Genomic DNA, 144,179 nt, shown 5'->3' with positions numbered 1-144,179 from the left:
AAGTTTCAAGCGAAATATTTCAACGAAAGCTCACAGAAGCTCTTGGAGATATAGAAGGAGTATTCACAATAGCAGACGATATCATTGTTGCAGGTTGTGGTCGTACGAACGAGGAAGCATTAATAGACAATGATCGAAAGCTCAAAAAGTTGTTTCAACGTTGTAATGACTACAACATTCTTCTCAATGAGGAAAAGAAAGAAGTTGGATTAACCGAGATTACGTTTCATGGTCACCGTATTACAAGAGAAGGAGTAAAAGTTGACGATGTTAAAGTAAAGGCGATACATGAAATGCCCTGTCCGACCGACGTGTCAGGAGTGAAAAGATTGTGTGGAATGGTACAGTACATGGCAAAATTTCTGCCAGATCTTGCAAATGATCTAGCACCGATCCGTGAACTCACTAGAAAAGATGTACCGTGGATATGGTCCGATGAATGCAATATGGCATTTAAAAGAGTAAAGAAAAGACTTACCGAAGCACCCATATTGGCTTATTTTGATGTCAACAAAGAAGTTGTACTGCAAGTCGACAGTAGTAAGAGTGATCTGGGAGCCGTACTGCTGCAAGAAGGGAAACCTGTTGAATTTGCGTCAAGAGCACTTAAACCGTCAGAGTGTAATTGGGCTCAGATTGAAAAAAAAAGAAGCATTATCAATGTTATATGGTCTCGAGCGTTTTGACCAATACACATATGGACGTAAAGTTATAGTTCAGAATGACCATAAGCCACTTGCTGCGATATTAAGTAAACCGCTAAGTCGTGCACCAAAAAGATTACAAGATATTATGATGAAGTTATTCAGATATGACATTGAATTCCGTTTTGTAAAAGGAGTCAACCTTGTATTAGCGGACACTCTAAGCAGAGCATATTTGGAAAATGACAATGCTACAGAGACAGCAAGACCACGAACTATGCAAATAAATACTTTTGAAGATATACCGGATGCCCGACTGCAAGAAATAAGAACAGCGACAGAAGAAGATACCGAATTACAAAAGCTTGTAAAAATCTTAAATGAAGGATGGCCACAGCACAGAGATACTGTGCCGTACTGTGCATTACCGTATTTTGAATGGCGAGACGAACTAAGTATTCAAGAAAATATAATTGTAAAAGGAGAAGCCATCCTGATACCAAAAGCATTAAGAAAAGAAATGAAAAACCGTTTACACAGCGCTCATTTAGGATATGATTCAATGATGAGGCGAGCCAGAGGAACAATATTTTGGCCAGGAATGGCAAAAGAGATAAAACAAATGACAGAGTTATGTGAAATTTGCCAAGAGTCAAAACCGAAAAATCAACGAGAACCGTTAATACAACATAGTGATGGTCAATCGCCATGGGCGAAAATAGGAATGGACTTGTTCGAAATAAAAGGCAGACCATACCTAGTGGTCATTGATTACTTTTCGAATTTTACCGAAGTAGACTACTTATCGAAAACAACCTCTAGTCAAGTGATCACAATACTTAAGAAACAATTTGCGAGATTTGGAATCCCAAAAACAATTGTATCCGATAATGGACCTCAGTTTAGTTCCGATGAATTTCGACAATTTGCAACAAAATGGGGAATAAATCATACGGTGTCGTCTCCAAATCATCCTCAAGGAAACGGAAAAGCCGAATCCGCCGTTAAAGTGATTAAGAATATCAATATGGTCAAGAAAACTCTTCAAGATGGTCGTGATCAATACGAGGCTCTTCTTGAATTGCGAAACACACCTACTCAGAAAACTGGTCTCAGTCCGACCGAAATAATGTTCGGAAGAAAAACCCGTTCGATGATCCCATCAATTAACACAGAGCAAAAAGTACCGAATGCGAAAACCACAGAATCACGATCAACAAGGAAACAATCTGTCAAGAAATGTTATGACAAACGTGCTAAGAACTTACCACCGTTAGGATCTGGTGACTCAGTGTATTTCGAACACAAACAAGGACAGCACTGGAAATTGGGAAAAGTAAAAGAAAGATTAAGCGAAAGAGCATACATAGTTAAAAGTCAGGAAGGAGTTCCGTACAGACGTAATCGATCTCACATGCGACCGACAAGTGTAAATGTACAAATCCGTGATGTATCACCACAACGGGAACTATTGAACTTTGATAACATTTCAGAAACAAAAACTTCTGTACCGACAGAAGCACCAATTACTGCAGAACTGCAAATAAACTCAGACAATTTAGTTAGCGAGTGCGAACCAATTGAAAAGGAACAAAAGCGTGTCAATCCGATAACTAGACCAAAACGTACTACCAGAGAACCAGCCTATTTGAAAGACTATGTGCTTTAAAGATATGACAATTTAATTTGTTTCAAGTAGTTAATTTTCTAGTCAATAATTTAGTTTCTAGTCGTTTTCATAATTAGTTTTAGTTATAAAAAAATGAACTGCTATCACAAACTCTAGATACTGATTTTGTTCAAAACATGTAGAAAAGACTTTATAATTGAGATTATTATTTTTGGTTAAATTGTTTTGATAATAGTTGCGAATTTTAAAAGTAAATATCTTTCTTAAGAAAAGAGGATGTTGATAAATTGTGATTCGTTTCTTCAATTCAAATTTGAGTCTATATTTTATAATAACCAACACATGGCTAATTATCTATAGATGTATTTATAAACCGGATGTTGTGTCTGTAATTAGATATTCCTTTGTCTACAATACACATCATGATAGCAAGTTGATGTTGTTATTCTGCCTGAAGCAATTCTTATATTAATGAGCCTTCTTGTCCGATTATACCCACAAATAACAAATACCACCTTTAATTTTTAGTTATAGCAAAAGTTGCTGTAACATTATTTAATTATATTATGTTTAACATTTAATGTATTAGACATTTTAGAAAAAAATAAAAATACATTAAGATTTGGAAAAGGTGGGCGAAATTGATTTGTGACAGACTCTGCTTTCCTATGTTAATCTAATTGATTATGCAATTTCTCATCTTTTTAATGATGCAAATGTTACGTCTATAATATTTTGTTCAAACATTTTATTTACCGATTGATTTATAGATATATTATGCTTACGTCTGTGAAATGTCACATGGTTCTTTCAAAGAGGACATGCAATATAAATGTATACGTTAAAGGTTCCTTGATACAGGAATTGATACATGGAAAATAAATAACCAATAACTGATAGAATTACATAAAAATTATAAAGTCGAGTCTTCTGTCACAAGCGCTTTTGTCCATTTGTAGGGAACTGTCAAGATTATGTAAATATTGTCAATGAAGAGAGAAGGGTAGATTTTGACTTATATCATTGTTTGATAGGAAATTCAGAAACTCTTGAACTAAGCGTTTATTTTTTAGCTGATGTTAAAATATCTTTATTAAATAATGTTCCATTTCATATAGGTATATTTAGAACTACCTGTTGAAAAATAGTTATATTTTAAATGTTCCATGGACGCACGTTTCATTGTCTATTCTCGATAGAACTTGCCTGTATTTCGGATGCTATTTGTTATTGTGAATTCGGACCGTCTCAATTTATTTTTCAGTTTAGCCTAGGTAAAGTTCCTTGCAGCTAACACAATCATTTTTATTGATTTATTCTCGAATATACATTCACAGAGAAATTCTGCCGAATGTGCAAATATTTATATTGCAGGTCTCAAAGATAATTATCATTATGTGAAGCACGCACAAGTTTTACTGCAAATCACTTTTGGTTCGAATCATTTTTAATTAGATACATTGTTTTCAATTTATAAGCTGCGGAACCATATATATATATATATATAACTCGTCTAAACATCAACCAACAATGTTAGATCTGTAAATTTGCTTTCGCAAATGTTTGTTTCTTCCCTCGCCGGGATTCGAACCCATGCTACTGTGATATCGTGACACCAAATCGCCTGCACTGCAGCCGTCCCGCTAGACCACACGACCACCTGGGCTCTACAATAATAGAGCTTTCGCTGGCCGTATGTTATCTTTCCTCGTCAGTCTTAATCTAGCGGCGTACTACAGTGCATGATATATAAGGCATGAAGATGTTATTGTTACAGATCAGCTCAATTATCTATAGTAAAGGATCCTACAAATTAAGTAATATACAGTCACAGAAAATAATTATATTTATAAGTACGTCTGAGTCAGTGACAACTCTACAACAGATGTATCCATCGGATCACCATCATTGTGATACATGGCTGTGTACATAATGTATATACAACTCGTCTTAACATCAACCCAACAATGTTAGATCTGTAAATTTGCTTTCGCAAATGTTTTGTATTTCCCTCGCCGGGATTCGAACCCGTGCTACTGAGATATCGTGACACCAAATCGCCTGCACTGCAGTCGTCCCGCTAGACCACACGACCACCTGGGCTTCACAAAAGTAAAGCTTTCGGTGGCCGTGTGTTACCTTTCCTCGCCAGTTTTAATATAGCGGCGTACTACAGTACTTGATATATAAGGCATGAAAATAAAATCCCATAGGGTTCTACAGTTAACCCTGTCAACTTTAGGCCCCTCAAAATACCCCTCAATTGTCCCGAATGCACAAACGAAAAATTGATGGCTCCTCTAGTTAGTCGTACATTTTATGAAATCCTACAAGCGGTCCGAGTTGTCATCTTAGACGGTCAGACTTGTCTCTGGGACGAGTTGTTCCGCATTTCTTAAAACATCGATCTGATTGTTCAACGTTTTGTTCATGCATAAAATAACAACAAAGTCAGAGATAAACAGAATAATTTGATAATAGAAAGGAATTTAAATGTGCATATATTTAATTGAAATCAATCAATCAAATGAAATATACGTAAATTTCACAGTTTGTATAAAAAAAATACAGATACCAAAGCTGACAATATTTACAATTTATTTTGACAATGATATGGCGGTATCACAAATCAGAAAACAAATTTCATCTTAGTATTAAGAGAATCAGTGTTTCTTTTTTTTCTTTTGGTGTACTGCACAATCGCGAAAAATACTTTCGTCTGTCATAGTGGTTTGTTTATAATCGAATATAGGACTTCATCCTCCCAAACTGACCATATTTAAATTTGTTTATTCAAATTATATGACGATATTATAAATCAGTAATTAATCCAACCCAAGACGAATAGTAAAACGACAGTAATGTTTGTATCATCTTTTGTCTCTCAGTTGAATTTTACAAGTGCATTGGATACCTTTGTTGTGATTATCAAAAGCCCTTGTCAAAAAAACATGAACTAAACATTATTTGATAAAGTACTGCAATCTCCGAGACAGCGGTTGCGTCTTATTAACTACGCTAGATTGACTTTATAAATGTTTGGCGAAGCAGCGTCACCACTGTTTTGATGTTCGAAAATACTGTTGTATTACCCCAATTATTGAATTTAACAATTTGAAATCACAAGAACTTTGTATTTAAGAAAATATTTCAAAACTTACCACGAGGTGTAAAAGAAGACCTGTTGATAGAAAGATAACTTTTAAAATGAATTGCCTATTGATATATCAAGATGAATTAAAGAAATTGATGAACAATTCTGCATGTGCAACAACAATTAGTGGCATATGTTGTTTTTCGTTCTTACTTAGCTGACTACGCAAATATTTTATGAATGTGTAACATCCTTTCTCTGTTGTTTATACTTTTTCACTTAATGATCGATTTTGTAATTTGTAATCAGCAAATTAAGAATGTCTCTTTCAAATAAAAAGGCAAAATATATCTACACGAAAAAATAAATAAACAAAAGAACACATATATGTAAATGTAAGTAGTCCTATAAGTTTCAATGAATATTTCTGATAACATATTCACTGTTATTTCTTTTTTAAAGAATGTTTAAAATATCGTTTTAACATTTCAAAATGTAAAAAATAACATTTTGCAAGAATTTTCGTTATTTATCTGTAAAAGAGGGACGAAAGATACCAGAGCGACAGACAAAATCACATATCGAAAATAAACTGACAACACCTGGATGAAAATGAACGAAGACAAACAGACAAACAATAGAACACATGACAAATATATAAAGGTAACCTCATTACGACACTCATACACATGACTCATTCAGTGGCGCACGAATCAGAATACGAATGAAAAAAGATCAGTATCATTTATAACCAAATTGTTCTGTCGAATCCTCGATTTATTTAGTAAATGTTCCCGCGCCAATATGGAAAATCACTATACAAATGTACGACTTGAGATATTGTCTATTTATTGACTAACATAGTAAAACGTGCCAGGTTATATAATCGTTAAAGGTGGCACGGTAGTATTGCCTGGCCCATAGGGATAATGATAGCCTTTTTAGAATTTTCAACACTTTCTAACACTGCAAAAAATTCTACATTCACAGATAACTGAAGTACTTTCATTTTACTATTCAGAAATGAATTTGAATATGTATCATGACCGTTTACTTTTTTTGCTATTTTTAAAAACCTAAAGCCACTAGTACTTTTAGGTCTTTTATGGTGCAGTGAATAAAAAATTCTCAAAAATTCTCAAAAATTCATTTTCATCTGTATGTAAAATTATTTCATATTTTTCTACACCTGATTCATCCCTCAGTTTGGGAAAGTATGTTCAGATGATACTGTATTTTTTGTCCAATCACACTGTTTAGATACATTAACCTAAGTAAGGTACACAAAAGAGCAACCTAAATTCTGGAATGCGAATACTACCGTGCCACCTTAAACAGGAAGAGAGAAAGTTAATGTTAAATATCAAACACACATCGGAAAACAGTTTCCGGAAATTTGTTATCGGTTCGTATCAATGAATGTTGCATTGTTGTTTGATTTTGGTGCATTTCAGTGTTCTGTTGTTTTAGTTGTATTCCTCTTATAGTTGAAGTGTTTCCCTCTGTTCTAGTTTTAACCCGGATTCGTTTTATCTCAATCGATGTAGACTCTTGAACAGCGATATATACTACTGCCTTTTTTGAAAAGCGGTATACTACTCAATATATGATGGAAAAAATAATGCCTCATATCTGAAACTTATTGGAGATAACTTCTTGTTCATTACCTTCATATTGTTCCTTGTACTGTATAATCAAAAGTAAAATCACAAAAATACTGAACTCAGAGGAAATTCAATTTGGGAAGTTCATAATCACATGGCAAAATCAAATAACAAAACACATCAAAAATGAATGGACAAGAACTGTCATATTCCTGACTTGGTACAGGCATTTTCAAATGTAAAAGATGGTGGATTAAACCTGGTTTTATAACGCTAACCCTCTCACTTTGATGACAGTCTTATATTTACAATGATGCGTTAACTAAACAGACACAATAAATAAAATAGTCAAAATATGGGTAAAGCAGTCATCATCGTGTAACAATTATAAAAGGAACAATTTAACAGAACACAAAAACATCTATCTACAAACAATTGCTGCTGTTAAGAACCAATTCCTTTTAACTTAATAGGTGGGTGTTGTATAACACTTTTTGTTCTTTTTTTTTTGTAGGTGCAAGCAAGTAATTAAAGAAAAACAGATTAAGCCTACAATCATGACTTTATAATAGTGTTTATTTTCACTTATACTTGTACCATATGTGTCAGCAATCTTAAATATAATAAAAATCAGTTTAAATGCAATTGATTTTTATGATTTCACCTTCCCCAAAGGGGCAGTTTCAGCGCTGCCATTATTTGACATCATTTGTCTATTAAAAATGGGGAAAGATATCAAAGTGACATTGAGTTGAAAATAATCTGACCATGCCATGGCACCAAAATAAAAATAGGATCATAAAGGGGCACTAGCTGTCAAATTCATGTTCACCAATTCAAATTTAAATTTCATAATTTAGACATATAACATACATAAACATATATCCAAATAAAAAATGTCTAAAAGAAACAATATAAAAAGATACACATGTGAGCATGTGCACAAGTGCGAGATTTAATTTTGCACTTGAATTTTTTCCAAAATTCTACCACTATCATAGGTACCTTTATATAACTGTTCATTTCATTTATTTTCAAGAAATAAAGTAATTAACTAAACTGGGCATACTGAATAGACAACCTTGACAGTGTACACAGAGTTTTGTGTCCATCTATGGTCCATGTTTTACCATTGACCAGTGAACATCCGTTATAAGAAGAAAGTTTTTTTGCAAAAAGGAAAGTACAGGTCTGACAGCATGACATTTGGCATATTTTAGTTCACTAAAGTATTTTTTGACATGTCGTATGTGCATGGTCAATTCAACAGTTTCTGTCAGAACATCAAAATTAAATTAAAAGTCTTCAGAAGTATGGTTCTAATGTCAATTATTCAGGCAATATAATGAAAGCCAAGATTTTAACAAAGATTGCACTTGTCTGCGACTAAAGATTACAGGATAGAATATTGAATCAGAAGAAAATTTCTAGCTGACTCAAACATTTTTTTGAAGTCCAGCTATCATTTTTGATTTGCTGGGCTACCAGTTCTATTGACAGGACTAGTAAATCCTGCTACCAATTAGACCTGGAATAGTGAGCTGTATCAAAAATAAAATAACCACTGCTACTAGTATTTCAATTTCATTAATGATTTTAAAAACAAAGTTAATTCATATTTCTTTTTTGTATTTCCAAGCTTGTTACGCATTAAGCCAAAAAAAAACAGTAAACAAAACACAGCATAGAAAACTTAAAGACTGCATAACACAAACAACGCCACAATTCAGGGTTGATTTGAAGTGCTATGTAATAGTAAGCAGGTTCTGTTCGACATTTGACACCCATCGTGTTATAATATTGTTTATATAAGACCAAATCCAGTCATAAGACTTCTGTTGGTCACGTTATATTGAAAAAAAGATGGAATTGTGGTTATTGCAATTGGAACATATCAATTGTCCTATCTGGAACAGATATTTCAAAGAGGTTAACCAACTCATAGTGATGTCTGTCGTAGAGGGACGAAAGATACCACAGGGGCAGTCGAACTCATAGATTGAAAATAAACTAACAACGTCATGGCTAAATATTAACAATAAATTAAAGCTGTTTTGATATCAATATTATAATTTCAAATTCCACACGATGAATTCTTGGTTTAAAAGTCGTCTTGTGTTTTCTCTCAATCTATTTGTGACTTTCCAACGGCGGTATACTACTGTTGTCTTCATTTATGACCAGCAACTCTCAACAAGGATATCATGATAGGAGATGCAAAACCTGAAATATTGTATCAACTGAATGATATAGCATCCACATACAGGTGCTGCTAAAATGTTTCTACAAAAAAGAAATTTAACAATTAGAAACCTGAATTTGTCTCTGTTGTCACAAAGTTAAGTTCTGAACCGATCTATTTTTTAGATATAAAACAAGACATCAACATGATCAAACAGCTTGATTATCTGTTGTATTCTATATTTCAAGTTAATTATGAGACAGAAATAGGATAGATGCGTTCTTGATAAACACCAAACTTTGAAATATTCAGCCGAAAATTAGGTTAAAGAATAATGCTAGTTGTTTAGCTCACCATTCTAAAGGAACTGAGCTTTTGCTATCACTTGGCGTCCGTCCAGTGTAAAATATTTGAACATATTCTCTGAAAATATTTAACCAATTCCAACCAAATTTAAGCTGACTGATACTTAGGGAATCTTGAATATTTTGTTGTTTTATTTTCAGTTTCGTAAAAAAAAAACACATAGCCACCACAGCTAGAAATTGAATATAGGGGTAAAATGAAGTAGTTGGCTTATATCTCAAAAACCAATGCATTGAGATGAAGTTTTAGCAGCCCTTAAATTTTCAGACGAATCTAATAACCCATTGTTTGGTTGCTACCACTAATTTAAAAGTGATAGTTTTAAAGATATTTTGCAGTTTTTGGTTAATATCTTGAATATTATTAATGATAAAGATAAACTGTAAACAGCAAAAATGTTCAGAAAAGTAAGATCTACAAAATAAGTTTTATATGACCAAACTGTCAATTGACCCCATAAGGAGTTATTGAATTATCAATATAAAAATTATTATGATTTTGTTCCAATTGTTTTAGCTACTTTTCCTCGATTGCAGGAGCAGACAAAATTAAAGTGCAAACCAAATCTTTGTATCTATGGAAGAATTTAGTAAAAGTCTTTGGTAATTTGTGTATTGACATAACAATTTGCCAGCCATACCTAGATTACTCTTATTGAAATCCGAAACGTCACTGCAGACATGGGCATAGCGAACGAAGCATAGTGATATATAAACACTGTAACAAGGTGTCAAAGTAACATATCACCATCCAAAAAAAAGGAAAATTAACAATAGGGAAAGAAAAATCGTCCCTAATGTAGAGTTTCTCGTGTAAAACTGAAATATCTAAATCTAGAAAAGGACAGTTATTGCTGTTTATATTTGATTTATTTTTTAAAATTAAGTTCCTTTACGAGTCTTTGTTGAGTTTGGCTATAAACTATGAATCATAGGCATGATAGGGGCACAATTAGTGAGAGATAGGAATTCCTACAACCTGTCGATAAACTTTATTGCCGAAACGTACATAAAAGAGGAGAACATTTACATTTACAGCTTTAATTATGTCATTACAACTCCAGTAAGTATATCTAGCATATCTACCTTTCGTAATAGAGAAAAATGGTTTACGTGAGTTGCATCGGACTTAGCAAACGACCATTTAATTCAATAAGTTAAGTGTAATTATTTTGCAGATCCAACACCAGCACAAAGAGGTAACTGTGCCGCTGATCTTAAATTATCGGCATACAGATTTACTTATTTGGAACACCTCGTGTTTCTTTCCTTCTCTGGCACACATTTCAATACAGGATAGCTAGAGTGTTGCAAATTACTACCTTTAAACGCAGTAATAGGCAGTAAGAGTTCAGATTTATATAGGCTATTTTGCTGGCACCAGCATTTTATATACTAAATAGTGAATTTGTTATTTTCTAGTTCTTTGTAAAGAGTGAGATTTGATATTTACTTTTGAAAAGTACTATGAGAATGTGCACTGTGAATATAAACGAATAAAATACATGACAACTGATATACCAGACTAGTTAAATAGGAAAGCACCTAATAATATTTGAGACATATATGATCGTTTAAAAACATTTATTAGTAAAAAGTAAATAACTAAGGTAAGAATTTATTACAAGAAATAAACAAAATAAAAATATTGAGCATCCATTTGTTGCAATGAAATTATATCTTAACATGAGCTGAAATTATTTCTAAAATCAAAATCAAAAATTCTAATTTTTTAACTGTATGTTTTATATTACACGGTCTAGTACGAGATGAACCTTACATGTATTTGAACCATATAGGTTTATTTTAAACAAAAATTTATCAAAAACATTTATTGAGTTTTTACAAATTGATATTATTACAATTATGTGAATGAGGTGAATAAGTGAAACATTGAAATTATAATAAATGATTATCAATTTTCTATCTAAATCCTAATTTTGAACTGTTGCCATGATGACACTTGCTGTCACAAGGAACGTCACATTTCTAGCATTAAGGGAAAGAACATTTATATTAAAGGGTGGGAGGAGGGGTCGGGAAATACTTTGCCGGATCCCTAATTTTATGGGAAAAAAAGTATTCTGTTAAAGCAGATGACAAATAAATATATTCTGAATCCAGATTTTTTCCCATACTTTATAATGTTAAATACTAAAAAAAAAAGGTTTGATTGATAGCATTGAAAAACTCAATAAAATTTATCGTGTAAAACTCTGACTCAGACAAAAAACCATAACATAACTCCTTTCCAATAACTTCAATTCAGCGAGCAATATTCAATTTCATGTACATGTATTACTGGCATGCTAAATGCAGGAGATTAACAGATTAAATAAACGCGACTTTTTTTAAATAGCTAAAACTTTTAAAAGATTTTATTTCCAATAAAAATTGAATTTTCATATATTTATTCGACATTTCATTTGTGTTGATCTGTAATATACATTTGCATCTAATAAACTTGATCAACTTCTTTAGATCAGGCAGACATTTTGAAAAAGTACTCATACGGTCCGGACCGTACGCGTACGGTCCAAATACTCATACGGTCTGGAACATATCTATTATTTGTGTTGGAACAGATGAAACAATTTTATTGATATACTTAAAGTGTATGATGGAATGGACATATTATTCTTAAATTAAGCTAGATTGCGTGCTGTGAAATACATAATTTTATTCAACGGAATTATACAGACACAGAAGGAGCCTCTTGTTTGAAACCACAATGATAAATTAGAATTATTTCCCTTTGTTTATACTGCAGAATATTTCGAAATAGGTCATTTAGATGTGAATGTTGTACGGGAAGAATGAATGTCAACATGTAATGTAATATGGTATGTTATTATATAAATAATGAATACACAAACAATATACACTATCCTTACAATTAAATACTTCTTTATAATTTATATCAATATATAGATCATATAGATTTATTTTGTGTATTAATAGATCTGCTATTTATAAGTTATATATTGTAATACAATGATTCAGGTCTGTTGGTCAATGAGATCAACAGATAAGAGACATGGCTAGAGTCACTTGATTGAGTACAACACACATAAAACATCAAAGACAGTCAATTTGGTCATGGTTCTTTTTATCTAAAAATAGAGAACAGTTGGGAATTTTTGGCGAGCTTTATCTATGGGTATTACATCTATGAATGTACTAAGCATGCTAAGGTACATGTAGGAGTGAGCCGCTTGAATAAATTACTTTTTTTACGCTTTATTATTTCATGTAATTGTACATATAATAATGGCGCAATATTTAGATTTATGATGAGATTGCTGATTCAAACATAAATATCTAAAGCTATTGATGAGGCTATTGATCGATCATATTTAAACTAGATGTTAATATTTATTAAAGATTAATTTTGATAAAATTCAAAGTCGTAAATGTATCCGATATTAGCACTAAACATCGTTATCATGGTTATATATAGCAACAAGTTAATATTTCATGAAAAAATAAATAGGATAGGGTACATGCGTTTGAATTGTTTAAATGAACAAATCCGTGGTGGTTCCAGAAATTTTCATAAGTGGGGCCCACTGACTGCCTTATAGCGAGCCCACTCCAGTCATGCTTTCGTAATTTCTTATATAATCAACCGACTTTTCCGAGTAAAAAAGGGGGAGGGGGCTCTGACGACAGGTAAACGTTTTCTTTTTTAACGATAACAAATATTTTTATACAATCATTTCCTGATATCTAAATACCTAACATGCCTAAGTAACCCAGGTCTCACAGGTAAACTATTGAAATAATTTGCAAGGGTTCCACGGAACCCGGTGTCTCGCCTACTTTTGCAGTAAATCGCAGGCTCAACAAAAGTGAGGAAAAAAATCAATAAAAATATTCCCCTTGATACTATCTTTTGATTGTAATAAGCTTCTGTCCAAGTTTGGTAAAAATCCAGGATAGTTTTTGAATCTAATAAATGTTTTAAAAACTCTAACTGCAGACATTATGTAATGTTAACTGGAAGAATCTAAGTCCATTTATAAGTAAAATACGGAAAAAAATGATTTATTTTTTTACAAAACTTACTTCTGGATACTATCTTATGATCATAAACAAGCTTCTGTCTAAGTTTGGTACAAACCCAGGATAGTTTAAGAAAGTTATTAAAATTTTAAAAAACTTTAACCACAGAGTGAATGTAATGTTTCCCTGCAGAAAAACTAAGTCCATTTATAAGTAAAATACGGAAAAAATGGAATTTTATTTTTACAATATTTACTTCTGGATACTATCTTATGATCATAAACAAGCTTCTTTCCAAGCTTGGTAGAAATCCAGTATAGTTTAAGAAAGTTATTAAAATTTCAAAAACTTTAACCACAGAGTGAATATTTGTGGACGTCGCCGCCGACGACGACGACGACGACGGAATGTAGGATCGCTTAGTCTCGCTTTTTCGAAGACTCGACAAAAATGTAATATCCATGCACATCTACAATGATCCCAGATATTAACCTATAATGTAATGAGGGTGGCAATAAGGGGTCCTTTAACATGTTAACAACACCTCAATTTTGGCAAAAACGGTTAACAAAAAAAGCAAAAATGCCAATAACAGTTAGCAAACAGTTAACAGCTTAAATTGATCTCTATGAAAACAGTTAACAACACCTTGAAAAGGACCATAACAGGTTAACACAGAAAGGCCATAACAGGTTAACACAGAGAGGTATTGCCCTCCTCTGTAATGTGTATGTTTGCCACAATTTATATCGATAATTTGTTTCATTAATAATTAATATGTGTTTCAAATAAAGAGATGCTTGGCATTAGTAAAGTTGAATCCTGTCTAGAACTATAGACAAAATTTCACATATCATGTCATTGCATATTAGAAAATAACCATCATTGAAAGTTAACCAATCAAATCATCACCCCTTTTGTTTTTAACTGTGTACAAGCTCATAATATAAGTAACCAAGTAGCCTCTAGTTTCCAAAATATTTATAGAAACACAATAAAAAACATAATGGTACTTTGAAACACCCAAGATATATGTCCATGCCTCATTTTTGTAATGCAGTGTAATGAAATATAGGATTTCCTACAACTGTCTTTTTCTAAAGAAATTGTTTTCTACCCTTTTTCGTTTGCACGGATGTGACATACTATGATTTGGTGGTATTACACCATAATGTACTTTGTGAAAAAGTAGAGAAAAAGGAATAAAATAGTAGAACTTTACACCGTGCAGAAACCGGAAAGTGTAACACATTGTATGATCTGCAACATAACGTATTATAGATTATAATACACTATTTTCAGGGGGAGGGGAGTGAAACTGGGGTCTGTTGATGACGAATAAACGTCGTGGACTCATTCAATCTTGTGGTAGGGGATAACAGTTTAAGCATCAAGTAACCATCCTTTCATATGTTTTGAATATTTAGAAATACATACTTAATCGTACATAGTTATGACATATTTAGACCTATAGCAAAGTGAAAATATATATATCGGATGCATTTACGACTGTGAATTTGATCACATGTTTAATAAGAGTAGCCACAACCATTTCAACTTGTCTCAGAAAAAAAGTTCCTTAAGGTAAATAGAAAAAAACATTCTGAGGCATGTGTAAGAGTAGCATCTGAATCAAGAGATTTTGATACTGTCAGATGACGTAATCAGCAATGCTCTGAATAAGTTTAGTAAACATTAAAGAATCACAAAGTAATGGATGAATAAAACGGTACAAAATTATTTTCAAAGAAATGACATCTCACTCTCAGAAACGATAAAATTATGGAGTTCAACACATTAGTACATCTAACATAATCAATATATATATAACTATAGATAGACAAAACGATTAAATTCAATTAATAAGGAAAACATTCTGAGACAAGTGCCTTTGAGCGGAGTACAGCTTGATTTTAAGATTTGCACATTCGAGAATAAATGCATGGTGAAGGATCAGAAATAGGTTTTCCTATTTTTGCACTCAACTATAGTGCTACGTCTCAGGTAGACTCAAAAAGGCACTTTGTGTCTCTTATCCACCATCCGAATAAACAAAAAGTCATGAGTTTATAGTGGCGGATTCGGATACTGGACTAGAGAGCATACCTTGGTCAGAAAATTTTGGTGTATTTGTCAACACCTAACTTGCAAGTCGATCTTACCGAAAAGCTAACATTGACAGTTTGTATAAATTGTATGTACGTCCCTAAGTCTTTTTCCGTTCTCTTACTTTAGTTTGCTTCAACTTAATGTTATGAAACTTATACAAAATGCTTATTACCACAAAATACATATCAAGTTTGAATTTTGGTAGTGTCACTTCAACCTTTCGAGAGTTCTGCTTTTTTACCAATCGAAAAATAGTAATATTGTATCTGTTCTAAAAGTATTAATGATGTAATTGTTAAAATAAATTTTTAAGATTGGGGTTATCTTCCTTTGTCGATAATTGTAGTTGATTCAATAATTTTAGGTGATTCAATTACAATTATTGACGAAGGAAGAAAACTCCAATTTAAAAAAATTATTAAACTAACTACAATTATTGACGAAGGAAGATAACTCCAATTTTAAAAATTAATTTTAAATAACTACAATTATGGACAAAGGAAGATAACTCCAATTTTTAAAATAAATTTTATTTCATGTTACAGATGTTAAATTTGGTTTGAGCAGGACATAACAGATGTCAAGTAATATGAGAAACTGTTGCAGAAAATGCTGTGGTTTTTTTGGATCAATTATCTGCCCAGGTCAAGTACCAGAAGAACATAAAACTAACATAACTAATACAAACAGAGTCTATATTCTTTGGATTGTACTGATAGCTATATTTTTGACAGCTGGTTTAGTTCAGCTCCTTCATAAAAACAATCAATTTGACGTTATAACAGTCCAGGATCAAATGTACTATGTAGACTGGTTTTCTAACAAATGGTGCAGCGGTGTAAATATAACAAGCGAGGGGTATCCAGTCGAAGTGAATGCCTATCTGTTACCCAAACTAACATCTAGTAAGGACGTATGTCAACGGTCTACAGATACAGTTAGTCGAATTAATAAAACACCTGTTCCGGGAAATGCTATTTACTACCAAAAGGTGTCCCTAAAACAAGGAGACAGGATTTCTGGAAAAATTTGTGCACCTTCAATTGAAAAGATATACATATTTACAAGGTTAATGGACTTTAAGTCATGTATTCTGACTGATTCTTGGACGAGATGTGGAATAAATGGGCCAACTCGTTACGTCATAGATTCATTATGTACAGACTACAATACTTTTGACAACGCGTTTCAATTACCACCTAAAACAATGACAAAATCTGGAGATTTGTATTACGTTTTCTACAACAAGCTTGCGACCACATCTTTTGTGTCTGCCATTTTTACGAAACCTTTATTGAACATGAAACTTGTAAATAGAGCCCAGAGAACTTGTCTGGACCAGACACTTTGTCAGCTCGACTACGGTTCTATTTATGATTCGTATGCTGTATGCTTTGAGGCCGTTCGTAAAAGTCCGTTTTCATGGCACCCAGATGTTGACAACAACGTGAAAGTAGCATGCAGACGTCGTCAATGGTTTTATGTTTTACTATTTTTTGTCGTTCCTTTCATTATAGGGATATTAGGCAGTGTGTTAATCTGTTTATGTTGTAAACATAATTCATCAGTTGTTGATCGACATCGAATGGATTCTTCAGATATAGGTTATCAAAATAGACATATTGAACGTTATGTGGTAACAAACAATAACAACCGATTCTCGAATATACATGATGATTATAGAAATACATTTAACAGACAGGAATTTACAAATGATACCATTGGAAATATAGCAGAACAAGAAACTATAGATCTAGACAGGGATTCAGTTGATCGACAAGTGAATCATTTACCGACAAGTTTACATGACCCACCCCCATCTTACGATAATCATGTACCGCCAAGTTCACATGAACCTCCCCCATCTTACGATGAGGTTATGAAAGGAACACCTGTCTAGCACATGTAGCAATGTAACCCTTTACCGCAAAAAAAAAACAGTAACAGATGAAAATAAATGATTATCGTCCGGAGGAAATTCCTACTGCGCCTTCCTAAAGAATATCAAATGGTTGTCCTCTATGCACCGTCATATTTTCGGAATGATGAATTGTATGCTGTTAAATGTTATGTAGAACAGAAAGCTAATGATAACAACTGTTAAATATTTGCTTTACATACTTGTAAAGTAAAATCTGCAGTAACGGATCCAGAAATGTTCATTAGTAGGGACCCACTGATTGCCTAAGAGGGGTCTGCGCTCCGGTCATGCTTAGTAATAATATATAATTAACCATTTTTTTATAAGAAAAGAGGAAAAAGAGAAAATAGAGCAAAAAAAGGGAACCCTCTCTAAATCTGCATCTGACCTGCATTATCATGTTAGACTGAAACATTAAAGGGACAGTATGTAATAATGTACTTACATTGTAAATAATATATCAAACGAATTATTTAAGAAGATTAAAAAGGGGCAGAACGATTTTGAAAAAGAATAACTTGGCCTGTTACGAACTTAATACACAAGTAATACAAAATACAAACGAAGACTCTGCAATACAAAATCAGGAAATAAATGTGTATAAAAGAAAAAAAAGGGTTTACGCATGGAAATTTTAGAATTATACAATTAAGCATGGTTCAGTTTTTAATGTTGAATACCTTCACGGGTGTCATTCGGTTTAACGAGAGAAATGATCGTGAAAGAATATCTAACGGCAGTCAAGTATTGAGAGACGATCGTCAAAGTAGGACTGGTAACCGATCGTGAAAGACATTTAATCGAGAAGACATGTGAAAGGTCAATAAATATTCTAATTTAACAGACAAATTAACGACAAAATAAAACTGTCTGTCAAAATGGTTCAACATTATGATCAGTATGTGAGAATATTCAGTTTTAAAAGTACATAGTTATTACAAAACAACAAAAGGCAGATTGCTTCTTAACATTTCAATGACATAAAAAATGTAAACCAACATGATTTTTTCACAAATTCTACTAGAAAAACTACTTTTATCCGAATAAGGGCATTCTATTTGAATTTATCAAATGGTTCTCATAGTTATTTTGTATAAACATAATCTGAAACTTGGTAAATAAAGAACTATTTACACAAAAATTGTTTTTTCGGATCGTGAAAGATCACGTACCGTATTTTTAGCTCACCTGGCCGAAAGTGAGCTTTCTCATCACTTGGCGTCCGGCGTCTGTCGTCGTCCATCGTCGTCGTCCGTCGTCGTCGTCGTCCTGCGTTAACTTTTACAAAAATCTTCTCCTCTGAAACTACTGGGCCAAATTTAACCAAACTTGGCCACAATCATCATTAGGGTATCTAGTTTAAAAAATGTGTCCGGTGACCCGGCCAACCAACCAAGATGGCCGCCATGGCTAAAAATAGAACATAGGGGTAAAATGCAGTTTTTGGCTTATAACTCAAAAACCAAAGCATTTAGAGCAAATCTGACATGGGGTAATATTGTTGATCAGGTCAAGATCTATCTGCCCTGAAATTTTCAGATGAATTGGACATTTCGTTGTTGGGTTGCTGACCCTGAAATGGTAATTTTAAGGAAATTTTGCTGTTTTTGGTTATTATCTTGAGATAAACTGTAAAACAGCAATAATGTTCAGCAAAGTAAGATCTACAAATAAGTCAACATGATCAAAATGGTCAGTTGACCACTTTAGGAGTTATTGCCCTTTATAGTCAATTTTTAACCATTTTTCGTAAATCTTAGTAATCTTTTAGAAAAATCTTCTCCTCTGAAACTACTGGGCCAAATTTAACCAAACTTGGCCATAATCATCAGTGGGGTATCTAGTTTAAAAAATGTGTCCGTTGACCCGCCCAACCAACCAAGATGGCAACCATGGCTAAAAATAGAACATAGGGGTAAAATGAAGGTTTTGGTTTATAACTCAAAAACCAAAGCATTTAGAGCAAATCTGACATGAGGTAAATTGTTCATCAGGTCAAGATCTATCTGCCCTGAAATTGCAGATGAATCGGACATTTTGTTGTTGGGTTGCTGCCCCTGAAATGGTAATTTTAAGGAAATTTTGATGTTTTTGGTTATTATCTTGAATATTATTATAGATAGAGATAAACTATAAACAGCAATAATGTTCAGCAAAGTAAGATCTACAAATAAGTCAACATGACCAAAATGGTCAGTTGACCACTTTAGAAGTTATTGCCCTTTATAGTCAATTTTTAACCATTTTTCGTAAATCTTAGTAATCTTTTAGAAAAATCTTCTCCTCTGAAACTACTGGGCCAAATTTAACCAAACTTGGCCATAATCATCAGTGGGGTATCTAGGTTAAAAAATGTGTCCGGTGACCCGCCCAACCAACCAAGATGGCCGCCATGGCTAAAAATAGAACATAGGTGTAAAATGAAGTTTTTGGCTTATAACTCAAAAACCAAAGCATTTAGAGCAAATCTGACACAGGTAAAATTGTTGATGAGATCACGATCTATCTGCCCTGGAATTTTCAGATGAATCGGATAATTGGTTGTTAGGTTGCTGGCCCTGAATTGGTAATTTTGAGGAAATTTTGCTGTTTTTTTGTTATTATCTTGAATATTATTATAGATAGAGATAAACTGTAAACAGCAATAATGTACAGCAAAGTAAGAACTAAAAATAAGTCAGTATGACCAAAATAGTCAATTGACCCCCTAAGGAGTTATTGCCCTTCATAGTCAATTTTTAACAATTTTCTTAAAATTTGAAGATTTTCAAAAACATTTTCCACAGAAAGTACTGTTATAGATAGAGATAATTGTAAGCAGCAAGAATGTTTAGTAAAGTAAGATCTACAAACACATCACCATCACCAAAACACAATGTTGTCATGAATCCATCTGTGTCCATTGTTTAATATTCACATAGACCAAAGTGAGCGACACAGGCTCTTTAGAGCCTCTAGTTGAAGATCGTGAAAGATTTGATGCTACGAAGATGTTCAAATTATTCTTCAATTATATCATAATTAATATTTGTTATTGGTATTGAGAAAAGCTAGATAGGTCAACATCCTCAATAGGTTTAAGCATTTCAAAGTATTTATATATTCAGAAAATGAAATGTAAAATAGTTGGATGATTGTAGGATGAAGCTTTTATTGTCCTGTGAAGTACTCACTTATCACGAGTTATAGGATACCCATATTTCGTATATTGGATCCCATAAACTACATGTCCGTCAGGCAGAATTCACCTGACCCCGAATTTGCATCATTTTATGGATGACTATTCATTTTTGTGGTCAAGTCCGTATAGCGGATTCGCTAAGCTTTAGGATAACTGTCTGTTGTTATATATGATTGTAAGGTGTACATTTTCGACTTCTGCAAGGTTTCAAATATCATCGAACTCATTATCATGCATTAATCGGCGATGTTCCTTTTATATTGTTTAGCCTTTTTGATATATAGATGCATGCTATAGCGCCAAGGTATTTCGTCAGGCGCGTAGCTCCCTATACGCCAACACGCAGTTGCGTGCACATCGTTTCGTCGTGCAAAAAAAAAAAATAATAATAATTATGAATAAAATGTTAAAAGGAAAAACAGATATTCATTATCACTGAACTAGTATATATTTGTTTAGGGGCCAGCTGAAGGACGCCTCCGGGTGCAATAATATTTCTCGTTGCATTGAAGACCTGTTGGTGACCTCCTGATGTTGTCTGCTCTATGGTCGGGTTGTTGTCTCTTTGGCACATTCCCCATTTCCATTCTCAATTTTATGATGTTTTTTTTTACTTGATGAAACGTCATTAAATAACGGCATTTGGTTTCAAACTGAAAGTTTTCTATAAATCATGAAGTACATTCCGGACTTATCATCATTATCCGTTATTGTTTCTGGTATATACGAAAGTTACATTTCCGGCGTTGAACACGGCATGGCGTCGAAACGTAACGAAAAAGGTGGAAAGTCTAAATGGAAAACTATTGACAGTTTTTTTTACCAAACCCGTTTCAACAGAAACGAAAGATTCTTCAGATGAACCCATAACCCAACAATCCTTGCGAGAGTTTGAGAGTGACAATGCAACTGCAAGCTGCAGCTCAGTTTTGGCCGTCACCTCCAAAGGCAAAGCCAACACACCTCCGTACCCAGACATGTCAAGTCTTCACGATTCTAACTTGCAGATGACAGAAGTTAAGATGCAGTTACTAACATCCAACTGGAATGATGTAAATAATTATGACTTCCCGGCGAGGTATGTTGCGTTTTTATTGTTCAAAATCACTTTAATTGTGTAAAACGTTTCCAAAAAATAGAATTATATCATATGCAAGGTGAAACCCTTCAAATTATATGGGGTATGCGAAATGACTTTCAAATTGTGTCCAATAGTATACCGGTCAAATTTTTTAGTGGTTATCTGTATCTGTATCTGTCTAACTTCTGCCAATAAAGGCACACCTCCACTTATTGGGAGTAATAATATGGTTATCCTCCACCAAGAATATATATACACGGATATCTAATTTATATATAAAAAAAAATTAAATAATATGTATCTGTTCTAAAGTCCTCCACCAATAAAAGAAAAATATATATATATATATACAACACACTGTATCCACTAGATCAATGTCTCTTTAGTAGGATATAATTACAACACACTGTATCCACTAACTTAAGATTAATGTCTCTTTAGAAGGATATAATTATTTACACTTTAACTTTAAGCAGGGCTAGAAAATATGAAATTAGTAGGTATATTTTAAGATCTAAAAGTATAAAAAATGGGATTGTGGGCAGTACCAAGATGCGAACATTCTACTTTGCAAGCTTTCTAACAGTTCTAGGTTTAGTTTGAATGTCTAAAAGTTGATATCTTTTAGCATGAAGCTTGTAGCATAAGCATCTACAGAGAGGTTCCAGCAATTGATCAATGTCTGATATAAGATTTCTAGAATTCCATTGTTCTCCACAATAATAATATGGGTTGATGAGAATTGTAAGCAGATCAAATTTAATATTGAGCTTGTATTTTGCAAAAAGCACACTGCACACTTCAATAATTTCACGAATTAGTGCCATTCGTATATTTTCCAACTCAGTACACACAAGAAGAAAATGACTCAGTGTTTCATCACTTTTTCCACATAACATGCAGGTCGGGTCAGGATTAGTGATGTTGAAAACAGCTCTTTTTGTTTGCAGTATATAGCTACCAGTTAGGATCTTTAAACGGATTGGGATTCTTGATATATCTCGAATATTTGCAGAGCAAGTAGATGCGGTTGGATGACATTTTCCTATGCGATACATTCCACCAAGGTATTGTAGAGAGCTGAACATTAAAGAGTCTTGTTGTATTCGTTCAGTCCAGTAAGTGTTGACTTTTTGGTTAATCATGTGTTTCCATTTTAATTTAGTTATAGTTTGGTCAAACAAAGATGTATAAGGGTCTTGAATTCCATATTTTAAAAATATTGTTTTAAGAACAATAAACCAGCTGTTACTTTTAAATGTTTTTAAACCAAGTTGTCTTTCTGCAATTTTCCATTCAGTTGCATTACAGTCTGCTCTGCAAATGCTTCCAAATAGGATTAATGCTTTTTTGTGTATTATTGCCTCTGCCGGGAGTAGGCCAGAAATTATATATATTGCTGGATCTGCAACATTTACTGGTAGTGACAGAATTTGTTTTATAATTTTCTTGTATTGCTTTGTTATTGAGTCCAAATTTTTGCCATTAGGTAACAACACTTCTAAACCATAAAACATTACTGGAAAGACGAAGGTTTGTAGAAGGCTAACAGAGGTAATAGGATCCAGTCCATTTTCTCCATGCAGTCCTTGATGCATTAGGCTGTATAGTGTCCTTCTGGCTTTTTTCAGGTTCTCTTCGATGGTACTTGCAGTTGTATCTCTACTGTCTCTTTGAATCCCAATGTGAGCTGTTTTATTGACTACAGGCATAAGTTTGTCCTTCATAAACCATTTTTCATCCTCATATGAAACTTTCTTACTTGTAATTACTGGTAGTACAACACTTTTTTCTGGCTGTAGTAGGTAACCTTCACGTTGGCTGTAGTCGAAAGCTATGTTGATCAAGATTTGTAGATCAAGAGGGTTGTTTCCTAATAGAGCAATATCGTCTGCACAGGTGGGGCACAGCAGCTAATCTGTCCTATTTTCCCGCCAATATTTGACTCATTTAAGTTATCCAAGAGTTGGTTGACATAGACCTTGTACAAATCGGCACTGAGAGTACCACCTTGTCTCACACCTTGCTCAATATCAAATGCTCCAGAAATTTGTCCTTTCCATTTTATTTTTGTTGTGGCTTCCTTATAGAGATTGTCAATTAATAGTATGCATTGTTCTGAAATTCCCATATGGTATAATTTTCTTATTAAGTTTGTGTGTCGAACCACATCAAAGGCTGATTTTGCATCTAGCATTCCAAATAGTGTAGGCTTTTTTAGATCTTTGTTTTCTCTTTTATATTCTTCCATAATGAGGGATGCTATCAAAGGAGCAGTATTTTCTGTAAAGCCTTGTTGCATAGGATTTTGATTAAAGATGATATCTGGATTAATTCTAAGTTTAATGATGGTTTCTACCAGTTTTGAAATAGTTGGTGTAATAGTAATTCCTCTGTAATTTTTTGAATTCACAATATCACCTTTATTTTTAAATATTGGTGACAGAGTACCAGTCTTCAAAGAGTTTGTTATATAACAGTGTTTGAAAGATGCATTTATGATATTAAGGAGCATGTATTCTAATTTTTCCCCTCAATATATTAAACATTCAGTTGTAATTCCAAAAATATCTGCTGATTTATTTCTATTTAATTTTTTTATTGCTTTTTCAAATTCTTCAGTTGAGACAACTTCATGGTCATAAACTTCTTGGCATATCTCAATAATTTGGGAATATTCAGAGTCAATTAAGCTAAAATATTCCTGATCAAAATTGGTGGGTTCTGATTGTTTGGCTAGATTGGCAAAATGTAACTTCCAACCTTCCAAGATGTTTTCGTCCCCTTTAAAACAGTTATTCACCATTTCCTTTCTCAATTTTATTGCCTACTTGTAGCTCATCTATAAATCTGTTTAACTTTCCTCTTTGCTTTCTTATAAGCTGATAATACAGTTTGCTATCCATAGTTCTTGCCTCAGTAAGTTTCTGTCTATCATTTATTCTTAATTTTGCATTTTCGGCTCTGCATATCTTTCTTAGTTCATAAGTAGTAATTTTTTTGTGAAGAAGTAAAGGATTGGTTGGGTCTTGCGGTCTTCCTTTGATATTCCATTCACAGTAGGCGGATTTCTTAGACTTAATTGCTTTATATATATCATGAGTCATCAATTTTAATTTAGGTTTATGTTTTTTTACTTTCTGAGGAGGAGCAACAGCTGCTAATGCATCAATTACTGCAGTGGTAAGTTTCAAAACTGCATCATCTATCTGCTCAGTATTGTCAGTTTGAATGTTGTAGTCAGTTTTTTGATCAGATATGGCTTGTTTATACTGGTCCTTATCAATTTTGCTCCAGTTCACCTTTTGACTAGCATGCTTATTGTTTAAAGAAATATTTTCTGTATTTTTCATAGAAAAGTAAAATTTCATATTTGCTCCCACAGGATAGTGATCAGAGATGTTACTGGTAATTTCTAGTCTTCTCATGTGTAGAATACTTTCATCAAATACCTCTGGATACACGATGTAATCAATGGCTGTACTGTCTTTGCCACTACTATGTATAAAAGTTTTTCCTACGTCTTTGGTCTTTAAATTACATTCATTCATAAAATCGAAAATATATTTATTTCTTGCATTATTCGAATTTGCAAGCAAATTTTCGTTGTAGTCACCTCCAATGATTACTGTATGAGTGTCTTTAAATGATTGTAATATTTCATACAGGATATCTATACATTCTTTAAGTTCTGATATGCTATTAGCTGAGCTTTTACATGGTATATAAATTGAGACAAGCAATAACTGTTGGGAAATTCCCTTTAATTCAACACATTGTATTCTTTCATTTCCAATATGTATAGGTGTAATGAGATGGTTTATTTCTTTCCGCCATAAAATTGCAACACCTCTTGGCATATGTTTCGGTGGAAGTGGGTCTTTATCCTCCACAGATTTTCCTATACCAATTAAATTTTCATTAAGTTCATTCAAAAGGTTAATCTGACAGTTAAACAGCCAGTGTTCTTGTATCATACATACATCAAAATGTTTCATAGCCTCATCAAAAAATGGTCCACATGTTAAGACATTTTTGCAATTAAAAGTTAAAACTTTGACAACACTACGGACAAGATCAACATCAACATCATTATTTACACTATTTACAGGATCATTGTCAGTTGTGTGTGCACTATTAGGTTCTACTGTTAGCTGCTTTGGTTGTGTTTGCTCACACTGGCTAAAAAATGGTTATTGGACGGTGCTGCATAAAATATTGGTTGTCCAGTTTTAGAAAAGTACTGTGTATTAGTAGGAGTATGGGTTGGGTGATTATATTGATGCTCCTGATGTTGTGGCTGGTGTGTCCTTGGAGTAGTTATCTGTGATGGTTTAGTACTTTGCCTGATATTTTGATTGAGCATTTGCTGTTGAGTGGCATAACATTGAGTTGGGTTGTGGGTCATACCAATTATATCATTTCTATTAGGCTGATTTTGAATTTTACTTGCATTGTCATTGTTCATACTTTGGCTCACAGATGATGGACTGAAACTACGGTTTGAATTATCTGGTACATGTATATAGTCAGAAGACAATAAAGGAGAGCTCTGGGTTTGTTCGGCCTGTCCAAGCAATTTGTCTAGTTCGGAGTCAATCTTTGAGAGTACATAACGTGTTACTTTGTCACGTACACCAGTTATTAGTTCATCTGTCGATCCATTGGAGCTGTTAGAATGTTTTGAGGATGCTTGTTCTGTCATAGGATGTTTCGGCTGTTCTTCTAGCAATGAAATTCTACGGTTGAGTGTCTTAACTGTTAGCTCGAGCTCTAAGTTTCTATTTTCTGCTTTGAAAAGTCGTTCCAGAATTTTCTCTTTTTCTTTTGAATCGTCATTAAGCATTGCTTCTTTAATTTTGAGTTGTTCCTCCTTCTTTTTTAATTTTTGTTCCAGTTGGCGTAGTTCTTTAAGTTTAATAGATGGTTCTTGAGTATGATCATTATCCGTTGAAATAGAACTTTGTTCTGATCCATTGTTACATGGTGTTTTTGTTTGCAGAGCCCTTCTTGTGATGTTATTGTTGTCTTGAGTATAAGACACTACTGGAGTTTGCGAGATTGGAGTTACAGTTGTATTTATATTGGCATGTGTTTTGAAGTTCACTGATTGTTGTTCATTCGGAAGAGCTGTATTATCCAAAGTTTGTATGAAAGTGCCATGGCAGGCATAGAATAAGTTTGAATCTTTGAGGAAGCACTGATCATGAAATTGTTGGCAGCATATTGAGCATGCAGATTTCTCAGATGTTAATATATGTAAACAAGCTGGGCAGTTCTCCAGATTTTCATCCAAAAGTATTTCTTGAGCAAGAGTAGGTTTGGAACTAGTGTCTGTGGCAGTAATTTCTGTTTTATCTACTTTTTTAAAAGTGTTACATAAGGAGAAAGGTTTGATTCCTTTAAGTTGACTATCACAGCACATTGAGCATTCATATGTAGAATTATCTTGCTTTTCTAGTTTTTTAATATCAGTTTCCGAGAGCCTCTCACATTTAAAGTGTACCCAATGTTTGTTCACGCAGTAGACAGCTTTAGTTCTGCAGATTCTATTGCATTTCTGACATTTCTCTTCTTCTTTTGTGTTGTTATGCTCATTTACATGATGTTTATTTGAGTCATTGCTTGATTGTTTGAGAATACTGTCTAGTTTTTGTGCTAGAACTTGTTTCTTGTATATCTATAGTTTCACCATTGATTGTAGTTTGACTGATAATTTCATGTAGTTTTGGCAGGTCTCTGTTGATGAAATTGGTTGAATATTTGCCATTTACTAGTATTGAGCATTTTGTCAAATAAAGATTAATGGTGTAATTATCAGTTTCATCTTCTCTAACTTTATATGTTTTTTGAACAGTGTTACCAGATTTATCATTTGACACATCTTTTCTGACATCATAAAAGCTGTTGGCAGATTGAATATAAAATATTTCACATGCATTGGAGAATAGCTCAAATGTTATAGCATCTAACTCGGCAGTGAATCCCCCACCTGTGCAGTTGTAGGAAATGTGGTTTCTTTTAGCGGCCTTTGATTTTTTCAGCAGAGATTTTTCAATATTTAGACTATACGGTTTAGTAAATGTGATTCCAATTTTTGCTACTGTACGACTGTTGGTAGAGGCATCTGTGGATTCTATACGATTAAAATCCATCAACTGTCTGAAAAACAGCCAATTTCAAAAGGTTCACACGTCGTAAATTAAATTGATAACAGACCCAGAATGAGATAGTCTGTGTAAATTGCAACGTTTGAACCCGCGTTTGAACCCGAATCTATCTTAGTTCTTCGTTCCCCGGGTATAAATTAACTCAACATGAGAAACGCGTCTTATTTCCGGCAAACCGTATATTTATACAGGGATTTAATTTTTTTTTAAAAAGGGGGGGGGGGAGTCTGTTGGCTTACTTTGCGCAGATATATATAATAGACCCTATATAATAAATTTACATAATTTAATAACTTAATAATCGTCATTTTTTACAGGGAAATAGGTAAAAACAGTCGTCGCCTTTCGGCTAAATGGTTGTTGGAAAATAGCTGGATGCGCTATTCAGTCTTTGAGGATGCGTTATACTGTGGCCCTTGTGTGCTTTTTGGTCGAAAAGAAGCAAAAGAGAAACTTTTTATTAATAAAGTTACAGATTGGTCCAATTTGTCTTGCTTCATAAAGCGCCATACCAGGGAAGGTTCTCCACACTTTCAATACCAGGCAATGGCAGATAACTTTTGTACACATACATTCAAAAGATTCTGCTGATGAAGCAATCATATACAAACTTTCTGAATTCAAAAAGACACAAGTTCTTAAAAATCGTCATGTTCTGTTGAAAATTATTGAGACACTTTTGTTATGTGGGAAACAAAATATTGCAATGCGTGGACACACACCAGAGCTTAGTAACTTTTTTGCAATATTAAATTCAAAGGCACAGGGCGACGACATTTTAAGTGACCACTTACAATGTAGCAAACAGTAGTCGCAGGGCAAAATATACGTCCCCTGATATTCAAAACGAAATAATAAACATAATCGGAAATCAAATTCGCACATCGATAGTTGAAAACTGCAACAATAGTAAATTTTTCACATTAATCGCAGACGAAACAACTGACACATCAACCCGTGAACAGGTATCTGTATGTCTACGCTACTTAGAGAGAGACACTATCACAAACAAAATATCTATTAAGGAAGACTTTCTAGATTTTGTGATGGCCACCAGCACTACAGGTGAGCATTTGGCGGAACTTTTAATTGAAACTCTGATCAGTGCAGACATCATTACCATGAATATGAGGGCACAAGGCCATTATGGGGCCGCCAATATGTCTGGTAAATATAAAGGGGTTCAAGCAAGAATATGTGAAATGGTTCCGGGTGCTATGTATGTTCATTGTAAATCTCACTGCTTGAATTTGGCCATAGTCCATAGTTGTAAAGATACATCGTTTAGAAATGTAATGTCGACCGTACAGGAAGTTGCCTTTTCGTTCGATTATTCATCGAAAAAACTTCAAGCATTTTACCACGAGTTGGACTCCGATGCAACTACAAAAGAAAATATGGACAAGCGGACCAAATTGCGAACCCTTTGCGAAACACGATGGACCAGTCGAGCCGACGCGCTTTACACTTTTAAAACATCGTTTCCGGTGGTGGTTCATGCATTGGAACGATTGCGAGAAAATGGAGATGACAAAGCCGGACAGTACCTTGCCTCTATTACCAGATTTGAATTTGTAATTGCTCTAGTAGTTTCGGAGCACATTTTACAGAGCACGGTATATCTATCGAAATATCTGCAAGGTATAGAATGTGATCTGTTAGAGGCTACGAAAGAATGTAGAACAGTTATAGAGATGTTACGGGCCGAACGCAGCGATGAAGCTGTTTGGAATGAAATTTACCAATCAGCGTTAGATTTATCGGAACCATTTGATATTGTGGAAAATATGCCGAGGCGATGCGGCCGACAGACAACCAGAGCCAATCACCCGGCAAACACGCCAAAACAGTATTGGAAAGTGTCATTGTATTTTCCATTCATAGACCACATGATAATGGAACTCGAGTCGCGTCTAATATCGTCCGAAAATCGATTTTTCGCACAGTATCTACTTCCTCGTGTTGTAGAAAACGTAACAAACGATCAAATCACAACACTGTTTGAAACATACGAGGACGACCTGACATGTAATCTAGATGAATCTAAACGGGAGGTCGCTCGATGGCGAACACGATGGTGTATCACACCTCGCAATCAGATGCCAACCTCACTGTGTGAGACACTCGATGCGGTAAGCCCAGTGCTGTATCCTTCTATAGATACTATTTTAAGTATCATGTTGACAATGCCGATAACAAGTGCTACCGCGGAGAAATCGTTTAGTGTACTTCGTCGGTTGAAAACGTATGTAAGATCAACGATGAGTAACGACAGATTATCATCGCTGGCATTAATGCATATCCATCGGGATTTCAATGTTGATATTGACAAGGTAATGGAAAAGTTCGTTTCTGAAAAGACCCGAAGAGCAGATTTTGGACAATTCTGAATATATTCTGTCTAACAAAAAAATGTTGCTTTTTTATTCATGTTACCATAATTTGCCTGTGCATTCTTGAATTGTCTATAAGTCCTTTGTTTATGTAGCAACTCTTTTCACCCTCCTTTGACCGAAAACCAAAAAATAAAATATTTTTAGCATAAAATAGTCCCAAAATTTTTTCGCATCGCTCCGCTCGGCGGTACAAGCGTGCATTTCATTTTACTCAGCTACGCCCCTGTTCGTGTATGGTGTACATGTCTGTCTGCATGTTTAATATATGACTATGATGACGTCAATTGTATTTGATATATTGAATGATAGTAAGATGTCTATGTCTAGCTGTCGGTCAGGGTTCATATACTTTTGACCTTACGTTCCGAATTAATTGGCCAATCATAACTTTTACATGTCAGTTTTTAAGGCACTGTAAGGATTGGAACACATTTATTTGGTGTACGGGATATGTAGAGATCTGTATGGCGTTTGTATTCTGACCTTGAACTCTTTTTATGTACCATTGACAATCTTAAGCGCATTTGACACTTCTAGTAAAACCCTTGATATTATAGACGTTCAACAAATATACTTGAGACATTACAGCATTAGCTCTCTGGTATTCTATAGTCTGTAGTATATGGTTAAATCAATCCACATCTGCGTTGTATATGAAAAACTTAAGAAAGTACTGTTGCACAAGATATTGGTTATCGTTCAATCTCAAATTACTCATGAAAGATGCATGCTGTTTTGCTGTATTTTTTTGTTTGATGGATATAGTTTTGGTTTAAACGTTGAAAATCAATATTATTGGCTAAATAGTGTCGGTCTGCCTGAATTGTACTTGACAGATTCTCAGAGCTGAATCGTTCATACTTATTTAGACACGTATTTTTACGACCGCAAAAATTGAAAAAATTTTGGTCGTATATTGGTATCACGTTGGCGTCGTCGTCGTCCAAATACTTTTAGTTTTGGTCCCAACATTTTAGGAATTAGGGGCCAAAAAGGGCCCAAATAAGCATTTTCTTGGTTTTTGCATTATAACTTTAGTTTAAGTAAATAGAAATCTATGAAATTTTGACACAAGGTTTATGACCACAAAAGGAAGGTTGGGATTGATTTTGGGAGTTTTGGTCCCAACATTTTAGGAATTAGGGGCCAAAAAAAGGCCCAAATAAGCATTATTCTCGGTTTTCGCACAATAACTTTAGTTTAAGTAAATAGAAATCAATGAAATTTAAACACAAGTTTTTTTTCATTTCTAAGTAGTAACATTCCAACAGCACCTGCATACGGGGTATATATCTCCCAACTGATACGATATTCCCGTGCTTGCATTTCCTATCATGATTTTCTTGACAGAGGGTTGCTGCTCACAAGGAAGCTATTAAACCAAGAGTTCCAAATGGTGAAGTTGAAATCATCCCTTCGTAAATTTTACGGACGCCATCACGAGAATAACCGTTTCACAAATGATATCGGATGTGAACTTACGTCGTAACTACAATCCCCTTCCCTTTCATGAATGTGACCTACCGAATTAGACTATTTACCGGATTTGTTATCACATAAGCAACATGACGGGTGCCACATGTGGAGCAGGATCTGCTTACCCTTCCGGAGCACCTGAGATCACCCCTAGTTTTTGGTGGGGTTTGTGTTGTTTATTCTTTAGTTTTCTATGTTGTGTCATGTGTACTATTGTTTGTTTGTCCTTTTCATTTTTAGCCATGGCGTTGTCAGTTTGTTTTAGATTTATGAGTTTGACTGTCCCTTTGGTATCTTTCGTCCCTCTTTTATGATTACAAAAGGAAGGTTGATGTCCGAACAGTTTAGGAATTAGGGGTCAAAAAGGGCCCAAATAAGCATTTTTTTTGGTTTTCGCACCATAACTTTGGTATAAGTATATAGAAATATATGAAATTTAAACACAAGGTTTATGACCATAAAAGGAAGGTTTGGATTGATTTTTGGAGTTTTTGGTCCCAACAGTTTAGGAATAAGGGGCCCAAAGGGTCCAAAATTAAACTTTGTTTGATTTCATCAAAAATTGAATAATTGGGGTTCTTTGATATGCCGAATCTAACTGTGTATGTAGATTCTTAATTTTGGTCCCGTTTTCAAATTGGTCTACATTAAGGTCCAAAGGGTCCAAAATTAAACTTAGTTTGATTTTAACAAAAATTGAATCCTTGGGGTTCTTTGATATGCTGAATCTAAAAATGTACTTAGATTTTTGATTATTGGCCCAGTTTTTAAGTTGTTCCAAATCGGGGTCCCAAATTAAACTTTGTTTGATTTCATAAAAAAATTAATAATTGGGGTTCTTTGATATGTCAAATCTAACTGTGTATGTAGATTCTTAATTTTTGGTCCCGTTTTCAAATTGGTCTACATTAAAGTCCAAAGGGTCCAAAATTAAACTTAGTTTGATTTTAACAAGAATCGAATTCTTGGGCTTCTTTGATGTGCTGAATCTTAACATGTACTTAGATTTTTGATTATAGGCCCAGTTTTCAAGTTGGTCCAAATCAGAATCAACAAGAGGCTGTCACAACGACAGCAAACCGGATTTATTAATATTTATTTGTGTCCTGGCAATATCACAAGAACCTTTACTGATGAATGGTGAAAGTGAAAATCGTCAATATCAAATTTGACCTCCATTTTGTCATCAGTATCAACATATTAAAATCTGAAAAGCTTAGATTGAATGGTTCATGAGTAAATGCAACAACGTGAATGGAAACGCCATTTTACAATCTTTCAAGAACCATAACGCCTGAACAGTAAAAGTCAAAATCGTCATTATTGAACTTGACCTCTATTTTGTCATCAGTAACAATATATAAAAATTTCAAAAGCTTTGGTTGAATGGTTCATGAGAAAATGCACGGACACGACTGGAAACACCATTTTTCAATCTTTCAAGAACCATAACTCCTGAACGATTAAAGCCAAAATCGTCATTATTTAACTTGACCTCTATTTTGTCATCAGTTACAACATATTAAAATTTGGGAAGCTTTGGTAGAACAGTTCATGCGTAAATGCACGGGCACAACTTGAAACTCCATTTTTCAATCTTTCAAGAACCATAACTCCTGAACGGTAAAATTCAAAATCGCCATTAATGAACTTGACCTTCATTTAGTTGTCAGTAACCACATATTAAAATTTTAAAAGCTTTGGCTGAACGGTTCATGAGTTAAGGCATGAACAACATTTGATTGCCGTCCGCCCGACTGCCCGGCCGCCCGCCGTACATCCCCAAATCAATAACCGACATTTTTGTCACAAAAATCCGGTTAAAAATTATTATATTAAGTATTGTGCAATAGCAATACATTTTCAATTGCACAGTACTCAGCAATAGCAAGAAATCTTCAATTGCACAGTATTGTGCAATAGCAAGAAATTTTCAATTGCAAAGTATTGCGCAATAGCAAGAAATCTTCAATAGCACAGTATTGTGCAATAGCAAGTATTTTCAATTGCACAGTATTGCGCAATAGCAAGTATTTTCAATTGCACAGTATGCGCAATAACAAGAAATATCTAATTGCACAATATTGTGCAATAGCAAGAAATTTCAATTGGAGTTATCTTTCTTTGTCCAGAATAGTAGTTGAATCAACTTAAATCATTGTTTTATACAATATACAATGTATATTCACTTTTACTACCAACTGATAAATTAAAACAATCTTTACCATTCAGTGATAACAAGCACTTTTTTTACATTTTAATATTTTATGATGTATTTAAATGAGTAGTTATTGTTGCAAACTCCATTAGAAATTTGAATTGAGATTGGTTTTGGAATAAAGGAAAGGGGGATGTGAAAAAAAAAATTGGGGGGTGGTTCAATTTTTCTCATTTCAGATTTCATAAATAAAAAGAAAATTTCTTCAAACATTTTTTTGAGAGGATTAATATTCAACAGCATAGTGAATTGCTCAAAGGCAAAACAAAACTGTTAAGTTCATTAGACCACATTCATTCTGTGTCAGAAACCTATGCTGTGTCAACTATTTAATCACAATCCAAATTTAGAGCTGAATCCAGCTTGAATGTTGTGTCCATACTTGCCCCAACCGTTCAGGGTTCAACCTCTGCGGTCGTATAAAGCTGCGCCCTGCGGAGCATCTAGTTAGTTATTTTTTTAACTTTCGAGATAAAGTGTTGAATAGAAAAAAGTAATAGTTTTAATGTTCATCCTTATCAAAAGAGTTACAGGTTTCTACCAGTTGCAGGTTTATCAAATGGTAAAATAAATACTGATTTCTGATTACTAGTATTAAGTCTGGTCACGCATTATCTTTCACGATCAAAATCATAGGCGGATCCAGCTGGGCAATCGTGGGAAAAATTTGGTTGATTATATAGGGAATCATTGAAGCATGACTGGAGCGGCCCCCTCCCCCTTAGGTCAGTCAGCCCCCCTCCCCCTTAGGAAAAGTTCTGGATCTGTCACTGAAAATAGTGCGCTGCCTGATCTTTCACGATCAAGTTGGATGAAAATGAAAACATACTTTAATAAAATAAGAATGTGTCCCAAGTACATGGACGCCCAATCCGCACTATCATTTCCTATGTTCAGTGGACCGTGAAAATGGGATGAAATCTCTTATTTGGCATTAAAATAAGAATGATCATATCATAGAAAACATGTTTACTAAGTTTTAAGTTGATTGGGCTTCAATTTCATCAATCAAAGAGCAGATTACACTGAGGGATACGATTGCCATTGTTTTCATTGATACATGTATTAGTATTATTTTCAAAAATAATTCAACTGCACGTGTAAAATACTCATAAAATGTAATTTACGTAATCTGAATAGTTATTCAAACTTTAAAAATAGCCAATCCTCGATACAAGTGTATGAACAATGTACTTATTGTGTTTTATTTTTGTACTATTAATTCCAAGTTTACTTTTCACAGCAGTCACTGAGAGTGAGAGAAGATATTTCACTTCGTACCTTACCACATATTTTCCTACGTGAATTCTAGGTGGAACCCCACTCCTAACTCTTAAAATATTTAATTTCCTTCGGGTCAGTGGGCATGAATCCTTATCGTACACATTGCTGTTTTAATTGTGATTGGTTTTAATATAATATGTCGTCTATTGACAGAACGAGTCATTTTTCTTGACATCAACTTTTACGAAAGTTACTTATGGAAGGAGACAACTCAAAGCGATAATATGGAAGACTCCATTTTGGCTGAAGGGGTGTTCTAGTTACACCTTTACATTGTGGACTACAGTTATTTTAATTTAAATGATGCATATGATTTTAAATTATGCAACAACAATAACCCTCAATAGCAGACAGACATAGAAAGGATCTCGTGAGTTTCAAATTAATCAATGGAGTTGGGAATCCAGAGCAACCATTCAATTTTCTCAATTAATTTTGCCATGTGATTAGGGACTTTCTGATTGAGTTTTCCTCAGAGTTCAGTATTTTTGTGATTTTACTTTTTGGATACACATACATCCTATTAATGTTTACGTCACCGATAAGTCTTGTGTAGACGAAACGCTCGTCTGGCGTACTAAATTTATAATCCCGGTACCTTTGATAACTATTTACCTAAAACTCTGAATAGCACATCCAGCAGGGAAAAAAACCAACAATGATCACTGATGATACCCCATCTGCAACTGGATAATTTTATTTGTGTAAAAAAAATTGAAGTGTTCTGGTAACTGGAAGTTGTTGAGTGATTAATCTAAAAACCCATCACATAGTGTAGCTGACTTATGTAAACCCTGAAATCAAATTTCAGAAATCCCTTTTTAATAATGATGTAGTTCCTGAGAAAGATGACCAAAAAAAATATTCACGGGGAGATGGACGGACAGATAAACAGTATATTCTCACTATTTTAAAGCTTAGGTATAAAAACATGTTCAAGATTTCAATACAAAGACACTAGATTAAAACTTGTTCACACAATAGTAATTCATTTTATTGAAGCATTTATTAAAGTGATAGGTTTAACAATATAACTGAACAAATAAAATATCAAAACAAATAGTGTTCATACTCAAACAAAAGCCATCATATAGCAATTCTATACATATTTTAAACTCTACACATGTAGAGCAGTTTATATACCTTGATAATGGAAAATGACCACAGCAATTTATACAATATGAAAATGTTCATTATGAAATTGATGACATATCATGTAAAGGAATTCAATGTCTCGGAATAGAATCTACTTTTGGATTATGTTTTCAAGAGTGTCGCACATATGTTTTAATTGGTTAAGCTATGTGTAATTCTACTGTAGACTTTTAGGTAATGCAATTGCAAGCAGCTAATCAAAACAACTGTTGGGTATTTCCTATATATGCTCATCAATGTAAACAAGATTTATAATTAGAAAAAGTATCTTTTTATTAGTCTGATTATCTGTATCCAATCAACACATAATTTCAGTTTTATTAAATTTTAAAAAAATCCAATGCAGTGTAAGTGGTACGTGGATGCATAGTCTAAACAAAAATGGGTGAATTCAATAAAAAAAGGAAATACTGAAATGTATTTTGGAATTTATGCTAAAACGTGATAAATTTTCCATAAAAAAGGTTGGCATCCTGTGTGCCCCTACTATACACACCAACAAGTGCTGTATTGATTATTCTTTGTTTGGTAGAATTTATATTCATGGTTCAGCAATATCTCATAATTTAATTCTTGTCAGTTGAATATCAAGACTTGAATCAATTTCTCTTTTCATCTTAAAAAATACAGAGTAAATCATTTCTTTATGGAATTCTTTTCTGTATAGGTTTTGATAATTGTACATTTTTTTTAATCTTTAAGCAAAAATAAACCAAACATGTAAGCTCGCTGCCATTGATAATCTATTCTAAGTCTTTTGAGTTGTACATAAGTGCTTGTCCACTTTTATGTGTTTTTTTTTTAAAACTGATGTTAAAAGTGAAGGTTTAGATAGAAGAAGCATAACAGGGGAAACTTCTAAATAAAAAACAATGCCATAGGATGCCCCAAAAAATCCATTCCTGTTGGAACAGGCATTGTTGTATTGTATTTACATTAATTATAAAATATACACCATCCCTTGTGCTTTGTACACTTATGCCTATTCAGTGACCACTCCCCTTGTGGACAGATTAATAAACATTCAGTGACTACTCACTTTGTGAACAGATTGGTAAAGCAAATCTAACCTAAGCTACAAAAAATAAGTAATAGTAATTCTACAAGTCAGAATTAATAAGATGCTTCAGAAAGCTGCCTTCATCAATAAACTTTTCACATACTGTAACAAACAAAAAATACTGGCCATAACAAAAGGGACAACTTTTTAAGTAAAGCTCCTTAAAAAGTGAACTTCACCATAATATCTTTTTAAGATATTTGAAATAGAAATTTCCAGTAACTCCTGTGAATTGGTTCTGCCCAATATTTTGTTTACTTCAGTTATGGACATTTGTTATGGAGAAAAAGAAAAAAGAAAAAAAAACATATCTTTTGTTAATTACTCATGGCACATATGAAATCATCTAAATTATGCAATACATAGATACACTAATTTTGACAAATGAGCTGTGTCGGAAAGTAATCAACTTTATGCAAGAATAAATATACATGTACTTGCTTAAGATTCTGGTTGATTTTGGAACATTCAAAAACAAAATAAAGCTGTCTGCTAGACTGTTTTGTAGGGTTCTTATGACATTTCAAATTTCAAACACTTACAGACTTTCCATACAGTTTTTTTAAACAGAAATAGTAAACAGAAGTATACTTATTTATTTGCATAAGGTCAATTTCTAACCTACAAATGATATTGAGAAATAATGTTCTTATATTGAACTACATAATCTCAGTCAGGATTTATAAAAAGGATTTATATTTTTCTGAATAACCCTTCACAAAAGTCAACATTACCGCAGAATATTGTGTTGATTTACTTCATTATCTCATTAAAAAAGGTTATTAAAATAAACGTTTCAACTATTCTACGTAATAACTCCAATCACGTGGCATATCATGAAGTTGGTTCAATTATTTTAGCCATTGCCAGATCCAATAGAATTTCATCTAAACACACATCATTTTCACTGGTGGTATCAACAAGTCTAAGGGAGACAACTCCATTATCTTCTTTACCACAAACTAGTCCAACTAAATCTTTTTCCTCGGCCATCTGTTTCATTTTCAGTTTGGCACCTTCTGACCAAACCTGTGTTCCTTTTACGGGTTTTATACCTGTAAAAAAAAGTTTCATACAATTGAATATTGAAATAAAATTATTCTTAACAAAACAAGCACAAAATAAATACATGTCACACAGTCCATAGTCAGCTACCTAGAGTGTATGCTAAAATAATTCTAGTTTCTGAAGATTGATTGTTGGTGTTTAAATAACGCCACTTTTGAGCTTTTTGTGGTAGTCAGTTTTAATTGGTGGTTGTCAATCATTTTTTGCCAAGAAGTCAGGTGCTAGTGATAGGTGTGGTTACTGTCCATTTTTTTTCGGTTCTAAATGATGTGGTCAGTTCTACTGTCCAATATTTTAGGTTCTAAATGATGTGGTCAGTTCTTCTGTCCAATATTTTAGGTTCTAAATGATGTGTTCAGTTCTACTGTCCAATTTTATAGGTTCTAAATGGTGTGGCCAGTTCTATTGTCCAATATTTTAGTTTCTAAATGGTGTGGTCAGTTGTATTGTGTTATATATCAGGTTATTCCTGTCATCCATTCTATTCATTAATGATTATTAAAAAAATTAAAAACCTTACCATGTAATTTACATTTAAAGGCTTGAAATGGTAACTTCCAAAATCTCCATGGTAATGGTTTTATTTCTTCTACAGTCATAGCATTATATTCTCCAAAATCAACAATATACACAGAAACCTGTTTAAAGAAACAATTATAATGATAATAAAGACTCAATATCACAATAGAAACATGTTTAGTCTCTGGTTATTGTTTATTTAAGGAATGACTGTAATATTTTTTCTGTCTATGCAGAAATAACATAAAAAATTTGGTGCACACTGAATAACGCGTGTAGTGGGTTATTTAACAGTGTGCACCACATTTTTTATGTTATTTCGAATAGACAGAAAAAATATTACAGTCATTTCTTATAATTTAATTCTAAATTCCATTTTAAACCGTAGAAAACCATAAAAAAACGTTGATGAAGTCACGGTCACATGACTAAATTATGTCTATGGGCTCATAACAAAATAACGTCAGCCAATCAGAAGACGCGTTACATCCAAAATTAAATTATTGCTGTATATCATATTTGTACATCAGACCTTGAGTTTGTTTTCTTGTTTGAATAGATTTACATCTGTCATATCTGGCTTTAATAGCTTGCGACGCAGTAGTGATTTATGGATACATGTACCAACTTCTATTTCATTTGGTCTCTGTTTGAGAGTTTTATTGGCAATAATCATATCACATTCAGAGGTTTTAAAATAATTTCAACATCATTTTTAATATTTGAATTGTTCATTTGAGCGTCATATAATCATAAGGCAGCTAGGGAACACATGACATTGCTTTTAATAAAGATTATTATGGTATTTGGTTTACACTTTACTATGAGACAGTACATGCAAAAAATCGGATGTAACAAGTCAATTACTTCCTGTCAAAACCGAACCCTGAATTAATTGATCAACTGTCTTCACAAGCACTTATTTCATAGTCCCATAGCTGGTCGTTTTTTAGAGGTTTTACTGTAGTAGACCACAGTATGGTAAACTTACCAATCCAGGACCTACTCTCTTATTTATCAGCACCCTGTACCAGGCCCCTCCTTGATGACCTGCATATAAATGACCTACTTTGATTTCCTCTTGTTTTAATATCTACAAAAACAAAAGGACACATAAAATCTGTGTCTGCCTAGAGAGGTGTGCAAATTTGTAAGCAGTGAAATAATATACCTATCTAATAATGTTTTGACTTATAATATATAGCTTTTGTCTAATATAGCAAGTATAACAGTGAGCTAATGCTTACCTATGATACCCTCGCTTTGAGAAATCGGTAAACAGGAAGTTGTGGATCGATGAATCTGAACTGCATTACGCTATATAGCATGCATGTTCAAATGAAGATTGATAATAAATGTCTGGAAGCTCTAATTTGTAACTTTGAATAGTTCCACATTATTCATTTTGAAAAATTTACCAATATTACATGGATATGTATTACCAGTTGTGTATTTGATGAAATACAGCTGTCATTAGTCAAAATTCACCACTAGGAAAATTTGTGTTTCACCAGCTTTTGTGTTGTCAGTATTAATATGATTTTTTTTTACAGTCAAGTCCTAAATTAAAGACTGAAAATCTTCAAACAAAATACTCCTATTTCTAATCTCTTAAAATTTAAATCATAAACCATCTCACCTTATTTTCACAGTGTAGATTAAAATATTCTATACAATCTTTCAACAACTGGTCCAAATCAGCCATGGATCCATATGGTATACACTAAAATTATATGGAATACACTAAAATTATAAAAACAAATCAGCCATGGATCCATATGGTATACACTAAAATTATATGGAATACACTAAAATTATATGGAATACACTAAAATTATAAAACAGAACTTTGGTTTTCCTGTTTGAATGGTTTTACCAGAGTTATCAAAACCTTTTTATATCTGCTGGTCCCTGAAGAAAAACCGCTGGACCTCACTATAATATTTCCATTACAAAATACAAAAATTATGTCTGTCCTTTGCAATTTTGGTGGTCAAATCCCTCAGACCACCACTCTTTGAGAACTCTGGTTTTACACTAGTCATTTTGGGGCCTTTTATAGCTTGTTATTCGGTGTAGGCAAAGACTCCCTGTTGAAGACTGTACTTTAACCTATAATGATTTTTCATTTATAAACTGTGATTATGATGGAGAGTTGTCTCATTGGCACTCATACCTCATCTCTTATACCTAATTACCGTCTATAAACTGTGATTATGATGGAGTGTTGTCTCATTGGCACTCATACCTCATCTCTTATACCTAATTACAGTCAAAATAGAATTGTTACAATGTATTTAGCCTATTGTACTATTTTACATTTGCAAAAATAAACCAATTATCATTTTTGTTTTCTTAATATATTTGTTTTCAGTTTATACTTTAACATGCTTTCAGTCAGTGCTGGCCAAACTTTAACCAAAATCAAAGAGGAGATGCAATACATTGAATAACTTGAGGAAAACTGAAGTACAAGACGCTGTCTGAGCGACAGCAAACCAGATTTATTTACATTTATATTTGTGTCCTGGAATTTTTCAATATTACAAGGACCATAACTCCTGAACGGTAAAAGTCATGTAATTCAGTGGTTGTCGTTTGTTTATGTGTTACATATTTGTTTTTCGTTCATTCTTTTATATAAATAAGGACGTTAGTTTTCTCGTTGAAATTGTTTTACATTGTCATTTCGAGGCCTTTTATAGCTGACTATGCGGTATGGGCTTTGATCATTGTTGAAGGCCGTACAGTGACCTATAGTTGTTAATTTCTTTGTCATATTGGTCTCTTGTGGTTGGGTGTCTCATTGGTAATCATACCACATCTTCTTTGCTTATATTGACCTCATTTTGTTATCAGTAACAACATATTGAAATTTGAAAAGCTTTGGTTGAACAGTTCATGAGTAAATGCAAGGACACAACTTGAAACCCCCTTTTTTAATCTTTCAAGAACTATAACTCCTGAACAGTAAAAATCAAAATCGTCATTTATGATTGAACTTGACCTCAATTTTGTCATCAGTAACAACATGTTAAAATTTTAAAAGCTTTGGTTCAACAGTTCATGAGTAAATGCACGGACAACATTTGGCTGCCACCCAGCCACCCGTCAGACCACCCACCGTACATCCCCACATCCATAACATTAAAAATTAGGGAAAGGTGAATTCAACAATTTTTCCATTGATAAACAGACATGTTAGAAGAAAAACAAATATGGCAAACAAAAACTATTACCACCCAATATATTATATTACAAGGTTTATTTCCTTTAAAATCTGAATATCATTTCATATTTCATATTTTATTGACCAACTGACATAAAGTAGTAAGGGAAACTACAAGGCATCATACAAAACATTTGTGTGCTTAAAAAATGAGAAAAAAGTTCCGGGTATATATTCTGATTAATATTTGAGGATTTCAGTAGAAAACTAAATCTTATAAAGAATTGATTTGTTATACTTACCACAAAATTTGTAGGATCAAATACTTTAGATACATGACAATCGATATAATCTCCCCTCTCTGGAATATCTAGGGGCTGCGGAAGTGGGCGTTTCCAATATTCCTCATGATCCCACAAAGATGTCTCATCATCAAATTCCACTTCTGGAGCCCCACCCCCTTGACTAGATTTCTTCCAGGTATACAAGTTTTTACCCTCCGAATCAGGTGATTGTGATTGTGATTTTTGTTCCTTATTTAATTCGTCAGTAGAAGTCACATTTTTCTTTGTGGTAATTTTAACCATGTTACTATTTTTATCCTTCATTTTTTTCATTGCTCCTTTGACAGGAATGACCTCTTCCTCTTCTTCAGTTTCCCATGATTCATCAGAATCGCCATTTTCTTCTTCTACTTCCTCTTCTTCATTAATGTTCGAAGTAACTTTTTTATCTTGAGAAATTTTTAAAGAATCTAAAGCTTGTTCTAAATTTTTGGATTTATTTGATAACCCTTTCACTGGTGAAGTTTCCGTTGATATTGATGCTGGCTGAAAGTCACCTTGAGCCATCATTCTGGCTTCTGTTTCTTCCATTACTGCTGTTGCTATGACTTCATTGATATTGACATCCTCGTCATTGCCAGTATCATAAAGTATCACAGATAAACCTTCATCTCTGAAAATACAATAATGGACATGGTATAAGTAAATGATAGTCATTGCCAGTATCATTAAGTATCACAGATAAACCTTCATCTCTGAAAATACAATAATGGACATGGTATAAGTAAATGATAGTCATTGCCAGTATCATAAAGTATCACAGATAAACCTTCATCTCTGAAAATACAATAATGGACATGGTATAAGTAAATGATAGTCATTGCCAGTATCATAAAGTATCACAAATAAACCTTCATCTCTGAAAATACAATAATGGACATGGTATAAGTAAATGATAGTCATTACCAATGTCATAAAGTATCACAGATAAACCTTCATCTCTGAAAATACAGTAATGGACATGGTATAAATAAATGAGTCATTGCCAATGTCATAAAGTATCACAGATAAACCTAAAAGTGAAAGTGAAAATGAATGATCCTTCCCAGGTCTATTTGACATACAAAGATATATAAACAAGAATGTGTCCAAAGTACATGGATGCCCCACTTGCACTATCATTTTCCATGTTCAATGGACCGTGAAATTGGGTAAAAAATCTAATTTGTCATTAAAATTAGAAAGATCATACAAAGGGAACATGTGTACTATAAGTTTCAAGTTGATTGGACTTCAACTTCATCAAAAACTACCTTGACCAAAAACTTTCCTGAAACTAGCACTTTCATTTTCTATGTTCAATGGACCGTGAAATTGGGGCCAAAAGTCTAATTTGGCTTTAAAATTAGAAAGATCATATCATATACTTTAACCTGAAGTGGGACAGATGAACAGACGAACAAGTTAATGGACAGAGGAACGGATGCACAGACCAGAAAATATAATGCCCCTTTACTATCGTAAGTTGGGCATAAAAAAGGTTAAAATAATATTTCAAATTTGAGGAACAACCAGCCTACTTTTGCTGTTAATTGCAGGCTCAACATAAATGGGGAAATTTTTTTTAAACATATTCCTCTCAATCGATACTATCTTTTTATTGTAAGAAGCTTCTGTCCAAGTTTGGTAAAAAAACATTATGAATCTAATAAAAGTTTTAAAAACTTAAACTGCAGACTGTCTGTAATGTTAACTGAAAGAAAAACTAAGTCCATTTTTATTCAGTAAAATACGGAAAAACAGATACAACATTTGAACAAAATTTCCTTCTAGATAGTAGCTTATAATCATGATGATCATAAACAAGCTTCTGTCCAAGTGTGGTACAAATCAAGGACAGTTTAAGAAAGTTATTGAAATTTTAAAAACTTTAACTGCAATCAATTTTTAAGAATTTAAATCTATACAAGATTCAAATAATCCTTGTTTTTTTTCTCTCATAAATAATTGATTAAATTTATTTCCAGTTAGGATGTGCGACACCAGCAACCACAAGTTTTTTTCCCATACAATTATATAGATTATATCTGAAAAGACATATCTTTTACTATATCAGGTCTAAATAAACTATGATTTCACAAACCCATTGACAATAATATGTAACAGCTGTTTCTTACAAAACCTATTTAAATAATTGTATCATTGAATTACGATAGTATTACATTACACTTTTTATTGAAATATATATTTCCTGTATCATTCTTTGATAGCATGATTTAGCATCTATTTAGTATTTAGTGAACAACTGTAACTGCTATTTCATTTATTTTGCAACATTGAATTGCCATGTATTTATTATTTCAAAATATGTAACAGGTATATAATTGCATTAATATTGCAAAAATTAAATCACATTTTAGTCTAAAATGACAAAATTGCATTTATAAATGCATAAAATAATTTCTGAATTTGAAGTATCCAGTTGACATCAATAAGAAGATAATATTTTATATTGCTGTAAAATTCGGAAAATATTGCTATGTTTTTATCAATGTGAAAAATTCCACAAAGTAGCAATATTAAAATTTCAGTAGTAATTTTCCTTTACAAATTTTGCTGGTCACATTAATTCAATCTCACATTTGGACCAAGAATCAGTGATTAGCAATAATACATTCATGTATTTAGTTCTGAATTATCTACTAACAGTATACAAGGGTCACCTCAGCCATAATCTATCCTTGTCTTAACACCTGGATAAGATTATTGCACTTTGACCAGGTATATAAAGGTAAACATAGCTGCCCTTTGATCGTATTTATCTATTACAAATACACGTTCTTACAAATCTTGTTGATTACAGATACAAAAATATGTCCTTCGTTATCGATAGCAGGAAACTTGTTTATTCAAACCAATCAATTTTTTGTTTGTTTCTCCTACAACAATGCAATGTAATAAGATCAATCTATTTATATGTAGTACATCATGTTATTGGTAATACATGCATCATTACAAACAAGAATGTGTCCATAGTATGTGGATGCCCCAAATAAATATTGCATGCTCAAGAAATTAATTGAGTTTGGAACAGTAAAGTTAGACTAATATATTTTCTTTCTCATAGATCTTTACTTTGAATAAATCATATAAACAAAATGTAAACTAATTATAATAAGTCAAAATCTAAATTTTAATATCAAAATCTAAATTTGAATATTATATAGAAGTTTAGAAATAAACTTGGATTATCAAACATAGATATTCTTGCAAGTTTAAAGTTCATTTTTTTATTTTTGATAAATGATCGATTGTTATTTGCTTTATGTCCAGTGGCAAACCTAGCTACCCTTTGATTACATTTATAACTTAAATACACACCCATTCAAATATTGTGTATTATAGATACAGAGTTATGTCAATGAATACAAATAGCAGGAAACTGATATATATAAAGTTTTAAACTATGTTAATAGTTAATACTAATCTTTGAATGTTCATCTGCATGGTGTGTTAAATATAACTGTAATCTACTAGCTTACACGTAAACCAACTTATTTTCACGGATTCTTTATTTCGCTTTTAGCACTTTCAAGTCCATTTCGAGGCGATTTTATTTTACGAATTTCTAATTAACTTGATGTACTTATAAATAAGGAAAGATCCAAGTTATACATATTCAAGATAATTTAAATTGGTGTTATTTTTCTACCTGCGAAAGTTGCGAAAATAAATGGCTTGCAAAATTATTATTTGGTTTACAGTATGTGTGAGACTTTATCAAATCCCAGGCCACAGTGTGACGTAGGGATATAAAGAGCAGAAATTACTTAACATGCTGTTTCTTCTCTTTTGGTTTGTTAAGTGTAATATGGTTTATCTCGCTACATTGAAGACCTGTTGGTGACCTTCTGCTGTTGTTTTTTTCTATGGTCGGGTTGTTGTCTGTTAGGCACATTCCCCATTTCCATTTTGAATTTTATTTATGTTTCAAGGAATTCATATTTTCTTGTTGAGTTTAAGAACTTAATATTTTTCATTAATATACAATGATCTTTGTAAGATAATGCTTGATTGTATACACCTATTTTGAAGAAAATATTCAAATAATCATTAGTTTTAATAAATTATTGTTTTTATATATCAATTATATACTTAATTGATAATTGCAGTGGCGGATCCAGAAATTTACATAAGTGGGGGCCCACTGACTGACCTTAGAAGGGCTCCAGTCACGCTTCAATGATTCCCTATATAAGAAACCAAAAATGGGGGGGCTCGGCCCCCCCCTAAATCCGCCTCTGAATTGTGACATATGTTAGTAGGATGAAAAACAATACAAGTTTTAAAACTATTGCTTAATCCAGTATTTTGATTACTCAATAATTAATGTTAAAAAATCAACTTGGGTTTTAAAAACGGGAAAAAAAACACATAGTAAAAAAAATTCCTATATTCATCAATAACTGCAATTGATGTAAACTTATTGATAAGTATACTTTATGTTACGTCGACCAGAGTCCAGCTGACACACTCAGGTAAGTAACATCAGGTATAGATTACTTATCCTCATATATATCGGGGGCTCAATAAAGGGAAATATATCGGGAAATAATTATATGTCATCAAGAAAAACCTTTAAATATTTCCTTCTGATATCAAAACAGTTTTAAATCATGAATCTATCATTGTCTATACCAATCAAATAATTTTTAAAACATTTATAATAAACTTTTTTAAATTGCTAGATATAACACCCTTCTTGTGGCCCCATTGAACTATCATCAGCAGAAAAATTTTGTCCTCAGTATTGACTATTACATACTGATGTAGTAGGCATGTTATCATATATACTGAGGAAATTAACTTGTGTGCATGCGAGTCCGTGTCTTCATAAATTTTATAATATATTTTGACAACAAATATGGATAGAAAAACTTGAAAAGGCGCTAAATGTGAACTTCAAAAACTTTTGTGGATAATCACATTTAACAAAATTGTGGAATATAAAACTTATGACATTCATTCTATGTGACGATACTACCAAATATTATGCTTGAAAAAAAATGTTAAATTGTGAAACTAAGGCTTACAAGGGATTCTTCTGAAGTATAATATTGGAACCTAACTAGTACCTGCGATGGCTAGGGCTGACAAGAGATATCTTCTGAAGTGTAATATTGGAACATAACCGGTACCTGTGATGGCTAGTGCTGACAAGAGATATCTTCTGAAGTGTAATATCTGCCTGGATACGTTACTATCACCCAGAGCTCTCCCATGTTTACATTCGTTCTGTGAGGAATGTCTTAAGAAGCATATACATACTGTCAAAGTATCTAAGGGTACATTTAAAGTCCAGATACCTTGTCCAACATGCAGAACACAGACATTAATACCCAAGGACGGTGTTAGGGGATTTCCAAAAGATTTCCGTATAAATCAACTGAACGATATTTTATCGGCCACAGAACAGGAACAAAAAACACAAAAATTTACTTGTGAGTTATGTGAAATGATTGCCCTAGCAACCAAATATTGTTCTGAATGTAAAAAGTATTTCTGTAACACCTGTAGCGTGAAACACTGTATGTCTAAAGTTTTAAATTCTCACATTCTTAGTGATGTCTTTAACAGAGATGAAAATATAGGGGTCTGTGAAAAACATAAAAATGAACCAATCAAATTCTTCTGTCAATCATGTGACTTTGGCATCTGTCTCCATTGTGTATTAGGGGATCATGAACAACATCTAATTTCATCGCTTGATGATGTGAATGTGGACCAAAGGGAAGAGCTTACAATTTGTTTGAAACATGTGGAGAACCAAATATATTTTCTTAAAGATCAAATGTTCAATGTTACCAGCTTGGAGGGTAATAACAGAAGTAGCTATGTGGATGAAATCTACTCTCATAGGACAAAACAATTGAGACTGAACAAAACACAGCTATGCCATCCTCAGACAAAACAACATCAAAGTTTACAGAGAGAGAAAGATAGGTGTCGCATGTATTTACAACAGTTTGAAACAATTCAAAACAATCTGCAAAATATAATAAGAAATGGCAATTCTCAATTTCTCAATAATTCTCATTCTCAAATTTTGCACGAAATATTGAACATCAATGTGAAGATAGAAACTATTATGCCTGGTCATGATTTCAAAGCAGTTACACACAACAATGGTAGACATGGACATTTTCAAGACAGTAAACTTGGACTCAGCTACAGTAGCAAACACAACTATTTTCCCACAAAAGTACAAATTCCAGGAGCAAATAACTTTTTACAATCTTCCTTTGTTAGGGGAAATAACTCTTTACAATCTCCCTTTGTAAGGGGACACAACTCATCATATATATGTCGGGTGAAACCAAAATACCAAAGTTCTTTTGCTGACCAGAATCCATTAAATAGATGCATTAACCGTTTATCAGCACTGTCATTACCAAGGCAACCATATGATCCGGCAAAAGACCAAAATGCAAAAACAAAGAAGGTAAAATTCCTGTTCAAGATTGGAGGCTATGGACAAACTCCTGGATGTCTAAATCTACCATTTGGAATTTCTTTTCTTAAGAATGATACTCTTGTGGTAGCAGAAAATGGATCAGGACGCATTCAAAAATTTGATTCATTTGGAAAATCTTTGGAATGCATTCAGATGAAAACTGGATATCCAAGGTGTATAACCACTGGACGCGACAATGAAATTTACATAACCGATGAATCTAATAAATGTGTAAAACTAATTAGCAAAGATAAAGAAACAATTATAACTCGTTCGATAGACAGTTTACACTTTCCTTATGGCATTGTTGCCCTTGACGATGGGACACTTGTCGTTTCTGATATGATATATGAACGACTTAGTATAATCAAACCTTCAGGAGAAATAGTTTTACAGTTTGGTTGCTATGGGAACCTTAATCCATCCCTTAACAACCCTTCATATTTAGAAACAGACGGGGAGAACATATTTGTGTCAGATTCAGGTCACCATCAGATTAAAATGTTCAATAAACATGGAAAATTTTTGCAAAAACTTGGAGACTTTGGATCAAATATTGGCGAACTGAAATATCCAAAAGGTATAGCAATTACAAGAAAGGGAGAAATTATTGTTGCAGACTCTGGGAATAATCGAGTGGTAATGTTCTCAAAGACAGGGGATACTGTAACAACTCTTTTAGACATAAACGACATTACAGATCGGCCAATCGATGTCGCCTGTACACCGTCTGGACTAATGGCTGTGGCTATAACAGACAGACATGAAGTGTACATGTATAAACTGTACTAATAAATATGAAAAGGAATTCTATGATATTCCATGCAAAAGAGGATACAAAAAGATGCATAGAAAGTATAATACAATTAGACATATCATGAACAGTGGAAATATATACCTGCACACATGTTATAATAAAAATCAACAAAAATATAGGATGCTATTTCAATCAATGGTTTTAAGTTTTATGCAATCACTTTTGGTTAGTTACAGTATCCGACATTGTTAAGGGAAGTTATCATTGTTAACTCTTGTAACTTGACGATGAGTTATAGGCACACATTATTTAATAAAACACTTTTTAGTTTTTTGATATACAGGAATCCACAGAACAGAAAAAAAGATTTTTATTTTTTTATTTTTGGGATTTAGGTCATTTAAGGAGGTGCTAAGTTTTGCTTTTGCATATATATTCCATTAGATTTTGTAAAATGGTATATTTATCTATTATACATAGTTGTTCATAATTTTAAAACATTTTGTGATTTTGTACAACTGGAAGCAAATTTGTTTCTAATAAAACTTTTTCTTTTGTTTGTGTCATTGAATTTAATTGGTAAACAACGTGCTAGATTGTTTGTCTCTGCCTTGTAAGAATCTATAACGACTCAAAGTAGTGGGGGACAAATTATGGATAAACAGAACGAAAGTAAATAATATGATGCTTACATTATTATCATAGTTAATTATGAATGTACAATCTATTTAAGAAACAACATGTACGAAGCAAAACACGGTGTTATAAGACCATTAATTTTAGTTGTAGTGCATTTCATATAGATTAAACCTGTATTAAAAGATCACTTTTTTGCTCTCCGTTGAGTTGTCTCCAAACACAGGTTTCACTGTATATCTAACTACCTGTACCAATAACATATTAGAGTATAGAAGCTACAAATATACATGCAACTTTAAGCAAAACAAATAAACACAACACATACCTTGAGATAATTTCAGCCACACAAGTTTTAGCCAGAGCTAAATCTAACAGTTTGTCTACAGTTGTTGGGTTGGTGGCTATTTCCTCTAAACCATACAAAGAGACTTCTATTGCCTACAACAAGAAAGATACATACAATATTATATGCCTATCACAATTAAAAAATAAATACCATCAAGAGGTCAACAGGTGCCTGCACCAAGCCACACAGGTGTTAAAGTCCAGTATTTAAGGGGCCGTGGTTTTAGAAGATTGGTCATCAATCTTAATCATTAATTTCACTTTAGACGGCAATTCAGTTAAAATATTGCCTTTTAGAATTAATGCATTCTGGGTAATATTTTCAAACATATACTACAAAGCATGGTTATATCTATAATTAAGAAAATATTTGAACCCAATATAAAAATAAGAAGATGTGATGTGATTACTAATATAACAACCATCCATCAAACTCAAAGTGATGGAGATCTATTCAACTATGGGTCACCATAAGGCCTTCAACAATGAGCAATTACCTTTCCTGTATCATGACAGTCACCTTACCTGGTATGGCAGAAGTTTGTTGACTGCAGGATCTAGAGTCTTCAATTGATCTTTGTTGACCTTCTCTGTATCACCATGGTCTAAGAAGTAGACCTCTATCTGAATACAAAAACAAACATGTTTAAATATAAAAACAAAATACTCAATGTCCCTAAAAATAGTTTTTAAAAAAAAAAGAATGTGTCTATAAAGTAAACCGAAGCCTTAAATGTTCCATGTTCAGTGGACCGTGCAATTGGAGTAAAAACTCTAACTTGGCATTTAAATAAGAAAGATCATATCATACAAAACTTCTGTACCAAGTTTCAAGCTGATTAGACTTCAACTTCAGCAAAAACTAAGCTACATTGACCAAAAAGTTTTAATCTGAGTCCTACAACTTTAACAGGAGCGGGACAGATCGAGGAACAAATGGAAGCACTGACTGAAAAACATAATGCCCACTTAGGGACATAAAACTGAGATGCATTCACAGAAATAAACTCCTAACTTGTAAATAACATTACAATTAGCAAGTGCACAAAACACCTACCGGTAACAAATATATCTAAAACAATACCTACCATAGTGTCGTCCATGATGGATAATACTCTGACTCTGTGGTATAATTCATCTATCAGCGCTATGTATAAACCGTCTACCTCCACAGAACAAACTGTCGAACAGGTCTGGTAACTCTTTTCTAATTGATTGTCAAACTCATCAAGTTTTTCCTATAAAATATAAATCAAACACTGAATAAAATGTTTACAATCAAAGTGCTTGTCAGCACTGACGGTAAAGATTGCTCCAATTTATTAGTGGGAAGTAAAATTAAGTATTGCATTGGTTGTAATTGATTAAACAGCAATTCTATACAAAGGAAGATAATTCTAAGTTTTCAAGAGTTCATTACGTTTAGAGAGCTTGACACTCATTCCACTTGAGGCATCAGATTTAACGTCCCCATTCTGACCTGACGTGGTTGCTTACCTGATACATCCTGCACAACTAAAAGGACACGCCCACTTTGACAAGGGTTTTAATACTGGTAAGAAGAAGACCTGTAGTGACCATATTTCTATTCCCTAGTCCCCTTTTGGGATCACAGAGATAAAGGATTGGTTTATAAAGTAGATTCATATGTACAGAATAATTTCTTCAACTACTCAGAGCATCACAAAGTTATAGGTTTTGTTGATAAAAATAATTCATACGTACAGAATAATTTTCTCCTACAAGCCGGAGCACCACAGAATTAGATGATTGGTTTATGAAAGAAATGTAGACATCCCATTCATTCTCTTCTGGTAATTTAAGTTGCTCTAAAATAAAATAAAGTTATAATTAAAAATATCTTATTCATACACATCAGTGGCGGATCTAGAACTTTTTATAAGGGGACCTGCTCCAGTCATGCTTCAGTGATTCACTAATTTTTCACACAAAAAGGGAGGCCTGTTGAAAACGTACATTGACCTATAATGGTTTACTTTTACAAATTATGACTAGGATGGAGAGTTGTCTCATTGGTACTCATACCACATCTTCTAATATCTATTAAGAAAATGCCAGTACCAAGTCAGGAATATAATTTTGCAATTTGATTAGGGACTTTCTGTTTTGAATTTTCCTTGGACTTTTGTATTTTTGTGATTTTACTTTTTCCCAATGTTAAACATATCAAGCTGTTCAATTAATATAATAAGTTTCCAATTCTAAGGATCTGTCTAAGCACCAAAAGCAAGACAGCATACAATAACATTTCTGGGATTTGTTGTGTTAGTAGTTACCTGGTTCTATGTCAGACCCTGCCTCTGAGATGCTGTCTTCTATCACAATTTCTTCCAGAGGTCGTACCAGACCCAGTTCTATCAACTTTTGGTTAATAGAGATTTCACTGTCTTCTTTTAAGTAAAGGTCTACCTCACAAATCCCATCATCTAAAAATAGAAAAAAAAATGTTATACCAAAACTATGCATGCTATGTGCAAAAGCCTTTTTTTTTTAAACTGATTTATCTAAAAAGCCATCAAATTTAAGTTTCAATTCTTGGTAATACTGATTTAATTTGTTCAGTTATGGATTCTTTTTTATAAAAAAAACTATGTATTGCATGTTTCTTCTTCTAAGTAAAATTCAAATACCGATTTTAATTTTCTTGTCTTTCTTCTGATATTGCTATTGTGACTGTATGAACCTTGCCTAGTAATGTATCAAAACATCATATAATTCTTTATAAGTTTCAGACAAAAACCCTTTAAAAATCAAGGGCAGATAATTATATTGAATTTGAGAGAACAATTTGTTTTCTTATTTTATTTTTTGTGAACAGAAAGGCCTGTGAGTCCGCCTTATTATATTTAAGGAAGTGATTATGTAAAGAAATTCTCTCTATAAACAATGATAAACTTTAACCAATTTCATCATTTAATGGTTCCTCAATAGAGAAAAATTTTATGATTCCCTATAACACATATAAAATATTTGTAATTTTGTTAATTTCCATGTATTTATGTTCTATTCATTTTAAAGATACAACTAGGTCTGTAACTTCCAATTTTGAATTAGAAATTTGAAAGTACTCTTTGACTTAGAAATCTTCTACAGAAGTTTAAGAAAAGTTTACCTTTTGAAATTATTGAGATATTTTTATTATAGCAAAACATGCAAAAATCAGGATTTCAAACTTCTACAAAAATACAATGTTTCTCCTTTCAATGAAAAATTGGTACTCACAAAAATTAAATGATTCCCACTATATAAAATCTTCAAGAAACTATGTATAGCAAACATCCTTAAAAATTCAATCCCAACAGTAATTTGTCATAACATAGAAAAGGCAATGAAATAGAGATTGGAAAAGGGGAATGTGTCGAAAGTATTTTCTATACCTGTATAACTTTGGGTAACCGCAATCAAGGCTTCTTCTTTGACAATATCTCCAAATTTTGTTTGCACATCTTTTGACCAATCATCTTCTCCCTTAAAAAAATGTTTTAACATTTGAATGTCCCTATGGTATCTTTCATCTCTCTTTTAAGGTGGTACCTAACACTACAGGGAGATAACTCTGTAAAGTCAGCTAAACATTTTAATTACGTTGTGTTGTAATATTAGGCTTCTCAATGATCAAAATTGGTCTTTGTCAAACTGTTATATAACCAGTGTAATTTTTCAGACAAAACGGTTGGTTCAAAATTTTTTAAATTTTTATATTTTTGTTAAAGGGTTAAAGTAAATACTTTGACAAAATTTTATGAAAATTAAACGAGCCAAATTAATTTTAGTGAAAGTGTTGGGTACCACCTTAAAAAAAAAAAAATTCTTATAATAAAACTAATACCTGTGAAGCAATAATATTCATATTAAACAAAAGGTATGGTTGTGTTATTGACACTTGCATATAATAATTCAGAGGAAATTATTCTGGACACAGAATGGTGAGACTTGAGAATTCTGGTATTTCTAGATTTAGATCACCTTTGATGTTTTAGGAATTTTTGGTTCTCAATTCTCTTCAACTTTGTACATAATTTAGTGTTTTAAACTTTTTGATTCAAGCGCCACTGATGAGTCTTAGGAAGACAAAGTGCCCATCTGGCGTGCACAATTTCCACCTTAGTATATGTGATCAATTTATCTACATCATGGTATATTGTTATGTCAAAATCTATTTCTAAACAAAAACGTTGTTAAAATCAAGGAAAAAGGTTCATACAAATCAGAGACTACATCTAACAGATGTTTCTGCAGTGCTTTCAATCACAAGCATTCAGGTAGCACTCATAGCTATTTTTTTTTTTTGCTGGAAAAGAGAGGGATAAAACAATTTTGCTATGTTAGCATTCTGGCAAGAGCAGATAATAATAAAAACTTACAATTTACAAATGAACAAGAACATGTCCATAGTACAAGGATGCCCCACTCCCACTTTCATTTTCTATGTTCAGAGGACCGTGAAAATGGGGGAAAAATCATTAATTTGGCATTAAAATTAGAAAGATCATATCATAAGGAACATGTGTACTAAGTTTTAAGTTGATTGGACTTTAGCTTCATCTAAAACTACCTCGACAAAAACTTTAACCTGAAGCAGAACAGACTGACGAACAGACAAATGGATGAACAGACGGAAAGATGCACAGACCACTAAACATAATGCCCATTAATGGGGCATAAGAGACAAACGGACAAACAGACAGACGGACTCACATACCAGAAAACATAATGCCCATAAATGGGGCATAAAAAACATACAATTTAAAAATGTCCATAGTACACGGATCCCCCTACCCCTCTATCATTTTCTATATTCAGAGGACTGTGAAATTGGAGTAAAAACTATACTTTGGAATTACAAACGATCATATCATAGGGAACATGTGTACTAAGTTACAAGTTGATTGGACTTCAACTTCATCAAAAACTTTAACCTGAAACAGGACAGACAGACTAACAGTTGGACTAATGATCAGACACAGAGACAGAAGACCCTAATGCCCCTAAGTGGAGCATAAAAATCATATAAATACCTGAAGTGGCTGTATACCATATAATGTGCAGTAAATAGCTTGGACGGGGTAGGTTGATATTTTCTCTGACAGCCATCGTGTATTACAGGACTCACACTTCTCATCATTACCAAAATCAACATATAAAACATTTATCACAGACTGAAAAGAGAAAGAGTATGTAAATTCACACGATAATCTATATTTTATTCTGTGGATTTATTATTTTCGTGGGATATCAATTTTTGTGGATTTCGTGGATAAAGTTAAACCACAAATTCAAATGTTCAACAAAAATACAAATGTTCTATAGGCTTGTATGCAGACTTTTGTCAAAACCACAAAATGAAATATCCACAAAAAATACAATGTTTACTGAAACAACGAAAATAAATGAATCCACAATAATTTAATATAAATTTACTTTGAATGTATGTATAAGAATCAGAAGATACCAAGATAAATGTAGATAGATATAGGAAGATGAGGTATGAGTGCCAATGAGACAACTCTCCATCCAAATAACAATTTAAAAAAAGTAAACTCTTATAGGTCAATATAGGGCCTTCAATATTGAGCATTGGCTCACACCGAACAACAAGCTATAAAGGGCCCCAAAATTAGTATCTACTTCACAAATAATACATGATGGTCTTAAAGTATAGATTCTAGGCATAATAGGTAAAATATCAAATAAAGTTATTATTGTGACTTGTTTGACAGAATTGTTTTCTACAAATTAAAATAAGCTTCATGTAGTATAAAGAAGAATCACATAAATACTGAACTCAAATGAAAATTTAAAAAATCCCTAATCAAATGGCAAAATCAAAAGATAAAACACATCAAACGAATTGATAACACCTGTCATATTCCTGACTTGGTACAGGCATTTTCTTATGTAGAAAATGGTGGATTGAATCTGGTTTTATAGCTAGCTAAACCTCTCAGTATAGAAGTACATACATTTTCAGGAGAATCAGACAGGATTTCTGCTCTACTCCAGCTGCCATCAGTACTATACATAGCTGCCACAAATTTACCTTTAGTTAAATCACTTTTTAAGGGGACTAGTTCCTAAAAAGAAAATTGTATTACAAATTTATACATTTATTCCAAAACTCCTTTTAAACACATATATCATTGATCTCAGGGCCTAGCTTTTCTTGTTAAATACCAATTTTAAAATCACTAATTTTCTAAATAATTCTTACATACAAGTCGTCATTTTGGTCATTACAATGGATAGTCATTTTTTTATTTTTTTCTCCAAAACTCATCTTTTCTACAAACATTTATTAATCACAGCCAGGTAATTTTGAATTTCCATGCAAATTACTAAGTATTATGAATTATCTCCCTTTTGATACTTTTTCCATAAACCAAAAAATAGTTGATCTATTGCTTAATGTACCTGATAAACAGAGAAAACAGAAAAAAAAATTAACCAATTAACCATAAAAATAAAGCGAAGGTAAAATAAAACCCGCTATTCACAAAGGTTGCAATCATTCCAAACACCAAATAAGGATAAGGCCAAGGACAATGAACACATTCCAGTTGAAATCTTTTTAACATACGCCATCTGTACATAATGTATGAATCATCTATGTTTTCTACCTTTTGAAACATCAAGCCAAAAAAAAATAGTTTACACCATCACTGCAACCAGATTTTAACGGATACATGATGATATTCATAAAAATATAAAATAGTACAAAAGATTAATAGGTCAAGTATAAATGGTCAAGTATATTCATGGTATACTTGATGTATGGAATGATTGTAACATGTTTGAATGATAGGTTTGACTGTTTCATTTGATCTGTACCTTAATTTCATAGTTCATTTGTAAATCTTATTTTTTCTGAATAGCTCTATTTGATAAGGTACTGTTAGCAATAGGTGGTTTATACCACTGTCCCAGGTTAGGGGGAGGGTTGGGATCCCGCTAACATGTTTAACCCCTCCACATTATTTATGTATGTGCCTGTCCCAAGTCAGGAACCTGTAATTCAGTGGTTGTCGTTTGTTTATGTGTTACATATTTGTTTTTCGTTCATTTTTTTTTACATAAATAAGGCCGTTAGTTTTCTCGTTTGAATTGTTTTACATAGTTTTATCTGGGCCTTTTATAGCTCACTATGTGGTATGGGCTTTGCTCATTGTTGAAGGCCGTACAGTGACCTATAGTTGTTAATGTCTGTGTCATTTTTGTCTTTTGTGGATAGTTGTCTCATTGGCAATCATACCACATCTTCTTTTTTATATTGTAAATCGTTATGCAGCAATTGGGTGAGATTATTTTTCCTGTAAATAAGCATACCCCAAACATCCTTTCAAGATGCTGATCCTTGTTGTAAAAAATCCTTTTTTTAACCCAACAAGTTCTTTGAAAATTTTATACTTTGAACACATTTAATAGCCCATAGTTTTACACATTTATTCTATTTTCCTATCTATTTTTCTAATCACCACAAATGGTTAAGCTCAGTCATTTGTAAAAAAACAGAAACATGTCCAATATCACTACACAGAGATTTTTTGTTTAACCATGACTTTTGAGTTCCTCTAGGGATATTGACCCATTTGTTGGCAATCATAGCACTAATACTCTATCATAAATACCTTTTCTATATTGGCTAAACCTTCCACAATCTCCTCTATGGGACTATCTTCCAACTGGACACAAAAACAGCCAATACTGTGTATATATGTTATGTAGACAACAACCTTTTCTCTGTAAAATATAAAACTTATATAAACCCTGTTGTTTATGAAAGTCTGACAATCAAAATTTGATGCGTTTCAGTTTAATTAATCTGTAAGATCTAGGTGATTTGGTGTTGTGTGACTACCGATGTGACAACTTTCTCATAAGATATAGAGAATTCTCAAGATTAAAATAATTGTTACCTTAACAGAAATTAAAAAAATTGGGAATGTGTTCATGGTTGCATATGATATTATTTATAAAGTCATAAAGAGACATAACTGTAAAAAGGTTAAAGAGACAAGACCCAAATTTTTACTTGATCTAAGTTTTGTGATAATATGTGTTGTGTATAAGTTTCATAATATTTGGTTGAGGCAAACTTCAGTTAGAGAACTGAATTGAAAAGTTCTAATTTTTCCATTTGAAAAGGGGCATAACTCTAGAACTGTAAAAGTGAAACCACCTTAATTCAAACTTGATCTGGATTATGTGGTAATAAGTATTGTGTATAAGCTTCATAACATTTGGTTTGAGGCAAACTTAAGTTAGAGAATGGAAAGCAACTTTGGAATGTATGGACAGACAAGGAACTAATTTTCAGTAGTTGTGGTTTGTTGATGTGTTTCAAGAGTGTTTCTAGTTTCTCGTTCTTATATAGTTTAGACCGTTGCTATCCAGTTTGAATGGTTTTACACCAGTAATATTTTTTGGGCCCTTTATAGCTTACTGTTTGGTGTGAGTAAAGGCACAGTGTTGAAGACCGTACCTTTACCTATAGTGGTTTACTTTTATAAATTGTGACTTGGATGGAGAGTTGTCTCATTGGCACTTGTTCCACATTTTCCTATATCTAAGGGGCATACCAATATCCTACATTTAATTTTGTATTAGAATACATCAGTGGAAAAAGTGAAGTTTTAAACCTGACTAGCTATATTTTTTACATATTAGTGATTTTTTTTACATAATAGCAATTCCTTTTTTGGGACTTTTTCCTTCTTCATACCATAAAAACTTACCCCAGTGGAAGTGTTTTCCCTTGTGGAATTTTGAAGTCTTTTCTCTGCAATCAAAAGAAAGTAGAAACATTTTTATTCATTTACAGAAATATCAATACGTTGGGTTCTGATTATTTTTCTAAATACTCTACAATGATAACCAGCCTAACAACACTGAGGCTGTGATTCCAACTCAGCTAGTGACTGTGACTTATATCTATTTAATTTACTAAGATCGTCAGTTTTTTACTGAACGTTAACAAGGCCGTAGCTACCATTGAGGCAAGTGAGGCAATTGCCTCACTAAAATTTCGACACTGATTATTTTTTTTATACATATATATAAATATAATAGTCATTTGTTGTTCTGTCTCAACCTTAATTTCTATAACTTGTCATCATTACTTTTAAACTATTCTTCCTGGAAAAGCAACACTGAAGGTAAAGGAATAATTCTAGTAAACTATTTTTTTTTAACAGAGTCTGAGTATTGTATATAACTTCATTAGAACAATCAAAAAACGATAAGTAGACTGACAAATAAAGTACTGGTCTTCGGAAGGGGGCAGTCCTGTCTGCGTATTCATTTCTTCGTTTCACCAACTTTTGACAAATCAAGTACTGATCATCGCAAGGGTGCAGTCCTGTCTGCGTATTCATTTCACGAACTTTAAACTTTCTCTTTACAGATAAATGAAATATAAATAATATGAAACATGAATGCATGGGTTAGTTTTTATCCATGTTTCTTTAACCTTAAAAATTGAAAGAATATCCCATATTCCAATTTGATATTATTGAGGAATGGTAGAACCACAGGATTTTGTCGTTACTTATTCGGGACTACGGAATTTCGTTTCTTTATATTCAGGGTTTCGGAATCAAACGTCAAAAACTCCATTCCAATTCCCCTGTACCCATATATACTTACTCTATAGATAGAATCATATACATGTATCTTATCTCATTCTATCCCTAGTGTGTCTACTCAGCATAAAAGCGAGTTTAATATTTTGTAACTGTGAATGTATGATGGTGCTTACAGGAAAGCTTAATTCCCTTTTGCAAACAAAACTGTTACTACCGATGCTAGTACCGAATTTCTGATGGAGAAGGAATTGGAAGAAGACATTGATCATTGTGTTGATGATGATGTGCTACCTTTAGAAACACAGACAGCCCTGAAACAACTGAAAACTTGGAAAAGAGCATGCATGAGTGGCGCGAGATTGTGCGGTCTTGCCATGCTCCATGTTCATCGTGATAAGGATATCAGCAGACCAAATTATGATTCTGAAACGATTTGACTGAACCGGCCATAGAAAAATTTGGAAAACTCTACTGAATCGATGTTTGTTCTGTTTTCTGGCAGCAGTCTCAAATCAGTGATGTTTGGATGATTATCTTACATATGAATTTAAATAAAGTTGTTAAAAATTTGGTGTTAGTAAAAGTCTTAAAAAATGAAAAATTTATATAAAAAGTGTCCAAATTCAAAACATTATCAAACTCTCTAAAAATGCCTAGAATGCAGGATTTTGCACCATTCATTTCATACCCTCCAAAAAAATATTTAGCCTCGCTTCGCATCGGCTCAATTATTTTGCCTCACTAAAATAAGATGCCTAGCTACGGCCTTGGTTAAGCAGCCATCCTGTTTTCTACTGAAGGTCAGTGACTCTCTCCTAAGGCTCAATTCTCCACCAATAAAAACTTCTGTGGAATCATTTAATTTAGGTGAGTATCAATTTTCGTTGATTGAGGTCAGATGGAAAACTTGCATTTTCATGGATAGTTGATTTCAAGGTTTTGCCAATCTTTGCAAGTATTTAAGCCAATAGGAAATTTGTAATTCATTGAAGATTTAAATTTGTGGTTCATCTGATCCCGTGAAACCCATGAAAACTGGTATCCAACGACAGTCTGCACCAAAAACTTTTTTAACTACTAGTCCGAAGATCAATATTCTGAAATTTTTTTTATTGATCCAAACTTTTGCAAAAACTTACTCGTCTGAAAGAAATTTTACTAGTCTGGGGCATCAGACTAGTGGCTAATCGTGCAGACTGCAACGAATAAAATTGAATCCATAGTATATTCTATGAACACACTAATAGTGAGTTGTTTTTTATGAATGAGTTACACAAGTTGAGCTGAGATTTATCTGTGTAAATGATGAAATTGACCAATCTGTTCTTTAAGTGATGTTATACCATAAGCATTGCAACATGAGAAATTTATGGGAAAGAGCATGATTTCAAAAGTTGTCTAGAACAAATCATGCTGAAAGTGGGGTTACACACCAATAACCAATTTACACTATACTGTAAACCAACTTATTTTCACTAACACTTTATTTTGTGTTTTACCATTTCTAGTTCACTTTGCGGCTATAACATTTTCAAGATTTTCTAATTTAATTGATGTAGTTTAATAAGGAAAGATCCAAGTTCTACACATTTAAAGTTATATCTTATATTCCCACTATTTTTCTACTCATAAAAAATAATCGCTTGTAAAATTAAGTTGGTTAACAGTAATTTATAATATAACTTCAATAAACAGGAATGATAACCTGAGTATGAAACTTTCTAAGAACTAATTTTGACAGGAAGTAGAATTACCTGAGAGCTATGTTGGACAGGAAATGGAATTTGTGTAAGAACTGTAACATCTTTCTTTGGAGATGGGATGGCTTGTACAGGAGGTGGTGCTGTTTCTTTTACAGGATAGAATACTTCTGTATTTGTTAGTGTGTTACTGTAAATAGAAAATACTTTTAAAATAAACTGTGTTATTACAAGTGAAACTGTGAGCTACTGCTCACTGATGATACCCCCGCCGCAAGTGGATAATATTAATAGTGTAAAAATATGCAAGTGTTCGGTAAACAGGAAGTTGTCAAGTGATGAATCTGAAAACGCATCACACGGTATAGCTGACTTATATAAATCTCAAAACCAAATTTCAGAAATCCTTGTATTGTAGTTCCTGAGAAAAATGTGACGAAAATTTTCAACTTGGCTATCATGTGTAAAATCATACAAGTGTTCGGTAAACAGGAAGTTGTCAAGTGATCAATCTGAAAACGCATCACACGGTATAGCTGACTTAGATAAACCCTGAAACCAAATTTCAGAAATCCTTGTATTGTAGTTCCTGAGAAAAATGTGATGAAAGTTTCATGGGACGGACTGACGGACGGACGGACGGACGGACTGACAGACAGAGGTAAAACAGTATACCCCCCTTTTTTGAAAGCGGGGGTATAATAAAAAATACATGTAAATAAAATGTGTTTCCGTTCCGGTCCTACTAAAAAGCGCCCAGGACTCAGCGCCAGGGTAAAGAAAAAGTGTCTGGGGAAAAGAAAAGGCGCCCGGGAGAATAAAATAATAATATTTTATAACAAAAAATGTTTTCCTGAAAAAAAAATCATTGCTTGTTAATTTGTCCTAATATAAATGGGGATATGTCTTCACCTTTGATAATCTTTAATTATCTCCTCATGGAAGAGCAACCCAACAAAATCCTGCTACATATTTGCATATTATATTATGAAGGTGTTAGTATTGTTAATAACACCTAGCATATATACTTGACAACCTATAAACAATCAGATTACACAATGCTTTATAATATCAATAATAATGAAAATTCCAGAAGGGACAGACAATATTTTCTAGATTTTATATTAATGAACAGAAGGGTCCTACTAAAAAGCGCCCGGGTGAAGAAAAGTGCCTGGAGATTAAAAAACATCGCCCTGGAAAAAGAAAAAGCACCCAGGGGAACGTAATATATTACAAATCTCTAGCTGCCAATCGTAATAAAGCTGATCTGTATGCGTATTCATCTGACTGGTCATGGGAAAAACAACCTTTGCATGAATAATTTACATTTTTGTCTGTGAGGAACATCTCAAAGTCTGCAAATTCCAGCTCTTCACATCGAAGGTGATACCACGTATCACAATTGTCGCAGCAGATAGTAGCATCGTACATATCTCCATTTATATTAGGACAAATTAACAAGCAATGATTTTTTTTTCAGGAAAACATTTTTTGTTATAATATCTTTCCAAGCCTTCACTAACCTGAACTTACAATTCTACACAAGATATATCTTTCCAAGCCTTAACTAACTCAAACTTACAATTCTACTCGAGACAAATCTTTCCAAGCCTTCACTAGTTCCAGTAAGTTTCCTGGTGGATCTTCTTGGAATCTTTCTTTATATTCTACAGGAAATCTAGTGCTCCATAAACCATTGGGTTTCGATTCCAGAATCTGTAAATATAAAATGGATTGTGCAATGGTGATTATAAAAGGTACATGTCAGGCTTAAAAATAAAGTATGTCAGGCACCTGTTTTGTCAACTAAAGCTGTATTTCAACCAAAACTATCAATAGTCATGCAAACCTATTACTGTATGATGCATCAGAAACCTAACATCCTGAACTGTATTAAATATGTTCAGCTAAAGCTTTTTGTTTAGGGACCAGATGAAGCAGGATTTTCTCACTGTGTTGAAGACCTATCGGTGGCCTTCAGCTGTTTTCTGCTCTATGGAAGGGTTGTTGTCTTTTTGACACATTCCCTGCATTTCAATTCTCAATTTTATCAAATAATTGAAAGAATCATGAGTTAAGTTAAAGTTTTCAAAGACAAAAGAAGATGAGGTATGAATACCTATGAGACATTACTCTCCATCCATGTCTTCTTTGTATGGTATTTCACACAATTGAAAATATCACTTCTACACAGTCTTATTTATTGTCATCAACTGATACACAGTCACAGGTACAATTAGAAAATAAGCTTTTTTTTAATGTCGTTTGGAGAAAAATGATTTTTTTAATGTCATTTGGAGAAAATATGATTTTTTTAATGTTGTTTGGAGAAAATAAGATTTTTTTAATGTCATAGAGAGAAGATGTGGTTTTTCACTTAGATAGTCATATTGTGTTTTGATTTGAATAAAAAGAGATGTGGGGAATTACTGTTGGTTAAAATACCATCGCATCATTAACTACAAGTTATCTTTAGTATCTCAAAGTTTTGTTATACAGCTGAAGAAGAAAAAGACTAAACAGAAAGGAACGATTTGTCATACAATAAATCATTTCCCGTTGATACCTATTATCTATGGCAAACTAATTCCATGTTACAAGTGAAATGTTAACAAAAGTCAATATCAAAGATCAAACATGTCTAAGGGGTTTTGATCTCAGATTAATATGTAATTTAAATATATTAAATAAAAATTGATTAGGAAATTCTGTCAGAATGCCAACCATATTAGTATAATAAATTGTAACTAAAAGTTGACTTTTATTCTGTTTATAATGACATTTGTGTTAATATTTATACAAAGGTGATTTTATTAAGGAGAAACAATTGATCCCTTGTTTATAACACATCTTAAAGGTAAGCCACCCTCAATGTTTTAATTGTATTTTTAAATGTCCTATTTTCTCTCACAGGGGGTCTCAAGTTCTCAACAAAGAATTATAGGTATAAATGTGCAGCTAGCATTTCAAAACTCCCCATTCAAATATTGAGTTTCTGTAGAAATCAGTACTCATTAAATATATCTCATAACAAAATCATAACCAATTCTTTTATTTCTTATTTATCACATATACAATTTGTTACATTTTATTCGTCTGGTTGAATGAAAAAAAAAAAATGTTTGTTTTTTTGTTAGTATCTAATGCCACCTTCAGCCACCATAGCTATATATGACATGGTAATGCTAGTTCTTTTTTTTGGTGTAGGTGGCCCATTGGTACTCAAAGAGAACTATCATTATTATCATTAGGTATGTGTCTGTCCCAAGTCAGGAGCCAGTAATTCAGTGGTTGTTATTTGTTAATGTGTTACATATTTGTTTTTCGTTCATTTTTATTTAAGAATTGAATGCTTCTTTTTGTAAATTTATTGGGGTGTAAAAGCGTTGACCGAGGTAAATTTTGTATGAAGGGCAGAAGCGCTTCATTCTAAAAATGTACGCACGGTCAACGCTTTTACAACCCTATAAAGTTACAAAAAGAAGCATTCAATACTTATAATTACATTTTTTAGCTATGATCATGAAAACACGAATTTATATATTTTATTATTTAATTCACCTGTGCACTTTATTGTTGGAGCACGTGTTATCATAAGTGAAAAGTTGTATTGAGCAATGCAACTGCTTACGGAATAACATGTGATGTGCAGTTAGCCAATCAGAATAAAATATTATAATGAAACATAAATCTAATGTAATTATATATAAATAAGTTAGTTTTCTTGTTTGAATTGTTTTACATTGTCATTTTGAAGCCTTTTATAGCCGACTATGACTTTGCTCATTGATGAAGGCCCGTACGTTAACCTATAATTGTTAATTTCTGAGTCATTTTGGTCTCTTGGTGAGAGTTGTCTCAGGCAGTCATACCACATCTTCTTTTTCATATCATCTATGAAAGGAGAACTAGCTTTCATTTTCAACTAAAATAAGAGTGAACTACTGGAATTACTAAGCCACTAAGGCCTCAAAATTGATATAGAAAACACAATTTAGTGAAGATATATAGTATATAATGAAGACGTTGAAAATTCTGTTTGCAAAGATTGTAACACATCATCTTTATCATTAGAAAACTACATGTATTTCTTTGACATAATATAAGTTTAACCCCATTAAATCTGGATGAAGAGATCATAAAGATAAAATGATTTTATAACAAGTAAATAAACAAATGATTTAAGTCTATTTACACTGGAGGTAAATCAGATAAACTGTAAAATCTTCAATACACATAACTTATGTAACTTCTGATAAATAAATCAACAATAAATCACAGTGTGAAAAGAAAGATGAGAGAACTCAGGCAGATATCATCATGTACATTGACATGGTTAGAGAGGTACATTGAAACAAAACATTTTCTTGGTATAAGTTTATGAAAATTAAAATTTGAAGAACTTTTTTTCATATATGTTAAACTTTGGTGTCAATTTTTAAAAAAAAATGGTATAAAAAATAGTCATGTTTTTTGGGTTTTTTTTCCTAAATATTTCTTGATATATATATATACTAGAACACATCCGTGATATGGCGGGTCCGTGACTGAATTAAAGTATATAACTTATAATGCACAAGCCTTATTTTGATATTAATATTGTCATCTGATAAAGTCATGCCGATTATAAGATACGCAGTTTTCTCTGCTTTCAAATCTTTCTGTTTGAATCCGTTGAACTGGAACTTATCAATTATTGGTAGTATTAATTAGTTGGAAAACAAAAGGTCCTGGAATGGAATATTTTTTAATCAACAGCATTGTCCTATATTAGTTATAAAGTTGAATTCTTTGATTCGCTGTTTTACGTCATGCCCGCTAAGAAATTGAAAACTGTACCTATACGCCTTATTTTAGTCCAGATTTTTAGTATTCGTATTGTTATCTTAAAAAGTTTTACTGATTAAAATGATACAATAGGTAACAATTTGACAATCTAGTAGTGTCAACCCTGTGAATATGACCCGTGTATATAGCATATTAATCCTGAATACACCGTTTGGTGGTGCGCCTGTCAGATGAGAAACGTCCAAATAAGGTAATAGGTAACAGGTGAATATACTATTAGTATTGGTATCGGACTCAACCCGGAACTTCTTAATTATTGGCAATATTAATTACGTGGAAAACAAAAGGGCCTGGAGTGGTGTAATTTTTAATCTACACCTTTGTACTATATTAGTTATATATAAAGTTGAATTCTTTGATTCGTCGTTTTTTGATGACGGCTGACAAATTGGACCTCGTAATTTTAGTATTATAGATATACTTCAGATCTTCCATGGTAAAGAACCCTTAACGAGTTAGATAGTAACTTACAGCTTCTTAAAACACTTGTTTTAGGAAATTATAAAACTCATGTTTTCATAGTTTATATCAAATGCTGCTGAAGGTGTTTTTCCTTTACAAAACATTTTTTTTTTATATTTTTCTTATTCACCACTACCATTCAAATGTGCAACCTATAATTGGGGGATGAATTTTTACCCTCCTCCCTGAAATTAGGTCAAGAAAAATTCATGATCCCTATTTCCATTCTCAATTTTATTTTATGATCCAGCATTTCAAACTGTTTGTCTTTTAATTTTTTAACCATGATGGTGTTGTCAGTTTGTTTTTGATCTATTAGTTTGACTGTCCCTCTGGTATCTTTTGCCCCTCTTTTGTACTATTTTTAACACCCAGATAAAATTAATGACCCATAATTAATAAAATATTAAAAATAATTTTTATAAATTTACTTTTCTCACACTATGCTGTCATCCAAAAAAAATTTATAGACCTAATTCAATTAAATCTAACAAATGTTATAAATTTAAATTTCTGACTTATATTTATACAGTATACATTTGTACTTATTCTGTAATGAATACCTGGGTAAAATCTTTCAGCATACAGTAATTACATTCTCACCTGTATTTTACCTGGGAAATATATTATAAGTATGGATGTTCAATAATTCAAGGTAAGAATGAAAATTGTTGATGCTGCAAAATTTAGTTAGTTTAATTTTATCAATGGTCATGAATTTTATCATATATACTGTATTTCTAACCAAAAATATCTTTAATGGAAAAAAATGTTTACGGAATCTTATTCAGAATTTTCATGCTTCGTGTTTTATATACATTATCATGATTATTGTAATTCACTCTAAAAGGGAAAGGACTGGCAATACGTTGTTTTAGAATTTAAACAAGCAATTCATTTTAATACAAACGGACTATGTACAAATGTATTTATAACCAAATTTTTCTATAAAACATTTGAAAAGCAATTCCATCTAACTTGAAGATTTAGTAGATCATTGTAGATAGAGAATATATACTTATTGACTTTACAGGATACAGTTGATGGACAATTTATAAGACTTAATAATCCTACTCAATGATCAAAATTTGGAGAATTTTCCAGGGAATACTATCACTGGTAAAATATACAAATTATACAAAATGACAAACTTTTCAGGAAAACTGCAGGTTTCTAACAGTCTATTTTGTTATAAAATCATATTTTTAAATAACGTGCTAAATTTTCAAGTGTGAAAAGAAGGTTTAAAATACATTGCATAGAATGAGGCTGATATTTCAATTTTACTTCATAATTTCAAAATAAATTGGAGCTGAGATAAAACAAAATTAAATGACACCAGAATTTTACAATCTTTGTATGACAAGGTTAAATGATCAGTGACAGCATCAAAATCCCTACCCCCTGTAGTGATCAAAACAACAATAGTTTTAGCCTTTACATTCTTCAATCTAAAAACAACATATAATGATGGATTATTTCAGTTCAGAACTTTAAAAAACAAAATACTTTAAACAAATATTTACAATTGTTAAAATGTAATACTTCTATTGTGACCAGAACTGTGGCAATTATACTCTACATATTTTGTTTTTAAAGTTTGAGCCTAAAGTTTAGTAAAATATATATATACTAAAGATAATAGATCTTTGTGTTCAAGATATTAGAAAAGGTGGTTTGACATTTGTGTAAATTGAAAAATCAATTCTCTAAAGTTTAAAGTGCACATTTTATTTGATTTTTACATAAACAGACACTTTAAATTTACAATCTGCAAGTTACCCTAGCTAGAAATTGAATTTCAATTTTAAATTGAACAGTTGATATTATTCTAAACCACAAATATTCAAGAAAATGTGAATTGTTTAAAATAAAGTTTTAAAAGAGTAAAGAAAATTTGTTATTTCAAATTCTGAAAGGTATTATTAGTACAATGTACAAAAAAAAAAGATAAAAAAACTTTAATATCAAAGTTCAAGTTAATATTGCTGCAGATAAGTTTGTCTGAGAATCAAGCCAACAACAAACGACTCTACAATGTAAAATCTTCTCATTCACAAATTCAAATCTAAAGAATTCTTATTGGAGAAAATTATCAGTGTTGCACAACTGCTGTGAAACTTTCTCAAGTTTATACTGCTTCAGCATAAGTCTTAAATTTGCAATACCCTTTTACTGTTAGTTATGGTTTGGAAAAGCTCATATTTTAGAGGGTTTATTCTTTTTTCATTTCACATTCAGTTTAAAATGATGCAGCCTGATCATTTCTTAGAAAAAGGTTACCGGTACACATAAATTTGCAGAGTTTCGGAAAAGACTTTTTATTGCTATATATATATAATTTTCAAAGTATTGTTGTTTAAAAATCCTCAATTGTATAAAGACATCTTCTGAAGATTAAGGAGATTTTAACATCTACAATCATCCCATTGGACAGCCATGATATATATATATATTTTTCTAATTCAAGAGTAGAGTTACAATTTTCCTGTTTTAATTTGGGGCTAAATATTATGGGCATAATCTTTTTCTTAATAAGCATGAAATTAAAAACTAGAGGCTCTCAAGAGCCTGTGTCGCTCACCTGTTACTGTATTTACTGATGTCTGCCATTTTGGTTGGTAGGCAGGGTCATTAGACACTTTTTTTAAAATAGATAACCTAGAAATGATTGTGGACAAGTTTGGTTAAATTTGGCCCATAGTTTTAGAAAAGAAGATTTTTGTACAAGTTACAAAAATGACGAAAAGTTGTTCAATATTGACTATAAAGGACAATAACTCCTTAAAGAGTTCTCTGACAATTTTGGTTATGTGGACTTATTTGTAGATCTTACTTTGCTGAACATTATTGCTTTTCACAGTTTATCTCTAACTATAATATTATAAATGCTCTAAATGCTTTGGTTTTTGAGTTATAAGCCAAAAACTGCATTTTACCCCTATGTTCTATTTTTAGCCAAGGCGGCCATCTTGGTTGGAGGGCCGGGTCACCGGACACATTTTTTAAACTAGATAATTAATAAGATGATTGTTGCCAAGTTTGGTTAAATTTGGCTCAGTAGTTTCAGAGGAGAAGATTTTTGTAAAAGATAACTAAAATTTACGAAAAATGGTTAAAAATTGACTATAAAGGGCAATAACTCCTAAAGGGGTCAACTGACCATTTCAGTCATGTTGACATATTTGTAAATCTTACTTTGCTGAACATTATTGCGGTTTACAGTTTATCTTTATCTATAATAATATTCAAGATAATAACCAAAAACAGCAAAATTCCCTTAAAATGACCAATTCAGGGACAGTAACCCAACAACGGGTTGTCCAATTCATCTGAAAATTTCAGGGCAGATAGATCTTGACCTGATAATCAATTTCACTCCAGTCAGATTTGCTCTAAATGCTTTGGTTTTTGAGTTATAAGCCAAAAACTGCATTTTACCCCTGTGTTCTATTTTTAGCCATGGTGGCCATCTTGGTTTGATGGCCAGGTCATCGGACACATTATTAAACTAGATACCCCAAGGATGATTGTGGCCAGGTTTGGTTAAATTTGGCCCAGTAGTTTCAGAGGAGAAGATTTTTGTAAAAGTTTACAGATGACGGACGACGGACGCCAAGTGATGAGAAAAGCTCACTTGACCTTTCAGGTCAGGTGAGCTAAAAAAGTTTTTCTTCTATTTCACTTAATAGTAATAATTATCATATTTAGGCCAAATAAAAATATATGTGTGGTTCCAGTAACCCGACCGACCCTAGTTTAAACCCCCCAACCCTACAACTTTTTTTTTCATTTCTGAAAAATAAATTTCAAACGATCTTATTTTGAGGATTGTGAATTAAAATAATATAAAATTCGTAGATTTCTGTCATTTGAATTTCCATAAGAAGTATCTGTTATTGGTAAATTGCAACAAAATTAATGAAAAACGTAAATGACTGTCTTTATTTTGAAACCAAACACTTTTTAAATTGGCCGACTTCCGGTATTGACGTGTGTATACTGAAAACAATTTCGGTAAACACACGATTTTTTTCCGGATTTTGACAATCCTAAATAAAATTTAGAAAAAAATAAATAAAATTTGCCGACCTATCGACCCTATTTTTCAAAAGTATGTAACTGGAACCACACATATATTTTTATTTGGCCTTAGAGACATTAAATTTTATCATTAAATTTAATAATTTTATTAATTCTGCCAATTCTGTACATTTCAATGAAGTTTATTTACCTACAACTAATCAAATTGATTAAAAATCCTCTTCAGGTTTTTAAAGTATGGGCGTAAATACTATAGTAAAATATTGATTTTTTTTCTGTTTTAAATCCCTCTGATAGTATATACTGAATACTTACCACTATATATGATACTTCGGTTTACTCTACATGCTATTTGAGAATATTTCTTCACAATGCATAGAATTTATTGATCTTCAAATGTAAGTAGTTTTAATTTTCCAACTTGTACATTTTTCAAATTTTAATTAGATTCAAAAGCTTAATTAAGGAACTCTATAGGGCCCTTGCCAGTGTCATAGCTTATATATATTTGTATGTTGGAGCATTCACATTGTCTCAATACCATTTTACAAAGTCAGACGCCTCCCTCTTTTTTTTTAAATATAATAAATAGATTGATTGATTGTTGGTTGCTTAATTTCTAAAGGCAAATAATTCATGCATGTTCAGGACGATAAAGACAGTATATAAGATCGGTAATCTATGGTAATTTTGGACTTTATATTTCAATTATGGTGTATTTTCATTTTTATTTCAAAGATCTCACTCAGGATGAAGAACAGCAATGGATGACCCTGTACTCCATGATTTTACACAGCCAGATCAGCTTAGTGACCTAACCCTGATTGTCGAGGGTACTAACTTGTTTGTACATAAATCATACCTAGCCGAATGGTCAGGAGTATGGAGGCAGATGTTTCTAGAGGATTATGGGAACCCTGAGCAAGCCAAGGAAATATTTCTGTCTGACAAGAAACTGAATGAGATTACAGAACTACTACATTGTATCTACGCAACACAGAAACCTATATCTGGTAAGTCAGATACATGAGATAGGTCTGAGTTACCTCCAATTACTGCACAGAAACATTTATTTCACCTCGGGTAACTAAGTGATGATGTGATAGCTTTCAAAATTAATTAATCAAATTTCAATAAAAATTCTTGACATTTTCCATGTGATTTGGAAAATTATAATTTCCTGCATAAACTAACACCTGAGTAAAAATACCATAATGCACAAAACAATTACATCATTCTTTCAAAATTGTGTAAAGATTTTATATAGATAAACGAACTAACACTCTGTTTAAATAAAGCCTTCCTTATTAACATGATTAAGCTTTCATTCATAAAACTATGTCCCTAAGTATACAATATCAAGGTTGCAATGAATTGACTTTCTTTGTTTAGTTATGTTGAATATTGCTGTTAAGAGTCTAATTCACTTGAAAGTCAGTCATCAGATGACAGGATGACATTGAGACTGCAAATATGGTATTTGAAAGTAAGGACAAAAAAGAGCATAAAGAGGCAGTAACCAAACAACATAAACAAAAAGTCTCATGTTTTATGAGTTTCTGCAAAACTTAATCGGAATATGTATACCTTATAGAAGTATGATTAACCTCTTCCTCAATGGTTCTGATAGGAATTTTGTTTTCATTTTTCAGAGGAAAATGTGATTTATTTATTAGAACTATCAGAAGAATATAAAATAGAAAGAATAAAGAAGAGATGTGAAGAATTTCTATTGAATCAGGAGAGATCGATTCAGTCTCTCTATCTAGCTCAGAAACATGGATTAAGAAATCTATTCAAAGTTTGCTTTGAATTTGCTAAGACACGGACAGTTGAAGAGCTTGAAAGTTCACCGGAATACAAACTTCTTGACAAAGATGTTGTTATTAAAATATATAGTGAGAAAGTAAACATGATGAGGAATTATGCAAATGATTTAAGACAAAGTGAAAGTAGACTTGAAATCACATGTGACAAACTGAAAGTAGAAAAGGAAAATATGAAGAGAAGTTTACAATTAGTTCAGGATATTTGGACTACTCCTAACAAGAGGTGCTATAAACATATTACAGAGGAGAATTTTGATTTCTCCTGTAGTGATTGCAATGATAAAGTACACTGGGAGATACGGAGGTTATGTGTAGAGGGACAACATGTACGAGTGTACTTCCCTTCACAGAGTAAACACAAAAAGTGATAGTTTTATGATATAATTTCTTGCAATAATTTTTTAACTTCAGTTTCATAATTCAAAACAAGATCATCTATTCAAATATATTCAAAACAAAATTAGCTCAATTATTTTTTGGCATTTGTTTTTTGTATAGACAAATGGAAGCAGGTTCTTAAACATGTTAAAACCGAGTATTAAAGACTTAAATCAGTTTGATAGGCCGATAGCAAAAATACCACATGTGAAGATGTGTATGATTAATTCGTTATGCTGTGTGCTGAGTGACCTAATACAATATATATGGGGTCCCTCTCACCCCATATGGAATTTACTATAAACCTCATATAAATATATCATATTAGGTCACTAACACACCATGTAACTAATATTATATCAAGGGTCTTAAATAATCCCTAACAATGGATGATTGAATCAAGGGACTGATTTATGTACTGGTACATTTTTTGAAATCAGAATTTCACAAATAAAGAATGACTCAAATATTTTCTTGAGTCCTTCATAACTGCATTGCCAAGGTTACTTTCAATGATCTTCAAGTAGATAAATAAAGACAAGCAACAGTCAGAAAATGGTTAAGATAGCCTACATTGGAGACAATCAATACCCTTAAAATTTGTCAATAGTACTTAAGATCTATTAAAACTTAAATAGTGACTGCATTAACAGGTTTTTAACAGCTGTCACAAAATGACCAAGAATATGAAATGATTTGAACAGATATACATTAAACAATACTTGATAATATATGATATTGATGCAGATACAAAAATGTAACTGTTTAAATACACAACAGGTAAACATTATAAACAAATGTGACTTGTATTATCATTTTATACTGATTAAAATATGACAAATATGTACTTTCACAATATAACTGACCTTTAAATCGTAGCTTTTAGGAGTCACACATTTATGTTTCATTTAGAACTTACCATTGATCTGTTCAAATTAGGCAATTTAAAAACTGTCACTAAAATTTAAAACAACATAGAAAAGAGAAATCATGCTGATTTTCATAAAATAGAAATGGGTTGAAACTTGCTTCACTTTGCAGAAATGGTTAGATAGATGAGCAATTAGTAAAACACAAGTTCATGGATTTTCTAAGTCCAAGGACCATAACTCTGCACAATATCATCAGACCAGATAAAAAAAACTGAACTTGATCTGTTACTTGTCATGACAAGAGTGCACATAAACTTAACATTAACCAAGAAAACTAAACATTGACCAATGAACCATGAATATGAGGTCAAGGCCATATAAATCATGTCAGGCAGGCATGTACAGCTAATAATTCATCCATACAACAAATATAATTGACTTATTGCTTATAGTTTATGAAAAACAGACCAAAACAAAAAATCTTAACACTGAGCAATTAACCGTGAAAATGAGGTCAAGGTAAAATAAATCCTGCCAGACTTACATATAGATCATAAAATATTTCCATACACCAAATATAGTTGACCTATGGCATATACATGATAAAGTATTAGAAAAAACGACCAAAACTTAAAAAACTTAAATTTGACCACTGAACTGTGAAAACGAGGTCAAGGTCAGATGACACATGCCAGCTAGACATGTACACCTTATAATCATGTCACCATAGCCGCCGCCAGATCACTATCCCTATGTCAAGCTTTCTACAACTAAAGTCGCAGGCTCGACAAAAACCTTGAAATTTTAACTCCATGAAAATTAATGTTTCTACAGTATCTTCAAGCATGACAAAATAAAAGTGGAAAACTGATTATTTGATTGAATCTTCAAGGACCATAACTCAGCACAAAAACGTCAGACCAGAACAAATTTTTTCTTGAGCACCCTAGCAGTAACTTGTTATAACTAGATATGATTGAGATGGGAGCCATCTCTGTGGGCCACGCTGTGAATAATGTGCATTAAAAAATTGTATCTTTACCATAGGACATGGGTTTGTCAACTGAAATCAAAGTTTTTGACCTTGACCTTTGACCTAGGAAGTTGTAAATAAATTATGACACACCCTTTGGTGTTGGTTTATAAACATGTCAAGTATAAACTTTGAAATGATAACGGTTCTCAAGATATAGAGCGGACACAATCTTTCCCATAGGACATGGGGTTGTCAACTGAAACCAAGGTTTTTGACCTTGACCTTTGACCTAGGAAGTTGTACATAAATTATAGAGCGGACACAATCTTTACCATAGGACATGGGGTTGTCAACTGAAACCAAAGTTTTTGACCTTGAACTTTGCCCTAGGCAGTCGTTCATAAATTATGACACACCCTCTGGTGTTGGTATATATACATGTCAAGTATAAATTTTGAAATCATAACGGTTCTCAAGATATAGAGCGGACACGATCTTCACCACAGGACACAGGGTTGTCAACTGAAACCAAAGTTTTTTTACCTTGACCTTTGACCTAGGAAGTTGCACATACATCATGACACGCCCTCTGGTGGTGGTTAATAAACATGTAAAGTATAAAGTATGAAATCATAATGGTTCTCTAGATATGGAGCGGACACAAAAGTGTTACGGACGGACGGACGGACGGACAGACTGATCACTATAGGGTACCCGCCTAAAGGCGGGACCCTAATAAAACAATACACCAAACATTAAATCAATATATTTAAGCACAAAGAAAAAGTGTTGTAAACTTATTTGCCAGACTGACAGATAGATAGACAAAGTGCAAACCTAAAGTCGCCTCAGACTTTGTCCATGGATGACTGATTGTCAATTGAGAAAACTTTTGCTGAAAACCACATATATGTGTGTCACCTTACAGCCTTTAAAAATGATACAACCCCGTATTGTATAGTAAGCAATAAATGGCTGACAAGATGGTGCCTTCAAACATGTTCTATCCTACCACATTCTATATGTGCTTGTTCAAAGTCAGGAGCCTGTAGGTCAGTGGTTTGCTTTTCATAATTGTTTTATTATAAATTATGTAATTTAGCTGTTAGTTTTCTCAGTTGAATTATTTCACAATTTTTCATATCAGGGCCTTTCAAAGCAGCAGATACAGTATTTTTTCCCGATTGTTGAAGGGCTTACAGTTTCTTTTAATTGCTTATATTCATTTCATTTGTACTTAAGGTTGATACTGGTAATGAATAGTTGGCAATTCTAATGCAATTTGTATGTAACAATTTTTTTCATTGGCTAAAAGTTGCTGTCAAATCCACAGATGACCAGGCGTAACTAAGGAGAGACAACCATTTTGAAATGATTGAATCAACAAATGTTCGATTACTACTATATAATCCAAAATAAAAAAACTCCTACCTCGAATTCGCCATTTTAAAGTTATTTTATCCGAATTTGAAGCGTATAGGTAATGTAATAACCTCCAGTTTGTAAGTTTTTATTTGTATGACGTCACGTTTACCCATGATTTCTTTGCGCCAAAATCATTCATGAAGTTTCACAGATTTTTTTTGTCAAATTTAGACATTTTTCCAAGTTTTATCGTATTATTTCTGTTTGAAATGCATTAGAATCCGAATAACAGTACTTTAGTTGAAAAGTTGCCACCGTCAATTTTGATTTGACGGTCGCAAATCTCCGTTTTACTGTCTCCGCTACACGTCGCCAGTAAAACTGCATTTGCGACCGTCAAATCTACAATTGACAGTGGCAACTCTTCAACTACAGTACTGTTATTCCTTAATTATACCACATCTTCTTATTTTATATAATACCTACCTGTTTGACCCTTGACTTTACAGCCTGGTTAGAATCTGAGTGATTGTCTGGTGATATTATAGTTCGTCCTGAGGTTGGTATAGGTGATTCTGAAAAGAAACAGGTAAAATTTACCAAATCACATAATACTAAGAATTCTGTCAGTAAAAAGTTGACCATAAAGTCAACACCAGGATGTAGAAACCAAGACTTCATCATGTTCATTTAACTTCAGATTTCATTTCTCTCCTCTTTCAACATGTTCAAGGTAATAGTCTTTCTGTTGGACTTTGTAGCTTTTTTCAACTGTGTTTATATACATTTTTGTACTTTTACAACATACCATCACGATCATGTATGTTAAGAAATGTATGATAGGCAAAGAGAAATTTGTGAACTTCAGGGTTTCATTATAAAGAGGCTGTATCCAGTACTTTCACCAATCTACAAATTATTAGCAAAGCCTGGAATTAAGATATCTCAAACAATGTATTAATGCATCTATATTATATATAGTACCAAAAGTACCACCTATCAGTCCTAATGAGAAACCACTTGAATGTGCAAATATGAGAGCAAATGTTTAAATGTCTCACCTGTTTTTCTGATTATATAATTTGAAAAAGTCATACTACAAGTATACATAAACTGTTCTAGGAAAGTGAGATCAGATATATTAACCATGAAATATAGACATTTACACCTTGCAATCATTCCAAACACCATGAATATTGGTCCCATTATTTAAAGTGTTTGAGAAACAGTTCAGACAACAAAGTATCAACATTGACCAAATGGAAATGAAGTCAAGGTCATATTCTGACAAAAATGCAGTTTAGGCATAAGACAAAATTTGTAATTTATCGTTGAATTGTAATCTACAATAAAATAACTGTTTGAACAATGCGTTACTGAAAAATACATATAAAATAATTCTTTTATCCCAGTCTGCACCAAAAACTTTTGAGAGTACTAGTCCACTGGACTAGTAATTATTTAAATTTACTAGTCCTGAATAATTTCCACTAGTCCGACACCGGTGAGGGTCGCGAAGCGACCTGAACCAGCTAGGGGGGTTTGGGGGCATGCCCCCCCAAAAAAATTTTGAAATCTTAGATGCAAAATCCTGCATTTTGAGCACACCTGAAAGGGTTTAAGCTGGTTAAAAATTATTTTTTTTTAGCTAATTTTAAGGATTTTACATTTGCAAAAAATTATTGAACAAGGAAAACTTCCTACACTATTAATTTTTAGTCATGATAAGTTCATAACAAAAACAATGTCAGAGTTTCCAAGTAATTTATAGTTTTTTTTATTCCTCATAGTCTTTTAATAATTGCTTTAGTTTTAATTTAAACATCCCTTTAGCAAAATTGGTTTTGTTATTTTCTTTGCAGTACGTGCAAAACATTAAGAATTCAGTTCAATTCAAAGTTTTATTGCCATATATAAACTTTAGTTTGTGACATATAAGAACAACAAAAACAAACAAAGACAATAAATTATAAGTCACTCAATATATATATATATATATACTAATTCAGGTAAATATTAAAGGGTCCCCTGTCCTCAGTTCCATTGACTTTTTTTATAAAGGATAATAGTTTTTTCACTTGTGTTGGTGTTGATGGGTTAAGTTTAAGTATAAAAATATGTCATTGTTAGTGAGATTAGCAAATGAATTATTTTCTCTGTTAATGCAATTAAAATATGTTAATCTAATATTTGAATTGTGAGAACAATTTATTAATAAATGTTTTTCATCATCTAGTACTTTGATTTTTTTGCAAAGTGAGGAATTTGAAAATGCCTTTCTTTTTTAATTAATAAATGAATGGTCACTGATTTGTAAGTTTTGTAATTAATTTTCTAAATTTAAAGTTTGAGTTAGAGAGGTAAGGTTTGATCAAGGAGGTTATATTAGAAGGAGAGAGGACGAAAGACGATAATTACACATAAAATGTTACCGACTTTTCTGTAAGTGGGTGTTAATTACTTGAGATCGACTGTGTCACAGAGGGAGATTTTGTCCTAATAACATATCCGAGTAAGAACGGAAACACCCGAGGTGTCATAAACTGACCGGAAATATAATTATTGATATATTAATACGATTTTTTGTGATATTTTTTATTAAGTAATTAAAAATTTAAATTTTATGTTAAAAGTTAACTTCTAACCAATAGAAATGAAACGAATATCCGTCTCATTGCGGTCAATGTTAATACCAACAGAAAGCAGTTTTACGTTATTTCCCGATAAATTTCTCTATGTTTCAATTGCAAATATTCTTTCCGGTCGTTACCGGTCATCGTAACTAAAGTACTTTGCATATTCGTATATTTTCTATGATTATTACCTGCCAATTCTCATCAACAGGAATTGACAGGTGAAGCGAAAATCTTTGTTTAAAGCAATGTAGTGTTGAATAAAAATCGCACACTAACTTTCCTTTAAACCCTCATAACTTTGTCATTTCTTTATCGTTTTTCACGATAGACAGACGATTGATTTTGAAATTGTGCGTCCAATCTTTTTCCATATCATAAACACCTATATACTGCATTGTTACCAAAATTACACCTGAACTTTAATGACCCACTCACTGATAACAACCACGTGACATATGCGATTTATCTATTAGCCCGAACTGCTCGCGGTAACAGCCTGGTACATCAGAGGGCCATGTCAAGTGGGTGATAAACATGTCGGTTTCTTTATATTTTTATCATTTTTCTCTGATCGAACTGCTATCCTGGGGATGTTAATTTTGTATCAAGCAGAGTGTTCACTCTCCTTCTAATATAACCTCCTTGGTTTGATCAATAGATTTGGATCAAGTCCTTTATACAAATTTAATTTACTTTTATCATCAATATATCTCAACTTATCCATCAACAGGTTGTTGTAGTATGAGTTTATTTATTAAGGATGACGGTCATTCTTCCAACTACACGAGATCCGAAACCCTCTGGTCCTGGTTACCTCGGATTTTTTGTTTGTTCAGAAACGTCATCATTTGATCTCTTTCGTTTTATAGCTTTCCTGGCTTTGCCCCATCGGTACATTGAAGAATGTTTACGTTCTCCGGTCTTTCTAATTACCAAAAAAATCGAAGTGTACCAACACGATGTTGTTAAGATAACTCATAATGACATACATCTATTTTAATAACTTTATTGATGATGTGAAGTAAACTTAAACATTTTTATAACATTAAAGATATATAATTAATCGGGGGAAAACTTGTTAGTCTTTTCGTTTTATAAACAATTGCCGTCATTATTAGAAAATTTAATGTGTCCGTGTTGGTCCACTTTCTTCTGGTTATAAGACAGATCGAGTTACCGGAACTATTGCGACTGGTTTTCGTTTCTGTTTCACTTCCTCGGGAAATGTACAAATTATCGATCTCGATAGTTTAGACTTCGCAACGCATTGATTTGACGATCTTTTCTGCATTACTTGTCAATTTGAACTTCAAAAATGTTCAAATTTCAAATAACATAGAAAGGACGTTATATTTCTTACTAGTCCGGTCGGGCTAGCGATAAATAAAATTTACTAGTCCGAGCTGAAAATTACAAGTCTGGGGCATCGGGCTAGTGGTTAACGTCGCAGACTGTTATCCTTGGTTTTTATATCAGACACATTAATTGTAGCTAGGGTGCTATCTTCGAGGTCCCCACTCTTGGTATATAAAGACACTGATTCATTGTGCGAGTTCGCTCATTTGTTATTTGGCTGTTGATTATTAAGCATCGGAAAGTAAATACCAGCAAATAAAAAAGTCAGAATTGAGAAGTTTGTAAACCTAGTTTGAGTTGAAAGCTTGTGGTTTTTGAAGCAAGCGGTTTAAAAGTCTTTATGATTGTTTCAAGCTACCGGGTTGTTCCAATACTGTAATTTCCCTCGGGAATGATCGCAGTCCCTCGAACAGGTGTTTTGTTAAATAGTCTGGTGACTTTGGTGCTTCTGAGACTAAGTATTACAATTATTAGAAGTTACTGGGTTGTTACGACAATCTAATTTCCCTCGGGAATAGTCGCAGTCCCTCGAACAGGTAGTTTATAATAGTCTGGTGACTTCAGTGCTCAGGAGACTAGGTGTTTCAAAACTAGTTGTCTCAGGAACTAGGTGCTTCAGAGACTAGTTGTTTCAGGACTAGGTGTCTCAGAGACTGGGTGTCTCAGAACAAGGTGTTTCAGGAACCTAAGATTTTTGAAGCTTGTTCTTATTTAATAGTGGTTGAATGGTTATAATATAATTGTTTGTCAAATCAGTTGGGAGTCAGTAAAAGGATCAAGGATCAATTGAGGTTAAAGTTTTCAGACTACTTTTTGATATAAAGTTATTTGTGTAAATAGTGTTATTTCTTTATTAACTTTCAAGGTTTAAAAGTTGGTCTTGTAGTTTCTAAGAAAAGTCTCCAAGTTGTAGTTAGATTCTTGGGTTAATTAAAAAGATTGATAATGGAGTATCTCAGATTCTGTGAAAACGGATACGAACATATAGTTTATAAGCCAAACACGTTACAATATGAACAATGCCAGATCTTTTTCTCATAGTATCTGAGAGGTACCAAACCACAAAAACTAAACATTCTCAAATAAACCCTTAATGATTTCAAGATCAGATTAAACCTGCCAGAGGGAAATGTACAACTTATAATCATTCTATACACCAAATATAATGGCCACATTGCTAATAGAATCTGTGAAATAGACCAAACAACAGAAACTCAACATGGTCCAACGTACCATGAAATTGAGGTTAAGGTCAGATGAAACCTGGCAGACTAAAATGTACACTTAACAAAGTAACTTTAATCTTGACCACTGATCCATGTAACAAGGTAGAGGTAAGGTGAACCTACCTTGACAGATATGTAGATGTACCAAATATTGTTATCTGATTACTCATGATCATGATAAGAGATTAGTTAACTTGACAAAAAAAAAACTTTATAAATTTTTAAGTGGTCACTGAACCCTGAAAGTGGGGACAAGGATAATGGACATATGGCAGATGGAAAGTCGATTCCACTTAATTGCATACCGCTTAATAGCATAATTCGGTTAATTGCATAGTTTTCTCCTGCACAAAACCATTTCCCATTCATCTAATGTTAAATTGTCCGGTTATATGCATAGCTCTACAAGTGGCCTTTCGGTTTATTGCATAGAAAATTATTGCCGTCTAGATATGCTTAGTTAAAACTGACGAGATTTTTGACTGGAAACGGTCATTTGGCAAGTATATTTTTCTTGAATGCATCCTTATTTTCGTTATTATTTCATATTTACTTTTGTGTTATTGAAATAAAGTTTTAAAACAATTTCTTTTGTGTTTATATTATGGAATTTGATTTAAAAATAAACCTTGATGTCTACACAGGTAAAGTTTCCCATGTTCTATTTTAAGCCTCGAGGTCATAAAAATGTCAAACAGATAATTGTTGTAAAAACACTGACCATTCTACTTCAAAGGGTGTTAATAATTGATCGGATTTAAACAATTGTCCATAGATTACATTTGGGGTTAATTTTTAAAACAAAAACTCCTGCTAATTATCGATCATAACCAATGTGAAATCTATTGGGCTTGGGGTGATCTGTATTAATGTTAATATTATAGGGCATTTACATATGGTTAAAGAATTTTATACATCAATCATTTGTTTTTAATATTTTATGAAAAGAGCATTTACTTTTAATTATTATATTTTTTCACTTTCAACACTTGTGTCCAGCAATTAACCCGTACAGGGCCCCACCATTACTGCTTTGCATATACGAAACTAACAAGTTGTTACTTCAGTGCCCAACTGCATATCAACATCAATTCATTACACATCTATTGTTAAAATAATTATAAACTGTGAAGTATTGTTTAAAAGTTTATTTTAATCAAAGCCTAACAATGTACATTGTACATATGGGTCATAGAAACAAATCTATTTTTAGAACAGTTTATTTTCGTATCCCAGGTAAAGGAAAGTCTGAATGCAAATAAACTCAAACTAAATGTGTTTATAATCTTTATTTAAAGAAACAAAATAAAATAACACATATGACACTAGAGTAGACATAAAATTTTTAATTAGAATAAATCAACATTCAGTATATTGTATGTGGATTACAGACGTTCATCTTTCTTCAGGGATTTCTTTTACTGATCTGTTCTATCGATGTTATTTGACTCTGTCATTTGGCATTTCGGATATAAGCATACTCCGCTTTATTGCATAATTTTGTCTGACAAATAGGCTATGCAAATAACCGGAATCTACTGTATATACAGTGTCTGCATACATAGTATAAAATATCCAGGTCTTCTTCCTCCCAAAATTTACAGCTTTATTCAAAAAGATAATGGTGCCTTCACAAAATAGCAATTCCTATGTCTAATATTGTCTAACATTGTGTGAAATTTTTCACAGGTGAGGCAATGAAACTGGTTAAACTCCACCACATATTTTTCAAGGACTACTAGGACTTATCAAACAATTTGCTGTTTTTCTCTCAATTTTCTGTTACTTAATTATAAACTGATGTACAAAACCTCACTCATTCCAATATGTTATCTGCCAGTTTCTTGGTTGTAGATTTTATCTGGTTGATTATTTTATGATTTATTACTGTTACAGTATTAAATTCAGAAATTATTGTGAAGTTTTTCTTGTTGCGAAAAAATGCGACAGAGTAATAATTGCAATAATTTAAACTCGTATTTTTCAATTTGATATATGAATTACACAGGATTTTTCTCAATATCGCAAAATTTAAAATGGCATTTTAGTCTATAATGACAAAATCGCAAAAATAAATGCACGCAATAATTTCGGGATTTACAGTATTTTATTGTTTACATATTGTCTCTGTCTATATATTAAAGCTTTCAAGAACACACAAAAAATAGATAAACCTAATAGTGTCCCTTCAAAGAGTATTTACTTTTATAACAATAAAGAGTTGGCTGACAATTTAAGTATGATGAAGGATATATAAATGATGGTAAGTTTGTTGGGGACACATGCAACAATAGAGGTGTGTTGTGGGTTCCATTTAAAAGCAGCAGAACTGAGTGGCACTCTCCCACAACATGGAATCAGATTGAACATACCCATGTTGACATGACACTATTGTATACATACAACACATTGAGACAAACCTAACTTTAGCAAAGGCATTATTTGCAAAAATGAAAGAATTTCATTGATAACCATTTGCTTACATCCCTATCAAACAATAAGGTCAAGTTTGATTCTTAAGACAATAGCATATTACTTGCATTTTACTATGGTGTTCTTTTTTCACTCATAGGCCCAACAATTAACATACTAATAAAGTTGATATAAAAACACACACAGCATATAAACACAATTGACAAGTAGGAAATATGGCATACAAAATAAAATCCCCACAAACACTAACATGACTTAACATGACCCAAAGGAACATCACTTTAAATGCTCAGATTTATCTCTCAGGGGGCATTCAGCACTGAGCTCAAACTCACACCAAACTGCATGTTTAAGACAGGATTAAGCACCAGTTTTTCTATGTTTTGTTTTAATCTTTATATCATCAACATGACAATTCAATATTGTAAAATTTGAATTACAAAACACAAAACCTCTCCTATTAACATGCAAAATCAAAATGAGTCACATTTGAGACAGAAAAAATTAACAATGTGTGTAAACATGGTAAATAATAATACATTTTATGTTCTTTTTTCAACATTTATAATTTCTGATCTGTATCAAAGTTCTTCATGACATGACCAAAGACACCTGTAGAGTTTCTCTTCACTAAAAATGGCAAGTTCTTTTTCATTTCTAAAGCAAAAATTGTAGAAATAACTGCAATCAAGATTATTTTCCAGGTCAATCTTTTTCAATAATTTTCCATAAGAACTAAAAATAACAAGCGTTCCATATTTACTCAATACTACAATGCTGCCAAATGGTGTCGACTGTACATCAATAGGATAAGAAACTTCTTGCTTCCATTTTAACTTCCCATCTTGGCTGAAAGCTTTAACATTGTTTTCCAATAAACTAAGAACACAAATATTTTTATAATTGTTCTCCCTCATTTTAAATTTGTTTGGAGAAAAACTAAAGTATAAAGATGAATATTTTTCACCTAGAAATTTGTCCTCGCAAGTAATAGTTTGCACTAAAATTCCATTTTGAGATATTTCTGCTATGTAACATGTCCCTAACATGCTAAACTTATTGTAAACCAGTGAGGTGTAATGTCTGGAATAAAGAATAAAAATATTTCCATCTCTACTCCCACAAAGAGCTAAAATAATGTTTTCTGAATCTGGAATTGAATAAAATGTTTGAATTTCATCATGTTTGTTCTTCAATTGAATGGCATGTGAGTCTTCAACTGCAAAAACAAGCTTATTTGTCTTTAAAAAAAGCATATGTGTAATTTTAGGTCCGTATTCTTTTCTTCTTGGAATTTTATCTGGTTTCATTTCAAGAACATGCATCCTATTTCCAATCATCATCGTTCCATCACTTGCCAATGCTACTGATGGGGGGTTTGTGTAGTATGCTGCATATGTATGATGAAAACCCTTTAAGTTGTATGAGTATGTAAGTTTGCATTCAACATCTGCTGTTCCATCATAATTTTGAAAATATCCAAAAAAATCAGACACATGTATTAACCTTTTTTTAGTATGTTTTGAAACAGAAAATTGTTTAGTTTCATTTGGTATAATTAATGGTATATTATGTGTATTGATAGAAACATAACTGACATCATTAAGGATCTGTTCTATATCATCTTTAACTTTAGACTTGTTTATGAGTTCTAGTTTCTCTTTCAATTCCCTCTCAAACTGATATAGTTTAATTTGCTGCTGACAGATAACATTAGCATTCTTCATTAAAGTTTGATTCAGTTCATTCACCAGATCATCAGAACATTCTGTGATCCATTCTTTCAATTCATCAGCACGTTTCAAAATTTTCTCCTTTTCTTCTTCAAACTTCTTCTCATGAAAGGTAGACCAATCCTTCAATGATTTTAGTTTATGAGATACCGAGGGAAGCAGGTTTTGTTTTATGAGATTTTCCTGAGACTCAAGCTTTTTTAGAGTCTCCTCATGAATTGTATCAATAGTTTTAAATGTATGCTTTGAATGAATAGAGAGTGTAGACACACATTCAGGACATACCAGGCACTTGCACTTAATACAATAGTTAGTACAGTAATGGGCCTTGTGGTCTTTACAGCTGATTTTCTTTCGAATTTGTTTCACTTTGGCCATACTTTCCAATGGAATAGCCCTCACAATGTCATGATCTTTTCTTTCCAATGGGATAGCCATTGCAATGTTATGCTCGTTCCCTTTCAAAGGATAAGCCAAAACAATTTCATGATCCGTCCTTTCAAAATCCCATAAATGGTGTCTTTTACAATCATAGCATAATGGTTTATCACAGTCTGAACATTTCCAATCAGTTGTTTTTTCCTCTTTACAAAATGTACACAGTGGGGTTTGCACCAACTGATTTAATGAAGTAGCCATTGTTCGAACTAACAACACCACATAAACTTACTTTAATGTTGTATCTTAACACAATATCATATAGTGACTGTTATCATGGTTATCTATTTAAACTAGAATGAATGCCAATTTGAATATTTTACTAGCATTTTGGACTGGTGATATAAACTCCAGATAAAATGAATAAATAAGATTATCTATCACATGAAAACCAAGCTCACAGTACACTTATAAAGAAGGTAGTAGTGCACTGGTACGTAAGTGCAGATAACAGCCCTCTGAAAGCTGAAGTTAGTTCTTATCAAATAGGATAGTAGCCCTCTATAACTCCTTTTTATCTTTATACAACATTTACAAACACAAAGATAGTGCCAATCTACAACATCATTCTGATATTAATAAACTTATACAAGTATGTATAGAATTCTGGATAATATTTGGATCCATAGTTCATTTATGAGGGGGGTATAGGGGGGTATTTGCACTGAAGAATGCATAATAAAATTGCCTCCGGCCTCACCCCCTAGGGATTTTACTAACCCTCTATGGATCCGTAGGGGGTCAGTAGCGAACCATATAACTTATAATAGGAATCAAGACCACGTCAATGGCTGTCTAGTTGGTAGATGGACAATGCAAGTTTTTTTTCTGCATTATTTACTTTTATGAATTTCATGTCTACTGTAGAAATGCAAAGTGTGCTATTTGTGAACAAGTAAAACTCAAAGGGTTTCACTGCTACCATCAGTTTTTAGGCTGGCAACATTCTAAAGTTATCTCTCTATGAGATAAAGCATAGATATCATATCTTGGAACCAGTTCCTAAGCAAAACAAAATATCTATGAATATAAAATATCTATGAATATAAAATATCTCCCCAAAAGAGGAGTGGCTGGAATAAAAGCAGTATTTTCAAATCCCTAAAGTGCCACAAAATGAGGAACTTGACAAAAGCTGTGTGTTAAAAAAAATCTCTTAGTAGTGTTATTGGATATGTTTCTAGTTTTAACAAGTGACTGCTTTCAACCATTTGTGGTGATTTGGAAAGTAATGGAACAATTAGAATAAACTATGAAGCTATTAAATGTGTTTAAAGTATTAAATTTTCAAAGAACTTATTGTGTTTAAAAAGGGATCTCTCTTCATACCCTGAAAATTTAACACATATGTGTGAATATGTCACAGCTTTTGAACGAACGATTATACATATTCCAAGTTTTGAGCTACAAGAAAAAACTTTACCATCATGACCATTACCACCTATGGAAAAACAATTAAAGATATTGACCTAATTGTTCCACCAAAAAAGTTGACCTATTGCTTACATGCTATTGCATGTGGTACTATGAGAAACATATTTGATTTGGAAGTTAAGTGAAGTTATATTATCAATCAATGTAAATATTATTGTTAATGCTATACAGTTATAAACATTTAATTTGAAGTCATGCTTTCTGTCGATTCTTATATTTTGACATGGCAACATCGTGTTTTTCTCTGACTGGTTATCACATGTTTTCTTAATTTTCCTTCATTGGATGTGTACTGATTGGTTTTTAAATCTTGGAAAAATGACTTTTTTAATTTTTACAAAGGCTTTGTTGGGATAATAAAGAACCCAGCCATGTCCACTCTTTCGTTAGGTGTATTTCTATTTGTTTCCATCTGATGACTCAGTTAAGCCTTTTTCAACTGATTTTTATAGTTTGTTCTTATGTTGTACTGTTACACCACTGTCCCAGGTTAGGGGAGGGTTGGGATCCCACTAACATATTTAACCCATCCACATTCTGTATGTAGGTGCCTGTCCCAAGTCAGGAGCCTGTAATTCAGTGGTTATAGTTTATTCATGTGTTACACATTTGTTTTTTGGTTAATTTTTTTGTCCATAAATAAGGCTGTTAGTTTTCTCATTTGAATTGCTTTACATTTGTCATTTCGGGGCCTTTTATATCTGACTATGCGGTATGGGCTTTGCTCATTGTTGAAGGCCATATTTGTTATTTTTTGTCTTTTGGTCTCTTGTGGAGAATTGTCTCATTGGCAATCATATTACATTTTTTTGTATGGTTGACCAATAGTTGGAGTACTTACAGATCCATACCTACATGTAGTCTTTTTTTTAGTTCTTTTTTGTCAATCTGATGAGCTTACCTTTTTCAACCTTATTTTTCATACTATATGACACTATTACTGGTAAAGTATCTGTATACAAGATATTTAAGTGTTCTACTTTCTGAAATATAACGGATTTTGCCATGACATAATGCAGTATTTGCTAAGCATCCTTATGTACACATTCTGTGACTTTCTTTGCAGGCAAGACAAAAAATTAGCATTTAAGAAACAAGATTTTTGCATATTATATGAAAATAACAATGATCGACTTCAATAGTTTTCTTGTATGAATTCATTTGAACCATGTTAACTATACAACAAAAGAAAACTGCACAATATATAGTTTCTTTTCACATAAAACTGCAAGTTCTCCATTGTTTTTAAAGCAAAGACTAAGGGTGTGCAACCTTGGGTATTGTAGATTATTTTCTTCCCATAAGTTAATCATTTTCACAAGTATTCCCACAGAATTAAGTATGTAAAGTCTTCCATGTTTACAGATTACTACAGTACTGCCTAAAGGTGTAGACACCATATCAATAGGGCAATAGACTCTTTGCTGCCACATTTACTTTCCTTCTTGGTTGTAAGATTTAACATCTCTATCCATAGAATTCAGTATACAAAGGTTTTTATTTCTATCCTCAGTCATTTTTACTTTTTCATATTTTCTTTGATCAGCAGGATCTAAAAATAGTTTTTGATTGTGTACCATGTTTAATAAACTTTTGTCCCTAATAGTTATTGTTTTCACTTTAAATCCATCTGGAGATATGACTTCTATGTAAAATGTGTATGGTTTATTGAAAATTGTCTCCAAAAGCCCAGGGTTTATGTAAAGGATCATAATATTTCCATCTCTACTCCTACAGAGAGATAGAACTAAGCAGTAACTATTTTCTAATTTATACAGTGTTTGGATTTTGTCATGTCCTTTTTTAACTAGAATAGAGCCATCAACTGCAAAGATGATTTCATTTGTCTCTAGAAATAGAATGTCAATTATTTTGTTTCTTAAGACCACAACTACCTGGGGGATTTTATCTGGTTTCAGTTCAAAAAGATGCTTTCCTTTTGCAATGAATATTGTCCCATCACTTGCTATTGCTACTGATGGCTGATAACGTTGGTCCATGAAACACTTTAAATCGTATGAGTTTGTTATTTTACATTCCACATCTGCTGTTCTATCAAAAATTTGTAAAGATCCAAAAATATTAACTTTGCTCTCTTTGCTTACGTTTCCTACAGAAAAATGTTTTGTTTCTTTTGGTATACATAATTGTATGTCAAAGTGCTTAATATAGGCAGACTCATTACTGATATCCTTTCGAATCTGTTCTATATCATCTTTAACTTTAGACTCGTTAATGAGTGTAATGTTTTCTTTTAATTCCCTCTGAAGCTGTTCTAGTTTAAATTTTTCCTGTGAGATAACATTAGCATTCCTGGCAAAAGTTTGTTCTAGCTCATCCACCAGTTTGTCGGAATATTCAGTTATCAACTTCCTCAAATCGTCAGTATGTTTTAAAATTTTCTCCTTTTTTTCTTCAAATTTATTCTCATGAAAGTTATAGCAATCCTTCAATGATTTCAGTTTTTGAGTAACAGAGCCAAGTAAGGAATGCTTGATGTGATTCTCCAATGAATCAAGCTCTTCCAGAGTTTCCTCATGAAGTTTATTTATTGTTTTAAATGTATGTCCCATATGACAAGAATTTATAGACACACATTCAGGACATACCAGGCATCTACACTCAATACAATAGTTAGTATAGAAATGGTCCTTGTGATCTTTACAATTAATGTTCTTTAAAATTTGTTTCCCATAGACTTTACTTTCCAAAGGAATATTATCACTGATTATTTTATGATCTTTCCTTTCAAAATCCCATAAATGGCATCTTTTACATTCATAGCATAATGGTTTTTCACAGTCAGAACATATCCACTCAGTTTTTTTTTCTTCTTTACAAAATGTACACAGTGGGGTTTGTTCCAACTGATTTGATGAAGTAGCCATAATGTCCGAACTAACTACACCACATAAACTTACTTTTATTTTTTATCTTAACACAATATTACTTCGTTCCTGTTATCTATTTCAACAAGAATGTATATAAAACGTACACAGTGGAATTTGAATCTTCCGACTGGATGATGAAGCCATTATCCCATTTAACACCACATAAAGAAAATTCAAAGCTTTATTTTAACATGATATCAATAAGTTACTGTTATCTTATTCGCTAAGAAGGAATGTCTATATAAATGTCCCAATAGTATTTTGCATTATCGATTTCACCTATAGATACACTGAATAAATAGACTAATCTATCACATGACGTCGTGTTTTAAGTATGAAGAATGAAGTGGTGCACTGGTAATTTTTAAATAAATAGAAACCCATGTGTATGTATCAACAACATAGATAACAGCCAACACTTTCTGATAATCAAATAAGAAAGTTCTCCTCTATATCTTTGGTGTCATTAAATATGTAAAAATAAATAGAAAGTAAAAGTTTACTCCATTTTTATACACCTATTGACTGGGTGTGAGGGTAATAGCAAGTTTGTTGTCCCTGAGGTACCAATTGCTCGAGGCAAAGCCGAGAGCAATAGTTGGTATGCGAAGGGACAACAAACTTGCTATTACCTGCACACCCAGTCATTAGGTGTTTTATTATACTGAACAACACAGCCATTAAGTATTTTATATATATACCAAATAAATAATTTTCTAAAAGTGTATATATATCATCTGAAAGAAAACAAAAATGTCACATAACTTTATATGCACATGATGAACTATACTTTTTTTTATAATTCGTTTTGTATTAATAAATATTTCATTAATTTCAATCAAGACAAGAAATACTTATGTTAAACTTTCTGTGCTTAAAAAAAATTCTAGCTAAAATACACCAAACGCAAATTCACTTTTTATATACGGAGAGCGAACCCATATTAAGAATAAGGTACTATATTTTAGATCTTTAAAAAATTCCCAGTGAAGATTTTTTTTTCTTTTTTATAATTGCTTCTTATAAGTGAAATTACAATCAACACAAACAGATTCCACCGTTTACAATATTAGCGGAAGTTTGACGTTGCAAAGCATACGTAACCAAGCAGAGTAGTCAATGACATCATTATCGTCCAATGAAAAATAAGCATGAAAAGTACGGGAAAGATGATTATGAAACTATTAACCGGTGTAATAGTCTTTGAAACTATTGACTGGCAAATGGTTTTGTGGAATGAAATAGCACAACTATTTCATTACTTTTTATATAGAAAAAACACACTGAAGTATAATAATTCTTCATTATTATAGATAATAGTATATATTGGTACAAATATGTATAACAGGATGCAGGCTGGTAGGTGGTTCTAGATTTAATATGATAAACAAAATAACCAGGCTAGAGGGGGAAATATAAAAACTTTTTTAGTTTCTTTATTGCATAAACCTCAGTACAATAATAACATTCTTGTCTTCTTTCCTTACAAAACATATTAGTATTTGGCAGGGCTCACGCTACCAGGCGACTTGGGCGAAGAAGTCGCCCTCCCGACCGTCACTTCGCTTTCCCCGACCCCCAAAAGCGAAAACAAGTCGCCCTGTTCTTGACGATAGTCGCTTTCAGTCGCTTCCGTCATCGGACATTTTCAATTTTTACCAAGTTGATGAAACATCAATTTTTTACTGATAATTAAAGAAATTCAGACATAAACTATTCATTATCTTTAGAAAAGAGGTTGAAGCATTGTCTTCGCAGTATGTATCAGGTTATTTGATAAAAATACAACTTTTTATCACTTCGTGCATTTTCGCAAGTTCCGGTGCTTGTTCCTCGAAAACGTACATCAACCTAAATTTCGGCGGCAAAATAAGTTTGTTACTTCATTTAAACGTGATAAAAGTTGCCTCCAGTAAATGTTTAATCCATTTATTGCATTAAAACCGTCATGTTCCTTTCCAAATAACTTGTCAAACATCGTTTATTTTTGTAAATTTTCTTGCATTAGTCCGCCATTGACCGATTTCTTAACTACGGATCTGAACCGGACCAGCTATGACCGAAATCCGTACTTTTACAATAATTACTACGGACGCACGGATGGAACAGCTGACAGAAGAATATTGACCCCAAAGGGGAAAATTACGCATCCCACACGCATTAAGAGACTTTTGGTTACATCTAATTGATTGGTGTATATAATTCCCTATATTTTTTATGAATGTTTCAAACTATTGATTAAAGTTGCTTAACTCTGAGACTATTATACTAATATCAATATATTATGGCCCAGCTTGATAACTTTTATATTTTTTTATGAGAAACACTGAATTTCATACACAAGATAATTTTTAATTAAATTGTAATTGATATAATTTCTTTACATTTTTTAAAATAAAATTTGTTTTTTTAAGGGCTAGATATTTAGTTGGTAGTTTCTCACAAGAACCTTAGTAAAACTTAAACAACTTTTAATTTCAAATGTTACTTTAATTGTAATTTTTTACTCATATGAATTGAACAACATAAAAAGAACATTATTAACATATGGCACTTTATACTATTGTAAAATCCAAACATTGTAGCGCACCTGCGCGAATGAGCACTTCTCTTTCAAATCTCACCACTTCTCCCTATCAGTTTCAAAAAGAGAAGTCACTTCTCCCTATAATTCTGAAGTAGTGTGAGCCCTGATTTGGCACAGTGAATTATTGAAATTTTGGGATTTTTTTTTAATCAAAATATAAAATTGAGAATGGAAATGGAGAATGTGTCACCTTCAAGGGCAACAACCCCACCAAAGAACAGAAAACAGCCCAAGGCCATCAATGGGTGTCTTCAATACAGCCAGAAAATCTTGCACCTGAACGCGTGGCTTCAGCTGTTCCATTAACAAAACTGAATACTAGTTCAATGAAAATACATATCAAACAAAACATATAATGAACTAAATTAAAACAAGAGTGCACACACTGAAATGTCTCGCCTTCTTTACTAATCATTTATATTATGTTGATACTCCTAAATATAAAGCTTTATTACGACTGTCACATAAACTTAACATGAATCGTGAAAATGAGGTCAAGGTCAGTTGAACCATATGCCAAGCAGACATGTACAGCTAACAATGCTTCCATACAACAAACATGACAAATATAGTTGAGCCTATTGCTTATAGTTTAAGAAAATAGACCAAAACACAAAAACTTAACACTGAGTAATGAACCGTGAAAACCAGGTCAAGGTCAAATAAAACCTGCACGACTGACATATAGATCATAAAATATTTCCATACACCAAATATAGTTGACCTATGACATATAGTATTAGATAAAAAGACCAAAATTCAAAAACTTAACTTTGACCATTGAACCATGAAAATGAGGTCAAGGTCAGATGACATCTGCCAGCTAGACATGTACACCTTACAATCATTCCATACAACAAATATAGTAGACCTATTGCATAAAGTATGAGAAAAACAGACCAAAACACAAAAACTTAACTATAACCACTGAACCATGAAAATGAGGTCAAGGTCACATGAAATCTGCTCGCTAGACATGTACACCTTATAATCATTCCATACAACAAATATAGTAGACCTATTACATATAGTATGAAAAAAACAGACCAAAACACAAAAATTTAACTATAACCACTGAACCATGAAAATGAGGTCAAGGTCAGATGACACCTGCCAGTTGGACATGTACACCTTACAGTCCTTCCATACACCGAATTTACTAGCCCTATTGCTTATAGTATCTGAGATATGGACTTGACCACCAAAACTTAACCTTGTTCACTGATCCATGAAATGAGGTCGAGGTCAAGTGAAAACTGTCTGACAGACATGAGGACCTTGCAAGGTACGCACATATCAAATATAGTTATCCTATTACTTATAATAATAGAGAATTCAACATTACAAAAAATTTGAACTTTTTTTTCAAGTGGTCACTGAACCATGAAAATGAGGTCAAGAACATTGGACATGTGACTGACGGAAACTTCGTAACATGAGGCATCTATATACAAAGTATGAAGCATCCAGGTCTTCCACCTTCTAAAATATAAAGCTTTTAAGAAGTTAGCTAACACCGCCGCCGTAGCCGCCGCCGGATCACTATCCCTATGTCGAGCTTTCTGCAACAAAAGTTGCAGGCTCGACAAAAAAACCATTCAAGACTAACAGCATATTTTGGCTTTAATAGGGTCTTTGCATCGGAACTAAACACATTTATTTTTTTAACAAGAATGTGTTCAAAGTACACGGATGCCCCACTCCCACTATCATTTTCTATGTTCAGTGGACCATGAAATTGGGGTCAAAACTTTAATTTGGAATTAAAATTAGAAAGATCATATCATAGGGAACATGTGTACTAAGTTTCAAGTTGATGTAACTTTAACTTCATCAAAAACTATCTTGACCAAAAACTTTAACCTGAACTTTGCACTATCATTTTCTATGTTCAGTGGACCATGAAATTGGGGTCAAAACTATAATTTGGCATCAAAATTAGACAGATTATATCATGGGGAACATGTGTATTAAGTTTCAAGTTGATTGGACTTCAGCTTCATCAAAAACTACCTCGACCAAAAACTTTAACCTGAAGCGGACGGACGAACAAACAGAGGCACAGACCAGAAAACATAATGCCCCTCTACTATCGTAGGTGGGGCATAAAAACAGTTATTGGCATGACACGGGTTATGTTCTTCTCATATATCTTATGATAGTATGATACTAAACCCCTAATTGGAGGGATTGTGCCTGATATTCATATGATGAAGAGATAATCTTTTAATCAGTTTAATTGAGGTCTGGAGCTGGCATGTCAGTTAACTGCTAGTAGTCTGTTGTTATTTATGTATTATTGTCATTTTATTTATTTTCTTTTGTTACATCTTTTGACATCGGACTCAGACTTCTCTTGAACTGAATTTTAATGTGCGTATTGTTATGCGTTTACTTTTCTACATTGGCTATCTAGAGGTATATATGGTCGGGTTGTTGTCGCATTGACACATTCCCCATTTCCTTTCTCAATTTTATTAACAAGGCTGAATGCTACTAACTTGGGACAGGTGCTAAAATGTGGCAGGTTTAAATATGTTTTGTGAGATCTCAAAGCTCTAGCCAATGTAGAATAAACAAGCACTCAGCAATATCCTCAGTTAATCTCAGTTCAAATGAAATTGTCAACAAAGGACTACTAGCAGTTACTGATATGCTAGCTCCAGACCTCAATTAAACTGATTGAAAGATTATGTCTTTATCATATGAAAGTCAAGTACAATCCCTCTGGTTAGGGGTGTAGAATCATATCATTATTAATATATATGATAAGAACATAACATGTGTATGTCTGCAAATTAAAATCTGTATCAGTGTAAACATAAAGATGGTCCCTAAAAATAGTTTTGTAATCTGTACACCCTTTATTTCTATGCAAAATATCTCTTTGTTACCAAAGAAAATCTGAAGTATGTTTTACAAATATTTGGATATTCTATGGTCTGTTATACCATCACAACAATAAATATGATTGAATGTAAATATTTACCATTAAGGAGACCTAACTCTACACAAGCTGTCCGACAGGCTGCAAATTCTGCTTCTACACTAGATCCAAATAAATCTGGAATTAAATACAAATTGTGTTACAATGCTATGATACTAGAACTGCATAACAAATATCACTGAATTACCATAAGGGGTTCCCTTTATGACCTTATCAAGCCTTATCAGAAGCCTCAAGCCTTTGTTAGTCTTGAATATTTTTTTGATTTTAGTTCATTTATATCATGTATATGCTTTAAAGTTTATTGTGTCATTTTTTATTAATGTAAATTCCACAAAAGTTTCAAAGTAAATAGATCAAAAAGGTATGGCACCAAATAATCTCCATGCAAATGAGATGTGTCAATGTTTATAACTGCTTGTCATGACTGACTTTGTCAGTTTAATTTTGGACTTATGGGTTTGAAAGTCCCGGTGGTATTATTTCGCCTCTCATTTGCAAAATATTACTGACCTATAACTTGTTGTTCTCCTTAAACTGATTCTCATTTGAATCGTTTACATTGTCATTTCGGGCCTTTTAAAGCTTACTATGCGGTATGGGCTTTGCTCATTATTGAAGGCTGTACGGCGACCTATAGTTGTTAATTTCCGTGTCATTTTGGTATCTTGTGGAGAGATGTCTCATTGGCAATCATACCACATCTTCTTTGTTTATAATCAACAACAAATACATTGATGAATCCACAAACAATGGAAACAAAACATGCATCAAAAATAAATCAATGAATTCATGAACAACTTTGGTAGAAATAATTTTGTCTTACATTGGTAGAAGAATCTTCAGTCATAATCATCAATTTTTATATAATGTTTTGACAATAAACTCACCTCCACTTCCATAAACTCTTTTATTTATGTTGGTTGAGCTGGCATAACAATAAACTTGTCCTAAACGACTAGGCATCGTCTCAAACTTCAGATCACTAATGTGGTTAGACTTACAGTATTCGATTAATGTATCATAATATTTCTTCCCATCTTTAACTGAAAAGACAAAAGCAAAATATGATTGGCTATGTGGTAACCAATAAAAACATGATATTGATGTTATACAAGGTTCATTTAAGAATTGAATGCTTCTTTTTGTAAATTTATTGGGGTGTAAAAGCGTTGACCGAAGTACATTTTGTATGAAGCGCGGAAGCGCTTCATTCTAAAAATGTACGCACGGTCAACGCTTTTACAACCCTATAAAGTTACAAAAAGAAGCATTCAATACTTATAATTACATTTTTTAGCTATGATCATGAAAACACGAATTTTATATATTTTATTATTTAATTCACCTGTGCACTTTATTGTTGGAGCACGTGTTATCATGAATGAAAAGTTGTCTTGAGCAATGCAACTGCTTACGGAATAACACGTGATGTGCAGTTAGCCAATCAGAATAAAATATTATAATGAAACATACATCTAATGTAATTATTCTAATATGAAGTGCTTCTTTCATTTGGTAAAAAGCAATGTGATAAAATTTTTGATATTTCTATACTTAGCCCAGACTCAGGTGTTTACATAATAATGGCTGTTACAAGGTACTACGAACGTAAATTCCACATGTAAAGTAACCTATGTGCATATGCAATGTCAATTCTGCTGTGTTTAAAATTGCAATTTGAATAAAACAACAGAGAAACTTCCTTCTTCTTTTTAGACATTACAAAATTTATGCATTAGAAATTAGAAAAATATACAAAATTAAAAAAAAATTAATTCCACAATATTCTACTAATCTGTTTTTGGCGCATTACAGTCATTTCAAAACATGACATCATATGAATGAAAACACTAAAGCTGAAGGTTTTTCTATTGTGTTAATCCTACAAATTCTGATATTGCATTGAAATGGAGTTTAGAGGTAGGTGATGTTTTATCTACAGATTTCAGCAAGTTAATATGGCAGTTCGTTAGGCAATATGGCAATAGTGGATTTTACTAGCTTACCAGAAAACAATGCAAATTAAAAATGGCAAATGTTGGGGTTGAGAATAAACACATTTATTTTCATGGGGTTATTTAAGAAATAATTCATGTAAGATTTAGATTTATTCATTTATTTATTCATTTTTATTTGTCCAACAGCTGGTCAAATAGAACAGCCACCCAAACGGCATAACCGCATCTTGCTTCAGTTTTTTAATGATCATATTTGTCCTATTAGAATCGAAATCATTCATGGAGCTATAACTCAAGATAAAAATTTGATTATCATGTCCCAGGCAATGTGTAAATTTCCAACAAATCTATGGCTTCCAGGAATTATTTCTTTATTGACTAATCAAGGTATCAAACAATTTTCTAACAATCTTCATGATCTTTAAAAAGAAAGAAAAAATAACAAAAATCAATCAAGGTAAAGACAAAGTGCTAGTAAAACAAATCTATGACTGAAAAACATACAATGAAATTGAAATGCAGTATAAAATATCAATTTCTAGAGCTCTCTAAACAACAAACTTATCTATGCATTTTATGCACTAATTCCATCAATGATATATGGTTTTCTTTAAATCGACTGGTGTTGCTATTGTGGTAAACTACTTTTGTTTTTATTATTTAGGTGAGGACAATTATCATCATTACTTACTTTTTGCCATATCTACTGGTTGTACAAGTGTTTTAGGTGAAGTCTTTTTGGGAGGTCTTGATGGTGATGATGCACTTCTTGGTGGTGAAGCTGAAATAAAATAATATAAAAAGGATATTTTTATGCCCCTTTATGTTTTTTGGTCTGTGCTGTTCGTTGTCTGTTCTTTCATTCATCTATTCGTTCATTCGTCTGTTCGTCTGTCCCGCTTCCCGTTAAAGTTTTTCGGCTGAGGTAGTTTTTGATGAAGTTAAAGTCCATTTAACTTGGAACTCATTTCACATTTTCTTTATGACATGATATTTCTAATTTTAATGCCAAAGTAAGAGATTTTACCCCATGTTCACAGTCCAATGAACATAGAAATTAATAGTGCAGATGTTCTATGGACACATTCTTGTTTTCTTATAAAACTTGATATAATTTATGAAAGAGGGGTTCCAAAATCCAAACCCCAGCTTAGAGATCTGTACCAAAATTTATACCAAACTGAGACCCTCAAATTTGTGCTCATTGACTTGTTTCCATTTATCTGGAGATGAGAAAGTTATCACAGGTAATATAAATTATGATTGGCTAATTATTGTCCCCATAAGTTACATTTTTATCTTTTGAGATTAAAATTATTCAAATCCAAATATTAGTTAAATAAAGTAATATTGAGCATAGTACAAAGGGAGATCACTCCTGCATACAAATGACACATTAAAACAGTAAATTAACACTGAATCCATGTTCCAGATTCTAAGATTCTAAATTATCAATACAACCAACAGTCATTTATCTATAGGATGGTTACTACTAAGGAATGATAACCAACAATAAATTATATTTGTTTGAAATATATTTGTTCAAACCTACTCAGAAAAATGCACATACAACTTGGATGTTCCAGGCTCATACATAACCTGTATACTCATTCGGGCTATTCCATTAAAATGTATGTGGGAGGGTAGGAAGGGACTTTCAAAATATCCCTACAACCAAGAGCTATTTTTAAGATAATCTTAATTAATATTAATAGATACATAAGGGGAAGTAACTCTAGTTGAAATATTGTTTGTAAACCAATAGTGCAATTTATTTACGACCTAAAGCTAAGGTAATTGGTGTTAATCAACAGTGTGTTTGACACCAAAGCTGTCAATTGAAGCCATGCACTTAATGGGTCACTTAATTTGACAGTTTACATAGCTAGATGAACTTCCTGTTCATGGAAGAATTACGACTTTGCCGGTATTTCAAAGGAAGATTACTTATGAAATCAATCTCAAGGCTAAGAAATACGGGTGAAATCGGGTCATTTTCGGAATTCCCAGGTTATTTCAATGACCCAGCGGGTGTCCCGGGTGATCCCTCAGAATTGTGAAAATCTCGGGTCACACCCGCAGAATACAGGTCAGTTGACAGGTATGCATACTGCAAAAAGACCCATGACCCATATTCAATAATTTACTTCCCTTCCTTACCCTCCCACATATATTTTAATGGAAAAGCCTTTTCTTTTAATATGATCCTATTTTCCTGTTAAGATAAGACTTAATACCAATATCCTGATATTACTACATAGGGCCATTGAAAATTGAATTTTAGTTTCCCCTACAACACTTGGAAAGGGTCGGCAGATACAAAAAAAACATTTTATTTAATCTATTTTTTTGGGAAAAGATCAAATGACATGTATGCAATTTTAATCTACAAAGATTTGTCCTAATCACTGACAGGAAATTTTTGACATCATATCTTGATCTATATCATCTATATCAGTCAGGGGCATTACTTAAAAAAGTAACTTTTAAAATTACCTATATAAGTAATGTTGAAAACGAGGCTATTTTAAAAATCACTTATATAAATACAAGTAACTTTTCTAAATATTATTTTTATAGGTGACCAATTATACAAATTTTACTAGTTTTAACAAATTCTTACAGTCATCTGGAAATTTTTCCCATGAAATATAAAATCTAATCCTTCTGAAACACTAATTGCTTTTCTATCGCACTTATCTTTGATATCCACGCTTCTTGGTCAAAGGTTGGTCTCTTGGGACTATTTAAATATCGTTTTACTTCAAAATCTTGAAGGTAGACAGATATAAATAGATAGAAACTTATGAATTAATTAAGACTTAAAGTTATTTATAATTTGTAACCCAAAACAATTACATATGTTCCTTAAATAAGTGTTATTACTACTTCTTTCAAAGATGTACAAAATAACTTATTCAAGTAACATTTTTGTCATTATTTTTTAAAGTAACCCTTTATGTCTATTCTCCTCTCAAATCTTACAAATTCTTAAATTTATGATATAAAATGATGTAAAAATTCATGAAAACTACATTTAGTCCCTGCATCTATTGAGATTAAAAATAACTCTATTGAGTAATTTTATATTTTGTAAAAACGAAAATTACCTATATAAGTAACTAAAAAAAGTTATTTGTTTAAGTATAAACGCCCCTGACTGTATATTGTGATAAGCTATTTTGAATTATTAAGAATGATAAATGAAACATTTTAAAGAAATTAAATATAATTGTCTGAATAGAGAGTCTTGTTTTTTCCATCTATAGTTCATGTTGATTAAATCACTACTGTATGATAAAGTATGTAATCTTTTATTTTTTTTATCTAATTGAAGATTATATTTTCCCTTTATATTATATTATACCTTTTTTAACTGGATATTCTGTAGTTGGAGTTTGTTGTTCATGAAGTTTCCTAAATCTTGGTGGCTGCTCAAATCTGTTAACTGAGTAGCTTTGTGTCTGAAATAAAGTCTCTTGAGAATTGTATTACGCTGTATTAAAAACATGATGGTCAATTTGGTTACATACAAAATGTAGTGATGTAAATGTTTAATTACAATTTTAGTATGCAAGAAATTTTCTTATTTGAATTATTTATCTTTGTCATTTCACTTTCGGGGCCTTTTATAACTGACTATGCTGTAAGGCCTTACAGTGACCTATAGTTGTTAATTTCTGCGTTATTTGTGAAAAGTTGTCTCATTGGCAATCATACTACATCTCCTTTTATATTGAATATATCCTACTCGCAATATCATTTTCCATGTTCAGTGAACCATGAAAATGGGGTAAAAACTCTAATTTGGCATTAAAATTACTGTAACAAAATGCAGCTGTATTTTAATCATCTGTAACACTTATTTGATTGCAAAAGCATAGATAAATATTTTTCATTGTTTCATAGTATAGGGGAAAATTGTTAATAAACAGATGGACATCAGATAAATAAAGTTTTGTCACATCTATCATGTCTATTTTTGATTAAGAGTTTCAAGTAACAATCTAGCTGGACCCTTATACATGTTATTATAGGTGTTACACAAAAGCATACCAAATTAGATGTGAAATTTTCAAAAAAGATGTAGCATTCCCTAATAAGTTTGAACTTAATGTTATAATTTTTGCCTATTTTAGTATGAAATCTTATTTTCGTTTTGTCACACCTGTTTTTGATTAGGAGTTTCCAGTAATCATCTAGCATGACCTTGAAAGTCAGCTTATAATAGGAGTTGGACGAGTGCATACAAAATTAAATGTGAAAGTTTTAAACAAGATGTGTCATTCCCTAATAAGTTTTAACTTAATGTTATAATATTTGCCTTAAAAAAGATTATTTTGTTTTAGTCACACCTGTTTTTGATTAGGAGTTTCCAGTAACAATCTAGCTGGACCCTGGAAGTCCACTTTTCTCCTTCCTCCATCGGTGTGTACTGTCAGGTGATGGTGCTGTTGTCCAGTCAGGTTCCTGCCATACGGTCGTGTTTGAGACTGTTGTGTATTATAGTCCATCCCGTGGGACCTTGTTGTTCTCTTTGGTGGTGGTCTCTTACCAGGCCATGGTCTCAGGGGCTGCAGAACTATATGTTGCTGTGGTCGCCATGGGGAATAGAACGGTGCTGACCTTGGAGCTGGTCTCCTCCTTGCTGGCTGTAAGAATAAAATGTAAAATAGATATAAAGAAGTTTTAAAAAATAATTATTGACTTTTTCCATTTCAATTCATTTTTTGTATTTTTTATATGTGCAAAGGAGCCTCAGCTTGGTGGCCCAGTGGGCTTAGTAGTCTAATGAGTGGAAGTTATCTCAAGTCTTAATTGACTAGGATTGTCTGTTTAGCATATCCAGATTGAAGGTTCGCATCAGCTTCCTGCTCAAATAAGTACTAACCTCCACAAAATATATAGCACAATAGTTCTGGAAGTTGTGCACAAACAATAATCAATACATAAAAACAATTAGTTTTCTTGCAATGTAACATGATGGACACCATTATTGGAGCAGAAATAGCTTAGTACCCTTCAGGACCATCTGAGTTTATTCCATTGATTTTAGAAGTTCATTTTATCATGTTTACTCAATTTTCATTTTCTCTAGTGTTATGTGGACTGAAAATTGAAACAACTCACCCAATCAAAAAGTATGCTTTGATCATTAAATATGTATAATCTATAACACTATATTTTCCTGACCTTTAAACTTTTCTTTTTCTTTATAGTACGTTGTTTAGACACCATTTTAGCTATATGAGCCGTACTCTCATCTGCCACAGCATGATAGATTTCACCTGTGGGAGTTCTAAAAATCAAATATAAAATTAACATATAAAGTATAACATGTAACAGCCTTTTACAACTGATAATTATAGTTTGTTATACTGTAAAACCACTATCCCAGGTAAGAGAATCAAGGGTTGGGCACCCGCAAACATGGTCAACCCTGTCACATTGTGTATGAGCCTGTCCCAAGTTAGGAACCTCAGTAATTCAGTTGTTTTTGTTTGTGGATGTGTTACATACATGTTTTTTTGTTTATTAAAATGTACATTAATATAAAAGCAGATGGTTTTCTTGTTTAAATTGTTTTACCTTTGTCATTTCAGAGCCTTTTATAGCTGAATATGAGGTATGAGCTTTGCTCATTGTTGCAGGCCAAACAGTGACCTATAGTTGTTAATTTCTGTGTCATTTTGGTCTTTTGTGGAGATTTGTCTCATTTGTATTCATACCACATCTACTTTTTTATATTTAACACTAAATATTAATTTATCAATAACAGAAAAGTCATGAACACTTAATAGTTTCAACTAACAAAATTGAGAATAAAAACAGGGAATGTGTCAAACAGAATGAACAGACAATTACCCAACCAAAGAGCCAAAAATAGCCCAAGGCCACCAATGGGACTTCAACACAGGGAGAAAAAATCCACACCAGAGACTACTAAGTCTTGACTTATATCCTACCTGCTTATTTTAACAACATCTGGCATGCTCTCGATAAAGGCATCTAGATTACGGTAACCAAACTTCTGGTACGGCAATGATTCAAATGTAGCTTCTCTGTAGTCTCCTGTTTAATATATACAATGATATAGCAATACATATGTTTGTCATAGTAATTAAGTTATTTATAGAATTAGCCGTAACTAGCTTCAGACATAAATATATATATAGACTTAACAACTGCATTGAGTGTGATAAGATATTTATTTACTCAAGACAGTTAAATTTTCAAAAAATTGAAAAACCAGAGGCTTGCCAACATTTTAAATATTCAAAATTAAGAATTTTTTAAAGTGGATAATTGCATGCGATTAGGTGTTGAAATCTGTTTCTTCATGACTTATTCGCAATATGCAGACCATCTTAACACTACCCGCAAAAAGATGTGTTCTTTCTATGTGACGTCATCAGACACAGTCGCCTTTTTCCTTGACGTCACAATAGGAGTTTAATGAATTTCACAGGTAAGCAAGAAAATTTGACATCATAATCAAATTTTTAAAATACTAAGCCGTAGTTGGCTACAGACATGTGCACGATGTATCGTGGAAGTCATTTTGTCAAGCTTAGTTTTTCTATAAATTATGTGAACAGAACACTTCATGGTGTTTGAAGTGTGTAACTCCCCCTTTTTAATATGACTGGATCTGTACCTGGTTTAGTCATTGCTATGATTGATTCAGCTGTTACTATTCTAAGATCAGGGTTGACTTATGACCTAATGCCTATATATATAAATGACTTACTTTGGAGAACATGAGCTGGCACACCTCCCTTTGATGAGGTCAGAACTGACCTCAACATGACCTTGACATTGTTTAGCTCCTTCTCATTGCCCTCCATGATTAATTCTGCTGTGTAAACTGGTCTGCTATCTCTTTTTAACAATTATGAAATAAACTACAAAAAATATATTGTTATATATATATATCAATGGTGTGACAGTATGAAAAAATAGAGCTCTATATTATTCTGATACAAACACAAGGCTCTGTATAGTTAGCAATAGCATTGAATAGGCCAGTTCCTGGATATGTTTTTTCTGATGAATCTGTCATGTGATTACCATCACCACATGACAAAATGTATGGGTCGTCCTTTCCAACACATGTTGAGCAAAGTTGAAATTGTTTGTTTTTTAAGTTTTGCACAAAATATTTGAGAAATTAAAATCTAATAAGATCGACACCCTTGCTAAGTCGCATGGGAATCAAGATTACGGAACCTCAATTATTTATAAACTACCCTACAAAATGTACATTATGATTTGTACTGGAAACATTTAATAGACATGATAGAGGAGCAGGGATACAGGTGCTTTCTTTCTGGTTAATGTCTTTAATGAGGTCATGAAGGCAAGCAAAATTGATGATCTTTTCCGGTTTAAAGTCATCATTCCAGAAATGCATATCCAGACATCACCATTGGTTTCACATAATCCAGGCCTGTCTTCACCAAAAACTTTTTCAACTACTAGTCTGAAGACCAATATTCTGACATTTTTCTTATTGGTCCAAAAGTTTTACAAAAACTTGCTAGTCCAACTGAAATTTTACTAGTCTGGGGTATCAGACTTGGGGCTAACACTGCAGACTTTCACATATGTGACAAATATTAAATGCTCAAATAGATATAAATAATGGCATTTTATCAAGGGGACAATTGAAAATGCAGAAGTCATTAGTGATTTTAGGGCCTTTAAAATGTTTTATAGCTAACTATGTGGTATGGGGTTTGCTCATTGTTGAAGTAATGTCTGTTGCCCATTGCTTTAATAGTAAATCAGACCATAAACTTGATATATAAAAAGACTCCGCAAAATTAATTGTGACCCCAATTATTTTTTTTGATAATTGATAATTTCTTAAACATGTTATACATGTTATACGCCTCCCAAAAAATGTCTGTATCTATATAGTTAAAAAAAAAAACCTGCTCACAACAATTTAAGGATTCCAATTTAACAGCACTTTGTTTAAATAGCAAATATGGCTGGATTTACATGCTAAAAATTACTCTGGGTACAGACTTACCTGTGAAGTTGGAAAAGTTTTAATGCCTGGCATCCACTAGATATAATAAAGTTAAATGCATTTTGTGTTTCAGAAAGATAAAATCTCTTTTGGATTTTGATGGGCATTTTTTTTCCTTCATTCAAAAGGTGTGAAAATTAACTAAGTTGTGGTACAACTATGAGATGCTCCCTCAGGTAAAAAAACGGTTTGTATTGTTTTGATTGCCCTTAATTGACATGGACAACAGGTATCTTCACAACTATAGATGAGTTAAAGAGTTTATCTGAGTCAGTGAGTGGACAGTATCAAAGTAATTCAGGTGTTAGTTTATTTTTACACCTTCTGCAGAAAGGAAAAAAAATGCCCATCAAAAACCAAGAAAGATTTTATCTTTCTTAAACACAAAATGCATTTAACTTTTATATATCTAGTGGATGCTAGGCATTAAAACTTTCCAAACAGCTAAGGTAAGTCTGTACACAGAGTAGTTTTTGAGGTAAAAATACGGCCATATTTGTCCATTTATTATGATGAACCTTAATTACTCAATGGAACTATCCGTTTTTATATGTGGGATGATTTAGCAAACTAGAGTGGGCCAAGTTGGTGAATAATTGAGGCAATTTGCCAGTGTTGGGAATTTCCTTCTATAACTTTAGTGTGCTAGTACAGTAGATTAGTCTTGGTAATGGGTAACTTGTTTAGCTTCTTCTTCTTAAAGTTAATGTTACAGTTCAGTTGGTTTACTGTACTAGGCACCCTGGCATGGAAACCGAAAAGTTCAGATGTAGTTTAAAAAAAACCATGTATCATGCTCTCAAGCTCCACTGGCACTGTCCACGCTGTAAGACATTTCCATTTTAATACAGTTTACAAACTCACTGCATGCATGGCATGTCTAGTTTTTCAAATGTCAAAGAAAGAAAACAAAGCAAACAAGTCTTAAAAATTGTACCTCATTCAACATTCAATCAGCTATCAATCAAGGAAGTTTTAGAAATTGTACTTTTAGTTTCCCTTTCGTTTCGCAAAATCATAGAAACTTCCGGAAAGGGGAGATAATACGCAAACACGTTGTTTTTGAGGCGGGAAAAAAGAACTGTTGAACAAACACGTGAACAAAAGTATGGAAGCCGGTTCGCATATTATATCAACAAAATTTCAAGAGCTTATTACAATGGATTCAGTAAAATAAAGAATCCTGGATCAGTTATATAAGAAAACGTTTGCCTTATCTGTTACTTGATATTAAAGGGCAGTCAGACCTGGACAGTTTTTCATAGAATTTTGGCATTTAATAATGTCCACCCACATGACAAGTTTTCATAGTAGTTGCTACCAAATCACTTAGTCAGAGGCGGATTTAGTTGGGCAGGGGCGAATCCAGCCATTTAAAAGGGGGTCCTAACCCAGAACAAAAGGGGTGGGGTTCCAACTAGACGTCTCCATTCAAATCGATTGATCGTCCAAAAAAAAAGGGGGTCCCCCCCCACCCTGGATCCGCGCCTGGGGGGCCTGGGTCCCCCTTTTGAGAAAAAAATGTGATTGCTTATATAGGGAATCACTGAAGCGTGACGAAATCGTGTCCCCTCTTAGGCAGCCAGTGGGCCCCCACTTATGCGGAAAATTTCTAGATCCGCCACTGATACATGTAGTGTCGTGTCATCGTGTCATCGGAAGCAGGACAAATCGCCCCACTGGCAAAACGCCCCACACCTAATCGCCCCACTTTTTCATAAACTCGACCCCTTCTAACATTTTCTATGTTTTCCGTGTTCAGTGGACCGTGAAATTGGGGTAAAAACTCTAACTTGGCATTAAAATTAGAAAGATCCTGTCATATATATAGGGAACATGTGTACTGAGTTTCAAGTTGATTGGACTTCAACTTCATCAAAAACTACCTCGACCAAAAACTTTAACCTGAAGCGGGACAGACGAACGAACGAACAAACGGACGAACGAACGAACGAACGAACGAACGGACGGACAGACAGACGAACGAACAGACGCACAGACCAGAACAAATAATGCCCCTCTAATATCGTAGTTGGGACATAAATAAATGAACGGAAAAAATATGTAACACATCAACAAACGACAACCACTGAATTACAGGCTCTTGACTGTATACAGAATGTGGCGGGGTTAAACATGTTAGCGAGATCCAAACCTTTCCATAGCCTAGCTGGGACAGTGGTGTAACGAAATGGAAAGCACTTTTATAGGTTACGTTTTGCATGGTCCGGGTTAAGCCTTTTGTTGTTATTATCATTATTTAGTTTAGAAATATATTTATGACTATCGGTTCTAATATCCCATGGAGAGAAAAAAAACTTGAAAAGTATGCTCTTCACAATAAACTCATCATAGATACCAGGACTAAATTTAGTATAAACGCCAGAAGCGCGTTTCGATAGGAGCACGTCATATTAGAATAATTTGTAGAATACTAATTATTTGTTATCACATGAGCAACACGACGGGTGCCACATGTGGAGCAGGATCTGCTTATCCTTCCGGAGCATCAGATATCACCCCTAGTTTTTGGTTGGGTTCGTGTTGCTTATTCTTTAGTTTTCTATGTTGTGTCATGTGTACTATTGTTTGTCTGTTTGTCTTTTTCATTTTTAGCCATGGCGTTGTCAGTTTATTTTCGATTTATGAGTTTGACTGTCCGTTTGGTATCTTTTGTCCCTCTTGTGTAGCTGATTTGTCATCCAAGATGGCTGCCAGCGTAGGGAGATTAAGTTTAACATAGGACCCTATGGGAAATACATACAAACGTTTTCTTCTTAAGAACCTCTGACTTAAATGAAACCAAACATGACATGAATGTTCCTTATGAGATGTTGACCAAGTGTTGTTATTTTGTAGTCGAACCATCATCCCAAGATGGCCGCCAGCAGGGGACTTGGTTTTATATAAGATATTATGCGAAATAAATAGAAACTTCTTTTGCTAGAGAAGCACGGAATGGAATAAAACCAAACATGGTATAAAAGTTTCTTACGAGGTGAATGAATGTTGCTACTTTTTTTTTATTCTGATAAATTAGGGGGACAATATTAAACCAAATTTCTCCTCAAACTTTATAAGAGTATTAGTTATGATTTTAATCTAATTTTACATGAACTACAAAACCAAAGTAGAATCTAGTTTGTTACCTTTTGAAAATAATGAAATATTGTTTAGCACTTTAATTGGTATAATATATCTTTATATTGTTTAATGTTATATGACATGCTTTATTTGATCCGTTTTTAGAAAGGATAAAGGGAGACTGAAAGACAGATTCGAACTTATCTTATATTAGGTATCTCACAGCCTGTCAGGTAACTGCTTTATTCAAAATATAACCACAAAAAAGAAGACTTATTCCTCTGTCCAGTATCAAAATAATGAACAACCGCGTGCAATATAGTAACTTACATTTCGTTTGTCATATAAGAAAAACAATTTCATATAAACTTAGGACAAAGTGAAAACATAATAATCAAACGAAAAAATGAAGGAAATAAACACATATCAAACTACTAGGACACTTTTATTTTACATGGGTTGTTATATATTCAAAGACAGGAAACTAAGAATTAAAAGATAAATTCATATAACAGATAAAAACTAATTTTCTGATTCCCTAGTTGATGAGGATTAAATATGCAATTATTATATACGTATTAGCAAAGCTTTTTTAGAAAATGATATATGAACTGTGGTTTTGCAAACGTTTGCAGACAAAAATAAGTTCTGTTAATCATTGCGGAGTAATGTTCCACTTTTGGCCATTGATTCCAATTCGGGAACCAACCGTTTTTTTGGTCTTCGTTTATTACCATCGCTATAGGTGGTTCTGCATTTAAATTCGATATCATTGTGCTATTTGAGATCCCATCAGATAGATTGAGCTGAGAGTTGTTGCCAGCTTTTACGGTAAGAAGAATCGCATTTTCCCGAATTTCGACGAATCTGCCATCTTCTTCATTATTTATTGTAAATATGTTATTGCCCTTTGAAACCAACTGCCATAATGCTTTTTTATCACCAACCGCTGCCCTGCCTGTATCTACTGCTATAAAACCACTTTTTACAACCAAATGAAAATCATTGTTTTCGGTGTTGATATAATGTGACATCTTGTATCTGAAATAAAAATATAACAGTTTTGCGATTACCACGTTTAATCTCTGTATATAATGAAGCATACAATAAAGAGAAGGAAATAATATTTTCGTTAGTTGCCGATGGAAATATTGCTTTTATTTATATCATTTGTCTTATGAATAAAATTCAAATAGGAAATTGAGAATGCGTCAAAGGGACAACAGCCCGATCAAAGATCAGTAAACAGCCTAAGGGCACCAATAGGTCTATCAAACAGCGAGAAAATCTCTCACCCGGAGCCGGGCTTCAGCTGGTACATAACACAAGTTATACGTACTAGTTCAGTGAAATTAAACTAAACTACACTCCAAAACATATAAATAAAATATGATTTTAAAAAGACACACAATACTAACAAAGACCAAATGCTACTAACTATATATATAATGAAGGTAAATTGAGATCAAATATTTAAAGAAAGAAATTTTACTATTTCATGTTAAACTAAGTGAATCTTCCATGTAGTTGTAGAAAATAACTAAATCTTGTTGAAAGCCTTTTGTATATGTTCATATACTCATATGGTCCGACCGTACGCGTATGGTCGGGGTAATTAACACTCTGTTACAGTTTACTTTTAATACTTCTAAAGTCTTCATATGGTATGATCGTTTATTAAAAAGACGCTATCATATAGGTAATCTTATTATTATATTATAATAAAAAGATAAACTAAATAAAAATAAGAAGTTTCACATAGTTAATTTTACTTAATTGTCAAATCATAGTAAACACATCTTATACCGATTGTCATTACCGATTTGTTATTACGAGTGAACGGCAATAAGTCGACTAAAACAATTAAATTCCAAAAATGTCTTAATGAACTGTTACACAACAAGTCACTGGAAAGTACATTGTAACATATTTAAGTTGTCTTGTGAATATGGTGTATTGCAGTCATTTTACGATATTTGAGATCTAGAGCTTCTTAAAAACACCGTAGACATCAGAATGGCCAAAGATCTCGGTATCACTGTACGCAGCTGCAAAATGGCTGGATTTTCACTCGCACACAAAAGGTGTAAATGAAAAGGATCGTGCACAAATTTCTTGCAAATGCAAAAAGCTATGATACCGTGTGGAAATGAATGTCACCCCAAGCCTACATGCAAGAATGTAACTAGCGATGAAAACTACATGTAACTATGGCATCACTATTTAATGTTTACGTAGTTTTTAGTTATAAAATTAATATTGGTATTCCGTCTTTGAATTACTATAACACGGAAAACGCCCGGTTATATATTGGTTCAGGTACCCGCGGCACGATCTTGAGCTAGTTCCCCCAAACTAGCAAATGACTACCTTCAGAAGCAACAGTATGGAAGGATCCTGGAATTTGCAGCCTTGCAGAAATGGACATCCGTTTCCGATGAGAAAAGCAGATACCTGTTTGGACTTTCTGTGCAAATATTGCGGTAAGACATTGGACGTTTTCACATACCATCGATGTTATGCAGTTAACGTTTATTGTTACAAGTGCAGACATCCTTGACATTTTGCTCGCATGTGCAGTTTTCACGTTAAGCCATGTGAAAACCCTAAACCGAAGAAGAAGTCGAAATCCAAAATTCAGAGAGACTGTGAACGAATGAGGAAGTTTATTTAAAAGAAGCAAATGTCTCAATTTCCATTTCAAGAACTTGAGGACAAGGAACTCTCAGCTTTTACGTGCTCAACACAGGACGAATCCGTGAAACAGCAACTAAACAAGTTAAAAGCGTCTCATCAAAACTCCCTCAAAGAAATCGCTTTGCTTAAAAATTTGAAAATTCAAAATTGGATACCGTAGTGAAAGATAATGTGATATTAAGGAACAATTTGGACAAAGTAAATTTGGAACGTTTAGAACATGGTCGGATAATTCAAAAGATCGAACATGAGTTAGCCGAACATACAAGAAGAACTGAAAATTTTGAGAAGGAAATAGTGCGTTTGAAAGAGGAAAACCGTAATTTAACCAACACCAGACAACGCTTAACAATGGAGTACAAAAATTCTGACATGCAGTACAAAAATTCTGACATGCAGTACAATCGCATCTTAAATGATATGGACAAATTCAGAGACTTAAGAAAGAGAACGTAAATAGTAGACACGAGATTCAACATCTAGACATAAAACATTCAAACCAAGATGTGCGTTCGACCCTTGCAATTTGATCGCGTGGCAATTCACAGCAACGTCATCGGCGAGGAGGAGGAAGATACCCACGACGATAAAAAAATTCATTCTGCAAATTCGGAGACCGAGTTTAGGCGGAGTAGTGGCGATTATGACCAGGAAGATTTGGACTATTTGCGATTAGAAATAAATCCAGTTCAGACAATATATTTTAAGTGCTATAGTGACAATTTATGAATCCGTTTATCCAACCTTTTACATTTCTTTGTGTCTAATTTTAAATTCTATTGTTCAATATATGTTTGTTGTGATGGAAATCACTCTGACCATGACAAGTTAATCCGTTGGACACCAATCCTTTTCTATGGTAACTGTTTTTTATATATGCTTTTGTATGTTATTTTTTAGTCAGTTTAGGTCTTAGGTCTGGTACTGTCCGGACCTTGCTAATAATGTTTAAAGTATTGGTATTCCGTCTTTGAATCACTATAACACGGAAAACTCCCGGTTACATAAAGTCCAACCAGAACGTGTTCTTAGGGTTTAAAATAGGAAACCCTAAGGAATCACATATTAATTATTTACTCTTATGGTTGGACTCGAAATAAACATATTTCGGACATCTTGTTTTATTCATCAGGAGGACTCGAAAGAACGCGAACGACAGTCCCCCAAATTGTCGAAGTTTAAATAGTGAGCAGGGACGTGAATAACAATAGACCGGCAACATTAAAACTTCAGATGTAGAGGGGAAGCAACTGCCTTAGTCTGCCCTTTCCATCTCTTTCTCGCATAATATATCTCCTAGGTAATAAAACATAAATTTGAATTTGAAGTCATTTCTCCGGCAGTTTCAGAGAATTTATGGTTAAATTTATCGTTCCGGATTGGATAACCTTTATATGAAATGAGAACAATCACGTCAACATGCATATGATGTTGGTATCCTTAGAATACAAATTCCGTTCAGTTGGTATCATACTTGTTCCTGTTTTGTTATATGTGCAATGTGAGAGCAATTGTTGTAGATCTATCATAACAATTCACTAAATATATTGCGTATAATTTTCAATAAATGACAAAATAAAGGTGGAACTTAGGTACAACAGCAATCAGATTGAATTCTTAGATACACTTGTGAAAATAAAAAATAGTAAATTAACAACAGACCTTTATACAAAGCCAACTGATAAACATATATATGTTCACAGCAAATCATGCCATCCAAAAAATGTAAAAAAAGGCAATTCCTTATGGTTTAGCATTACGATTAAGAAGAATTTGTGAAAATGAAGATGACTATCAAAAACATAGACAAGAACTAAAATTACAACTGCGAAAAAGAGGCTATAATGGAAAATTTATTGAAAACCAACTAAAAAGAGCAGACGACTTAAATAGAAAAGAGTTATTACAGAGAAAAAATAAAATTAAAAAAACATCAGAACGCATACCTCTTGTTGTAACCTTTACTGATTTACTACCTGATATTCATGACATTGTGAAAAAAAGAATTAATATTTTACATAACTGTAACTTGATGAAAGAAATATTTCCAGAACCACCACTAGTAGCTTATCGAAGAGATAGAAACTTAGCAGACATAATTGTACATGGAAAACTAAATAAGATCACCAAAAAATGTACTAACTACAACAGCAACAAAACATGTAAAGAAGAATGTGAAGTTTGCGATATTGAAAGACATGAAGAAAAAATTATACTCGGAGATAAAACATTCAACCTCAAAAAGAACATTCATGGATGTCAACTGGTGAACCTTATTTATGGACTTCACTGTGAAAAATGTAACCACTATGTCTATGTTGGAGAAACAGAAAGATCACTCAACGAAAGAATAAAAGAGCATCTAGCAGATATCAGACATGATAGAGATACAGCTGTGGCAGAACATTTTAACCAAGAGGATCATTGTAAAGAGGACATCACAGTTCAGGTTCTGCAACAGATTTACGATAAATCCGCAAATTACAGGAGATATATTGAGGCACAATGGATGCAAAAATTAAATACAATTAGACCATTTGGAATTAACGTTAAAAAGGAATGACTTTAATTGATCAAAACTTATATAATTTAACTTTCATTCATACAAAAGTATTGTGACGTCATGTTATTATGACGTTAGAGTATTATGACGTCATGATGTTTCCAAGGACATTTATCTATAACATCTTTTCAATGTTTGAAAAAAGAAATGTCAGCCATGTAGTTTAGAGGAATAATAAATAACTGAAGAAGGCCAATGGCCGAAACGTCTGAACAATTGGTTTATTTATACAATTATAATTTTTCTATTATTTTGTATATTTTTCAAAATGAAACAGGCGAGATTACATGATACAATGATAGGCAAAACGTATAAAAATAACGCAGCAATAATTACCAATACCATGTAATGCAATTTTGGAGATGAAATATATTTGCAAAAATTTGCTATTAGGGTTAAAAGGGATCTAAACTGACCAAAAAACTTCAAGGTACCATAATTCCTTTGTGAGAGTTTCTGGATAGCACGTTAATCAACATTAAAAAATACAGGACAAAGTTGTCTTTTTCTTCATGTCCATATAATTAGGATAGGATTTATCGCTAAAGGATGTAAATGTCAAAAAAAAATTCTTATTGACTGCTTTTTATTCTACTTCAGACACATAAGACATTTTATTACAATAATCTTAAGCTATATCTGACATCATAAAAAACATGATTTCAGCTAATCTATTGTTTATTGTTTCGACCTTTTTTTAAACTTTTGGCGAATTTCGTCTTGTTATTTTCTGGTAAATTTCAGTTAAATCATGACACCAATGCGAATGAAGCAACAACAAAAACTTGCCGCCACAAATTATCTTGCATAAAGTGGCATAAAACTCCTGTCAATCAATTAATCAAATGAAGCACGCTTTTTAAAATGTTACCAAATAACGACTAAAACAAGCTGAACAAATGATTTTTGGCGTTCTATATCCAAACTGATTCTCTTTATTGTCATCAAGTATTTTCTTCATCAAAATAAACCCTATCTATTGTATAATATAATAGACAAATTAAAGTTAAGTAATGTACTTACAATTTGGTCAGTCCTCAGCTAAAGGAAATTAATAAAGAGCTCGTTTGAATTGGGATCCCCAATCCAGCGCCTTTTATATTTGAAAGCAGGAGGCGTGGTTTTCTGCGTAAATGAATATTTAAAAATTATTGTATATTTTTAGCAAGTTAGGAAAATTTAAAATTGCGCATTAACTTTCTTTCTTCACAAGAAATCATTAACAACATATAAAAAAGACAACTTCACCAGTAAACTTCAAAGATAATTGCAAATTCATATTAGATAGCAATCTCTGTAATCCTTTCCTTGAATTACAAATTATGATGTGGAAACGATTAAAAATAAGTCATAATTATTGTTGACAAACTCTGACAAAACCATGCACATGATTAATGACTAATCTTGGTTGTAGCAAGATTTTTTTTTATTACACTTGTATTTTTTAGGGGTTTTATATTCATGTCAGTATATATCTACTAGCAGGCTTTTGTTCATTTATTTTGCTTATTGTGATTTTGCTTACTAAGTGTTTCTTTTACCTATTGTTTCAGCGGATTCGGATTTCTTTTACAATAAATGTTAATGTGTGTATTGATGTTTAACTCCGCCGAGTTTTTGCGCCTGTTACAATGCAATTCAGAAGCCTCCTATGTTTGTTAGGAATTATAAATATATGTTTAACTTTCGCTGAACTAGTGCTAAGGACCGTCTTAAACTTGCAGTGAGGTGACAGTTGTTTCCCCTCTCTCCGTATTTATGCCTCTCTGTTATTGGAGTGACAGATCAAGAAAATGGTGCTTGTTTTACGACTTTAATGGACCGGCATACATGCAGACTAAAACCATTTTTTTTGCACAGCAAATACATAAAGCTAACTTTTTTGTCCGGTCGTAGATATTTTCTGCGGTGCAATTTTTTATAAAAATTTCAACATGGGAAAAAATTTGAATTTTGTTATTTTTTTTGGCTTTTGACTTATGATTTTTCATTTTATACAGAGTTTAATTGTTTATTCATAATGTAAAACTAGATTTCCTTTTTTTTTCTTTCTTAATTTTGTCCATTTTCACTTAATTTAATGAAAGTGCACTCTGTATTAGTTTAAGGAAGCGGTAGCAACATTTGTAAATTTAGATTACATTGAATGATAATTTTCCGAATTAAAATGTTTTAAACTTCCTATTGTAAAATTTCGAAGCCATTCCAAGTCAGTATTTCTTATAAATTAAATTTAATAAGAATTTTCAATGAATATGATATGGACCTTCTCGTTATTCTGATGCTCATTGATAGATTGCAGTAATGTTTCTAAACTTTCTGTCGATAAACTGCAAAATGGCCTGACAATAACAGAATGCATAGTTGCTTTAGGAATAAACATGTTAACAATATTTCATCTTGCTTTGGCATTACAATTACACTATAAGTTTGGCTCTAACATTGTTATTGAAAAATCATGGTTTTGTTCATCTTATTCTGAAGTACAAAGATATCGGACTAGTTTAGCAAATTTGGAGTAGGTCCTGTAAGGGCCGATTTTGGCCTCAAATTTCAGGTTCATCTAACGTAAGTTTTTTTGACACTTTTTAAACACTTAAGTGTGTATTTCAATTGATTCGATTAGTTTATTTGAAAGATTTTAACTGATTTAGTCATTAATAACGCTCTGATTCAAGCTTACATATGAAAAATCTATCAAATATGCCAAAAAAACGTCACTTTTCAGATGTTTTTTGTCAAAAATGAAAGAAGCCGCATCCGTGTTCATCCTCAACCTTTATATATATATATATATATATATATATATATATGTTTTGTATTATCAGCAAATACAACTTACCTTTCAATATTATGAATGAACACGAATGCGGGCACTTTCATTTTTGACGGAAACCGTCCAAAATTTCACCAAAATGCTAAAATTTTGAAGATTTCAGTAATTTAGCATGACTTAATGATGCTAGAACGCGATATTTGTGCATTGTTTTGTCAAAACAGCTCATATTTATGAAGCAGAAGCATCTTACTTTCCAAAATAAAGCTTAAAGATTACATTTTCACAATTTTCTAAAACTGCTATATTTTGGGGCCAAAAAGAGGTCTTACTGAACCTACTCCTTTGGAAATGGACAGAATCCAAGACATATGTACCTTATGGTATAATAATTGATCTATTAAGAAAAGGTGGCCGTATTATAAAGAAGGGAGCAGAAAATATTAACTTAAAAACTTAGACAATCGATGGTAAAAATGCATTTGACTCAATGGCTAGAGTTGTATTTCAGTATCAGAACAAATCATCAAACGCCCACATGAGTTCGATAAAGGTTAAACGGGGACTAGAAAGATCTTTGACGTTGAATGATTCGAATACAAATCTTATGGCATGGTTACCTTTCGACAAGCCAACAGAACGGTATGGACCTCCTCGTGATGTTTTTGGGAAGATTGTGTCTTGTTTCATGGAAAACCGAGGGATCTCTGTACTGTATTTGGTATTTCTGCGACTTTTTTCGAGCCAAAACTTATATTCAATTTCATTTTCTGCAGAAAGCACTGAACAAATATAGGCTAAATCTGACACTTCGTCTGTAGCATATGCTCCGGTTATAGATGCCAAGCATAGCGACATGGCAATAGTATTTACAACTATGACAAAATGTTTAGATATGTCAAAACGTGCTGGTCAACAATATGCTGTGCAAACATTTGACAATTAATTGTATACTGTTGCCCAAATGTAAAATGGTCTATGTCAGATGTTTTCGAGGATTAACTTTGGTATATGAGGCTCTCATTGCTCTTTTGTTTAATTTGAAAGCATGCTTCAATTGGTTAAAAAAAAATTAGAAATATCGTTTAATTAATATTAAACCAAATGTATGGAAGGCGTAATTTGATTGTCACAGTTCATTTGCTGAAACACCCAAAAGCACTGAAGATATTGAACAGTTTTTTCCCTAATTTTAAAGAACATATGTTGCCATTGTTTCAAGAATTCAGAATACACTCTTGTAAACTATCACCAACTTTTGCATTTTAGGGTATGTTTCTTCGTGCAATTGAGAGATTGTTACAGAACGTTAGAGCTGAACGGAATTGGTTGTGGCTTTTACATCTGCAAATGATAACTGCAATGTTGCGATGCTTTTTAATTACAAACCGGACAAACTATGCTAGGTGGACACCGGCCTACATATGTGATATGTTGAATCTGTCTGAAACGGTAAAATCTGTTTTTATGTCAGGTGTGTTTTCAATCAGACATAAACATGGTGCCTTAAATAGTATCTGGAATGAAATGGCTACAAAGAAAACTATTATTAAAGATTCCAAAGGGTCTAAAGGCATCACAGGACTGACAAGGAAATAAACCGCTTTACTTCGATGGATGCTTACAAGATACATTCCTACGCATTTCAGTTCTGAAATGATATCAAGATCAGGATCATCCACAGATGCAGAAATTGAACACGAGGAAACCAAGCCAACGGCAATGACACGAGACAAGAAGAATGTCTCTGATTTGATAAGGTAAAGGCTTTCAAATATGACAGATTCATTTAACGATGCCGATCTTCCTTATTCATTGATTAATATTTCTACAGAAATGCAAGCCTCAATAAATGTTCAGAATTATCTTCATAAATCTCTTGAACGTGACAACCAGATGGTTAAATCTTTTGTGGAAGGCTTTTTACTTTTTGATAGCTATTATTCGTGTGCTTCTCTGTCCTATATGTTCTCCCATTTATTTGTATTGTAGTCCTGTCATGGAACGTTGTCATTTTAACGTTATATTTAACATTGCCATGAAAGAGGGGAGGTTTGGCTAGCCACAAAACCAGGTTTAATCAATCATTTTTTCTTAAAATGTTCTGTTCCACGTCAGGAAAATGGCCATTGTTATATCATAGTTCGTTTCTGTGTGTGTTACATTTCGTTGTTTTGTTTCGGTTGTGTCGTAGTTCTCCTTTTATATTTGATGTGTTTCCCTCAGTTTTAGTTTGTAACCCGGATTTGTTTTTTTCTCAATCGATATATGAATTTCGAACAGCGGTATACGACTGTTGCCTTTATTTATTCTACAGTTCTATTTCGAGGTCTCCACTCAATACTTGTGATGATACGACAAAGACCTCAAAACTCAATTGTAAAGCAGGTGACTTTGTTAAGGCACATATAAATCCAGTAAAATTAGTTCGTCGTGCTTTATTTCTTGCTAATGTTCGTGATAATGCGACTGTAGTCACGATATTGGCATATCATATTGGCGCCATACATTCAGCTCTGGTCCATGATGATGGTAATATGTAGAAATGTTGTAAATCTGATAGTACCATGTGGAAATGTGATATAATTCACCTCCTTGAAAAAGTTTGCTCCTCTTTCAATCTTCCAAGTTATGACAATATTTATCAAAGGTACCAGGCTTATAATTTGATACACCAGTCGTGCGTTTTGTCTACATTAGACTCATCAGTGACGCTCAGATAAAAAAGTAAGAAAACCAAACAAGTATACAGTTGAAGAGCATTGATGACCAAAATTCTAAAAAGTTGTGCCAAATACGGCTAAAGTAATCCATGCCTGGGTTAAGAAAATCCTTAGTATTTCGAATAATTGATACTTTGTCAAACGGTAAATTATACAAATGACCATTTAAATGATATTAATGTCACCACCGTGTACTGAATAATGGGCTGTTGATACCCTCTTCCGAAGCACGCCTCCGTATGAGATATTTCCCGCTATGTTTAAGACACATAGGTGGCATTTGGCTGTGTTCTGCTCTTTAGTCGGGTTTTTGTCTTCTAGACGCATTTCCCGATCCATTCTCAATTTTATAATTAAATGTAAAATATAGATCCGGAAAAAAAAGTATGAAAAATTTTTGGAACTTGTAGTGGAAAGCGCCAGCGAAAGCACTTATAATATAATATATAAGCTGACTATGCGGTATGGGCTTTGCTCATTGTTAAAGGCCGTTCGGTGACCTATAGTTGTTAATTTCTGTATCATTTTGGTCTAATGTGGAGAGTTGTCTCATTGGCAATCATACCACATCTTCTTTTTTTATAATTAATGTTTGTTATACTGCAATTACCAATTTGTTTTTTTTTCTAATTCGATTTATGAATTTCGAACAGCAGCATAGTATTGTTGCCTTTATTCTGTAATTACCAAAATTATTAAACCAATAATATTAAAATTTAAGTAAAAATGAAACACTAGAGTGAACGACGTCATAAGAGAAAAGCACATTCTTGTATGCAAAGATTTATAAATAGATTGGTTAAAGACTACTAGTATGTGATACAGTGGCAAACATATTATCAGGACGTGGTCATCTTATTGTGACATATCTTTATATAAAAACATATTCATATTCACAAAATAAAAATAACTACATTTGTCATGTTTGTAATTGCTAGCAATAACGGATGGCACCCATCCCCATTGCAAGGGTAACCGCAGCCATTTTTTAATTCAAAGAGCGCATCATAATTATTTTTATAAAGTAATGTTAAGTTTGGAGCATTTTGAAATATTTGACATTTTTGCTGTTTCAATGGTAACTGCGGCCATTTTGAACATTCCGAAGTCAAATTGCAAATGACCACATGCCAGTTACCATTTCTGTGAAGTTTCGTTCACTTTGGAATACTTTTTTAATGATTTTTTTTACTTTTTTGCTGTTTCCGTGGTTACAGTGGAAATTTCCAAAATTCTAAAAGCAGACATCTCATTGCTACATGTCATGTTATATATGGATTCGGTTTTATTGTCTTCACATCTTGGCATATTAGGTAACATTTTCATAAAGTTTCATCCAGTTGGGTCCTAAAGTGAAAGAATTAGAATTGTTTTTTTTTTTTTTTTTTAAATACTTTGGCTTTATTCATTGCACTATTGATTCTAAAGGTTTAGTTTCACAACATTCCATTTTCATACAATAACATTGCTTATAAAAAAACCAGTATAAATTAATATAATATTTTTGGTGTAATTGGCTATAAAACCCCATGAGCACACTAACAATTCTCTAAATCTCCACTATAATTACATGATGTTTAAGCAAAAGCTTGTACATAAATTTACAGTAGATTTTTTTTACAATTCAATAGAACAACACCAGAGTAAATGCCTATTTGAACCTTGTAAACTTTGCCTTGGTTCATTGTATGAATAACCTCCCCTTAAAGTATATGAGAATGAAAGCATAGTTTCATCTTTTTATAAATGATTTACATTTGCACATTTTTTAAGGTGTTTTTCAAGTAATTGCTAAAGTATATATGAAAATCTTTGAATTTCACAAATTTATTTTACCGTTTTTCTTCATCATGCTCATTATTTGTTTCATTAAAACTCTTTTTATATGATTGCTTTAAAAAATATTTATTCAGTTAGGCCTCATTAATTCAGACCCAAATGCCAACATTAATTACAAATTTAAAATTCTTCAGCTATAGAGAGTTTAGCTCACTTCCAAGCATTAAACATAATTCAATCATCACAGGCAAGATACAGGTAAACATTCTAAAAACAATTCATACATAACATGATAATACGTTTTCGGCATTTATAAAACTTCAAATTTAATAAATTCTGCCAACGTAAGCAAAATCTCGACCAATCAACACACAATAAACTGACTGTCCATAGAAATAATAAGATAAATTGATCCTGCAATATCAAGACCCTGCAGTATTTTCAGAAAATGAGTTCAAGTTTTCAAAATAAGTATGAATAGACTGAATTTGTTTATCACATAACCACACATGAGATCTCTTAGTTTTAATAAACTCTACAGCTTCTTCAGGTGTCCATTTATTAACATAAACCAAATAACAAGCTACAATAGTTGTACTTCTGGTTCTGCCAGCTTTACAGTGGACATACACACTCTCTTCTCTCTTTCTGTATTTCATAATAAAACGTACAGCTTTGTTAATATTCTCCTGGGTAGGTGTCCCTACATAATCTACAGTCTGTAGAAATAACTGGTCCACACCAAGATCCTTCCATTCCTTTTCTGTTGGAATCATGCCTTTCATTTCCCAGTCTTCATTCAAACTAATCACACCTTTAATATTTTCATCTTCAACAAGCTTTTTACTATTTTCCTTCAAGGGGAGAGCACCCAATACCACTGTTTCATCAATTCTGTTGTACCATTGTCTGTTTGTTATCTTTGTCATAAGTTTGTTATAATACAACGTTGGATAGAAGGCAATCTTCCCAAATAAGCTTCCTGACATTATCAATCTTTATTCTTCTATTTTCAAGCTGCACCAACACATTTTCACATTTCACATGATTCTTTGCCAAACTCTTCTGTCTTTGAAAACCCTGAGTTAGAATTGTTGATGTTGCTTTATCCATGGTAACGGCAGCTATTTTGACAGTTACCATTAATCTGCCCTGATATTTTATAGTGTGTATTTCTATGTTGAGATGAATCTGTCACCGGGCAACCTGGGTGACTTGTGAGGTGTGTAACAAGAGCCTGACTGAATGGCATCTTGTTACTGAAACTGTGTTATGCACCTGATCACACAAAAACGATTGCTGTAAATATCAATGATAACTCTGGATTGAAAATTAAATGAATTATAAAACACCTAGAATTAAAGTCTAAAATATCAAAATTGAGAATTTTATATTAAAGTCAAAAATTATAAACGAAGCTGTTTTTTCCATGGTCACACTACCCTATTGTTTCAGATAAAGGTGAAGGTACCTTGATAACTTATTAGTACCTATTAAATCTTTTTAACCCGCTGCAATTGTGTGCACAATTGTGAGGAATCTTTAATCGGTTTAGCAAAACAACTTACGACTAAGAATGACCGCGAGTATGCCTAATTGTTTATGACTTCCGACCAAACTTAATCGTAAGCTGTTTTGTGAAACCGACTCCTGATGTTCAGTAGTTTTCGTTTATTGATGTGGTTTAAATGTTTTTTGTATAGATTAGATCGTTTCGGAATGTAAGCATTCTGGTTTTTACTAAATGGCAGAGACACATTGTCAGTTTGTAATCGACTTATCATTTTGAATATACCTTTGGTATTTGTGGCCTCTCTTCAGTGAAATGTTTTATTTAATTGTTAGACAAGTCGAATTGCAGATCTTAAGTAATACAAAATAAAACATGATTTATATTTCGAATCTAAAGCTTTCACTCATCCAAAATTGACGTAAAACCAGATATAGATCTTAATAACCACAAGTAGGACTATTTTCAGATTTCAAACTAGGGCTTTTCAAAGAATTCGTAGGCGTACTTTTCCAAGAACTTTATCAATCAATTTTTCAATAAATTTAAATTGTTATGATTATCTTCATGAAATTTATTGAGATATGTCGAAAATATTTATGTAAATAAAAAGCGCTTTGACTCAATATAAAGTTGTTATATGTTTGATGTTTCATACGTATCTTCTCTCAAATTTAACCTTTCAAATAAATTGAAATATGCCGTAAGGTAATAACTAAAAGGCTAGATATAGAAATACGTTACATGATAACCCTTATGCAGCGTTTATACGGTTGAAATGGAGTCAAATTCGAAAGAACAGTATAGAATATGTATTCTGTTACACCGTTCCGTAATTTATATAGTTCGTTTGATTATATTCTTAATCTATTTATGTGTTCCAGTCTAGGAGGATTATTCATCTTTAACCTTATAAGAACATTAAAACATCGTTTCATCGCTACCTTTCCCCTGCTCACACGGATCTCAAACCGAACATTGCAAGGTCATACCAGTTCTGGAGAACTTTTCAAAGGACAAACGTCATCTAGGACACAATTCGTGGCTAACCACAGAGTGAGTTAACTTTACAACATTGTTTGTGAAGCCTTCAAATTACTCTATACATATTTGAACATTCTCTCCGTGAAACACTGGAAATTTAACTGCTCTTGAAAGTACAACATTTTGTCGGATTCAACGGACTGTGCTATCTATTACCTTTGGCATTTCGTTTTAATAACATTAATTGAACACATTGTAAAATTGTATTTTATTTGTTTTTCAGCTTTTTACCTTTTGTTAGATTGGCTTGAGAATAAATTGTCAGCACCTGATATTCTTATTGCTTGAGCCCAGTCGTGGTTATACTTAATGGTCAGGCCATTACAGTAAAAAGTCTACAACTTGCCTGTTGTGTCTCACAGATAACGCCACTCCACAGCTACACAGCAACCTACCTGTTGAGCCCTGCATGTACGCGTCATCCCTTGACGTACAGTTAATTGACGACAACCTGTCTTTACATATCCAGACAAGGAACGACAACGTAGCAACGTACATACGTACATATCTTGTGTGAACTCGACAGCAACCCAACAACGTTGAGTCAACATGGATCCCAGTCATGTGGAGCAACAAGAAGAGATTCAGCCCCAAGAAGGAAATGTCCCAGATCTAGAACTATTACAAAATCCGTCTAATACCACACATTTAGATGAAAATCCCGAGACTAGGCGAGTACGGGATCTCACCGAAAAAGGTAAAGGAGCCTACACAGAAAGACGTAATAAGTTCTGTGAGGAATTAGAGGTCCTTTGGTCAGATATAACGACCCAGTTATCGGAAATCACCACACCTCCCAATGAACTTCAGCAAGTCTTAACAGCCCAGGACAATCTTGTAAAAGCCTGTACAAATTATCGGAGGCTCACAGACGAATATCTGGACTTTCTAAAAAGGACCAGAACGTTGGACAGTCAAAAAGACATAGACGCATGTAACCTTACATTGGATCTCCGTCTGTCCAAAGTGGAACTGGCCATGGACTCTTTACACGAGCATCGCCTTGCCCTCACTAAGTCTAAATCAACTAAAACAAGGACCTCAGGGTCAAAAGGTAAGAAAACCTCACGCAGTGGTAGCTCTAACGTGTCAGACATGTCAAGCCTAGCACGGAGAAAGCGTGCCAAGGCAGAGGCTGCCAAGTCTAAAATAGCCTTTGTAGAAAAACATGCCCTTATCCTACAACAGGAAGCACTGTTAGAGGAACAAGCCCTGTCCAGACAAATTGAAATGGAACAGGAAGCCACACGTAAAAAGGCAGAAATGGAACAAGAAGTCGCTCAACGTAAGGCTCAAATGCAACAAGAAGCCGCACGAGTAAGCCGGGAAAAGGTCGAGCTTAAAGCCAAATTTAACCTTCTTGAAGCACAGAGAGAAGCTGCAGCCGCAGAAGCCGAGGCTCGTATCCTGGAATACGATGACAGCCAAGCGTTTAGCGATCTCCCTGACGAAAAGGAAGACCCGCTCCAGCGTGTGCATGATTTCGTCAATAAACTTCCTGTATCAACTGCTGTAAAGGAAGTAACAGGACCTCAAAAGAAAAAAACAAATTCCTGTTAAAATTGAGCTGAGTCATGAAGCACCAGCGTTTGTGCCATCTGTGGCACTGAACTTGCCATCACAAACACCCAAGGTCTTGCCTACACGTGCTAAGTCACCAGATGTTAATGCATTCCCAGATCTGGGAACAATAACTAACATAGTAAAACAGGGCGTTTCAGAAAAGATCCCTGTCTTACACCAAAATCAAGGCGTCATAGAAGAGATCCCTGTTTCACACCCAAAACAAGGCGTAATAGAAGAGAACCCTGTAGCATACCAGCAACAAAACAATCCTACGTTAGAGATAACCAGATTTCTCCTTCGCAAGGACTTGCTGTTCTCCCGGCTAACAAGCTTTAACGACCAGGCAGAATCATTTCATACATGGAAAGCCAGCTTTAAAAATGTCATAGACGAACTACAAGTTTCAGACTCAGAACAGATAGACCTACTTATTAAATGGCTTGGACCAGAGTCAGGTAAACATGCCATGAGTATAAGGGCATCAAATGCCAACAACCCAACAAGAGGCCTAGACAGATTATGGGAAAGACTGGACGATCGATATGGTGCTCCAATAATGTTGCAGACGTCTCTCGTCAACAAACTTGACAACTTTCCAACACTGACAAATAAAGACAACTCACTCCTTTACGATTTGTCAGACATTATCTCAGAAATAGAGTATCACAAAGAAAATCCCAAGCTGGGATGTTTGCTAGCTTACTTCGACTCGTCAAAGGGGGTAAATCCTATTGTGGAAAAACTACCATACGGACTCCAAGAAAAGTGGATAACAAGGGCTTCAAGATACAAGTCTAAATATGAAGTTGCCTTTCCACCTTTTACAGAATTCTCTGCCTTCATCAGGGAAATGAGCAAAATTAAGAACGATCCTGGGTTCATCTTTGGTTCAAAGGTAACACCAAATACAAAAGACTCTACGCCAAGGTTCACACCTCAGACGTACTCTAAAGTCAACGTCCATAAGACGGCTGTTGAACAGCAAACTGAAGACAGCAGTCAACAACAAAATCTGTGTATCCTACACAAGACAAAGCATACCTTGAATGAATGCCGAGCATTCCGAGCCAAACCAATCGAGGAACGCAAGGAACTGTTAAGACAAAACAATGTGTGCTACAAGTGTTGTGAGTCAACCACACACAGAAGTCGGGACTGCAACGCAAGTATCAGTTGTAACGAGTGTGGAAGTGAACGACATACCACAGCACTTCACATCACTAGACCACAACAATCTGAAAGTTCCCAGTTTAGCTCACCCAGACAAGCCTACGGCGGGGAGCTAACACAAGTCTACGGCGGGGAGCAGACAGAGTCAGCTGAAACAAAGTTAACCTCTGTAAGTTCGATCTGCACAGAGATCTACAAAGATCATAAGAGCGAGAAATCTTATGCCAAGATATTACCTGTGGACGTGTACCACAAGGACAAGACAAACAAAATTATCAGGATGTACGCCATTATTGACGACCAAAGCAACCGGTCTCTTGCCTCTCCTGAATTCTTCAGTCTGTTTAACGTTCGGGAGAAACCTGAAAACTACTCTCTTACGACATGCTCCGGCAGAGTAGCTACTTCCGGGAAAAGAGGAAAAGATTTCGTCATAAAATCTGTACATAGTGACGTACAATTTGATCTGCCTACATTAATTGAATGTAATAATATTCCCAATCATCGAGACGAAATTCCTACTCCTGAAGTTGCAATGCATCATCCTCATCTGAAAGAACTCAGAGGAAGCATTCCACCAATAGAGGAACGTTGTCAAATTCTTCTCCTTATTGGAAGGGACCTTATAGAGGCACACCACGTCCTTGAACAACGCCTAGGACCATCCCGAACTCCATTTGCCCAAAAGTTGAGACTTGGTTGGGTCATAATTGGAAATACATACATTGACAAGCAAACTTCTATTCAAGTCAACACAAAGATAACTAACGTTTCAATCACGGAATCAGAACAACGTCTTGCCTCAAGACCGGAAATAGCCGTCAAGGACAAGAATCCAATTGTTGTTCAGTATAACGACAAAAACTTTCATTCGAATGCCAAGGTCGCTAAATCGCATTCAATACAATCCCTTGAATGTAATGGACCTAGTACCAAGCCTGGTAAACGCACAAATTCATCTAAAGGGACATCACTCGCGTCACTAAAAGCAAAATCTGTGACTTCTATAGAAAAATCTATAGATAAAGAAAGTTTCAATCCGAAATCAACAGAACCTAAAGTTCATGGAGAGGAAATCAATAGCATTCACAAACCTATTCCGAAAGAAGGACCTATTGCCAATCTCAATCTGTCATTGCATGAGCAACGTCTACTACGAGGAGGAAGCAGTATTGTCAAATCTGACTTGAATATAAGTGAAAAGGAACCAGTAGTCTTATCTGGACATCGTCACAGAGTAACACCTTTTCTTGGACATTACTACGACAAAATCAAACATAGAGGACGCCACTCTACAGATAGAGCGACTAGATCTGCAGGATTGGACGTTATGACGAAACGCCTAATTTCGTCTGATACTTACAAAGATGTGTCATATCGCCAAATCGGAAGACAACCAACTACTAACTCTTGTTATACTTCGATCTATCTTCGATCGTCATCGCCGTCTAACTACGTTGGAGAAAACAGTTCCCATTATCGATACAGCAGTAATAGAACATTCTACAGAACACAACAATGTCGTCCGAGACACCCTTCTTCTAAAGGACAAAAAACTGTGCCTACCCAGTTTCACGTGGAACGTACTTATTAGGAACCTTTATAGTGAAAAATCGTTGAGATCTGATATTTCTCACACGAAATAGTGGACATTTCACCTGTATATATTCAATTTATATTGGGATTAATTCATTTGTGTAAATCTTGTATACATATTCGAAAAATTTATGGAAAAGTGATATCAGATAGACATCAGACGGGGAGTATTCTGTTACACCGTTCCGTAATTTATATAGTTCGTTTGATTATATTCTTAATCTATTTATGTGTTCCAGTCTAGGAGGATTATTCATCTTTAACCTTATAAGAACATTAAAACATCGTTTCATCGCTACCTTTCCCCTGCTCACACGGATCTCAAACCGAACATTGCAAGGTCATACCAGTTCTGGAGAACTTTTCAAAGGACAAACGTCATCTAGGACACAATTCGTGGCTAACCACAGAGTGAGTTAACTTTACAACATTGTTTGTGAAGCCTTCAAATTACTCTATACATATTTGAACATTCTCTCCGTGAAACACTGGAAATTTAACTGCTCTTGAAAGTACAACATTTTGTCGGATTCAACGGACTGTGCTATCTATTACCTTTGGCATTTCGTTTTAATAACATTAATTGAACACATTGTAAAATTGTATTTTATTTGTTTTTCAGCTTTTTACCTTTTGTTAGATTGGCTTGAGAATAAATTGTCAGCACCTGATATTCTTATTGCTTGAGCCCAGTCGTGGTTATACTTAATGGTCAGGCCATTACAATATGTAATACTAAGAGGATACTAGGATAATGATAATATCTAATGAAAGTAGTTGTAAAAGCTTTAGTAACAATAGGCAAATATGTAGACATTCAATACCTAAACATAAAAAACAAGACATTTTTAATCATATAAGTATGTAAACTGGAAGCAGATTTGGATGGTGTTTTAATAATCAGCAGTTTAAATCTTTTTCCTCTATAGTAGATCTAAATAATCTTAAATCAAACATCATGATAGACATATAAAATATAATGATAGGAATGACAGAAATATATAGCAGGCATGTCTTTTCCATTCCTATTGTACAATGTTTACTACTCATTTTCATATGCATGGAATTGACAGTCTCCTATTTTTTTAGGTAAACATCAACTCGCTCATTTATAGTTTGATGTTATACTTTTACGTTCATTTATTGTGTTTAAATATGATTTGTTCTTGTCATGACACCAGAAGTTTCCTCAGGCGCTGTATGCTAACTAAATTATATAGGTTCGAAATGTAGGAGTTGTACTGCAAGATATTAAATTTCCAAAGCCAAAGAGCGCATTATAATTATTTTTGTAAAGTAATATTAAGTTTGGAGCATTTTGAAATTTTTGACTATTTTGCTGTTTCCATGGTAACTGCGGCCATTTTGAACATTCCAAAGTCAAAGTGCAAATGACCACATGCCAGTTACCATTTCTGTCAAGTTTCGTTCAGTTTGGAGTACTTTGATTTTTTTAATGAAATTTTGGACTTTTAAATGTTTTTAATATATGTGAGCTTTGTTTTAATCAAAATATCGGTATTATCATGATTATACTAATTATGTTTTGTTAGTATAACGACAAATGGTCCACATTTAAACTGCTTTCAAACCACGTTGACTAATCATAAGGAAATCTCAAATTAAAATAGTAAATTTAATTAACTCTATCTAAGGTAATAAGGGGAATTGCACAAGTACTTTAGCGATACCGGATTTACTTTCATTTATTTATAAATCAGAATACATTGACAAGTTTTTAAAAAGTACATTTTGAAAAATGATTTATTAAAAGTTCACGCTATATAAGGAATTTAGCAACAACACTATCTTGATTCATTTGTGGGTGGTTTTGGGAAATGAAATGTCTGTTTGCAAGAAGTAAACAAAGAATTCTTTATTTCAAGATAAAGATCATGTAAACTATACACAAAAAAAAGTAAAGCCCCCTGATATATAGCAATATACTTTTTTACCAACATGTTAATTTGAATGTAAATATAGATTTTAACAAGATCAATGTTCCTTTAAAAATTCCTTATATAGCGTGAACTTTTAATAAATCATTTTTCAAAATGTATTTTTTAAATACTTGTCAATGTATTCTGATTTATAAATAAATGAAAGTAAATCCGGTATCGCTAAAGTACTTGTACAATTCCGCTTATTACCTTATTATACATTTAATAAAATGTTGTGTCATGTGTACTATTGTTTGTCTGTTTGTCTTTTTCATTTTTAGCCATGGCGTTTCAGTTTGTTTTTATATTTATGAGTTTGACTGTCCCTTTGGTATCTTTCTTCCCTCTTTTAAAAAGATGTGACCATACAGGTTTGACCGGTTATTATCATGCACGTGAACCATGCCTCACATACAAATTACAAAATGCAGTTCCCCCGCGCTTCAAATTTGAGTATTCAAGTCCGGCGATTTGAAAAATTTATTCACACTCTGAGAACATGGTACGAAGACGAATATCGGAAGCTCAAAGATGGCATATTATCGCCATGTTGTCATCAGGGTTATCTTATAAAGCTATTGTAGTCAGCAGGCTTGTGGGAAAACACATCCAAACCAATCACGTTAAAGACTTGCCAAGATCCGGTAGATCATTGGTAACATCGCAGCGTGAAGACAGGGCACTGCAGCGCCTGGTTAGACAAATGCCATTCGCAACAAGTCCTGTTCTTAAAAGAGAATGGTTACCCCATAGACAGCTATCAACCAGAACCTTGGGGAACCGGTTGAAATCAGCAGGACTGAAGTCAAGGAGGGTAATAAGACGTCCCATGTTAACTGACCGACATCAACAACTGCGTTTGGCATGGTGCTTAGCTCGTCGCGGTTGGAACTGGAGGAACTAGCGCAAGATCCATTGGTCAGACGAGAGCCGGTTTCTTCTGCATGTAACAGATGGGAGATTGAGAGTTTGGAAACATAAAAATACAGCATATACCCCAAGGAACATCAAATCAACTGTTCCTTACGGTGGAGGCTCTGTGATAATATGGGGATGCATGTCTCATGACTGCAAATTGTCATTATCTAAGTTAACTAGAATAATAATGCGGATGTCCTCCAAACAGAATTTAAAAAAATGTGGAGTAGACAATTTGAAAAAAAACCGATAGCCTTTGTTTTTTTTATACTTCAGTGTTTACATTGTTATGACTGTTTTAACTGCCGTTAGTTTTTTTTTAATTCGGCTGTTGAATTTAAGTTCCCGAGGGTTCACCAGTACTTCTGTTCCATGGGAATATAGATATAGTTTTTTATTGAAGTTTGCTGTTATTTTTAGAATTAATTTAGGTTAAATCTAAATGCAGAATCTCTGCATTTCATAAAATTGAAAAGGAAATGGGGAATGTGTCAAAGCGACAACATCCCGACCATAGTTCACTTGGGTTGTATCAGCTGATAACGTTGTAAAGGTTTAAACTTTGCGTATATTTTGGCATCCCTGAATAGAAATTAATTGTCGGAAGTTGAATCTGGTGTTTTATCTTATTGTGACATCCTAGTAGACTGGTTTGTTTTTACTATTGTGTGAACAGGTCTTGACTTGTAATGCGAAAAAAAATGATTTTGACAAAACCTGAAAACTGATGTCTCTATGAAATTATATTTGAATAAACATATTCCCTATCTTAGATATACCTAACGACATACATATACTTTTGTATGAGAACGAGGCACGCCCAGCATAGAAACATTATTATCATAACAAAATAAAAAAAATGTGTCTTTCTTACGACATTTATTTTATTGGCAGACTCATTACTTGACTCGTTGTAGAGTGTTCGTCCACCGTGGAAAAGAACAGCGATTGATCTCCAGCGATAACAAACCAAAGATGTGAAGGCTTGTATAACATAAATGGTGGCATGTCTTCCTGTATACTATAACATGCATAATCTTATAAACTATTACGTCAACATCCGGCTCAGTGTGGCAGTCTTTTACCTAATATGGTTCATATCACATACACCAGATTTTGTCCTCAATCTTATTTAATATGCCATTGGAGGTTATATATTCTTCTGTCGTCATCATCTCCTCCACTTTGTATAACTACAAATCACAAAACGATTAAGGTGGTACCTAACACTACAGGGAGATAACTCTGTGAAATCAGCTAAACGTTTTAAATACGTTGTGTTGTTAAGGAAAAATTAAGCTTTTCAAAGATCAAAATAAGTTTTTGTCAAACTGCAATATAACCAATGTTATTTTTCTGATAAAACGGTTGGTTCAAATTTTTTGAAATTTTTATATTTTTGTCAAAGGGTCAAAATAAATACTTGTCAACATTTTAAAAAATTTAAACGAGACAAATTAATTTTAGTTAAAGTGTTGTGTACCACCTTAATCGATCGAAATGTACTGTACTGATCTTTGAATAAAGTAAAAAAAAAATGAAATTAGCACATGTGGTAAGTATTTGTTCACAGTTTAACTATTTCATTTTTTAAACGTTTGCTAAATTATTAAAACAAATGAAAATATGTTTGATATACTGTTGATTTAAAATATATATATATGCCCTGTCTTATAAACTGTTGAATGGATTTATGAAGTCTTTACTAGAGGTAGAAATCTACAAAAGGAAATACGATTGATTGTTTTACTACGAAAAAAACATCCATTTAAGTTTGACGCACTGGAATATTTGTTTATCTTTTTTGCATCTCGATAAACATATCTGGAGAAATATTATAAAATGAATGATAAAATCTTTTTACATAAATTTTGTTTTATAATATTACGATTTCCATGTCATAAAAGAGAATTCATGAAATTACCACTAAAAGAAAGGCTTAAAAAAAAACATTTCGTGCTCTCTATTAAAATGGCCAAAGAATTTTATGTGCGCTTTTGAATTATAAATTCTGTCAAATCAGCTAAAAAAGATATGGGTCAATAATGAAAAAATCGAGACAATGTTAATTATTTGATATATTTTTAGGTGACAATTTTCACACATACTCTGCGAAGATTGCATTCAGCTTACTACTTTTCGAGATAGAGTGGTACTAGTTACATATATCATTTAGTTATGCAATCAAAGATTGTACAGTAGATATAGATACATGAACAAAGGGAAATAAATCTGACTACTAAAAATAAATATTTTCCTCAATCAGAAATTCATTCCACCATCACATTTGACATGTTCATATTTTTGTGTGACTTGTGTGTACGGATACAATCAATGTTGGGTATACATAAATCCTTAAGCAATCCAACGAAATAGCTTTTATTTTCAGAGAACATTTCAGTCTTTGATAACTTGTAATCATGTTAATTTACGTCAGTTCAGTTAAAATGTAAAACCTGTAAAAAGTTTATGTCTATTCACAGCATATGCTAATTCAAATAACATTTGCATGAATTGTTGAATTATTATGTCTCAAAATTCGTTACTATTTATATTACCTTCGTAACCTTTATTACTGAATTATAACTCTCGCACAAAAAGCAAATGATTTCACCTCAAGTTTTGGGTGTTGTTGGTGTTGTTTAGTTTTCAGTTTTCTATGTTGAATTTTGTGAACTATTATTTGTCTGTTAGTGCTTTTCTTTCTCATTTGTAGCCATAACGTTATGACTTTATTTTCAACTTATGAGTTTGAATGTGCTTTTGTACTATTGGGATCATTTAACTCAATTGTGCACTTGAGAATATTATCTGTATCAAAAATTCAGGGGAAATAGTCAATACTTTGATAATTTCTTAACATCAACTGTTCGATATACAATGTACAATGATGAATAAAAAGCTCCAAAAGTTAATCAAAGTGTGACGGTTTTATTTATTTTTGCAGTTAACACAATGTTACAATAACAAAACTTGCCCGTGTCATGCTACGTCATATCATTTTCATCTAATATCCAAGACACCATGGAGATTGAATCGTAAACTTAGGAAATCATAGAGCATACATGTTGATCTTATTACTAATGTAAGTTTCTTAATTAACAGTTTCCAATCATCCCTTCATAATTTCAAGGACGCCATCACAAGTTGGGTGACCGGTATGGGAAAAACCGTTATACAGATGATATCGGATATGTTCATTTTGTCGTAACTATATACAATCTCCTTCCTTTTTCACTTATGTGACCTACCAAATACACAGCTACTTTGGCATAGGTACTATTTCTGTACTAAAACCAAAACTGGGCCAACACCGGGCCTTAATGCCCCTACTCCTTTATCAGAAGTTGTTTTACACGGATATTTCACATATTTTTCTATAAATGATCATAAATTGGTAGACTTTTTTAATCCTACGTATATAATAACTGTTAGTTCCGCATGAACTATTTTGTCGATAAAATCTGAATTAAATAGGTCAAGTACAATACTTTTTATTTATAATATTACTGTTTTCTCAAAATGAAAAAAAGTTATATTATTATATTATTATATTGATGAGTTTTAACAATGAGTCATTGACTTCTCAAGTTTGTGAGGTGCAATGTATATGATCTTCTATTTTTTTTTTATAGTTTACTATGAAACACCGTAATTGTCTTATAGTGTAAATATTCAATGTGTTCTGTCGCTTTGTCTTTACGTCCATGTTTTTCTTCTTAATGTTATGTTTAACTATAAAAAAGAAGAAGACGACTGTGGTATATGATTGTCAATGAGACAACTCTCCACAATAGACCCAGATGACACAGAAATTAACAAATATAGGTTTCCGTACGGCCTTTAGCAATGAGCAAAGCCTACAATAAATAGTCAGTTATAAAAGGCCCCGAAATAACAATGTAAACAATCCAAACTAGAAAACTAATGGTCTTACTTATGATCAAAATAAACGAAAAAAAAATATGTAAGATATACAAACGACAACCCCTGACTACATGCTCTTGACTTGGGACAGGCGCATACATACAGAATGTGGCGTTTTTAAAGTGAAACATCATCACTGTTATGTAAAATATAAATTGTTTGTTTGGTTAAACAATTATATGATATGCCATTGCTATTGTTTGTTTTGTGCAATATGCATTACATTATGATGTATCTACTGTTCGTTCAATAAATTCGTCTAAACGTTATGATCAACCATATTTACTCCCTTTCACATTTCCTCTATGCTGTGTCTATTCTCCTTTAAGTAAGTCATGTAATGTGATTGTTATGTTAAATGTTCAAAACTTTTTTGTTTTGATACATTGTTGTTCTATGAAAACTTCATGATATCATAATCTATTGACTTTATGTTGTGTTTATACATATGTATCTTCTGTTATATCATGGTGTAGCTGAAATGCGTTTTGCCGAATAAGTGATACCCTCTGATAAAATTCAGGGTGTCATGTGAATCTGCTGGTACTGTATGTGTAAACATCTATTACGTTATGTGTAGCCAATAAACCTTCATTCCTCAATTATGGCTCCCGATCTTTTCAATAAGAAAATTATAACATTTCCAGGTGCATCTTAATGAATGGTGGAGACTCGTAGCATCTTAGACGTTACTGTATCTATGATAAAAACATTTGCCACATGCAAATACAAACACATATACATCAAAAGACAATAAAAACGGTGCACAATTTATATATCTATATTTATTTATAAATGTGAGGTTATATAGTTACTAATTATAAACAAGAAGACGCTGTGTGATTGCCAATAAGACAACTCTCCACAAGAGACCACATGCCACAGATATTAACAACTATAGGTCTTCGTACGGCCGTCAACAATAAAGAAAGCCTATGCCGGAAATTCCGCTTTAACAGACCCCGAAATGACAAATGCTAAACAATTCAAACGAGAAATATAACGGCCTAACCTATATACAAAAAATAACGAAAAACAAATATGTAACATATAAACAAACGACAACCACTGAATTACAGGCTCCTGACTTGGAACAGGCACATACATACAGAATGTGGTGTAGTTAAACATGATAGCGGGATCTCAACCCTCCCCTAAACTTGGACCGTGGTGTAACAGTACAACATAAGAACCAACTTTAAAAAAATCAGTTGTAAAAGGCTTAACTCATCAGACAGATACAAATAGAAATACATCTAACAAAAACAATATGTTGAGGTGTCCGGGTACTTGTATATCAAAACAACAAAAAGACACAGATTTGAGAGTACTCGAAGTTACCGGCAGCTAGTGCAAAGCCACTAACAACTATTACAAAAAGGTCGTGAATCTAAGACATAATTATCAATCAGTATATTATATATACATCAGTTAAGCTTGTACACAGGAAAGAAAGAGGTGAACATTTGTTTGGTTTGTGATTGGTTAACATTAGTGATAATTATTGTATTATATACAAATATGAATTTTATGAGAAATAAAGATAAAATTATATCATGTATATTGGTCATGATTTGTTTTCTCAGAATTGTCAAGTAAAGTTAAGGCTCAATTAAAATTGTTCAGAAAATGCTGGAAAAAATAAGAATGTCGAAAATTTGTCGAAAAATTTCGAGACACTATTCAAATATAAAGATTTTGTCAAGACATTTTAAGACCATATTCAGAATCTCGAGAATTTGTCGAGTCAATCTTATAAAAAATTTGATATAAATCAGAAATTGTCAAGAAAAATAAGACACAATCATACTTTTGGAGAATGTCGAGTAATTGTTCATGCAAATTAAGAATTAATCTTTTTTTATATGAAGTTAATAAGTCCATGTTTGGTATGGGAAACCAACAAAAATATTAAAAACATGCAGGAAAAAAAGAGGTCGACATTTATATGTGTTATGATCACACCATACACAGGTCTTAGTTACTAATTTGTGATCCTTTTACTCTAATTTAATGGTAGTATCAAAACAAATAATGTTTTACTTGCTATTAAATTTTTTTATTCAACTCATTACTATTTTGTTAATTATGATTGACGTGTAGATTTCTACTGACGTTTTAAGGGGGTACCCAACACTATACCCCAAAAAAATCCTGTCGTTTAATTTTTCTTAATTTTTTTTCATTGATAAACTAGGCCAACCTAAACATCTTGTAAAAATTTTAAAAGATTTGAACCATAGGTTTAAAAGATTTGGTAACTCAAATATGGCATCTTTTACATACTAGTATCGGCCAAAATTGGAAGTTTCTAAAATACGGGTATAGGGTTGAATTTGTTAAAATTTAATCCTAAATTAACAATAGCATAGCTAATAATGATAGCTGAGGTGAATATTAGTTCACTGATACCCCTTTCTTGTAAGTCTTTTATTCCGGATTTAAAATTTTGCCAGAAACTAAATAGGGGGTATCAGAATCAGCCCCGAAAAGTGAATGCTGTGCTTCTAGTATTTGAAGAAGAATTTTTTTTTTGAAAAAAAATGTGTCGTTTAATTTTTCCATAAAACTAAGCATTTAAAGTGCTATACTAGTCGATTGTTCTTGCAAAAAAAAATTAAAAATTTAACCGTTAGATATTTTGGTATTTAAGTTTCAATTACGCCCCACCCTCAAATTGGTTCATTAAATAAGAGAAAAATCTATTCAAAAAGTACATAATGGCCATATTTTTGTTCGTCTTTTGAACTAGGCTTTAGCTATTTGGCATGTGGATGTATAATCACAGGGTTAAGTGTCTTGCATCATGATGACCTTTGTGTGACCTTCAAATGTGACCTCAAGGTCAACTTTATGGGGTTTTATTCGTGAAAAACACAACCATGTAGGCCATAACTTCTTTGCCTTTTGACCTAGGCCTTACATCTTTGGCATGTGGATGTATCATCATGATGTGGTGTGCCTGCTTAAAATTTTGACCTTCATGTGACCTTGAACTTTGACCTGAAGGACGATAATTGTGTTTTTTGGTAAGAAACACTTGTACGAGCCATAACTTTTATGTAGTTATGAATTCATATTTATTTTAAAAAATCATATTACACAAGCTTTAATCGAACATACAACAATATAGACACATTTTATGACATGTCAACCCATTCAATGTACACGGAATACATAATGGACATGTAGTCACATAAAATTGTTTGAAAAGGGAATCGTTTCTATTCAAGCGCAGTGTACGTGCTTAACTACTCAACAGACAGCAAAGTGAAAACTTCCTAGGAATCAAACAGTAGGAGGAGTTATGACAAATAATTATATACCAATAATGGGACGGACGGAAGGACAGACGGACAGTGGTAAAATAATCCCCCCCCCCCCTTTGACTTTCAGTTGCAGGGGCAAAAAAAGGATGTAACCGATTTTTTATTTGAGATACGAGCTGTTGAAATTAAAAGCATGACACGCCAAAAATACACATGATACATAGGGAAAAGCTTTAAAGTTGGCAGATGCTTTACATGATAAAGATTTTCAATTTATTGGTCTTTTGGCAGATTCAAAAATATACAGTTCAAAACTTAACGACAAAACCATTGGTGAAAACTAAAGAACCATGGCTCATAAGAGATGAAATAGAGCTGACTGTGCAAAATCCTTATACTGTTAAATCAAGTTCGTTAAACATAGATTTTTTTTAGTATTTCTGCAGAGGTTATGAAAATTAGATACAACTGTTTTTTAGTTAAAAGCATGGCAGTGACAAGTTTCACATTATTTTTGGGGCCCCTTATTATTATAGAGAATGATTACTCTATTCAGTAATAATCTTGAATTGAGACTTGAGAAGAAACATTTTCACTTGTCACTTGCAATAACACCACACTTTCTTTTTTATATTTATTTCAAAGTTGCATTTGATAAAAAAAAATCGGAAAGATACACAAACATGACAAAAGCACAACAAAAGAAAATAACAAATTTTGCTATCTCTTCGAAATTTAAATTTGATAAAGCGAAAATCACATGTTCTATTTATATCATACATGTGTAGTTTCAGTTTCATCTACGATTCTAAATATAGACTTTACTTTCCCTAAAATTGCGGACGGAATAGAAGACACCCGTTAATTTTCTACACCTGTCAGGATAAAGGTGGAAAAAAATACTAGAAAGATATATTTTTTTATTCAGATGAATTCAGAAAGCAAAAATATGTGTTGTGTTTTTTGGACTGCATCAGACGTTGTTTTCTTCTGTTTGCCTTGTTCCGTGACATGTAGTCCAGTCAAACTAAGATTTAACCTCAAACTAATTGCAACAGAAAATGTTTTAGTTCTAATCTATAGTATTATACCCTTTATATACACAGAAAAAAGTCCCATAAAATCTAACTTGAGGAAAACTCAAAATCAGCATTTTAAATTTCCTATGGAAATTAACATTGGGAGGGGAGATAACTCTTGCAAAAATTAGTCTTTTTTGGTCAGTTTTTGGTTGTTTTTCTTGAAATTTATGTATACATTTGTAGTATGAAACTTTGATGGGGTTATAAGTTTGTATTTGACTAAATTATTTAATCTTCTGCTCATGAAATGTACAAAACCCAAGTGTTATGGGTAGTTTTAGTTTTTTCATACATTTTTCATTAAAGAAATTGCAAATTTGAAACTTTGTAACCATTTTGAAAAAATAATGTGAAAATTTGGTATTGTTTCTATCTGTATATTATATTTTTTCAGCAACTTACTTATCTTAAGAAACTTTAAACAACAAAAAGAAGAATACATGCTTAATTATTTTTATTAAATTTGAGATTCTTTACATTGACATGTTGAAAAATTCAATAAATGGTCAACTAATAAATTACAATATCTAGATTACAGCTTGATAAAATATATGAAAACACCTTTAGAGTTGTTTCTTATACTCTAAAGACCGCTAAAAAATCAAGAATCAATACATTCTGATGTGTAGAAGCGGTAAAGTTATAATTTTGAATCAATTTTTATTGATATTTCTGCCTTTTTTGCAAGAGTTATTTCCCTTTTCAATGCAAATCTCCATAGGAATTTTTAATGGTGATTTTTTTAGTTTTCCTCAAGTTAGATTTTATGGGACTTTTTTCTGTGTATATTTGGGATATAATGCTAAAGATTAAAACTTAAAAATCTTCTGTTGCAATTACTTTCAGGTTAGGGTCAAATTTATGCTAGATAGACTGGACTAATGTAAATGATGCACTGGTGGTTGATTATCCCTCTGGTTATCTTCTTACTTTTTACATGAATATAAATCATGCAATAAAATATTCAATTGCACTTTAAAAAATATGGCAGCAATTATAAAATTATAAATTATTTATAATCTTTTTTTTACATTACTACATTACTAAGGCCATAGTGTATTTCTTTAAAAACTACATGTTTCGTTTAAAAAAAAAATTTTGTGGCGTCAATTCAGTTTTGATTTAATCAATTTGATAAGAAGATTTACGAACATAAGCATTGTCCAGGGATTCTTATTTATTTAATTAAAATTTAATTATCGGAGGGATCTACCCTGAGGATCTACCATTTAAAGGGGGCGGGGGTAGGAGGGGTCCTGATCCCGAAATCCCGAGGTCCTGAAGTTAAATAAATTTAAATCCTGACATCCCTAAATTCGAAAACAAATTTCCAGATCTTGAAAGGGTCAATCTCTGAATCCCGACCTTAAAAACAGTCGATCCCGGAGTCCCGATAAAGGTCCTATGGTAAATTTATTGCACTTTGAAATTTCCCTATTATGTCTCATTGAAGATTCATTTATGGAAAATGAGTTACTTCAAATGAATTTAAAGATTAAATGAAAAACAAAGGGTGCACAGCTGATCTTAGCAATAATGTAAACATTCTGATCATGATCTTTTAAAAACTTGCATATTGCACATAATTTTAAAACGTAGCAATGAATCAGACTATGAGTAAGAGTTATCTTTTCTTAGGTGTTCTGTACCCCCTTAAGTGCAACAAAAACACAACATGTGTGTCCTTCTAACCTAATTGTCATCAACAGTTTTTTGTAAAAAATAGTTCAACGGTTCAAAGAATTTGTTTGACATCCCGTTTGTAGTACATATTCGAAGTTTTATTTTTTTATTTTTGCAAATACGTAAGACAGAGTGGTTCGCTGGTGTCCCTGAGGTGTGATGGTTATGATGTTGTGCGATGGTATTTGTCACAGTTTGATGATGGTCTATATGATGAGTTTACCCTTTTTTACTTGTTAATATTGATAACTGTGCATTCTTTATTGTCCATAAAACATTTATGGTATTTTGGTATAGACAATAGGTATAAGAATAAGAGAATAAGAATATTTTATTATTCCAATCAAGGGCCCTTGATGGACAGCATAACATGTACACATAGAACAATACATCATGATTTGTAACAGAAAAAACATTTTTATATGTATTATTGTAATAAAAAAAATTCAAGCAATAATGTGAAATAGAAACTTGGAATGTTTTTTGTTTTGTTTGTAACATTAAAGCGTTCAATTGGCACATATTTCGGTATTGCTGAGTGCCTCTATCACTAATTCAATATGCAGACAAACACTGTTAATAAATCAAAAGAGACATTGTATGATTTTAAATGTGACAAATATCCACCAAACGACGTTGATAAAAGCGTTGAAAAGTCATCTCAAACAAACTGAGATACCAGAAGTCAGTTTTGTTTGTTTGTATGTAATACATAAGTTTTAAAGTTTTACATTTAAATGCACATGTCTAATCTAATTAGCCAAACTATGAAATCATGAGATAACTCCCGAGTGTTCATCAACTGGGGGCAAACGGTTGATAAGCAGTTACCATGTCGACTTGGAAAAACAATCATTTGATTTAGTGTGTGTGTTTACATGTCCAAGAAATATGAGCATCATTTGAATCAAAATATTAAAAATTACATTGACGAGACAACTTTATTCACAATGAGACATAAAAAGATTTAAGAACGGATCACTACAATGTTGTTAATTGCAGTAAAAGAGGGACGAAAGATACGAAAGGGACAGTCAAACAGATATCGAAAATAAATTGACAACGCCCTGGCTAAAAGTGAAAAATACAAACAGGAAAACAGTATAACACATGACACAACATAGAAAACTAAAGAATAAGCAACACGAACCCATCCAAAAACTAGGGGTGATCCAGGTGCTCAGGAAGGGAAAGTAGATTCTGCTCCACATTTGGCAACCGTCGTGTTGCTTATGTAATAACAAATCAGGTAAATAGTCTAATTCGGGAAGTCACATTCATTTAAGGGAAGATGGTTGTAGACACGACGTAAGGAACATATCCGATATCATTTGTGAAACGGTTATTCCATACCGGTCAACCAACTCGTAAAACTTACGAAGGGATGATTTCACCATTTGGAACTCTTAGTTTCATAGCTTCCTTGTGAGCAGCAACCCTTTATCAAGAAAATCTTGATAGGAAATGTAAGCACGGGAATATCGTATCAATTGGAAGATATATACCCCTTATGCAGGTGCTGAATGCAGAATGTTGTTACTTAGAAATTGGAGTCAACAATTGGAAAGCTGAAATCATCTCTTTTGTCGTAAAGTTTTGTTTTCAACCGACCCGATACGATTTGATATGCTGCCTTGCTTTAAGTATACCTTTAATTGTCACTAATTCACACTGAGGTCGTTCACATAACGGGAAGAATAATTTAAAAAAAACATAAGCGGTGTTCACATCATATACATACTATTAGGTCATAGATTAAGAAGACAATTAACACCTTTGCCATGTGGAATCTTCGTTTTCTATGTACAGTCAGACCAGGTCACATCTGATATTAACGTACCGTTTTCTATACATACAGTTACTGGAAAGAGCGTTTTTTTATTAATTTATTCAACTTTTGTACAAAATTATTTTCTGCATTTTGTTTTTCAAATTATTCTTTCCCATCCTACCTTGGTCATAAATTTTTTTTATCTCCTACTAGAATATTACTTTTCTACCCTTTTCCCCTAAAAATTAAATGGACATCCTCTTATACAGATGTTAAAAATGAACCTTGGTACCTTGTTTACACTGAGAGATATTATGGCCAGATGGGAAAATTTAAAAAATTTAGGACCCGACTTGTTCCTTTATTCTTATGAAGCTGACTTCATACAGGAACTTCTTAGGAAGAAAGAAAAGAAGTTAGCATCTTTACTTTCCGCTATAAAGATGATGCTC

The 144,179-nt window shown here is 32.9% G+C and overlaps 3 protein-coding genes and 1 pseudogene across 4 annotated transcripts; 2 read left to right on the top strand and 2 right to left on the bottom strand.

Moving 5' to 3' along the window:
* Positions 1-36,336: 36,336 nt before the first annotated feature.
* Positions 36,337-107,654, bottom strand: LOC143054123 (tudor domain-containing protein 7-like). The gene is made up of 27 exons (XM_076227027.1): positions 107,567-107,654; positions 105,343-105,496; positions 104,558-104,663; positions 103,785-103,890; positions 102,947-103,243; positions 101,959-102,055; positions 99,283-99,372; positions 97,521-97,676; positions 96,673-96,747; positions 77,436-77,524; positions 63,758-63,891; positions 62,227-62,362; positions 59,624-59,667; positions 58,517-58,628; positions 56,855-56,965; positions 55,910-56,050; positions 54,269-54,359; positions 53,168-53,317; positions 52,596-52,699; positions 51,959-52,108; positions 51,396-51,494; positions 50,851-50,963; positions 42,634-43,288; positions 40,802-40,885; positions 40,154-40,255; positions 39,164-39,281; positions 36,337-38,630 (listed from the first exon to the last, which is right to left on the bottom strand). The coding sequence occupies exons 2-27, from the start codon at positions 105,437-105,439 to the stop codon at positions 38,410-38,412; spliced, it is 3,678 nt and encodes a 1,225-aa protein (XP_076083142.1). The 5' UTR covers positions 105,440-105,496; positions 107,567-107,654; the 3' UTR covers positions 36,337-38,409.
* On the top strand, positions 47,459-50,443 carry LOC143054124 (uncharacterized). The gene has a single exon (XM_076227028.1). The coding sequence runs from the start codon at positions 47,819-47,821 to the stop codon at positions 49,919-49,921; it is 2,103 nt and encodes a 700-aa protein (XP_076083143.1). The 5' UTR covers positions 47,459-47,818; the 3' UTR covers positions 49,922-50,443.
* On the top strand, positions 66,482-74,404 carry LOC143054125 (BTB and MATH domain-containing protein 38-like). 2 transcript variants are annotated; one of them, XM_076227030.1, is made up of 3 exons: positions 66,482-66,519; positions 72,268-72,542; positions 73,182-74,404. In XM_076227030.1, the coding sequence occupies exons 2-3, from the start codon at positions 72,293-72,295 to the stop codon at positions 73,724-73,726; spliced, it is 795 nt and encodes a 264-aa protein (XP_076083145.1). In that variant the 5' UTR covers positions 66,482-66,519; positions 72,268-72,292; the 3' UTR covers positions 73,727-74,404. The 2 variants fall into 2 exon arrangements, with proteins under 2 accessions (XP_076083145.1, XP_076083144.1); XM_076227029.1 differs by lacking the exon at positions 66,482-66,519 and adding an exon at positions 68,048-68,140.
* Positions 107,655-121,839: 14,185 nt separating the features above from the next.
* Positions 121,840-123,323, bottom strand: LOC143053868 (phosphatidylglycerophosphatase and protein-tyrosine phosphatase 1 pseudogene; annotated as a pseudogene).
* Positions 123,324-144,179: the final 20,856 nt, after the last annotated feature.

The sequence above is a fragment of the Mytilus galloprovincialis genome, chromosome 12 (assembly GCF_965363235.1).
Source record: "Mytilus galloprovincialis chromosome 12, xbMytGall1.hap1.1, whole genome shotgun sequence".
NCBI lineage: Eukaryota > Metazoa > Mollusca > Bivalvia > Mytilida > Mytilidae > Mytilus > Mytilus galloprovincialis.
This window is presented reverse-complemented; position numbering and strand designations above follow the sequence as displayed.

Excerpts from the sequence above, each read along its gene's own strand:
- LOC143054123 (XM_076227027.1), bottom strand. The coding sequence starts at position 105,439 with ATGGAGGGCAATGAGAAGGAGCTAAACAATGTCAAGGTCATGTTGAGG. Across the intron at positions 102,056-102,946 it reads AAACTCCTAATCAAAAACAG|ACACAAAGCTACTCAGTTAA; the intron begins GTGTGACTAAAA and ends ACTTTATTTCAG. Across the intron at positions 52,109-52,595 it reads TTGTAGGAGAAAATTATTCT|GAAAAACTTGATGAGTTTGA; the intron begins GTACGTATGAAT and ends TATATTTTATAG.
- LOC143054124 (XM_076227028.1), top strand. The coding sequence starts at position 47,819 with ATGGCTAGTGCTGACAAGAGATATCTTCTGAAGTGTAATATCTGCCTG.
- LOC143054125 (XM_076227030.1), top strand. The coding sequence starts at position 72,293 with ATGGATGACCCTGTACTCCATGATTTTACACAGCCAGATCAGCTTAGT. Across the intron at positions 72,543-73,181 it reads AACACAGAAACCTATATCTG|AGGAAAATGTGATTTATTTA; the intron begins GTAAGTCAGATA and ends TTCATTTTTCAG.